General features: G+C 28.5%; 2 protein-coding genes and 2 long non-coding RNA genes across 4 annotated transcripts; 3 read left to right on the top strand and 1 right to left on the bottom strand.

Annotated features, from left to right (window-relative positions):
• Positions 1–16,259: 16,259 nt before the first annotated feature.
• Positions 16,260–16,815, top strand: LOC135954907 (uncharacterized). Its single transcript, XR_010576274.1, has 3 exons — positions 16,260–16,349; positions 16,432–16,565; positions 16,633–16,815. It is a non-coding gene; the product is annotated as an uncharacterized LOC135954907 (long non-coding RNA).
• A 9,770-nt stretch (positions 16,816–26,585) lies between these two features.
• LOC135954549 (uncharacterized) lies at positions 26,586–109,424 on the top strand. The gene is made up of 3 exons (XR_010576264.1): positions 26,586–26,937; positions 42,042–42,317; positions 107,272–109,424. It is a non-coding gene; the product is annotated as an uncharacterized LOC135954549 (long non-coding RNA).
• Positions 78,432–79,396, bottom strand: LOC135954785 (brachyurin-like). Its single transcript, XM_065505019.1, has one exon. It carries the CDS (start codon positions 79,384–79,386, stop codon positions 78,553–78,555), a length of 834 nt encoding a protein of 277 aa, XP_065361091.1. The 5' UTR covers positions 79,387–79,396; the 3' UTR covers positions 78,432–78,552.
• A 207-nt stretch (positions 109,425–109,631) lies between the features above and the next one.
• FMRFaR (FMRFamide Receptor) lies at positions 109,632–112,829 on the top strand. The gene has a single exon (XM_065504013.1). The coding sequence runs from the start codon at positions 109,686–109,688 to the stop codon at positions 111,351–111,353; it is 1,668 nt and encodes a 555-aa protein (XP_065360085.1). The 5' UTR covers positions 109,632–109,685; the 3' UTR covers positions 111,354–112,829.
• Positions 112,830–144,179: the final 31,350 nt, after the last annotated feature.

Below are 144,179 nucleotides of genomic sequence, written 5' to 3'. Positions count from 1 at the left end.
ATAACAACCATAAAACTCTTATAAATATAGTTATTCACAGCTTCTTCATAAAGAAAATACATTACCTATACAAAAAACATCGAACATGGTCCAGGAATGCCGGACATCCTTAAATGAGATGGCGAGACAGGGATAATGAGGGCAATTGTATTGCTGATTACTTGGCGGGAAGAGGAGCTTTGATGTCGGACGACGAAATAGACTTCCTCTGCGGAATCCCGCTGTCTACTTGCAAGGGAATGATACATGATGCATATTACGAACTTGCCCAAGCAAGGTGGGGAAATGAATCCACATGTGCCACCACGAGGATGAAATGGCCTGCGTTGGACTGTAAACGCACGTCGAACCTACTTTGATTGCAACGAATACGACTGAGCAACATGGTGGCAGTGATCACCGAGCATTGTACCTTCGGTACCCATGCTGCAAGACTTGGGTTATCTTACCACGACTACTGTAGAAGTTGACATAATGAGGAAGAGAAAGAGACCATCCTACACTTCTTCTATAACTGTCCGGCACTGGGTGATCTACGTGCCAGGAATTTAGGTGAACGATGCTTTAGCACCCTTTCCGGGTTATCCGTGAAGAATTTAAGGTGTATAGACGCCTTAATTAGGGAAAGCGGATGATTTATAAGACCAGACATGCAAATTATGCCTTTTATGGACCCAGCAGCCATCCCATGATGGTCTGCGTTATTTCGAATTCTTTGAATGCTTGACCCATCTCCTCCTTCTTTTCTCATTTCATATACATTCTGCTCTTGAAATTTCACTATAACTTTTCTATATATTTCCCTTTTCCTAACTTCTATTTCCCTTTTCCTTCTTTCTGTTAAAATTTTTCTCCTTCAGGTATCACAAAGGGAACGTTCATTGGACCCAAGTGAGCTGTACGAGACGAAGGTTTTGGACGGCTGCCTGTATACCACACCATATACCAAAAAAAAGTGTATTTTTTATTTTGTCGTTCCGTTTGTAACACATCGAATTATTTTTCGTAAGCCCACAAAAGTATGTGTATATTAGGCCCTTAATAAACGAAAGTTGGATTTTTGCCAGTCTCAACCCCAAGTTTGGTGAACATTGGTAAAAAAAATCATCTTGAAACAATTTTAGGTAAATCGGTTGAGGTTAAGACGTGCCGCAAGCCCTTTGAAGTTTTGACATGCATTTACAAGGGGGGGAAAAATGCAATTTTGGTCAAAAAATTTTAAAGTTATATAAATACTGTGAAAGTTATACTAAAATTGGAAAAAGTTAAACCTTAAATCGTGAAGGTCAAATTTGTTATATATTTTTGGGCCGATTTTAATGCAAGTTGCGAAAAATATACCTTAAGGTCTTGGATTTATAATAAAAGTGCAAAAATGGAAATTAACCCTTAAGATTACTTGGGGTCAAAATGACCCTCAATTTGACTGTGTGTTTCGTGATTTTAAAAATTGAGGGTCATTTGGACCCAAGGTGCTGCTAAGGGTTAATTTCCATTTTTGTGCTGTTATTTTAATTTTATTCCCTATTATGATCTCAATAAATCCCACTGTGATGATCAAAAAATTCTGAAAAATGTTTAACAAAATTTTTAAAATTTTTAAAATGGAGATTCGAAACAGCCGTTAAAAAAATATTTTTTTTGACCATACCTGCGAATAGGTTAACGGTATCCTACGAAGACAAAACTCATACACAAATAAATGACCCAAAAGAGATACAGGGTTAATTTCCAAAAATAATTTTTAATATAATATTCATTAATATAAATAAATAAATCTACATATTTCTAGAAAACAATGCAGAGAGTTTATGAGTTTCACCTATTTATTCAATATAAATAGTAAAATTTGAGCGTCCAGAAATCTTTGTCCGATTTGGCTCAAATTTTCAGCACTTAACTTTTAAACCTAGTGTCATATTCCAAAATTTTTTTTCCATATTGTCACTCTAATATATATATAATTGGGCACAGACGAATATAACACTCTATAACACACGTTCTGTTTATAGGGATTGCTGAAGGGTATTGAACTAAAAGATCGTCTTTAAAAAGTGGAATTTTTGTTATGCCAAATATTTGCCCTTCAGATATTACATTTCTACTTAATATATTTTTAGAGCCTGTTAATGACAAAACATTATTTACAAACTTAACAGTGGTCCTTACAAATAATGCCCACTTGTGATTCATTAATTAATTTACTAATCTTTACTGCATTTATCCACTGTGCACTGACTGTTAATTAATGTGTGCAACAAGAAGTTGCAAGTGTAAATTTTGCAGAACCACAAGCAGTAAAGGAGGTTGGTCCATTGTTAATGGGCTTTCGCACCTTATAATTGGATGTAATTGACTGCATTGCAGCAACTGTGTGCAAGGAAATGAATAAAGTTTCCAACGCATAAAATAACCACAAAATATAATCTCACCAGTAGTGACTTCAATTGTTTGAATCCGTTGAAACTATTTGTCTATGCAAATCTTACTTACTGCATCTTTGAAAAGTATTTTATGGAAAACTTTGTTGTAGCCACCAAGAAGAGGTTTGCGAAAAGAAAAACTCACGAAATGGTTGCCATAAATCAAACGGTATCAGACTAAAGAACATTATTACTTGTATAATAAAATACAGTACATTTAAGAAAAATTTAAATTAAAAAAGTTGGTGGAATGCAACAAATGGTTGTGTTATGTTTGCATTTTGTTTTGAGAGTAGTAAAAGTTGAATAATCCTTTTATGGTTAAAATTATAATTTATTTATGTATTTATAAGTATATAAGTAAGTACATAAAATAAAAGTAGTAAACTATTAAAATAATAAAAGTTTAGCCTTTTTAAGGCATTGAAAGCTTTTCAAATTTTGATTAAAAATTTAATGAAATTTAGTTAAATAAAATTTCATTCAGAAAGCGCATACAATATCATTAATGATAAGGCTTTTTTAAACCCTGCAACTTCACAAGAGGTGAATACATTCCATTGATAATACTAATTCGCAAGGTTTTTGTTCATGATGTGAAAAATATGTATATAGGTTAATTTTTTACGCCGCCTATCTTCGAGGAAAAATCCGGAACGTCAAACTTTTGAGATATTTATTAAGAAAGAAAATAATAATTAATTAATAAAATTAACATTAAAATTGGGACATAAAATTAACAAGTAAGAGTTTTATATTCGGTGGAACTCACCATCAATATTATACGGGCAACGATTTTCGAGCATTTTGTATTTAAAAATATGTCTGGTTCACCCGATTAAGTGAATCTTATATGGGATCTATGGGCAATCATGGACTGATCGTGACAAAATCCAGTAGTATGAATTAAATACATACTGTGTACAATTTTGTACGATATCGATATTTATGTTGATAAATGTGGTCCTTATATGGTGGATATGACCAATTATAGGATATTTATAAAACTAGTTACGGAGACTATTGTATACAAGAGTATTATTTACATCGAATTTAGAACTGAATACGACATCTTCTATCTTCTATATAAATAAAAATCAAATGTCGTTCGTTGGTAATTGCATCAGTTGAGAACGGCAGGACCGATGTAGACAATTTTTTTTTTTTTAAATGTTGGTCATAGTCAAACTTAGGTTCTTACGGATTTATCCAAAATCGGTAAACGGCTGCACCGATTTGGCCAATTTTTTTGTTTAAATGTTCATAGTAATCCAATTTAAGTTTTTACTGAAAGAAAAATTGACCACCTCAATTTTTTTCGTTATATCCAAAATCACAGGACGCCTGGACCGATTTGGCTAATTTTTTTTTAAAGTTCGCAATAGTCCTCTAATGTTTTTACAGAAATAAAAATTGTCCACGTCCACTTATTAAATACATTTGCAAAATACATCGATCTGTGATCACTCATACTTCAGACCAAAATTCGATTACTATGTATATAAAAACTCACAATATTTTAAATCATTAATAATTGGCCAATAAGCATTTAATCAAGAAGTTGCATTGATTCTGTTGTCAAGAAAAAGAGCTCGATCTGTGATCACTCATATATGAACAAATTATATATAAACTCTATTCTATTACTTATATATAAACTCAAAATATGTACATTGATTCTGTTGTTGCAAGACTTAGGTTTTTGTATATTTTGTTGTTATTGTTTGCTTCTATGTATATTTTATTGTATGACCATACGATTCATTGTACATTAGAGTGCTCCAAAAAAATAAAATTGCGAATTTTGACCGTCCCCCCCTCTAGAATTGTTCTATGTATTGTAGAAACACATTGTGTAAAATATTAGGATGATAGGATAACGTTAACTGGTGGCGCAACGACGCTGAAGTTTTGAGGTGCATTTACAAGGGGAAAATACGCAATTTTTTCAGTTTTTGTAAAAATTTTGCCATTAAATAATGACTTTTACAATTTAATTTAAAAGAATCGAAATGTGTACGTAATTGTCGTTATAATAAGATATAAAAGACAAAAATTGGTGAACAGATTTTAATGTTATTAAAAAATCGCCAGGCCATTAACGTGTCTCAGGCCACTAGAACAAGAAATTTATGAACAAAATTAACATATTTTGAGAAATATTAAAATAAAAGCTTATTTTTACTTAAAATATATCCATATTTACTTGTATATGAGTTTTTGTCCTCGTAGGATACCGTTAACCTATTCGCAGGTATGACCAAAAAAATAAAATTTTTTTAACGGCAGTTTCAAAACTCCAATTTCAAATTTTTAAAAATTTTGTTAAACAAATTTCAGAATTTTTTGATCATCACATGGGGATTTATTAACAACATAATAGGGAATAAAAATGTGAAAAAAGTATGTCAATACCTCCTATAGTTTTTCCGTACCTGCGATATAAATTTTGCGATTTTCGAGAAAAACTAATTTTTTGGCCAAATTTTGGGTAATGACCAGAATTTCCTTACTGTAATGATTTTTAAGTAAAAGCTATTCAGAATAATATAGTCCAGGTAATTTTAAATATAGTCTGAAAGTTTTACTAAAATCGGAAAACTTTAACCCTTAAATCGTGAAGGTCAAAGGTCAATTTTTTCAATATTTGGAATTTCTCGTGGAAAGATAGCGAAATATTATATATTTTTGGGCCGATTTTGATGAAACTTACGAAAAATATAAAATGAAGTCTAGTATTCACAATAACAGTACAAAAATTCGTCCATACAATCTTGGAGCACTCTATTGTACATACATATTTTAAAATCAAATGTAAATCAAACATAACCAAACCTATATGAATAAAAATTATCATTCAACAATACGTTTTTTTTTTTCTTTTTAACTATTTTAACCTATTTCAAACCGCTTCTCACAAATCGAACACAAGCATTTTTTTAATTTGGACAGGACAACGTCTGTCGGGTCAGCTAGTTTTAAATATAGTATGTAATCTGAAAGTTTAATTAAAAGCGGACAACTTTAACCCTTAAATCGTGAAGGTCAAAAGTAAAAATTATGGGGAATTTCATGTCAATTGAAAAAATTTTTGAAATCGATGTCTTCCGATCGGGATAAAATTTGGACTGAAATTCAGACACAATTTTCCAAGAAGATCGATCAAGAACTCTCTGAGTTAAAGGGGATCAAAATTTGACATATTGGCCAAACAGGTGTTTTTTCTCATCCATATAACTTATTACCAGGGCAACCAAAAGTATGCAATATCATATTTTTTGCTGTGCGTCGTATAAACATATGAGTTAGTTATCTATCCGTTTCAGACCATTTTAAGAATTTTGCCATCGATTTGTTAGTGCATATTTTTGCATATTTTGCTCTTTACAGCATATTTTATCATATTTTGCTTTTTATAGCATATTTAGCTCATAACTGCATATTTTTGTTGCATATTTTCTTTTTTTTAATTATTTTGTTTTCTTAATATAATTTTATTGTTTGCATTGTAATTTTTCATTTCAATATTTTACTATTTTTCAGGGTCCAATGATAATTGGCCTAAGTTACTTAAAGAAAATATTAGAATACCCATAATCGCCTTATCTACATTGAATTTTCGTGTATTTAAAGGAGCTTAATTTCCGTATATTTGAATTAAATTAAAAAAATACAAACACAAATATCAACATTTAACAAATTATAAAAAATACTTAAAAAATTTACCCAGTAAGCACCAAAATCCCAAAAATTCAAGCACTTGAACATTTTGTTATAATTTGACTTGAATGCAAATGTAATTATGTTTTAAACTTGAAAAATATTTGAAAAATTAAATATTTTTCAAACAAAAAACATATGGCTTAAATTTATGTTTCCTTTTTACTGGATAATGATATTGAGATAAAGTGGAATACAACTGTAATTCCACTATAATTAAAGGCTTGAATTACAATTGCATTCAACTTGAGTTCCAGTAAAAATGCTTATTGGGTAAATAAAATTTCAAAATTTTATGTATTATGGACAATTTCTTAACAAAATTTTGGATACATTTTCAAAATACAAAAAAAACTTAAGTTTGCTTTAGACAGTTATGGTTGGGCATTAACAGTTTACCATTAATATAAAATTATTAAACAAATGTTCAGAATATTAAGATCCATTGAAAACCTCGCATTCATTGTTCGTTGATAGATTTACACAAATTCTAACAAAGATATTAGAAAGATAGCGGAAACAAAGCTAAGCGTTTTGCTTGTCTACTGATACAGCCAGAGTCTCTGGCAGGAATCGAACTCGCAACTCTCAGATTGATAGTCCAGCACACTATCTTCTAGTATATAGGGTCACCCATTTTGAGTCCCAATGATAATCGCCGCAGTCTTAAATAAATCAACAATTGTAAGGCTTTTTGATAATTCTATTTAAATTTTTGAAGCCGAATTTATTTAGACGTTAACCTAAATACATGATGAATGCTCCAAAATCCATTTAAATTTTTTCACCAAAAAATTAAACACCCTCTTCAACGAGTTTTTTTTTTAATATAATTCAAATGATAAAAAATTGGTTTTTAAATCTACATATAGAATAGAAACATTTAGAAAAATTTATGCAGAACATCCTTTCCCTACTGATCCTATACATATTGGGGCATATGAATTCAGAAAGTCAAATATTATCATAATAATTACTAAAAAAATTTGAAGTATTAGACAGATTAAAATTGAATTGATCAATTGATTAAGATTGTCTAAGAAACTCTACGGAAATTTAAAACAAAGAATTTGAAAATTTGAAAACTTAAGTAAATACATAGTAATTTATTGCAATAATAAAATGAATTCAATCAGACTATTTTCATGTATAATTACCAAATTTAATTTATGAGCTCAATATTTTTTTTTACTTTCTACTTATTTGTTTAATAAAACTTTGAAATTCAACAAAAACCAACTATTTTTAAGTGCATATTTTTTATATTTTAAGAGCATATTTTTCGTTTTTAAGTGCATATTTTATGCGCATAAAACACTTTTTTTAGAGCATATTTTTGGTTGCCCTGCTTATTACCTATTGTTCTTAGCAAAATGTGTCCCAAATTTATATTGCTATTTCTTCAATCTTCAAAACGGGCCCTTTTTCTCAATACGAAGCTTAGGCCCTTTCCTTCAAGAGCGTTTTGGTCGCTTAGTGGGATGAGAGTTGGATATATATAAAAAAAAAGTATTTTGTAACTCAAGACATTAAATTTTTTACTTTATTTTTCAAAATCAAAAACATTGTTGACTTTTTTTTCCAAAATGGGCTCTGTTTTAATTTTGTTTGCTCAAAAGATAGCTTAGGTCTTTTAGTTTAAGAGCCTCTTTATCGCGGAGTGGAATGCGAGTGGGATATCTATCAAAATAAATGTTTTGTAACACAAGATATAAAATTTTTGACTTTTTTTGACAAAATCAAAACTTTTTTTGCAAAATGGACCCTTTCTTATTTTTTTCTCAAAAGAAAGCTTAGGTCTATTCCATGAAGAGCTTTTTGTTGGATTAGTGGGGCGAGAATGGGATATATATCAAAATACGTGTTTTGTAACTCAAGATATAAATTTTTTGATTTTTGACTTTTTTTTTACAAAATGGACACTTTTTAAATTTTTTTTTTCTCAAAAGAAAGCTTATGTCGTTTCCATTAAAAGCTTTTTGTGGGATACGACGGGGATATATATCAAAATAAAAGTTTTGTAATTCAAGATGTACATTTTTTGAATTAAAACATTTATTTTTACAAAACAAAACTCTTATGTGTGGTTTTTCTATAGCGAACGAGTACTTTGAGTAGAAATTTAACATGTGTTTTGTTATTGTAACAAAAACAAAATACATGTAAAACGTCCACTCAAAGTACTCGTTCGCTATAGAAAAACAGTACATTAAAGTAATAGACCTATGCTTTGAGCCAATAAAAATTTAAAAATAGGGGCCATTTTGAGAAAAAGTGAAAAAAGTTTTAGATTTTGCAAAAAAAATCAAAAATTCGCGTCCCACCAAAAAGCTTTTACAGGAATAGACTTTAGCTTTCTTTTGAGCAAAAAATAAAAAAGGGTCCATTTTGCGTAAATGGTTTTGATTTTGCCAAAAAATAAATATAAACAAGTAAGAAAGTATGGTCGGTCAAGCCCGACCATATAATACCCTGCACCAAGTAAATGAGTAAAAATATTTTTCTTTTAAAATATCAATAATTTATATTCGTGAGTGATTTTCGGAAGTGGGCCTTATATGGGAGCTATAACCAATTATGGACCGATCACCATAAAATTAGGTCGTCTGATTTATGTCTATATGAAAGTTATTTATGTTGAATTTTGTGTATATACCAAAATTTTTAAGTGATTTAAGCACGTTGAAGTGATTTTCGGAAGCGGGTCTATATGGGAGCTATGACTAATTATGGACCGATCGTAACAAAATTTGGTGACATGAATTTTGTATATATTTACTAAATTTTATCGAAATATCTTCAAAATTGCGACCTGTACTCTGCGCACAGAGTTTACATGGACAGCCAGCCAACCAGCCAGCCAGACGGACCCAGAAAGTGATTCTAAGTCGATCGGTATACTTTAAGGTGGGTGTTAGACCAATATTTTTGGGCCTTATACACATCTGCACAAACGCATAATACTCTCCCCACTATGGTGGTGTAGGGTATAAAAACTGTCCATTTTGAAATAAAAGTTAAAATTGATTTTGATTTTGCAAAACAATAGTCAAAAATTTTATGTCTTGAATATCTAGAAATGGGTAGGATTAGAACAGTGGCGTGGTATCTTCAATACCAAGTAACTATATACTAGTTATTTTCTAATCAAGCGACTGTAATTGTAAGAGTCTTTAAACACTGTGTAAATTACGTTGACGCCAGTGTAATTTTATGCTAAAATCAGATCAAATAAAGGGGCGTGCCCTCCCATACAAAGTAAATATTTATTATCGAATATCTGGAGAACTATAATAGTTGCGTGAGTTACTTTATCATTCTACATAGTTGAGGCCAACTGAACCCAAACGCAAGTAGGGTTGTTATAGCTAGAGTCTTTTTTAAGACGTAACTCCCTTAGTTGAACTTCCAAAATTGGATGATTTTACATTACAGTCCGACAAAAGTAAGTAGACTTATTTACTTATTATTATATGTATACTACATTATTGTACTATATCATATATTTATTTATATATTTATGAACAAATGTACATTCTGTTTACTTACTTACTTACTTACATATGTATTCTTAAATTTTTATACTTATATACATATGTCGGTATATATTGCACAATGGCGCCACATGCTGTCATTGGGGGGATTTATAATAAACTTGTGTCAATGATGAAGTATAAAAATCCATGAAGAGCCATCATGTGTTGAAATAACAATTGTCACATTGAAACAATGACACACATGCAATGGAATCCATACTCGTACAGGAAAATGAAAATGGAAAAACGTGAAAACCAAAATTATACGAGTAGCAACAAACATAAGATATTGTCAGTCTGTTTGCCTGTTGGCTGGTTGGTGGGTTAGATAGATGAATTTTGCGGTTCAATGATTGTAGCTGATGACACTTCACTCTTAATGGGCTGTAGTAAAGTTTTTCTCTTTTTTTTTTCTTTTTGGCAACAAAGCAAATAAATAAGTAAACATCTTGACACAAACTGGCAAACAGAATAGAGTGTGTTTTAGAGAACAAGTAACAAAAAAAACTATAAATCGGTATAAGTTACACCCTTAACGTGTTACGTCGAAAAATGCTTATTTTCAAGACTTTTTCCTGCAAAAGTGAGTATTTTTCATCCCACCCAACATACAAAGTTAGTCCTTTGTTAAGTTTACTTCTATAAATATTTATAATCCAACTAGCTGATCCCGGTGAGCTTCGCTACCCCAATCGTAGTAAAATAAGAAACTTTTAAAGGATTTTATAAAAAATTAAATGAATTTGGTGTTTTTTCTGGGTATACTGTAATTGCTTTTACCATCGATAGTGAAAAATATTATCATGCAATTTTCAAAAATTTTGATATTATAAATATTACTTATTACTGATAGTGGTCTAGGTAATAATTTTGCTAGTTTCATTTTAATTTAAAAGTCATAATAAAGAAAAATTGATTCGATATTAAAGTTCGTGATATGAGCGGTGTTATTTCAGATATCCTGTATTATGTTGTTTTTATTCCCTACAACACTATAGTGGGGAGGTTATATTGGTTTAGTGCTGATATTAGTAACGTGCAAAAATATTGTTCTAGTACCCACCATAAAGTTTACCAATCTGCTAAGGATCTCTTTCTGAGTCGATTAAACGATGTCCGTCCATATTCATTATCGAATATTTTGGAAACTATTTTAGTCAGAGTTTTCAAAGTTCGTCTAATTTTAAAACTTCGACAAATATATTGTACCAAGGACTAAGCCTATTGAATTTGGTTATAATCTGTCCATTATTTCTCCTAGCCCAATACAACTGCCCTATCTGAAAATAGTTAAGCTCTCATATTCATCTTAATTATATATCCAAAACAAATTCAGAACATATAAGTTTTATCATAGATGGGGGTACTGCACTAATTTTGCAGTTTGCACTGAGTGCAATCATTTTGTTCATATTTAGTGCTGAGTTGAAAATTAGCAGCCTCACTAAACATTAGTGATAGTGAGTTAAACAAATTTGCACTCAAAATTAAATTAGTTCATTTAAAAAAAATGCAATCATCAGTTTATTGCAACGTTTTTGTATGCACTAATTTGAGTGCAACTTCAAATTGTGCACTAAATTTTTAAGTTCAAAATGGTTTAAGTTTATTCCTGTACACTAATTTAAAATTTAAGACTAATATTTCATTAAAAATAACAAAAAATATTTAAAATTTTTATTTTTCGAATTTGGACTACTCATTTTTGAAAATTTAGTGATAGTTAAAAAATTATCACTACTTTTTTTTTAGTGCTAGTTAAGAAATAAGCATTATCACTAAAGCTGATAAAAAATAGTGCAAACTAAATTTTTTGCAATTTTTGTGAGTGATAGTGCAATGCTGATTTCAATCAACATTTAGTGCACTACCCCCAACTATGAGTTTTATATAAGCCGAACTCGTGCTACCAAATTTAGTACCGATCGATTCACAATGTTCCATAGCACCCATATAAGCACCATTCTCGAAAATTTCAATAATGTGCATAAATCTCTGAAATATGTTAGTATCCAAATAAAATTCAATATAAATATGTTTCATATATAAGCAAATCATCCCACCAAATTTTGTGACAATCGGTCCAAACCGAAAATCTTTTTATCGAGCATAAATATCTTAAAAATGTTGAATGTTGGTATTCGAATTATATTCAATACAAATAAGTTTCATATCAAAAGAAAACTGTTTATAATCATATACTCGGTGTAGGGTATCATATGGTCAGGCTTGCCCGACTATACATTTTTACTTGTTTCATTCTAAATTAAGTTTGAAGAACCTTGCAATAGTAGTTCTTAGATTATACATATTATATTAATATGATGGATATGGGCAACAATTTAAACGAACTTTGAAAACTCTGACTAAAATAGTTTCCAAAATATTCGATAATAAATATTACTTATATTAGAGTGGGAGGGGCAATCTCCCCCATTCCGTACAATGAAAATCTAAAATAACTATTTACTTTGTACATAAGTATTGAGTTACAGACCACGTATTTGGATATACATATATCCCATTCGCATCCCACTATACGACCAAAAAGCTCTTAAAGGAACAGACATAAGCTTCCTTTTGAGCAAAACAAAAATTAAAAAGACGTCAAAGTCAAAAAAGGTTTTTGATTTTGAAAAAAAAAACAAAACTTGTATGTCTTGAGTTACAAAACATTTATTTTGATATATATCCCACTCGCATCCGACTCAGCGACAAAAAAAATCTTAAAGGAAAAGACCTAAGATTTGTTTTGAGAAAAAGAAGGGCCTATTTTGAAAAAAGTTAACAAAGATATTGATTTTGCAAAAAAAAGACAAACCTTTTTTTAATTTTTTTTTAATTTTATGTTTATACCTTTCACCAAAAATTTGGGGATATATTGAGTTTGTCATTCCCTTTGTAACATATCGAAATATAAAATTCTAAACGATCTAGATATGTCCGTCCATCTTTCTGTTGTTGGCACTATAAGGCCTTGGGGAAAGGCCATACAGGGATGAAATTTAATCCAAACATTGTTTGTATACCATCAAAGACCCACCGTCATGTTTTACGGTAGAACTAAATTTTTGTGGAAGCAGCTCACTATTTCTTTTTATACAGATATTACCTCTCGATTTTGACCCAAAAATCTCAAATATACGGTCATCACTAAATATTACAATACTTTATTCCAGAAATACTGTGGAGAATATAAAGAGGTTTATGAAAAGTCTTTACATTTACAATATTTTAATACTATCGTAAAATATGGCAGTGGGTCTTTGATGGTGTGGGTGTGGTGTGTGAGCTGCAGGACCTGTATGTGAGCTGTAGGACATGGCAATCTTGTTTTCATTGCAATTACAATAAACAGCCGAGACTACTTTCAAATTTTAAAGGACAATCTGAAAGTAAGTGCTGAAAAATTAGGTCCTGTAACACCATGTGTCGTTCAGAAAGACGATGACCCAAAGCACACAGCAATAATTGTTAAGGAGTTACTATTCTATAACAGTTATATTCACCTCCGCAATCTCCAGGCCTTAACCCAATAGAACTCCTGTCGGAAATTTTAGAACGGAATATTAGAAAACTTAGCATTTCATCTAAGGACGAACTCCGAATCCTCTTTAACGGAAGAGAGAGGGGGGAATTACTGAAGATATAACTGAATATCTTGGAAACTCTATGATAAGGCTAAATGGGGACCAACAAAATATAAACTATTTATTTTCGGCATTTGGTGATATAAAATAGAGTGCTACCCATCAAATGTACTAAATTTTGACTGTACTTTTCTCTTTTTCTCATATATTTTCCTAGAAATCGATTTTAATTTTCAAAGTTTTTTAAAATAATAAAAGATTAAACTCTAAATTTAATTTTAAGTTCAATTAAACTTATATATTTCATTCTATAATTTAAATATTTAGCTTCATAGATGAAAATGCATGCTGTATACTAAATTTTGACTCTGGCTGTATATATAAAAATCTTACTCCTGGATTTTGTGGCGATCAGACCATATCCAAAAAATTTATCGGACCAAAAACATTTTAAAACAAAATGTCCATATGGCTAATAGCTAACTTATGTATCCTAAAATAGTTTGAATTAATATATGGGCTAATCCTGCGTGACGAACGTTTCATTCGTTCACGTTTTCATATTTAAATATGAAATTTTTTTGGTTTTTCAAATAAGATACCTCCAACGTATATTATACGCTATAGTGAGATTTAAGTGCAATTTCAAATGGCATAAGACATTTCCTTTTAATTGCCATTTCTTGCGAAATAATTGATAGCAAAATTTTGTGACGCACGTTACAAAAAGTGGAAGTAACTTTAAAAGTTGAAGTGTTTATACGTAATTTTAGCGAATTTGGCATAATAAAGCACACAAAATCTTATTACTAAAAGAAAGATGAATGAAAGAGAATTCTAATATAACTTATTTGCATGAACAATCATTTGCCGTTTTCATAAAAAGCCGAGAACATTTTGTTACGCACTTTACGTGACGCTCGTTACAAATTATCCAGATGCTAGAAAATTATCTCCTTTTCCGTGAGAAGTTGCGAAAAATTTCATTCAAAGTGAAATTACTCAAAATTCATTTGTATCTTAATTGAATGGTCAAAAATATAGATGTCAATCGAACCATCTTGCTAACATTTCAGTAATTATAAAATCACATTAAAAAATTAATTTTTTTTGTATAAAATTAAGATATCTGACCTAGTGTTGGATTTGATAATCATTTTTGTATGAATGACCATCAAAATACATTTTGTTTATATATAAAATATAATATACATATCAAGTCTAATATTACAATTGAGAATTTTTTTGTTGGTAGACTGTTTCTGGGACTTGCCCATATGTATATTAGAGTGACAATCAGTTGTATGGAAAAAAAATGTTTAATAAAATTTTGAAGAGTGCCGGGTGGAATATTGTGACACTAGGCCTAAAAGTTATGTGCTGAAAATTTTAGCCAAATCGGACAACGATTTCTGGACGCGCATCGGGGTCAAAGTTCAGATATATGCTAAATTTTACTATTTATATGGAATAAATAGGTGAAACTCGTTAACTTTCTGCATTGTTTTCTAGAAATATGTAGATTTATTTATATCAGAGACTGAAAATAACGGGTTCACTTTCATTTCAATAGTAAATTCTCATTCCCAGCCATTTAAAAATAATTTTTTCTGATATATCACTGAGAGAGTGATTTATTAGAGAACATTTTATCTTAGAGAACAACTAATCTAGATGAGTGATTTATAATTTATTTTTTTCGTAAATCGCAAAAAATCATTTGATGCAAATCAACGCTTAAATATATAAAATTTAACAAAAGATTTATAACAAATTAAAAAATATAAACTTATTTCTGTTACTCAGACTTCATTACTTCATACTTATCATATTATTTCCATAATTTGTTAAAAATTACTAATAATATGTTATTGTATGTAAATAAAAGAGAAAGTAACAGTTATTAAGAACAAGAACAAATGAATTGTTTATCTCACACCAAACCATTAAAAACCAATAAAAACGAATAAAGGTCATACCAAACCATTTAAATAAAAATCATTTTATAACTGTTATTTTCAGTGATTTATTTTTATCACAAAAATATGAATCACAATTTGGGTTTTTTGGTATATGGACGAGTTATTTTCGATCTCTGATTTATATTAATGAATATTAAATTAAAAAAAGAATTTTTGGAAATTAACCCTGTATCTCCTTTGGATCAAAATGACCCAAAAACTGTATTATCGCCAAAATTCGTGAAAAATGCAAATTTTTCAGTTTTTGTAAAAATGTTGCTAATAAATAAATACTTTTGCAATTGAATTCAAAAGAATCGAAATGTGTACGTAATTATCGTTGTAATGAGATATAATTGACAAAATTTGGTTAAAAAATGGTAAAGTTATTACAAATTCGCCAGACCATTAACGTGTCTCAGGCCACTTGAACAAGAAATTTAGGAAAAAAATTAACATATTTTTAGAAAAATTAAAATAAAAGCTAATTTTTATTTAAAATATATCCGCATTTACTTGTGTATGAGTTTTTGTCTTCGTAGGATACCGTTAACCTATTCGCAGGTATAACTAACAAAAATATTTTTTTTAACGGCTGTATCGAATCTCCATTTTCAAATTTTTAAAAATTTTGTTGAACAAATTTCAGGATTTTTCGATCATCACATTGGGATTTATTGAGATCATAATAGGGAATAAAAATATGAAAATATTATGTCAAAACCTGTTACAGTTTTTCTGTATCTGCGATTTAAATTTTGCGATTTTCAAGAAAAACTATTTTTTTGTCCATATTTTTTTACTTTACATTAGAGTCTTTGTTCATACACAGAAAAAAAAGACAAAAGTTCTTAAGTGATTAAAAAAAATTTTTAATTTTAAGTTCAACTATGTAACAATTTTTTTAATTAATTTATTTTTAAATTGTTATACTAACAATTTCTTATACTAGTTTTATATCAACAATTTAATTGTTGAAATTTATTTGAATATTGAATAGAAAAAAGGAAAAATTTGTGTCAAATATAAAAAATATCAATTTTTCAATTTAAATAAACATCAATGAATAAAATGGAAACTAATAGAAATTTGGCGAATTGTTAAGAGCCAATGAACAAGGTATGTATATTAATTATGTTGTTGTACGTATCAGGAAAAAAATTGGACAAAGAATCTTTAAAAGAAATATTCTTTTTTACAGAGTTTGAAAGATCGATATAACCTTCCTTTACAAACAATCTTCCACATAATTTTATGACAGAGATTTAGATTCCTTGTATACCATCCATAGCGTGATGTTGCAGCTTCTGTCCTTGCAAGATTATAATCACTATAGTAAGTATTAAGAACTCTGTAGAAATCATGTATCAATATAAGATGAATAAACTTTTCATTCATGTAGGAATATATTCAGGTACTCACACCGAAGTCCACCTCTGAACCCGTTTTATGTCATTCAATCTCAAGAAATCCGGCCAACAAATGTACAAAAACTCCAGTAATAGATATCGGACGGACTAGTGTATGTGGAATCAGTGAAGTATGTTTATGTAAGGAGACACATCCTTTTCTCAATCGTATTTGTTATAGATTAAACCTTAATAAAATAAACTAGTTAAAACAAACCTTATATTGCATTTTTCTTAGTATATAAAGGTCAATCGTACATTGTAGAAAATGTAAATAACTACTAACAATATAATTTTTTAATATGACGAACATATTGTTAAAGGTGTAATAGTTGATAGTTAACCTATTGTTTGTTCAATAAAACAAATAACGAGCTAAAAATATTTGTTATGTTTTAACAATTTTTATCAACAAAAATATTTTTTATATTTACAATATCGGTTGTATTGACGAATTTGGTAATTAATATGACAATTGATTTGTCGTATTTCTGTGTATAAATATGTATGTATTTTGATCCCGATAACATTTAAATGTATGAATCTAGTAAGGTGATATCGGGTGAACCAGAAAAATCTTTAACAAAATGCACAACAATCAGTGTCCGCATTATATTGGTGTAGAGTAAATAAGATTCGGCTCAGCCTAATATAACCTTCTTGCTTTTATTATTTTATAACTATTTTCTCAGCATGTAAATTTTCTTTGTTATTTTCTTATTGGTAACAAAATCTGCTAAAATAATATTTATTATTTTGACGTTTAATCTGTCAACACCTATTGGGTGAACTGCAGGATACACAGGTACAAATTACAAGGAGTTTAATTAAAAAAAAAATACTTTTTTTTATAACCAACAAGAAATAATAGTTACAAATTGTTTTCAATAGGCTGCATACATTTCTCATACAACGTTTTTATTCAGAATTTAGCAAAGTTTCGTTCAACAATGTGAGCGTGCATTAAGTTGCACTAAGGAATAAATACAAAAGCAACATTTTAAAAACTTGTCATTAGGCCCCCATAAAATTACATAATCTATGGTTGTATATTTAAAGTGTTTGCTGGGTTATGTTGCCAGTAAAGTATATTTATAACCCAGAAGACAATATAGTGACAATAAATAACAATCATTTTTTGTAAGCGAGTAATTGAGTTAGAGTCATCATCCACAACAATTGTAATACAAAATTATTTAATTTACTGGTCTCCTTACAGTTTCACGATTTAAAAAACTAAATAGCGCCACTATGAATGACTTTAATTTCATTTTTATGTTTTCGTGTTGTAAAGATTCATTTGAAGAGAAAGGGCATTAAACAAGAAAAACTAAATTGAATGAAATCATAGTTTATGATTCTAAAAGAATCATAATAGTTTAAAAAAAAACACAATTGCTTTAAAAAGCACGCAGACTATAAAAATAAGAATAGAATAGAAAAATGTTGCCAAATGCAATTAAATTCTACAACGACATGTCTCACAAACAACATGTTTTTATGTTTGACAATGAAAACACACTAAAATTCTGTATGAAATTGTACAACAAATGGCTACTGACTAATAGATCATGCGCATAAAATTCAATTTGTGAATGAAATTGTATTGAAAAAAAAAAAAATAAAATTAAAAAGAGAAAAACAACTAATAAACCGACAATTTTGTATGTCTGCTACTTATAGGCATATTGGCGCCAATGTTGCTGCTATATTGCCACATCGAAGAACTTGTTTAACCATTATAAAGCTATTAACGAATTTTAAGATTTAAACATTCTCTATTATTTATTTTGGAATCAGCATTCAGCAGCTGTCTTTTAGCATATTATTCGGTGGGGCCGATCGCATATCAAATAGCAATAAATATGTAACCTCTTAATACTTGTTAGTTTTCTTTAAAACTTAGAACGCCAATGGAGGAGGAGTAGGACTTTTTGAGTATTGTCAGTGGGCCAAAGTTGGTGTTTACGTTAAAAATTTCAGTATAATGACGGTTTTTTAGTTCCTGAGTGCATTATTGAAAATTTTAGAACTTGAGGATTAACATTTTCATGAAAATATAATTTTGATAAATTTTCTAAATTATATTTACGTACTTACTGGTGTGTATGACTTAAAAATACGAGATTTTTAAAATGTTTTAGCTTTTATTTTGAAACATTTTTTTTACAAAACAAACACAACTGTGAAGAGTTTTGCTTGTCTGGAGAGTCTCTTGCAGGAATCGAACCCGCAACCCTCAGATAGATAGTTCAGATTAGGGTATTCAATCGGTTAACCGATTAATTCCGGTCGGTTAACTGATTAATTTGTGTCGATTAACCGAAATTTGTTTTTTTTTTACTTTATATAGAAATATAGTTTTAAACACACACAATTTATTGCTCAACTCGTAAAGATTCCCTTCTAGCAATCATTTTTTGAAGCATAGTACGAAAACTGAAACTTTTTTCTAGAATGTTCTATGATGAACTTTGTTCTAATGAGGCGGTGAACGATATGGCGAAACTGAAGACATTACTGAAACGAATATTTTATCACAGCTTAATGAAACTATTAAAGTATTCAAAATCTAAGAAAAATGCTTAAAGGACTCACATGGTATGATGGAGGATTTTATATGCTTACAAAAAACTAAAAAAATTAACTGAGAAATTGGATATTCTTTATCATGCCTTAGTTTGCTTTTACACAGGGCAAGTTTTCTTGCGCAAGTTTAGAGTTTATAGGAGAGAGAGGCAAGAAGAAAGAAGAGGGGTACACACTTGCTTGTACTGGCAATTCTCTTCAATTCTCTTTTGTTTTCTCATTTTCACTATGGCGTCTATTAGGCTTTGACATACAAAATTGAACACAGACTTGCTGTGTGTAAACAGTCGAGCAAGTTTAAAAGGGAATCGAAGAGACTTCTTCAAGTAAACTTGCTGTGTGTAAAAGCAGACTTACTCAAGATCTATTAAAACTAAAAAAATCGTTTGAAAAGAAATCAATTAAATTATATTCTTTTTTTAAAAGATTATTTCAGAAGATCTCCCTAAAATCCTAAAAACACTCACATGTTTATTTATTGTTTTGTTGAAATGTTATGTTTTTGTTCTTTTTATTAACAAAATGCTTATTAAGTACACACAATTCTTGTTTTTCTTTTCAATTTAAAATTAAAATGGAAATTATTCGGTTAATCGAATAATTTAAAATTAACCGATTAAATCTAAACCTCGATTAATTATTTGCTCAATTAACCAATTAAACCAGAAACCCGATTAATTGAATACCCTAATATTTAGCGAAATACCCTAATTCAGATTTAAATTTTGAAATTTTCGAGAAAAACCAATTAATTGGCAATTTTTAGGCCAATGAGCTCTATTTCCTTACTCTTATGAATTTTAAGTAAAACCTATTGAGAATATTATAGTCCAGATAATTCTAAATATACTCTGAAACTTTTACTAAAATCGGAAAACGTTAACCTTTAAATCGTGAAGGTCAAAGGTCAAATTTTTCAATATTTGGAATTTCTCTTGGAAAGATTTCGAAATGTTCGATATGTTGTATATTTTTGGGCCGATTTTGATGAAATTTAACAAAAATATAACACAAAGCCTAGTATTTACAAAAACAGCAGAAAAATTAAAATTAACCGTATATAGCACTTGGTGTTAAAATTACCCCAAACTTTTAAAATCATAATTTTTTTTATGAGATATTTTCATAATTTTTTCACATTTTTATTCCCTATTATATTCTTAATAAATCCCAATGTGATCATCAAAAAATTCTGAAATTTGTTTAACAAAATTTTTAAAAATTTGAAAATGGAGTTTTGAAACTGCCGTTAAAAAAATTTTATTTTTTTATTCATACCTAAGAATAGGTTAACGGTATCCTATGATGACAAAAACTCATATATAAGTAAATATGGACATATTTTAAGTAAAAATTAGCTTTTATTTTAATATTTCTCAAAATATGTTAATTTTGTTCCTACATTTCTTGTTCTAGTGGCCTGAGACACGTTAATTGCCTGGCGAATTTTTAATAACTTTAACATTTTTTGACCAATTTCTGTTTTTTATGTCTCATTAGAACAACAATTACGTACACATTTCGATTCTTTTAAATTAAATTACAAAAGTAATTTTTTAATGGCAAATTTTTTACAAAAACTGAAAAAATGCATTTTCCCCTTGTAAATGCATCTCAAAACTTCAGAGGGCTTGCGGCACGTCTTAACCCCAACCGATTTACCTAAAATTTTTTCAGGATGATGTTTTTACTAATGTTCACCAAACTGGAGGGTGAGAATGGCCAAAATCCAACTTTCGTTTATTAAGGGCCACCCTAATGTGTATATCGCACTAGTTCCTCTAAAGAGCGTCAACTCAAGATTTTAAATTGTTCAGTAGAAGCAAAAAACTATTTTTTTTTCAATACATTACAATGAAACAACAGTACGGATACAATAAATTTTTTGGCGAAAGAGTAGAGAAAATGATAGCAGATTTTTACAGTGGGTAGGTGATATGAGATATATATTTTTCGTTCCGAGCAACATACATGAAATTTCACCTTAAAAATATACTTTTTTTCAAAATGATACAGCTCACTAACGGTTGTTGGAAAAAATTAAATATTTTGCGAATTCTCATAAAAAATTTCAAAGTTTATTTTTAGTGGGCCACTGAAAAATGTTTGGGGTTTTCCCGAATAATTTTATTTTCTGGGAAACGGGATTTTTTTTCATTTCCATTTATTTGTTGTATCTTAATTACTTAATGAACTAACAATAAGTTGTTCAAATCTTATATCTAATAACTAGTATTTAATTAGTCCAGCCAGTGCCGGACGAAAAATTGTTTATTCATGGTTGTTTTGATTAAATTGGCATTCTTCATTCTAGTCTTTGGATTAGGTCTGCTGTGCCCCACCTTCATAATCGAGTGTGGCCACGGTTATGTAATATGTTGTGAGGGTTTTGGTGGATTTCAAGTTTTTTTTTAATATTTTTCTAGATTTTTCGTGATCTCAGTTTTTACTAGGGGCACGTTTAGATCTTTGTGTATATTTTTGATATACCAGGGGCAACTATGATCATTCTTAAAAACTTGTTTTGGCGTCTATGGATCTTTTCTACATTTGACGCTGAGGCTGTGCTCCATAGCTGCATCTCATAACACCAAATCAATTTTATGATCACAATCTTAACTAAGCATAGAGTTTTTGCCAATAAGCCAATTAATTTGAATTGATTTCATTTGAGTCAACTTTGCATCTATATGAATTTTCCATGTAAAGCTAGGTATTCTATTCAAAATTTCGTGAGAAAAGCTGTCAAACTACATATAAAATAAAAAAAAAATTATCAAAACGGGGTCCCTTCGACTCTACTTGATTGTTCGCACGTAGTGAACTACCACGTAAACCAACATATAAAATATTTGGCATGAAATATGTACTTTAATTTCCCTTGATTTAACCATTTTTCTAATTCAACTATGTGATTTTGTAAGTAACGAGACGCTTCTTGAGGGTTAAAAAAGGGTTCCAGGATTCTTCGTTGGGGGACTCCAGCTTCAATGTGTTTTAGAGTACTTAAAAAGTCTCCTTCTTTAACCTTAAATGTTGGACCAGTTAAATAGCGTTCCAATAGCTTATTTGTGTTTGCGGGTAAATTTTGAATCAATTTGTATATTAAACCGGGGTTTAATATTCAGCACCAAAATAAATAATTAATAATTAAACCATCATGCCACACTTTATCAAACGCTTGAGAAATATCGATGAAGAGTGCGGAACAATATTTCTTTTCTTCAAACGCTTTTCTCACAATATTTACAAGTCTATGGGTTTGTTCGATAGTACTGTATTATCTTCTAAATCCAAATTGATGATTCGGAATACAATTGTTTTCAGTTAACATTGGGTACAACTTGTTGATAAGTATCTTCTCAAATAGCTTTGATATATTAGACAATAGGCTGATGGGTCTGTATAATTCTACTTTTGTGTAATTTTTTCCCGTCTTATCATGCTAACCAGTGAAACCTTTCATTCTGTGGGATAATATTCAAGGCGTAATATAGCATTCAAAATAAAAAGAATTATATTTATTGCTATCAGGGGTAGCTCCATAAGCATCTTGTTACTGATTTTGTCAATACCAGGCGCTTTCTTGGAGTTTAAATCAACAATAGCCCTTTCGATATCTCGAAATGTAGGGATACGGCTGCTCCAAAATGGGATACAACTAGGGCTGCCAGATTCAGATTTGCAAAAAGCTGGACATTGGGGTCTAAAAAGCTGGACAAATCAAAAAAAAAAAACTGGACATTACAAAAATTACTGAGAAAATGTTAATTTTGGTTTTGTGTAATCAAATGTATTACACGGTGCTACAGTGAGAAAAAAACTTGGAAAACGACAATGCGTGAACACTCTCAATTTCAGAAGTTATTCTAAAAAACCGTTTTAAGTGATATTCGTCAACATATCGACCAGTCAGTTTTTGTCTGATTTTAATTTTTTAACGGGTTTAGAAAGAAAATTGATTACGCTTTAAAATGTCGCGCATTTTTTGATATAGTTGTAAGTTAAGAATATCTAAACAAAACAAAATTCATCAACTTTTTTATTTTAAGTGGTTTTTCATTGCTTATTTTGCTATGAAACCGATTTTAACAAGTAATGTCTCGTTTTTTTCTATATACAATTTTGTTTAAAACATTGTACAAAAAAAATAGGTTTTCATAGAAAATACATTTTTTGTATACATTTTATGAAAGCTTAATTCATTGCCTTTCCCTAACTGTTTACAATTTTTCGGTCTAAAAATGTGTGAGTTAGAGGTACTAAGGTACTACGACCTATCGTAAAATTGTTTTTTCAAATTAACTAAAAATGTTGAAGGTGTTTCAAAATCTTTGTGTCTACAACCTCCACTTGGTCACTTTTCAAGTTCTTACAAAAAGTGTTTTTTTTTAGCAGTGTGTTAATATTTAAAAATTTCTTTAAATAACAAATGTATTCAATAAGTCATCTGACATCCGATTTCTTATGTTAGTGGCAAAGTTTCCAGCCACCGATAAAACTATTTCGCTTTAAACAGATGTTGGATTCATCGTCAGTAGGGTTTGGGGTCCGGGAATTCCCGGGAAATTTAAATTGTATTCCCGGGAAAAACGGGAAATTTAAAACTAGTTAAAAATACTTTAATATATTTAAATATGACATCTCTGTTTGATGAATGGCTTGTTCCAAATATTAGTGGAGGTTTTAAACACCATTAAGGATACATTAGAAGCATTTAGACGAAATGAAACCATTTTTCTGATAGGTGATGTTCATTCAATTAAATTAAACCTAATTTAATTGAATGAATTTTAAAAACCAATTAGAATATTCCATCAATATTGAAAAGGAAAGCTCTAAGCATTTAAAATCAAATGCTGAAAGTTTTAAGCGGGAATTAGATTTATTTGAAGCAAGTAGCAATCGGAGAATACATTTTGATTGTATTTATAATGCTTTAATAACGATAAAGCCAACATATGTTTAAAGCGAAAGAGTTTCTCGTCGAATGACTTATTGAATGCATTAGTAATTTTGACAAATCAATTTTTTAAAAAGATAGTTCTATGACGGACATACATATACAATTATTTTTATGATATAATAGAGGTATTCACAATGTAGAGTACTTTCTGTAGCAAAATAGCAGTTTAGCAGAAAACAAAATACATTAGAACTACTTTTTTACTGCTTTACTCTTTTTAAACTATATGAGGTAATTTTGAATTTCATATTTTTGCTTTGAAATGAATTTAATTTTATTTTAAAATATGTATATTTTATATAAAAAAAAATATAACAGAAAAATCAAAAGAAAGAATCTAAAAAGTGCATTAAAAATCCCATTAACATATTAATCGACATCGAATTATAAAGATACATTCACAATTTATAAAATTTTGTGACACTTAATTGCTCTTTTACTCTACTATATCATGAATACCGCTAATATTTAATTTTATAGTAACAAGTGATCTCCAAATATGTTAACAAACTTTTGTTTGGTTTTATGTGGGTACAATTGAATTGTAATGTATTGATTTTCTTTTTTTTTAAATAAAATGTCACAATTTTATAAAATAATTTTCTTTTTTTACTTATTTTTCTAGTTGAGAAAACATTCCCGGGATTCCCGGGAAATGAAATTTTTCATTCCCGTTTCCCGGGAAATGAAATTATCCGGGAAACCCCAAACCCTAATAGCCAGTAAAGCATTAAAAAGACAATCTAATTTTTTTGTCCGATTGCTACATGCTTAAAAAGACTTGCTACTTACTCATTAGCGCATTTGATTTTAAACGTTTAGAGTTTTCTTTTGCAATATTGATTGCATTTTCCAATTTGTTTTTAAAATTTTGCTCCATTTGTATGTTTCGGAAACATCATCATCATCGCTTTGAACATATGAGGTAACAATGTGGTCAAATAGGCGTTAATACATTTGCTGTCCATACATTTTTAACATTGTCTTTGTTATATTATAATTTAGCTGATTGTGTTGTGAAGATTTTAGGTAATTTATCAATGACATGAGTCTGCTGTTATATAGTTTTATGAGAAAGCGTAGAATTTAAAGATAACATCTGTTCATAAAGAGTGTTAATTATATAATATCCTATCAGCAAATTGGTTTCTTTTCGCCTTAATGCTTCTACTGCATTATTACTGGATTTTAAAATATCCACTAATATTATTAAATTTGGAACAAGTCCTTCATCAAACAAAAATTTTAAATTTAAATCTATTAAAGTGTTTTTAATTAATTTAAAATTTCCAATATTTCCCGGGAAAAAATTAAAATTTCCCGGGAATTCCCGTACTCCAAACTCTAGTTTCGACCGACTTTAATGTCCACTCATATTAGAAATTCATAAATAAAACAATTAAACATTTTTTTATTTTTACATATATTTTTAAAATTTCACATGTGTCTCACAAATTTAAAATTGTTGTTGTTAAACATTGTTTACGTTGTAAACTTTACAACATTGAGCAAATTGACAAAACATTACGGATTATCTCTATCAACATGTTGACAGTGATTTAAAAGAAATCGACATTAAACATTTTGCTTAACAATGTTGCACAACATTTAACAATTGTGGGGTAGCTTTTGTTGCTAGTAATGTTTTACCATGTGTAATGTTGAATAAACATTGCGCTCAATAATTTCAATATTGTGGTCAGTGTTACCACATGTCAAGTTTTACATTTGTTTGCAAGTTTTTTGAGATGCAAAAAGTTTTATTTTTAAAAAAAGTTTTTTGGAAAATTGTAAATTTATGATATCAATATGTTGAACCGTTTATTTCAAAATGACAGTCACCAAATTCATTTACTAAATGGAGATATTGATTTGAATATATTTAAAATAATGAGTAAGAACCCAAAGACATTTATTTAGGAGCTGAAGTGTCTCCAGCACTATATTAACATAAATTATCTCAGTCTGATTATATGTATGTACGAATTGGGTTTTTAATTTTAGTCCAAGAAAATGTTTTTTTTGTTGAAAAAAAGTTTTCTTCAAATAATAAATGGCAACACTGGTTGTGGTGGCAACATCACGCCTTTAGCTTTTGTTTTTATTTTGTATATTTTCTCATTACAAAAGCGTTGAATATTGTTGCGGTGCTGCATTTAACAATTTGTCTACAATGTTGGTGGTGGTTATGGCATCATGCCTTTTGACTTTTGTTGCCAATCATTCATATACCATCACTAACCATCATCAACATTGACGCTGGTTTATAGCGGTGATGCTTTTGTTGTTGTGTTTTTAATTTCCCTGGTATTTGTTGTTGTTGTTGTTGTTTTTCATTAACACTCTGTACAATCTGCGAAACAATATTTGTATTCAGTTGATTGCCAACATTCTTCTTGTGTGCTCGTTTCTCTTAGAATAAGAACGCCGCACGGAAAAACGGTCTAAACGAAAGCTTCGTGGCACTATAAATTTATGAGAATTATAAATAAAAATAATTTTAACAACAACAACCGAAAGCTACCAAGCACTTGAACGGTGTCGAGTCATTTAAGTGACGCGCGTTTTTTTTGGTTTTTGACATTACACATTAAAGTGTATAAAATATGACAGACACAGCGGTGTAGGAAAAAAAGTGTGTTCAACCTGAAACAGAAATAATTTCGAATGTGATGAGGCTAGTAGTGTGGTGATATATTTATTTATTTACCTGTAATATTTATATTGACATCTGCTCTTAACGGTAAAATGAATAAACGAATGTCTGCTTTTACAATTCTGAAGCGCTTGCAAGACGCTTCGGCAAATAATTTGTTATTTGTTTATTTAATTCATTATTTTTATTATTATTGAAAATTACCGCGTGTTTGTGTTTAGTGTAATTTCGAAATCGACTAGTGCTTGTATTTAACAAATCAATAAACGATTTGGAAATAAATTTACAAAAAAAAAAAGAAAATTAACAAAATTTAAAATGAAAATAATTGATGGCACAACAACAATCAATAATACCGAGTTAATGGAAAAAATAAATATAAAAATTTGTTTATTTAAACAAAGTAAATTTAAAGAGATTTTTCAATCTTAAACAAGTAATCATTTCAATTGAAAAATGTTTATAATTTAAATAGATAGTACAATTAAACTATATGTGTTTGTGCGGGTGCTTGTTTGTTTGTTTTTAAAACTAACAAAAAACACAAAAAATAATTACGCTCTTACTGTGATTTCCGTTTCCGTTAAAATTGCAAACACCAAAAATACCAATAAATCAATTAATTATCGCGATGAAAAGAAAAATATTTTTAAATAATTTAAAAATTTACAATAAAAAAGTTCATATTTTATATATTTTTGTGATCGAATTAAAAGATATATTTACATATATTTATTTGAAGTATATGAAATACATACATATTTCTTATTAAAAGAGTTTAATGTTTAAATGTGTATAAAAAATATTTAAAACAAAAAATAATGAAAAGAAAATTATTATACCTATACATATTCGTGTATTTATATAAGTTCATTAGTGTAGATTTATGAAAAGGCGAAAGCAAAAAAAAATAAAAAATAAATATTAAATAAAAACAAGATAAAGCTATAAAAATAAAAAAAAATTTAAAAAATATATTTAAAATATTAAAAAAATAAACCAGAATACTGAAAATCATCAGCAACAACAAAACTGAAATGCTCGTGCTATTTTTAAATAAATAAATAACAATTTTCGTTTTTAATTTTTTTATTTCATTTTATATACAAATATATATGTATTTATATACTAAATATAGTATAGTATACATATATATGTATTTGAGTATATTTTATAATTTATGAATGTGAATTTCGTTTGGCATTTTTTCGTTTCTTTTGTTTTTGTCATCTGTTTTAATTATAACAAGATTTTTTTCTTCTTTTTCAAAAACAAAAACCAAAAAAATTTAAAAAATATATGAAATTATTTGTAACACTTAAAAGAACTATTGATAATTATCTCTATGACGTTATATGAAATGAGAATCAGATTGCTAATACAATTCAATATTGTGTAATTATTTAAATATTTTAAATTTTTAAAAAAAGTGCAAGTAATAACACACACACACACAGAAAAAATATAGACCCACGTGCAAAAAAAATTATCTAATGTTAATACCTACAATGATTTAAATATTAGTCTTTATAGCCTTGTTGGTAACAAACAAATATAAAACTTAACCAAATGATTTTGCGAAACTAAACAAATCAGCGATCGCAAAATAATGACTATTTTTCATTAGTGATCCTTGCAGCACGGACTAACGTTAGCCGCATTAATTTATATTTGAGTTTTACTTTTTTGCTTAGTAAATTAAAAGTTATTTTTAATTTAAGGTACGGACTTGACCGCATAGGTTCAGTCGGTCAGCAGTCGGATTTACCATCTCCGATTTTAATGAAATTTACCAAATACTTAATAAATCCAATATGTTTCTCATATCAGTGACTTTTTCAATGGAAACTCATTCCGATGTAAAAATATCGCGATTTGAAAATTGAAAAATTTGTTAAAATTTTCTAAAATGATATACATACATATAATTGCCCATAACTTTGAAACTACTCAAAGACGAGCATAATTTTTGATTCCATTTTAAAGCCAAAGATATTGTCCTTTAAATGGTGTGAATAAAATTGTTTACTTCCAAAAGGTTAAAGGCCAATTTTCGGAGAATATATTTCAATGAAAAAAATATCAAAGTCATGGTGTTAAAAATTCAAAAAGAACATGGTATGAGGCCACCAAATCTCTCTACTAATCGATGGAGTATCGATTAGTTCAGGAGTTATAAAGAAAAACGTTGTTTAAAGTACGTTTTTTCATATATGTAAATTCATATAAAAATGTCATAACAAAATATGCATGTCTTTGTTCATGGTGTCTGAAAATCATTAAAAAATTTAATTTGTTCTAAGAAAATTTCTATTGTTTTTCAACAAAACAAAAAAATAAATGAAAATAATTTTCTTCAAGCCTCCTATTTCAATTTGTTTATTATGAATTCAAATCAATGAAAGCCAATCAATTACACTAGTTTACAAATCAAACATTTTTGTTTGCTCATGGAATGAAACTTATATTTTTGAGAAGAGCTAGGGACGCTAGTTAATTGACCATTTTTTGTTTCCCACCTGTACGTCAAAATTTTGAGATATATGGGTTTTTATTTTTCACCTGCCCTGAGTACTACTAATGCATACTGTAGTGTATCGAATTGTAGTAATTAAGTATTTACATTGTTTTTGGGTACTCAACACTCTGGCGAAGCTACTAGATACTTTCAGAGTTGTATTCTTTTGACAAATTCCGAAAAAAATTTACGGGAATAAAATAAATACTGTTTAAAAGTACATCTTTTCTGTAGATAAAAGTTAATAAATCGCTATTAAATACAAAACTCTAAAGTAAAAACTATTTTAAAATGTCTTCTAGAAAGTGTAAAATAAACCCAGACCATTTTTGTTTTATTTGCTGAATAATTATTCAGTCAAATCGAGGTTTTCCTATAACACAAACACTGCAAAATGCTTATTTACATTAAAAAATTATGTAAAAGCTTTAGATAAGACAAAACCAGCATTTCAATATTTATGCAGCGTGTTCCCGAGTCTTTCTGAGGCCAAAATAAAAGAAGGGATATTTGTGGGTCCTCAAATAAGAAAAATTTTGGTTGATACCAAATTTGAGTGTCTATTAACCGATGTTGAAAATGCAGCATGGAATTCTTTTAAACTTGTTCAAGAATTTTTGGGGAATAAGAAAATATTGTTGCGAATTTATTACTTAATTTTGAACTGATGGGTGTAAACATATCCCTCAAAATTCACTTTTTACATTCTCATGTGGATTTTTTCCCGGAAAACCTCGGACACATGAGTGACGAACTAGAGAGCGTTTCCATGAAGATTTGAAGTTTTTCGAGAGGAATTATCAAAGTTTTTGGGATCAGAATAAGCTAGGAGACTACTGTTGGAGTATCGTGAGGGAGACAAATGAAAATAATTATAAAAAGAGGACTAAAACACTTTACTTTTAATTTTTGTGTCCTAATTTAATGTACATTTTTATATTTTTCGTTTTTAATAAATATCTCAAAAGTTTGACGTCCAGGATTTTTTTAAATATTTTTTCCGAAGTTAGAAGACCTAAATACACAAATCCCCATATGTTTCAATTCATGAGCAAAAACCTTGTAAACTAGTGTTATTTTAATTTATGTACAAAATTGTACAGTGGTGCTATACCAAAAATTGTAGGCGAGAAGGGTGCATCAAACACACCATAAATGCTTAGAAGTATAAGTATAAATAAAAGAAAGGTTTAAACTTCATTAAAGAAGAAAAATATAAAAAAATCGTTATGCGCTCTCAAGTAGAAATGAAAGTAACGCTCAGGTCCGTTTTGACAATTCTAGTCAAAAATCATTAAAATCAACTCCAATATTCCTTCGCGAACCCAGTTCGGATGATCTAGTGGACTAATGGGAACCATGTCCCATAAGAAGAAGTGTGCAATAAATTTAAATTACGTTATTTACACTGAGAATGGTTACAGAAAAGTCTCTCAATATCTAAATAATAACAAAAGAAATTTGTACTCCTATCTTCTGAAAAGAAGTAAAGGCTAGATTGTGGTTATTAAGGGTATAGAGTCCAATGCCTTGATTTCGTTAGTCTCGCTATAGTATACGAATTGTGGTCAATATCTTCAATAGAGATACAAATTCCCCAACCATTGTTTAGAGTTGAGTTGGAGCCTGATGATAGAAAATTAAAAGGTAATGAAATTCATTCAATATTAGGGTAATCGATTCTTCGAAATTTTTTAGAAACTGGTTTTCGGTTTTTTCGAAAAATTGCAATTTAATATAAACCGATTTCGGTTTTTTAATAATAACCGGTTAACCGGTTTTTTGTGAGTAATTGATATTTTTGATTTTTTATGAATTTTATTTAATTTCAAATATCAACAACTACGTTTTAGAAACACAAATATCATTGGGTCAAATTTGACCTGGAGCTAAAATCTTAAATTTTTGTTACGCACAATTAAGTTAAATGTTTTCAGAGCTAACATATCGAGCCCTTAGCGCCAAATTATCGTAAGCGACATTTTCAAATTTTTTTATATTTTTTTTATTGCAAATGTTTTAGCTGACATTTGCGTTGTCAGAATATCAAAATTGTTAATAACTTCAAAATTATAGGGGGTAAGATTTTATCGTAAGTCAATGTTTACATTTTACAGTAAACGAATTTTATCGTAAGCGATACATACTGGTATAGAAAAAAAAGAGGGAAATAAATCTGTAACTTCTAAATGTTAAATTGGTTTGAATGAAATTTCACATGACCAAAGAAGAAGTGTTGTCGAGTTTAAGTTCTGAAGGTGGACCTCATGGGCCCACCAGAGGCGCGACCAAGGTTCTTCAAAGTAGGACACCTCGGTTATTTTATATTTTTAAAACGATACTATTTCTTCGTTAGTGTTCCGATTTCAAAAAAATTACACTTATAAAATCTTTTCATCGAGCGCTACAAAAGACCTAGTCATAGCTGTAATTTATCTCTTATAGCTTAGGAGATATTCGCATTTCCAAATATTTTCCGATTTTCTCCAGTTTTCCTTCATTAGAAAAACAACATATGTATGTGTCAAATAGAAAAAGAACTATTTAAAAATAATGACTAAGTCTAAAGTTATATGCATTTTAATTTAAAAAATTTTAAAAATCCAATTTTTCGCTAATTTTTTGGGAAAAAATAACTTTTTTTCTTTTTAAGATATCGCAAAAAAATTTCTAAAAAGATGTATAAGGAATTTATACTTTCTGAAAGCTAAGTTTTCATAAAATATTTAAAATGAAAAAAAATTAAAAATTTGAGCTACCGAGCGGACCAGGTCCATTCAAAAAACACCTATTTTTTATGTAAAATTAAACTTTATGGCAAAAATTCTCAAATCACATATTCGATATCAGAATATAGTAACCGATTTTAGATGGCCCAATATGCTTTTAATTATTTTGTAAAGCGTTCCGATAACTCCGACCCTGGTATGGATATTATAGCCAAAAAACTAAAAATTTCCATTTTTGTGATTTTTCAACACATTTTTGAGAATTGCGGGATTGCTGATAACAAAATTCAAAATATCTATTGAAAAATTCAATAAAAAACATTTTTTGTCATATTTTTCTATAAAGTATTCCATGAATTTTTAATTCTCAAAAGTTATAAATATTTTTGAAAAACAAACAAATAGTTTGAACGAAATTATATTATATCGCATCATAACATTTTTAATTCTATGTATAAATTTCTAAATAATCGAAAAAACCTTCTCCTGTAAAATTTGTGTTTTGTCGCTTACGATAATTTGGCGCTAAGGGCTCGATAAATACGTCTCTTTTCATCATACTTGCTGAACATTATATTTGTATGAAAACTGGGATTTCCCTTGTAAATACCAAAACTATTGTTTTCTTTAGATATTCATGTCAAATTTGACACATTTTGAAATTAAAATTGAGTTTTTTCTAAAATGAGTGGTTGATATTTTAAGACTTTTATTTAAATTCAAAAGTCAACAACTACGTTAGGTTTAAAAAAATGGAAAAATATATAAAATATAATATAGATCGCTTGTGACATTTTTTCTAAATATAAAAAGTCGTCTAAAATAATTGGAGTATAAGGTCTCATTAGAAAATGCGTAAACAGAGGAGGCGAACATTCTGCTAACTATCGAGGGGTGCCCAGTTTACCAAGCATTGTTGAAGAGATAGAATAAAGGGTTAAGAGGCGAAATAGTTGAACCAGTAAATCTGAACAGTAGTTCCTATCCGCCAATTTCTGGAGTTCTCACTCTAAATAAAAATAATAATGAGGTTCCAGTTTAGTGTGGAACCGTCTCCTATGCTACTATTTTGAAGTCTGATAAGAAACAACCTACTGTCCCTAACCAAAACATGTCTAACTACATGACATGCAAAATACCATACAAGAGCTTTTTCATTTTCATTTATTTATTGTATCATTACTTAATGAACTAACAATAAGAGGTTCAAATCTTATATCTAATAACTAGTATTTAATTAGTGCCGGACGAAAAATTGTTTATTCATTGTTGCTTTGATTAAATTGACATTCTTCCTTCTAGTCTTTGGATTATGTCCCACCTTCTTAATCGAATGTGGCCACGGTTATCTAATGTGTTGCGGGACAGTGGGTTTTTACAAGGGCAAGTTTAGATCTTTCTGTATATTCGCGTTTTTGATATACCAGGGATCATTCTTAAAAACTTGTTTTGGCGTCTTTGGATCTTTTCTACATTTGACGCTGAGGCCGTGTCTCACAGCTGTATGCCATAACACCATATTGGTTTTATGATCATGTTATAAAGTAGAAGTTTAAAATCTAAACTAAGCGTAGAGTTTCTGCCAATAAGCCAATTAATTTGAATTGATTTCAATTTCATTTGAGTCAACTTTGCATCTATATGAATTTTCCATGTAAGGCGACGATCGAGATGTATTCGGAGGATGCGGAGTTGGAGATTTAACTCTAAACTCAATATATTGTCCCCCACGTTTATCTGGGACTACGGAACCTTTTGAAGAATTTTTTAAATCACTAGGAGATCGTTTCTCGGCTTGTGACGACTACAACGCTAAGCATATATATTGGGGTTCTAGATTAATGAATCCCAAAGGCAGACAGCTGCACAGGAATATGGTTGATTGGACAAATTTTATATCACCTGGTCAGCCTACTTATTGGCCTTCTAATCCAAGAAAAATTCCTGATACAATAGATTTTGCCATATCAGGGAATTTTAATAGAAACTCTATCACTGCAGAAATATCTTCTGATCATTTTCCCGTTATACTAAACTATTACGGCCAGTATACTACACAATTATAATAAAATTTTTTATTAATAACAATTTTCAAATTAGTAAGTGTGTGATTTATAAACACAAACAGACAAATTATTTTAAAGTTAGTTTTTTTTTAAATTATTTCCATAGACTGCTCTTTTATACTGTAAATAATTAACAAAAAATTGTTATCCCCTGTCTATACCTGATATATTTTTATCATGATAAACGTCAAAATTGATGTCAAGATAAAAAATTATCAGGTATATCCTCCATTTATTAGTTAAGTAAAGACTCATGCTGTAAACTAAATAATTTTTAAATATCGCAAAATAAATTTTGGGCACATTTTTATACTCATGTTAACAATGTCAGCGAATGAGTAATATTGATCAATCAAAACAAGTATACTCAAAAATAATATTTAAGTATATCGCTCATTTACATCAAGATAAAAAAAATGAAGAAAATCGATTTAATTTTTAAATAAAAGGGAAATAGTACGAAGTTACAGAATTTTTGGAATAATTTTCTTAATTATTCAAATATATAACCGTATACCAAAATTCACAAGTCGAGAAGAACTCTTTCTATTCATTTGGCATACATACTGAATAACAAAATAATCGTTAGTTTCAAAATATTTCATGCGTAAGACTTATTAATTTTGCAAAAATAGAAATTACATACACTTTCACTTTCAAGAACTACAATGATATGTACAAATTTGAATATTACTCAGTTTATTTATCTACAAGAGCGAATTAGTTATAAAAGCATAAATATTGACATTCAATTTAATAATTGTCAGTTGCGACATTGTGTTGACCGACCGTGTGTTTCTTTATTAGTATCTATATCAGTGAATTTCGTTGTTTTTCAAAAAAAAAAAAAATAAATGTTGATAACTATCTATGTTGATGCTATCAACAGTTATCGCAATTAAAATATGTTTATCATTAAATTGAATTGATGTGTTTGTCTTAATTTCAGTATTATTTGATATTTAAATGATTTACGATATAATTTATGTGACTAGACAATATTTACATCGCCTAATGGCAGATATGGATTTATTCGACAATTTATTATATGTAACAGTCAAATACATACACTCCCAGATAAATTCAATATGTTCATTAGGGTGGGTGGATTTTTATAGACAAACATTTGTCAATATTATGCCATCGATTTTTCTATAGCTTTTGGCATGAAGAAAAAAATGTTCACTACGACATATCAAAAAAATTATTTTCGTGGTGCCCGAATTTCAGAAAAAGTCAATTTTACTTCCCATAAACTAGATTTTTCCACAAATTTCAACTTTGATAACCCATTTTATAGGTTGATAAATTATCTATCTATTGCTATGAATGTTATTGCCCTAATATATTTTTGAAGCCATTTTTTTGATTATTCGACTTTTTTGCACTTCTCACAAGTAGTACATAAATAAAAAAACACCTTAAAATGTTGTCAAGTTTGATTTTAATGAAATTTGGTTAAAACTAAAGGTTTTGTTTTAAAAATATTCCTACGTATTTAGAGTTTTTGTTAAACTGTTATTTGACAAATCACTTGCCAATTTAAGTGGAAACATTTCCTGTTTTTAATTGTTCAATAAGAGAGCTGATGTCGCAGCAACGTGTTAATGTTTGCTGTTGCATGATTTCACAACCAACAAACAATTTGTAGTGTTTATTCGACCATACAAAGTGTCTAGCCAAATACAGTGAACGTAAGCAAAAATATTCAGCTCTATTCAAGAAAATGTGTATCGTGATTCCATTGCGATTAAATATTTCATTAAATAAGTTTTCAAAACGATAAGTAAAAGCCAGGTTACTTTTATACCATTCACCTTCGTGAGAAGGGTATATATAAGTTTGTCATTCCGTTTGTAATTTCCACAATATAGGCCCTAATTTTGTAAATCACGTCACCAAAGTGATATTTATATGGAAAGCAAAAACAAAATTTTAAAAATTTGTTTCTGTTTTATACACAAATTCTTAACAGAACAAACGCACCAAAATTCAAGCGTTATTTGCCTTTCATAATTTGAAAATATTGTATACAAAACAAATTTTTGAAATTTTGTTTTTGCTTTCCATATAAATATCACTTTGGTGACGTGATTTACAAAATTAGGGCCACAATTTTCCGACCCTACAAAGTATATATTCTGGATCCTTATGGCTCCCTGTCTGTTGAAATCAACTTTCTGAATCCCCCAAATAACTTACATATACGATTCATACATCAATATCTCCGGAATTCTTCGGCTTGGTTGCTATTTAAAATCGATTAAATCGGTCCACAAATTCTCAGCCATATAAGGATCTGGATTACTAAGTCATTAATATAGACAATATGGATATCTAATGATAGATATTTCAAAGACCTAGTTGGACCTACAATGGGTAAAAACCGGAAAAATATTTTTTAACCCGATTTTTTTGTTCACCAAAAGTATTTTTAAATTTAAAAAAAATTTAAAAAACAATAAAAAAAATTTTAAAAATTTAAAAAAAGACAATTCGAAATTTTTTTTTCCAAAAAATAAAAAAAAACTTTGGAAAAAAATGTTGTTTACCTAAAAATTTAAAAATTTTTTTTTTAAGTATAATTTGGTGAAGTGTATATAAGATTCGGCACAGCTGAATATAGCTCTCTTAGTTGTTCAATTTAATTTAATTATATAAATTATATTTTAAACCGATTTACAGAGACACTTGTATTTTAAAGAAAAACTAGTTGGGATAACTTATGCCAAAATATGTGAATATGATAAAAGTAATACGATGAATAGCCCTGATTGATTTGAAACACTCTTATCAGTTTTCTCTGTGTAGGTCCATATTAAATTTACTTTGTTTCCCTTATGAATCAAGCTGTTTTTTATGGAGGAAGCTATTTGAATTATTAAGGGTCCTCATGTAAACGCTTAAATGCCTCGCATACTGTGCAATCTTTGTATTTTTACACTCTCGCAATATTTGTATGTACATTCTTCTGCAGAACTATGTTACGTTTGCGCGGCAAACTTGAATTGATTCTGCATTTGATGAATCAGCTGCTTTTGTTTACATTTATTTATAAGAAATAAAAATCATAATAAAAATCATTCCATCAAAGCAAAATCTTCCAAACTATGTTTGGCATTGTTTGTTCCAAAGATGTAACTTTCATTATAAATTTTTAAAAATTAAATTTAAAGCTTTTGTTGAATTTGGCATTTTTATCAAACAGAAATTTGCTGTATAAAATTGCACAAAATTTTAAAGTTGGGTTGATGAAACACGTCGCGCGTTTAAATGAGTACCCTTATTAATTCATTAAATAATAATGAATCTTTGATACGACATACTTAAAGTCTTGATATATAAATGAAAATATATGATGGTAAGATTGAGGTTTTTATGATTTTATTATTTGTTCTTACACTATATCATATTACATCTTCGGATTTCGATCCATCAGTAAATACAAATTTATGTTGTTCTTGAATGCCCTTAAATAATGTTCTAACTTGTGAGGGATTTTTTGTTAAAATTGTGGATGGAAGTATTTATATGTTTAGGGGCATAATTTCTGGTATTAACTCTAAAAAGTTTTAAGTTAATATTGATAGCATTTCAATTTAATTATCCTGATAGTGGGCTAGATTTTTTGAATTTTCTTTGTCTTATTGTTTTTATTGATTATGTCATTTAGTAGAATATTGCGATTTGCGCGGAAAGAAATGCCAGTTTAGCTATACTAATATTCAGTTGTGTTTCCAAAGATGAACTGTTCGATTCGTAAAACATGTTTTTACATGTAGTTGTGCGAAAAGCTGCCAGAGAATTTCGGACAATAAAATAAAACAAACTTGCTAACAGTTATCTCGTTCCTTATAAATTGGGAACATGTAAAAAGGGCCGTATTTTTAAGTTTTTTTCACAAAAAAAAACCCGTAATATTTTCTTTTGTAGAAAAAAATAAATTTCGGGACTATATAAAATTTTTATATGATCCGGAAAGAGAACTTAATGCAAAAACGTTTAAAGTAAAATTTGTCTCACTTATACCCGTAATTTCAACAAATAGGTATCCTTCAGTGCTTAGTTACTTATAGAGTAAATATATTTTGAAATTTTTCCCCGTAGATATTGATTTGAAATTAATGTCAAGTTACCTTTTAGGTAAATTTATCTGCTGGGTCTTTTACACCGTAGATATTAGGGTATTCAATTATTCGATTTTTCTCTTGTTCGAATAAAACGAATAATTCGAATAAGAGATTTAAACTTGTTCGAATAAATCGATCACACGTTTAAAATTAATCGAATTATTCGAATAATTTATTTTTTTTTTTAAAAAAGTAAAGAATGACGTTTTGATGTCGGTTTTTTAATATTTTGTTGTTAAAGAAAAACAAAAAATAACGTTAAAGTTAACAATTCAAGTATTGATAATGTTAAAAAATATTCGAAGACAAAGTCCATTATTAAATTTTCAACAGGAATATTCTGATCAGATTAACTCCCGAACAATCTACAAAACAATTGACTAGCAAACCCTTTAGTTTCCATTTTGGAGCTATGCTTTAACAAATTTGAGCTAGTTGGACATGATCCTGAATTCAAATACAATTAAACGTATTAAGAACTTTTTTATGTCGTTCATTAATTCGGGTTTAAAATTGAATAACTAATTCTTTAGTAAATTAATTATTCACTATTTCTAAATTATTTATAACAAATTGTATTATACATCAAGCTCTATCAACGTTGCCGAATCTTTGCTTAAAAAAGTGGTCTTGGGGAATTACACAATAAAGGGAATCTGTCCAAAGTTTGATATCATTGTCAGTGAACGTGGCTAATTTGAAGTCAGTCGAAGATGTTCAAAATCATGTATATGACGAACTCTTGCAACAAAACGTTAGTTTGCAATATTTGTGTTTATCATTCGATTTATTAAATATTTTGCAACACTTATGTACGCGGTTAATAACATCACTTATATATATTTTAATATCATGGCCTTCATCTATTTCAATGTAATCATTATAAATGTCATCCTCAATATCACTTTCGACGATCGTTTCAAAATCACATTCTCCATCACATTCAACTCCACTTGTGATTCTCCTAATATTTCGCCAGCTAAATAACAAATATTTTATTCCGTAACTTTTATTTTGATTGGTTCAAGTCCTAAGTTAAAAATTTTGAAAGATTTGTTTTTAGAATTGTAACTTCTTGCAGTAATATTTATATGTTTATAGAAGGAGCTATCGGAACACTCATCTACAGTGATCGAAAGTCCCTTTGTCTTTAGTTATTTGTCGAATTTCAGAAACAATACAATTTTTGTGAGTCATTATTACTTATTTAAATTTGAAATTATGAAAAATTTTAAGCAATTTAATAAATTTAAATATACATATATGAACATTTATTCGTTTTATGCGATTATTCTACATAAAATTTTTCGAACTATTCGTTATTCGAAAATGGCCGTTTTAAAATTGTTCGAATAATTATTCGATTAATCGAACGATCATTAGTCTAATGAATACCCTAGTAGATATATATTTGTTGAAATTACTGGCATTAAGCGAGCATAACACCCCCGCCTATCCAAACTTGGCCAATTAATAAAAAAATTCTTTTTGATTAAAAATTTTAAAAAAGCGATGTCTCTTGAATACGTACAAAGTTTTTTTTTACTATCATGCCAATACACAGTAGGCACATTTCTAGAAACAACTCAGTTTTTGGAACACATTTTCCCCATTTTAGGAATTTCGGCATTTGAGAATAAGAAAGGACGTTTGGATCTGCATTAGTTCCAAATTTTGTTATGATATCTTCAAGCGTTAATATTTTACATTAATTAATATTTTATATTTTTGTTCATGGAAATTCACCATATTATAGTTTTTTGAGTTTTTTTATGGTAAATTACGTCCGATAATTTATAAAACTATAAGGTTTTCACCAATATCAAATACTTATATAAAAAGCATATATGCATACATGGTTGTGGTAACCATAAACTAAGAGCAACATATTATGATCAGATTTAAGATTGTAGTCCAAAACATATTATGATCATTATTAGTATCATTAAATATCATAATATGTTCTGAAATAATCATATTATGATATAAATCAATCATAATATGGCCAAACGTAATCATATTTATGAGCCAATTAAATCATATTATGATCTAATGAAATGATTTTATTATTAAAATTTATTTTTATAAATACAACATTTTATTTTAATAGGTTTTAGTTTTAAGGTACTAAATTCCCAATTAAAATATTATTGATAAATTCACCAAAATTTATTGTTATTCGCTCTAGGAAAGTTAAAGATAATATACAATTAAAACTATAGAGCGAATAGGAATTACAGACACTCAAAATTTACTTGTAAAAATAACAAACACCAGCACTTAGACAAACACCAGCACTCACAAATGGTGGGAAAAATGAATATTAAAAGTAAACATATTTTGTTTGCATCTTAAACATATTATGACTACATAATATAATATGTTTACCTATTTATCATTATTTAGTTGTTGTAAACATATTATGTTTACATCTTAAACATAGTATGACTACGCGTATAGAAACATAACATTTAATGGTTGTACATATCATAATATGTTTACCTATTCATCATTATTTAATTGTACGAACCATTCGGCGAACCATATTCATAGTTATAACATTTAATGGTTACAGTAACTAAAATATTGTTTAAATTAAATTAATACAACAATTATATGTTTACGACAACAATATATTGTTATAACGAACATAGTATAGTTGTCGTAACCATGTCGAACCATGTTTTTCTCTGCGTGTATACAGTGCACTGGCGATAATATGAACACCCCAAAATATGAACACTTTTTACTAAGTTTACATGAACTTATTGTGAGCAAAATCTTTAAAATATGAACAGCTTAGTTTTGTTTTTTAACATATTTTATTTATCTACACAGAAGTGAAATCTAAATGAACAGGGTAGGGGCTAAACTCTAATTCAACTAAATAATAATTTGGCGATTTCCCTAGCTGTAGATGGGAATTAGATGCCATTCGTAAATATTAACAATCTTGCAAAAGTTAACTTTCCCTGTTTTTAATTAGTTCATATTATTGCGAGTATTTACTCTTCTGAAGCTCCACAAACCATGTGTCCTTTGAAAAATTTGAACGTTTTTTCATATACTTCTTAATACTGAACACACCTAATAAACTATTGTATCAGTATTAGTTGTATTTGATCAGCAGTGTGCTTTTCCGCTCACTTTTTTTTCACAGCGCCAACTGAATTAGAAATTCCAATTAAAATGTGTGAATAATACATCCGACCAATAATACGCACATGTACTTATTTAAATAATTGTTAATTATTATTTCCTAATAAACTTTAAGATCTCCTCATTGTTTAAATTAATTCCTGTCCAATAAATTTATAGTAATTCTAAAAATTATTTAAAAAATCTTTTTTTTTTCTAAACTCCAAAAATGCTGAAGAAATGTTTAAATATTTAAGTACCTACAATTAAATACTGTTTGCAAAATTAAACTTTTTTTTTTTTATTTTAGTACTTCCGTAGCAAGTTGTTAATTGTTTCACTGGGTTTTGTGTTGCAGTGCCCTTTTCCGGTTTTATTCTCTGGTTTTGTGGCACACTTACTTGCACTCACAGATTAAATAATTATACAAACAAATACATGTAATTTATTATTTTGTGTATTATAGTAGTTTTTCGTAATTTTTTGGTTTTTGTTTTGTATTTACAAAAAAAAAAAATGCAATTAAATGTCAACAGAGAATTGCAAGACATTTGTATACAAATTAACATTTGTGGCAAGAAAATTAAATAAATATTTTTTAATTTAAAAGTTAATGACGACTACAACTATCCACAACAATTAAAACAATAACAAAAACAAGTGTAATTAAAAACAAAACAATTATAGAAGTAACAAAACGAATACGAATGAGTAAATTGATAAATAAATAAAATGAGGAACACACTCATTTAACAACGAATATTTAAGTAAATTATAAAAGCAAAAAAACAACAAAAATTAAAGAATTTAAATGAAAATCACAACATCCACAGCAACAGCATCTATAACCTGCATAAAAAATTACCTGTATCAACAAATGTTTAAGGTTTGTACAGCAAATTTAATAAATTATTTATATTTTTGAGAAGAAATTTAAATGTTTAACATCAACACATGTACTCAAAACATACATATGTATTTATGTACATATGTATGTACGTGTATGTATTCTGACGACAAGTTTACTCATGCATGACTTGGTATCTGTGAGTTTCCGTTCTATTTTTAATTTATTAACAAGACGTTCATGTGAACTTTTAAGGATTCCTTTTGCATGTTTGTGTGTCTTGTACATAAGTTCATTTAATCAGTGATTTGTGACCGTTCTAATAAAACTGTCCAACAGAATTTTTTGGAACAGAATAAAGACCCTATAATTCTAAAAGGTCATGTTGAGTAGATCATTTTTGTAGAATTGATTGAAGGTAGTATTATACTAACTGAAAAAAAAGTTGTTAGTTAATATTTAAGAGAATTCTTATTGTCAGAGTTATATTGTGGAATTTTATGGGGATCATTTCTGTGGAAGATCTTAACCCTCTAGCTCCTCTCTTTAGAGGTCAATTTGACCCTTTTTTCGAGAAAATGTTCTTCTGGACTATGTAAAATTTGTATAAAATCCCAAAAGAGAACCTAATGCAAAAGCGTGTAAAGTAAAACTTGGCTTACTTGAGAGGACCTTAGACCTATCCAAACTTTGCCAATTTAAAAAAAAAATTGTGTAAACAATTCTAAAAAGGTAAAACTCCCATCCTCGATAAACTCCATATTTCTATAACTCTATATCTTATTTAAATACATACAAAGTTATTTCACTATCACATGGTAAATAACGTCACAGTAGGCATTTTTCTAAAAAAACTCAGTTTTTGAAAATATTTTCCCCGTTTTACAAATTTTGGTATTTGAAAATAAAACATTTCAAAAATTATAATTCCTTTGATTTAAGGACATTTCGATCTACATTATTTTTAACTTTTGTTATAATATCTTTAACAGTTAAAATTGTGCAACAACTAAAATTTTATATTTTTGTTCATCCCTTCATCAGGAGCTGCACAAACCTTGAACCCTTTTGAAAAAATGTAACGCTTTTTTATATATTCCATACAAAATGTGTTTTGGAAAAAACGTAAAAAATATGGCCATTTTTACATGTTTTATTTTGGATGCGTTTAACTTTTTATAGGAACAGGATAACTGAGAGCAAGTTGTTTTTATTGTAATCGAAATGTTATAGCAAATATAGATGATATTTAAAAAAATTCGAACCTCCGTAGGCCCGACATATCTAAAAAACTAAAAAATTATCGAGCAGAATTAAAAAAAATAAATAAACAAACCAAAATAACTCTTGGCGATTTCTTAAAAAAATTTAAGACCCAAGGTGACGTGTAATTTTTCTAATTAACCTAAAGATCTTTACTTACAACTTTGGCGTTTTTGGTGACCATCACAGACATTTTTCGGAAACAATTTTCGTAGAATATTTTAATCCTCAAATGTCCTTTTTGTAAAGATTTTTTTGACTTTCTCGAAAAAATGGTTAAATTGAAACGAGACGAGCTTTCACAAAAATGATCGCCATAAAATTCCGCAATATAACTCCGACAATAATAATTCTCTCAGACATTAAGTTACAATATTTTTTTCATTTCTCATTCCTTTCGTTCAAAAAATCAAAACTTTATAAGATTATTTTACTGCTATTCTGTTCCAATCAAAAAGTCTCAATTTGTTCGACAGTGTAATCAGTGTGTTTCTATTAGTGTTGTCATTAACAAAAGAAATTGTTCATATTTTTATGTGAGTTTAATATACATATTTGATTTATGTTTATGCTACATATTTTCGAACATAATAATGAGGACCATCAGACCGTTGTACTTATAATAATGTTTGATATTCTTCAATTTCTAAGTAAATACTAATGCTGGTTATTACTTTATGCTCTCTGTTGCATTTAAAATAAGTAAATTAGGGCGGCCGCAAAAATGGTGTGCATGTTCCCAACTAAAATAAAAATTTAATTCATTCAATATACAGTTTCTCAAAATGTTTGTTGTGGGTGTAGCAAATCAATTACTGAAACCAGTACAAACATTTTGAGAAATAGTTTTCTTAAACTAACTAAACTTTCATTTTCGTGGGGCCACACTTACATACACAAATAAATAAATTTAAAGCTAATTTTTTTTTTATATAGAAAAGATTTCATTTGACAGAATGTTTGAAATAAGATTTCTATTATTAGGAATATGTTATGTTGTGGTTGTATAGCATTGGTTAAATTCATATCTATAATTATAGCAAACACAAACTATTTATACTGAAAACGAACCACTAATTGAGTTTTTGTTTACCTTTCAATCATCTACTTGGAAACATGTCAAACAAAAATTTATATATAAATATAAACTTTTGTTCATATTTATGTATGTAACCAGGGACTAGAAATAAATAATAAACATTTCCTATTTCATTGTTTAATTTTCACATTAAAGTGTAGTAGTAAAACATGCTGGAATTTATTTAATAATGCCATTTAAAATACTTAAAACAATATATATCGGTTAATTTTTAAATGCATTTTGCATCCCAGAAAAACGTTACTTTCAAAATAAGCTGAAAAATAATGAGAACTTGAGGAATTCTACTAGAAAAATTACTTATTTTAGTTCGAGATGTCGTAAAGGTAAGCGATTTCAACTTGTTCTGCAATAAAGTTTTTGTAAGCGATTTATGTACGTCAAACAAAACTATTTTTGGCTGCGACACGCGACTCGAACCCAGGAACATCAATCATTGTTGCTTGTTAATCTAGCGCCCTACTACACCACGACCTAATTATTTAGTTAAACGTAAGCAACTGGTTTTTACATACAAATAATAATCAACATAATTTACATTTATTTAAATTATATTGTTACACAATGAAAAATAATTAATTAAATATAATTTTTATTACAAAAAATCCTGCACCAGTCGTGAGTTGAACTCGGACCTCATATTTAGATTTCTATTTGACTTTATGAATTTCTTAATGCATTATTTTGTAGTTACATTTTAAATTGTAGGTGAAATTTTTACACTGTCCAACAAATTGAGACTTTTAGATTGGAACAGAATAGTGACCCTATAACTCTGAAAGGGCATGTTGAGTATATCATTTTTGTAGAATAAACTTATAGTCCAGCTGGTCTGAATTATTTTTTACAGTGGGTCAAAGTTTTAATTTTTTTATCGAAGGGAGTATTTTACTAACTGAAAAAATGTTGTAAGTTAATATCTGAGAGAATTCTTATGGTCAGAGTTATATTATGGAATTTTATGGGTATCATTTTGTGGAAGATCTTAACCCTCTAGCTCCTCTCTTTAGGTTTCTGATGTTTTTAGAAAATGTGAGACGCTAATTTAGCGTAAAGATCTTTATTTACAACTTTGGTATCTTTGGTGACCACCACTGAAATTTTCCGGCAAAAATTTTCGTAGAATATTTGAATCCTTAAATGTCCTTTTTGAAAGGACATTAAACATTTGCAGTTTGCACTAATACTTAGTAATAGTGCAAAATTAGTGCAAATATTTTGTTCATATTTAGTGCTGAGTTGAAAATTAGCAGCCTCACTAAACATTAGTGATAGTGATTAAAAAATTTTGCACTCAAAATTAAATTAGTTGATTTAAAAAAATGCAATCATCAGTTTATTGCAACTATTTTGTATGCACTAATTTGAGTGCAACTTCAAACTGTGCACTAAATTTTTAAGTTCAAAATGGTTTAAGTTTATTCCTGTACACCAATTTAAAACTTAAGACTAATATTTCATTAAAAATAACAAAAAATATTTAAAATTTTTATTTTTCGAATTTGGATTCAACAATTTCATGACTACTCATTTTTGAAAATTTAGTGATAGTATGTTTAATGCAGACTTTTTTTAAAATTAAAATTTTGCACTAATTAATTGTAGTGCAGATTTTTGAACTAAATCTTCATTTAGTGATAGTTAAAAAATTATCACTATCACTATTTTTTTAGTGCTAGTTAAGAAATAAGCATTATCACTAAAGCTGATAAAAAATAGAGCAAACTAAATTTTTTGCAATTTTAGTGAGTGATAGTGCAATGCTGATTTCAATCAACATTTAGTGCACTACCCCCAACTATGCTATAAGTTTATTCTACAAAAATTATCTACTCAACATGCCCTTTCAGAATTATTCTGTTCCAAAAATGCTGTTGGACAGTGTTATTAGCATTGCAAAAAAATTATCTTTTATCTAGATTTTTAGCTTAATATTTCTGTTTTTAGTTACACTTTTAGTCAATATTTTATGATTTCAACCTCAAAAAGCCTATATGAAATCCTTATATGGGCAATTCCACGAGAATGACAACCACGACTGAAAAAACAAAAACCCTTGAAACTTTTTTTCAAGATGATTTGAATAGGAGAAAACACTAAAATGTTAATATGTGAAAGTATTTAGTGCTTAAGGGCAAAAATAATAGTTTAAACTGACTATATTTAATTGATATGTTTTACGGCGAAAACTAAGCTCCATATTAGCATATAGTATGAAATGAATTTGACTCTGATAGTTGCTTGAAACCGAATGTATACACAGAAAAAACTATTTCTTAAACCGTTTCAATTCAAATATTTGTCACATATTGAACTGGTTTCAATTATTTCATAATTGAATCAAGTATTCATGTGCTCAAAAGCTAAATTTTCTGATATTTTCTATTGAATTTTGAGTTTTGAATTTGATAATTTTGACAATTGAATATACAAATTTTCGTTATTGGTTGAAATTTAAATACAAAAGTTCAATAGAAAATATCAGAAAATTTAGCTTTTGAGCACATGAATACTTGATTCAATTATGAGATAATTGAAACCAGTTCAATATGTGATAAATGTTTGAATTGAAATATAGATTTTTTCTGTGTATTTTCTATTTATTTTTTTAGTTTTTGTATACATATGTACATGTATTTACAGAATATATATTGTTTTACTATAAGAGAAATATCTGTCACGTACGATATTAAATTTTATTTATTAAAAAGTTATTCAAAGATTGTTATTTAAATATGATGGATTGTAAAGAAAAATATTTGGTTTAGTGTATGAAATTAAATGAAAACAACGCCTCTCATGATTCGCATATTTCTACATGTACCTCAAAATTACTTGCGTTTTATGTCACGTACGCTATACCCTTATTTCGTTCGATATTTTTGACAACAATGTTTCGAATGAACTTATTAATTTTTTTAAAATATAGTACCCTCTGAATGGAACATAAAGACCAAATTGCTTTTCAGATACTCTTATTTTTGCAAAATCTATTCCTATACGATGACATGGAATTGCCCATATGTGTTCTGTATCTATTACACATAAATTTATGAACAAAAGTCTTTTGTTTTAAAATGTCTGACAGTCTCACATGTTTCCACTAGTTATGAGAACAATAAATATGCTTGAGAGTGTGAGTTTATAAATACATACATACATACATACATGCAATAATAAAGGTAAGGTTGTTTCACTTTATGGGACACTCATAAATTTGTAAGTATTCTTGTCAACGTTTACTGCACACAATAATAAGATGTTTCAAGACGACGACCTTCAAATAAGTTTCCTTTTAATGTGTGTTCAAACAAACACATAAACATTAGGGTGATTTCAAAAAAAAAAGTTGTTGACAGTAAGAAAGAAGAAACATTTCCATTATTTATTTATGAGAGACTGTCTTTAATGGTTTCAGCCTAATGTTAAATTCTTTAAGACCCTGTTAATTGTTCTTTTTCGCCTAAAGATTCTGGACCATTACTGGAATATGAATATTAAATAAATCTCATGAGAAATGTTTCATAATTGACTCATATGAAATAACTAAAATGTTTGTACTCGCTAATAAAAAAAGTCCTTTAATTGCATATAAAATATGATAAAAATCGGAAAAAAACTAACAATCGATTTTTTAGTAAATTTAGTTTTAAGTAAGTAAGTTAATTAGTAATTTAATGTTGTTGTTCGACAACTTTGCTGGCTTCATACAATATTGTAATGTTCAACATACTTGTCTCTTTTTGTGTCGATTTTAACTGTAGGCGTATAATAAATTTTTATTACTTATACGCTGTGATGTTCGTAAGTAAAAAACATGTATTTATGTAGTTATAAATAAGCACAACCGGAATGATCCGAATGCAATAGGCCAACGGCTGTGTCAACTCACCAACCACTGCTGCTATAACAAAAACAAACAAACATACATATTTGGATGCAATTAAAACGATATTGAAATATATACTGTAAATATGAAGGACCTTTTTGTTTTTTTGTGTATTGGAAGTAAAGATGCTAATCGGGACTGATTTTTGAAAATCCTGGGGATCGGGATTTGGTAAAGGGAAATCTAAAATCCCGAAAATTATAAGAAAGAAAAGTACATAATTATGGTTTTTTACATTTATTAAAAATATCTTTTAGCCTTTGAGCAATCGAAATATTTTCATTTTGTTCGAGCTCCTCATCTGAGATAAAATCAATTTCGTTTGAAGAGGATTTAAATTGAGTTTTGTTATGGCGTTTTCTTTTCTGACACAAAATGTTGCCAACATATTTTGTACAATTTATTAAAAGTTATTTATGCCCTCATAATGTTTTACATTTTTAACGATGACAATAGAACAAAAACCATTACCATTTATGCAATTTTCTTGTATGTACCTTCTAAATGTTGTAAAACTATACATTTTGCTGTTTAAAAAGTGCTGCCTTTGATAAAATTAACCCTTTGATAAAATTGAGGGTGAAACGTGTAGCATATCTTCGGGTTTTTGGGGCAACATTATTTGAAAAGAGCACGTTATACTCTTATCAAACTACATTTGTTTTAGAAAAGAACACAGAAATGGGTAAAAGGCCGAATAAAGGTATCATTTATGCCAGAAAAGAAAACGCCATTAGATAACTTACAAAAAAAGGTGAAGAATTGATTTTCCAGAGCCCCACTCTAGGAAAACCAAAAATAACTCTTTCCTTTATTAACTATGTTGTAGCAGGACTTGAGCTTAACAACTATTCTGAACATCACTTGTGCGGGCATGTATAATGTCAAAATGCATGAAAAAGGCACACAAAAATGACAATTTCCCCTATTTATTTATGAAAAACGGGATTTTGAAAATCCCGAAAGTCCCGGGCTTCGGGATTTCTTAAATCCCGGGTTTTTCGGGAACGGGATTCCCAGTTTGGCATCTCTAATTGGAAGTAAAAGTACCCTATATTTAGTTTTTGGAATTTATAAAAAATCATGCTTTTGAAAAAAATCACTTTTATATACAGCGTGAGTTGAAAATGTCTGCTTTTCTTGTAATGGAATATTTTTTAATATAAATACATGTAAATTTCGATTTGAAAAATGTAATATTGATGGAGAGGATAAGTGACCATTTGGGGAACTAGGAAACTGGTTCATATATATGAATTCAGATCATAGTTAGTCAAGCATACATAAAGCATAGTACTAAGAACTTTAAGGATTGATTGAAAATGGACTGTAGCTATATAAAATTGCTAAAAGTCTAAGATCTTTATTAACAGTAATATTTTAATATGTTTCTAATATACCATGTATATGGGCAAATGAATGCATGACAACCGCGGAAAAATTCAATTTTAAATGAAAACTGTTTAGTTATATACTCGGTGTAGGGTATTTTATGTTTACTAGTTTGTTATTACTAATAGTTTTTTTTAACATGAGCAAAAACTGGTTAAGTCATGAAAGGATATTTAAATAACATTTTATGGAAATATTTTCTTAAGTTTATTTTGTCACTTATTGTAAATATAATGAAGCTTTTCTATGACTTAAATCGATTTATCGGTCTGACCATGTGTTGGTTAAAATCCCCGGAATATATATCCAGTAGAATATATTAAAAAAATATAAGCTTTTCCAAATAAAATCGTTAAAAATATTAGTACAAATATTTAACTCATACTCTACAGAATAATGTATAAATTTTTAACTTTTCTTTTTTATAAAATTGCGTTTACATTTTTTTATAGATTGGAAATCTGTTTAAGAAAAAGTATGATAAATATTATTTAGTTGGTTATTTCTGAAATTGCACTATAAGTATAAATATAATGCAATTAAATTAATATCTGATAAAATGATAATTGAACTATTCCATTTGATAAATCAATTTAATTGTGGTATAACGTAAACGTAACTTAAGCAGATATCGGACTTTATTTATCTATATAACACAATTTATTGAAATAAGTAATTTATCTTTAGATTCCATAATTTAGTAAAACATTTTGTTACTTTCAATAACTTTACAAGTAATATAGTTTAAAGGGGTTATTTTGTAAAATATTTCACCACATTTTAAAAATATTTCAAAACTAATTTTTAAAAAAACAAAACAATTTATATGAACAAATTCTGAAAGTGAGGTAAAGTTATTTTATAAAATGACTCCCTTAAACTATATTACTTGTATTCATTTTTAAAATAAAATAACAAAAATATACGTAAAAAATTGTATTTTTGAAATTCCACAAAACTCAATTTAAATCCCTATATCCTCAAAGCCAAATTTTCATCCCCAATTTGGGAAAAAATTCCCTTATCTGACAACAATCAGTAAACTTGTGTCAAAGTCGGGTAAGCCTTAACACGCTGTTAGACTTAAAAAAATCTGTCACGTACGGTATGTCACGTACGATATTAAACTTTATTTATTATAAAATCATCCACTGATTTTTTTTATTTAAATATGACGGATTATATAGGAAAACATAATGCCTCTCACGATTCGTAAATTTTTGCATATTTCTACATGTACCTCAAAATTATTTCCATTTAATGTCACGTATGCTATATCTTTATTTTGCTCGTTATTTTGGACAACAGTGTTTCGAAAGAACTTATTAAATTTTTAAAATATAGTACCTTCTGAATGAAACATAAAGACCAAATTTTATTTTTCCAAAATCTACAAATGTCACGTACGTTGACATGGAATTGCCCATATATTAACCGAAATCCGAAGTGCCTAGTTTTCTCATCAAATTGGGACTTAAATATAAACATAAATAGAGCTGATTCACCAAACGATCTCCATTATTTAGTAATTTCAATAGCAAACAGTTATCTTAAAATATGCCATAACAAGTGTATTATGTGTTTACCACTTAAAAACATTTCAAATGGGTTGGTAGTTTCTTGCAGCAAACATATATGCCAACTTGAAGCATTTCGAAGGGCAGCAGGGATACTCCAATATACATTTAAATACGTGCGCATCCATCTATAAATAAATATGAATGTCCCAGCAAAAACTCTACTTAAAAAATAAAAAATACTACTTATTTTTATTCTAGAAAATGTACTTATTTTTGTTCGCGAATCCATTATAATTTGTCCTGGAATAAAATATTTTGTAAGCGATTTATTTACGTTGAAGATTTTTTTTTGATTCGAACCCACACCAGATTCAACAATTTTTGCAAATGATGCCTCGGCCGTAAGTTGAACTCGCGATCTCATATTTTGATTTATGTATACATATTTGATTTGATGATGATGACTTACTAAATAATGCATTAAGAAAGTAGTTACATTTAAACATGGTAGTGAAGTTTTTGCTGGGGTAGTTAGTTGCAAGTAGCAGATTATTTTGTGGATTTTTGAAATGTGCTTGTATTCGTAAAAGTAGTATGTATGTAGTTAAATTTGTATTTTTTTGTTGATTTTTATTCATAATTAGATTAAAAATGTTTACAAGGTCAATAGTTAGTCAAGCATTTCTTGTTTAGATGACTAAAAAAAATTCGTTTCTTATTAGATCGTAAAGATGCAAAAGCAATTTATTTATTATATTTAAATATTAAATATGTATGAAGTATTCTGTTGGTAAGAAATATGTAAGTCTACAATTTCTCATTAATTTATCATACGAGTATTTATTTTTACAAAATCTTCTTTAGATGAATATTAATTAGTAAAATTTTTTATAAATATTTAAGATAAAATTCTATGTTGTAAATCATGCTTGTACCATTTGGTATTTTAATTTAAAGGCATTTTTATTATCGTACAGATAGATAAAGCACTAAAAGTTTATGGCATTTTATGAACTCAATCTTGGATAAAATGATAGTAATTATGTTTCTTTATTGTTTTTATATATTAAATATTTCAAATTTCAATATTTGCTAAAATTTATCAAAGCAAATTATCATTTAAAATTAATGCAAAAAAACAAATAACTATCGGAAACAAGATTCCCCTAAAGAAAACACCTTGAATTTATGCCATTAGATTAATGAACAATAGAATACTGTTCAAAAATTCAAATGCTATAAAACTTGCACCAAGTAATAAATCTAACACCAAACATGATTAAATGACAAGTGTGTTTGTAGAACAGGCCATCAAATAAACATGTACCCATATCTCTCTTTTCTTTAGCAAATGTTTAAACAAATACCTACGAATATGAATTGTAGAAAACAATAAATAAAAAAACATGTTTGCCCTTAAGAAATCACACAATACTCTACTTAGATTAACTTTAGATGAAAATTTTAAAATAAATACATACTAGGGTGGCCCTTATTTAACACCTTTTGGATTTTCGATGCTTCCAAGGTCTTAAATTGTAGGACGGAGTTTTAAACTGACATATTTTTGAATCTAATTGAAAACTTGATTTTTTTTTGTAAGACCAAAATTTAACATATCTAAACAAAAACAAGTAAGAAAGTATGGTCGGTCAAGCCCGACCATATAATACCCTACACTTAGTAAAAGAGCAAAAACATTTTTCTTTTAAAATTTCAATAATTTATATTTTTGAGTGATTTTTGGAAGTGGGACTTATATGGGAGCCATGACCAATTATGGACCGATCACCTTGAAATTAGGTCGTGCTATTTATGTCTATATGAAAGTTAACTATGTTGAATTTTGTGTGTATACCAACATTTTTAAGCGATTTATGCACGTTAAAGTGATTTTCGGAAGCAGGTCTATATGGGACCTATGACTAAATATGGACCGATCGTGACAAATTTTGGTGACATGAATTTTGTATATATAGAACTTATTTGGAGCGGAATTTGTGGTGATACATATATAAATTAAACATTTATGACCGATAAAGTCCAAATTCGGAAGGACATTTGTATGGGGGCTAGGTGAAATAGCTGACCGATTTCAGCCAGTTTCAATAGGCTTGGTCCTTGGTGCGAAAAAATAATATGTACCAAATTTTATTGAAATATCTTCAAAATTGCGACCTGTACTCTGTGCACAAGGTTTACATGGACAGCCAGCCAGCCAGTCGACCAGACGGACGGACGGATGAACATCGTTTAATCGACTCAGAAAGTGATTCAAAGTCGATCGTTATACTTTAAGGTGTTACAAACATCTGCGCAAACGCATTTTACCCTCCCCACTATGGTGGTGTAGGGTATAAAAATTAGTTCGGAATAAATGTGGATCAAATTGTTCCTCATATATTTACAAAGTAAAAAAACTTAAAAATCAAGGTCTCCAAAGCTGCTTTTTGTTTTCAGATCCAAGCATTGGGATTTTAGAACATGAAATTTTGATAGGTGAAATTCCGAAGGGCGTAGGGGCGAAATATTCGAAAAATAGGACATGTTTTTTATACAAAAATGTTCTCCATCAAGATAATACCTTACCGAAAAACATAAAATTTTTATATGTTATTAAATAATTTTTTTTTTTATAAAACAAGAGTTTCCTCGTGAAAACAGCAAAAATCTACTATTTTTTGAATTTTTAAATTGAAAATCGTTTTTTTTTTGGATCCATATTTGATATTGCCTTGAAATATTTTGTATATTATGGGTAATTTAGTCGTCTAACTTGTCCATTCAGTCCAAAAGTACAACCTATATTTTTAAAAAAGCAGACCAGGGTATGGAAAAATTTTTAAATTAAAATTATTAAATGCCTATAACTCGGAAATTTTAGCACGCAAGCATGTTCTAAAAATATAAAAATCTTATGTCGAAGATGGCGAAGGTACCCTACTTTGAGCCCTCATAGCGCCGCCCCAGGAGAATTTGTGGGATCCATTTTAATAACTTAAAATTAAAATTTTATCCCGATCGGACCGTTTAGAAATGCCCGATTTATTTTCAAAAAATTTTGATTCTGGTCCACTGTGGGAGGGTACAATGCGATTGTGTTGATATGAAGTATCCGGTACCGTGAAATAGCTCCCAAATGAAATAACTCCCAATGAAATAACTCCCTATGAAATAATTCCCATCAAAAATTAAATAACTACCAAAGGGTAAAATCAAATTACTCCCAATAATCGGCGGTTTCATAATTTTAAAAATATTACTCCCAAAAAAGCGAAATAACTCCAAATATAATAAATCCCAATAGAAATGAAATAATTCCCAATCCGAAGAAATTTATTTATGTAATCTAGAAAAAGGAACTTCAAAAGTGAAATTATTCTTCGCTTACCAAACATTTTTTGCATTACTCCTCTGGGATGTGTCAAAAACTGGCTTCACTCAGAAAATTTGTTTTGCATTGCCGGACTTCGGCCGGGCGCTAAGGTTTTCTCCTCTGGGGTGTATCAAAAATTGGCTTCGCTCAGAAAAGTTGTTTGCATTGCAGGCCTTTGGCTGGGCGCTAAAGTTTTCTACTCTGGGGTGTACCAAAAACTGGCTTCGCTCTGAAAAGTTTTTTGCATTGCCGGCATTTCGTTCTCCTCCAGGATGTATCAAAATCTGGCTTCGCTCAGAAAAGATTTCTATCATTGCAGAAAGATTTTATAATATTTCAGAAAGCAGATTTTCATTTCGCAACAGATTAAGAAATCGTTGCAACCTGACAAAGGCCGACGATGTAAAAAGAATCTTTTCTGAGCGAAGTCGGTTTTTGATACACCCCAGAGGAGAAAACCTTAGCGCCGACTAAAGGCCGCCAATGCAAATAACTTTTCTGAGTGAAAACAGTTTATTGGTTCTGCTTTTGCAAAGTAGAACCTAACAAAAATGAAATAACTCCCAATACAGTGAAATAACTCCTAATTCCCAAAATAAAATGAAATAAAACCCAACAAAAATTTCATTGGGAGTTGTTTCATTGGGAGTTATTGCATTATGAAATAACTTCCAACAAAAAATAATGAAATAACTCCCTATGCGTTAGGAGTTGTTTCATAATGAAATAAGTCCTAAGTTGTATGAAAAATTTGTTGGGTGTTATTTCATCTTTTCGTGGGGAGTTATTTCACGGTACCGAAGTATCCCGTACGTCACAAAGGTTTCATTTATATGTATCCCCACAAAGAAATCTCCCTACTAAGAAATCACATTTAAACGTGTATAAGGTAATTTCCGAAAATTACTTTAGCGAGCATAAATCACTAAATCTGTTTCACGATGTCGAAAGAAAAATGATTCGAACAAATTTGTATGAATACCATTCGAAAGAATTTAAAAAACTGAATGATTTTCATAAAAATTTTTTCGACTCATTTTTCTTTCGACATCGTGGAACAGGCAGTTACAAATTTTTCAATAGTATACAAAAAAATCAACACAAATAAGTTTCATATAGAAAGCAATATACATATATAAAAAATACGTTTAGTTTTTAGATGACGGAGAAGCTTGAAAGCATCGAAAATCGGAAATGTGCAAGATAAGGGCCACCCTAATGAACCATTTTATCGCACCAACATGACTTGCATATTTTTCTGAAAAATTCTGAAAGAAGCTAATCTAAGGATTAAATTAAAAATCAGGTTGAATATTCAATGTGTTAAGCTTATTTAAATAATAAACCAAACAATTGTGAATTGAACAATCATTGTTATTATTTCTAAATAACAATGACTGTTCAATTGACAACCTATTTTACGAATTGTATACACAAATACATATAAATATATTAATAGTATCAACTTTTCCATCCCTGTTTCATCCAAACGATATTTAATAAACATAAGTGAAAGTGTTGTATGTGTCATACCAAATTGTTTATGTAGAAAATACCAAAAACATTTGTACAACAGTTGTAAAATTACACGACATACAACTCATACAATTTGTAGTGAATTGAATTTATATATGTTTAAGAACTAAAATAATTTTCATTCCCCCAACAAACAATAAACAGACACAGTACATAAACAGCAGCAGTTGTATAAACAAGGCATCTTTCAAACTAAATTTCTCTCACTGTGCTTGAACTAGAACACCAAATAGTTAAGAAAATTCTAAAAGCTAAAATAAAAGAAACATTTGAAAGGTACGAATACAATATTCACAAAAAGGGAAATCTATGCTCACTTCATATTCACTCATTATATTTTTTATGTTCTGTCGTGTTGAATACGTCTGCTATGGCGATGATGATTTGAAAATATAAAACCCAAGACAGCATCAACAACATTAACAACCCAAAAGAAAACAAAAACAGTAGTCAGAAAATCACTCATTATTCGTCAGCAAAATGTTTATAGGCATAAATACTCATACTTAATACACACGAACATATTGTGCTATACCCAGCTGTTCTAGGAGACTGTCCCCAACAAGTAATTTTACCTATCATTTAGGGTGACAACTAGTTACATAACTAGTTACCTGCATGTCGTTTTTGATTACAATGAAACTGTACAGTCCAATAACGCATTGATTGTAAAGAAACCTTCCCCCGACAAATCTCCAATTGATTGCTTCTGGTGGCTATATTAACTACTTTATAAAATGCGACTTTATAAAGTGACTACACTATAGGCTACTTAGAGACACTAAAGTGTCAATTAAATTCACACTAGATTACCTGGGATGTATAACTAATTGACTCCTTTCTGTACTAAAAAGAGCACATATGTTTCAAAATATCAAAAATATATCAATTGGAGTTAACCAAGTGATTACACACACAGGGCAACAAAATAGAAAAAATTTTGGAGGCTTTTTAAACCACTACACAATTTTGTGTATTGTGGTTCCAGTAGTACAAAAATGGTAAAATTTTTAAATTTTATGAAAAGATTTTTTTTAAAAAAAGTTTTTTTCTAAAATTGTGATTTTTTTGTACTTAGGTAACCATGATGCATCAAATCTATAAAGTGGTTAGTGAAGCCTTTTTTTGGTGTTGACCTGTGTTATACATTAGTGACAAATACTGTCTATAAGAGATACATTGACTACTTTCTTAACTGCTGGGTAGATACATTCATACATTCTTATATAGGAGAATGAACCATAACGATGGCAAACTCAAGTAAAAAAACAACACTTTTTATTTCGATTTTTTTGTAGTTGTTTCTATTTTCTTTCTTTTTACATTTTTATTTCAGATGACAGTTTCAAGGTTTTTGGTGAATATTTTTATTTGTGTGTTTATAAGTCCGCTTATTAATGTTACACGACAAGAAGAGAAAACAACAATAATAATAAGAAAATAAAATGAAATAGATCATAAATATTAAGAAAATAAAACAAAATTCTAAAGAAATTCATGATACACAAATAAAATAACAAATGGCGGACACAATACAAACATTTTGCTTAAAGTTTTCATTATTTTCCCAAATATACGCAATTAAACGCACTTTATGGTGCTTGCTTCAAATACTTGAATAATATTATTGAACCAATATTTTATGGGACTTTTATAGGATTTGCTATAACATGAAAATATTTTAGGGCATATGTACTTACTTATATGACTAAGGGTTCAGATATTTAGTAGTGTTGATATTAAACACTTGTATAAATGAAAAATGTAGTAAACTTTTTAATAACTATAGTAGAATACATTGTTTCCTAATGGTCTTGTGTTGTGGTGAAATTTCTGTGTATTTGCCAAACATAATAGCCCAATTCCCAATCTTGTGCATCATTTTATATGCATTGCATTTTTACTTCACACTGACAAATTATACAGAAATACACCATTGCATAAATTTTAAATACAAATAGAAAAACTTAGATTTATATAGCCTTTAATCCGTTTATAAATTGCGTTTTAATCGGCTCAGTAGTTTCGGAGTTATAATAACAAATTGAAGAAAAAAATATACATTTTGTGTTTTAAAAAACTCATGAAAGATCGAAAACTGCAGAAATTGTTCAGGTTTATTACTTTATCGCAAACCCACATATGTATAATAGCAACAATATGCGATATCAATCATATCGATTGATTCTTTTCAAATTTATTCCCAATTAAGTGAATTCGCCCATTTGCACAAAATTTTACTTTTTTATTTGATACAATTATTGTAGAAGGTAGAATCACTAGGGAGAATTTTCAATATTTACCCCTATAAAATCAAACTTTGATTTTGTTTTTTTTTTTAATTTTTTCATATTTTCTTTTGTTTGACGTTACAAGAATTGTATAATTGAGAATCTATTTTCTACTGTTGTGTCATGGTTTTATATACATAAAATTGAGTAGTTGATGTTCTTCTATCGATTGATTGAATTTTGAAAACATTTTCCCCATGCTATGTACAAATTTTCATAAATATATTGCGTTTCAATCGGCTCAAATTGGAGCAAAAAAATATGTTTTTTAGCTGAAAATATCAAATTTTTTTTGTTTTAAAAAAATCATGAAAAATCGAAAACGGCAGAAATTGTTTTGATCTATTGCTTTATCGCAAAGCCACATGTAATAGGAACAAAATGAGATAAAAATTAAAATCGATGGATTATTTTCGAATTTAAACACAATTAAGTGAATTCGCTCATTTTCAGAAAATGTAAATGTCACATATGTTTTGTTATTGTTACAAACATTTTATAAGCACATAAAATTTTCTGAAAATGAGCGAATTCACTTAATTGTGTATAAATTTGAAAATAATCCTTCGATTTTTATGATCGATATCTCATTTCCTATTACATGTGACTTTGCGATAAAGTAACAAATCTAAACAATTTTTGTCGTTTTCTAATTTTCGAATTTTCATATTTTTTTTTTTTAAATAGCTATTCTCACGCAAATAATATATTTTTTTCTTCAATTTGATATTATAACTCCGAAACTACAGAGCCGATTAAAAAGCAATATATGTATATGTGAAATTTTTTACATAGCATGGGGAAAATCAAAATTGAATCATGCGAAAGATGAACATTAACTACTCAATTTTATGTATATCAAACAAAAAAGTAAAATTTTGTGAAAATGAGCGAATTCACTTAATTGTGAATAAATTCGAAAATTATCAATCGATTTTTATCTTCTATATCTCATTTTGTTCCTATTAGATGTGGCTTTGCGATAAAGTAACAAATCTAAACAATTTCTGCCGTTTTTCTGCATTTTTCAGTTTTTTAAAACACAAAAATTTGATATTTTCATGTAAAAAATATATTTTTTGCTTCAATTTGTTATTATAACTCCGAAACTAGTGAAGTGATTCAAACGCAATATATAAAGAAATTGGAGGTTATGTAAATTTGATTATTGAAGTTACTTCAGTGTTTACTTCAATAATATCGGACTAACACTTTTTGAGTTATCATAAATTTTGTGGAGAAACATCTAAAAAAATTCTCAATTTTAGAAAAAAAATGTTTAAAAAAATCTATCCATAGAAATCAAAAATTTTGCCATTTTTGTACTTAGGTAACCACACGCAGAGAAAAAATATAATTGGCATGGTTACTGTAACCATTTAAATAGTGTTACAAGATTTTTAACTATATTATAGTCACAGTAACCATTTATATGATTGTGGTAACCATAATATGGTTAATTTATAATTCACATGATAGTATCAACCATATATATGGTTACAGTGAACAAATATATGTTTGTGGCAACCATATTTATGATGAATAATTTTATCATAATATGTTGTTCTCAGATTATGATAAGCCTTAAGCCGAGAGTAACATAATATGATAAGTCCTTCATCATATGAATGGTTGTCACAAACATATATTTATTTACTGTAACCATATATATGGTTGATACAATCAACCATATATAATAACCACTATAATATAGTTAAAAAACTTGTAACAATATTGAAATGGTTACAGTAACCATGTCCAACTACATTTTTTCTCTGCGTGCATGATGCATCAAATCTATATAGCGGTTAGCCAGCCCCGATATTAATAAATATATGAATATCCTTCCGAATATTTTTCAAATTTTTACCGTATTTGCGCGTAATCCTCTATATTAATTCTAAAATACTGAGTTACAAAAGAAAACTTTATTACAGAAACTTAAAAAGTGAAAATTGCAGCCTCAGTTGTGTAATTGTTGGACATTAAGCGATTCTATTCTTGTATGTTTATTCATAAAAATATATGTAAATGCATATTTTTAAAATATTTAATCAATACATAAAAATCTATTTCTAAACTTGACTTACTGTCTAAGTCAAAGTCAATATAATATATTCATTCGAGAACTCATATTCTGTTTGATATACATAAATAGTTTTAGTTTTACTTTTATTCTCGAACAAATTCAGATAGTAACATTCCTGATTTGTATCATGATTCGTGTGCTCAAGTAAGAATGTGAAGTGAAGGATATTTTTAGTAGCCATCTAAAAGCTCTATTGGATATTTTACTTTTATTCAAATTGAAATAAAATTTTCCTTCTACACCTACACGTGCTCAGCCACACCTAACGCTTCAACATATTTGTTCATTTTTTATTAATTTTTTTCTTGTCCATGTTCTGGTTTTGTTTGAAATTTATCGTTGTTGTCGTGGTTGAGTTTTAACATTTAAATCTACAAATTAAGGAAAAGTTCTACAGTTTTTTCTCACTATCCCTGCTACTGTTCTAGTAGTTGGGTATTTTGTTTTAAAGTTAATTTGAATTCCAAAGATGTTAAAAGGAACAAGCTACAAAATATCTAAATGTTAATCATACGCCTCAGTGGTTAGTATTTTTATTTTATGCAGCAATACATACACACCCGTTGAAATATTCGTAAAATCAGTACAATTGGAGGCAGGTATATTTAATTGAATCGTACAGTTTGTGAAGTTGTGATTTTACTTGAATTTATTTATGCAACATTTCTTGTTGTTTGCTAGTATTTGTTAGTATTTTATTAGTATTTGTTAGTATTTTAGACTTTTTACAGCATTGGCATAAATTTTGTTCAGATGTACTGTATCTATTATTTTTCCTGAGGAATTGTAAAAAATCGCGTTCGATTTAAAGATTTCTTCGAATATTTCTTAAAAAGCCTCAACCATTTGTGCTATTCTACTTTTTATTTCATTTGTTTCGAAAATAAATATCGTATGATAATTCTTATATTTTATTTTAAAGAAAAAAACTCATTATCTGATTTTTATTATACCCTTCACCTTCTTGAGAAGGGTGTATATAAGTTTGTTATTCCGTTTGTAATTTCCACAATATAATTTTCCGACCCTACAAAGTATATATATTCTGGATCCTTATAGACAGCGAAATCAATTAAGCCATGTCCGTCTGTCTGGCTGTCTGTTGAAATCAATTTTCTGAAGACTCCATATGTCTTCGGGATCCAAATCTTCAATAATTCTGTCAGACATGCTTTCGAGAAGTTTCCTATTTAAAATCAGCAAAATCCATCCATATATAACGGAGATATGAGCAAAAAACCGGGACAACCTCGATTTTTGATTTATATCTGGATTACTAAGTCATTAACAGGGAAACCAAAATATGCAAATGCATGTTTTTTCTGGTGAGTCTAATGAACACATGGATAAGATATTTACGCGTTTCAGAACTATTTAAGAATTTTGGCATCGATTTGTTAGTGCATATTTTTGCATATTTTACCCTTAAATTCATATTTTTGCATATATTTGTTTTAAGAGCATATTTATGTCATATTTTTGCGATTTTAGAGCATATTTTACTGTTTAATAGCATATTTTGACTTTATCTAAAACAAATTTTGTCTTACTTATTTTTAGCTGTTGTGTTAAAGTTTTTTATTTCTTTTATTTAAAATTCAAAAATAGATGGCTTTTCACGAAAAAAAAAATTTAAAAAACAATAAAATTTTTTTAAAATAAAAAAAAAAGAATTTAAAAAAACAATTCGAAAATTTTTTTTTTCAAAAAATTAAAAAAAAAAATTTTTTTGAAGTATAATTTGGTGAAGCGTATATAAGATTCGGCACAGCCGAATATAACTCTCTTACTTGTTTTAATATAAAATAAGCACTATTTTAATAATAGCGCCATCTAAATATCAAATTTTAGTTCTAATTCAAACTTAACCGTTCTAAGTGTTAAAGAAATATTGCCTTTTAAATTTGCTCCTGTAACATCAATTGATGTCGAAAGAGCATTTTGTATGCATAAAAATGTTTTCAGATCCAATAGACAACGATTTTTATTTGAAAATTTAAGTCAATTTTTTTTGGTTAAAAATTATGTAAAAGTTGGTTTTTTAAGAGCATATTTTTAAATTTTAAGAGCATATTTTAAAGGTTTTACTGCATATTTAAAGCGCTTAAAACACTTTTTTTAGAGCATATTTCCGGTTTCCCTGGTCATTAATATAGACAATATTGATATATAATGATCCTACAATGGGTCAAAATCGGGAAAAATATTTTTTAACCCGAATTTTTTTTCCATCAAAATTTTTTTTCCAAAAAAAAAAAATTTTAAAAACTAAAAAAAAAAATTTTAAAAAAATTTGGAAAAAACTTTTTAAAAAAAAATAAAAATTAAATTTTGTTTATCTAAAAATATTTAAAAATTAAGATTCGGCACAGCCGAATATAGCTCTCATACTTGTTTTAAAATAATTTTTCGATTTTTGTTTGAAAAAAATCCGTAATAATTTTTGTGAATGAAATAATAAACACACATGGTAAATATTAACTCAAAAAAGCGTAGCCATTATTTTTAGCACTAATTTGTTTGACGTTGTTTATTTTTACACGTGTTCTGTAATATCAAACATCAATAAATATAATAAAACGTAATATTGCTTTGGAATCATCCTAAATGAAGTAAAATAAGTTTTTGAAATAAATTTTGTGGTTAAGTCTCTTTCATTAATTACACAGGTCAACAGCAAAAAAAGGCACTATATAGATTTGATGCATCATGGTTACCTAAGTACAAAAATGGTAAAATTTTTTAATTCTATGGATAGATTTGTTTTTTAAATTTTTTTTTCTAAAATTGTTTTTTTAGATGTTTCTCCACATAATTTATGATAACTCAAAAAGGGTTAGTCCGATATTATTGAAGTAAACTTAGAAAAGTTCAAATGGGCGGCCGAATTCACTTAATTGTGAATAAATTCGAAAACAATCAATCGATTTTTATCTTCGGTATCTCATTTGGTTGCTATGAACAAATTCTGACGTTTTCGATTTTTCATGAGTTTTTTAAAACACAAAAATTAGCTATTTTCAAGTAAAAAAATATATTTTTTGCTTCAATTTGTTATTATAACTCCGAAACTACTGAGCCGATTAAAACGCAATTTATAAACGGATTAAAGGCTATGTAAATCTTTTATAAGTTTATTTTAATAATATCGGACAAACCTTTTTTTAGTTATCATAAATAATGTGGAGATATATCTAAAAAATTGACAATTTAAAAAAAAAACTTATCGATAGAATCTAATATTTAGGTCATATTTGTACTACAACTTACTTAGGATTTTCAGTGCGCAAATCGAATAAGAAAACTTAACATACCCCCCATTCCAGTGTAGAGAGTGTTAAATTGAAATCTATACCCAAATTAATTGAAATTACTATTCTCAAGTTAAAATGAATAAATTGTTCAAGTGGAAGACATTTCTTTAATCTTTCTTGTTTAATTAACTTGTGAAAAAGGAAATATAAATAAAATTAATTTTGTATATAAAATTACAAAAATATTTTAGTTTAGTATTACTTAATACAAGGTTTAATAACATGTTTAGACATGAAATCATTGGTGTTTATATTAACAGTTCAAGCTAGAGATTAAATAGCAAGACTTTTTCTGCAATGATTAAGAAAAATCACTGAAATTTGTAAACAAATGATATATAAAGCTCCCATATGAAAAATGTCGGATTAGCTTCAAAAATTCTTAACAAATATGTGTAATCCTAACATAAAACATATTTCTAAAACTGAAAATCACTCTTCTTTTAATGAAACCTGAAATATCAAAAAATCAATATAAATTTTACAAAAGTTTATTACAATGCAGCGATAAATGGAAAACAACCCTAATGTGGGTAATAGAATTTTTAATAATATTGCGTGATGCTTGGGTACCTTAAAGGCTTTTCATGTATTCCAGCTATAATTTTATTGAAATACATTTTATTTACATAAAAATTGTTCTTAAATACTTTAATACTATTTTAATGATTAAATCTCAAATGTATAATAATTTACAATTGTAGTTTTTATATTAAAAAACAAAGTTTTTTTTCATTGCATTAATTATATGTAATCTCAAATGTATGTACCTGTCACATTCTTATTATTTTATAATTCATTTTATAGAATTAAAATATTTTAGAGTGTGTGAGAGACAGACGCCTAAGTTTGCATTAGGAAGGGAACATTTAAATTTTATTCTGGATATTCATAAATAATAACGTTAAGTTGAATTTTACATTTGATTTTTAAACTTTTCTCAAAAAGCTTGTTATTCTGTTCGATATCATGGGAATGTGAGAATCCATATCTGTGGAGTTTGGACAAAACATCTTAAGTGGAGATAAGAAAATATCTTAGTTTTTTTATAATAAAACTAACTTTTCAAAACGCTCCGTTTACACTAATCTGCTTCTTCTTACGAATATTAGTTTCTGAGATATCATAAAAAAACAAATCTACTTATTTGGAGTTGTTGATGATTTGTTTTTGACAAAACAACTTAATTCGCAAAAACTGTTGAATTTATCGATAATTATTTTATTATTTATCCTTTGTATAATTCTTTGAGACAAATAATAAAGATCTTCAAGGACAAATAATAAAATATTGATCCACAGTTTTTTCGCTTTCCTGAAAAATTTGAAAATTCGACATAAGTTGTTTTGTCAAAAGTTCACAGATATAAAAAACTACACAGGTCAACAGCAAAAAAAGGCTTCACTAACCACTATATAGATTTAATGCATCATGGTTACCTAAATACAAAAATGGTAAAAATTTTTAATTCTATGGAAAGATTTTTTATTTTTTTTTAATTGTGACTTTTAGATGTTTCTCCACATAATTTATGATAACTGAAAAGGGTTAGTCCGATATTATTAGTTTCGAAGTTATAATAACAAATTTAAGCATAAAATATATTTTTTACCTGAAAATAGCAAATGTTCGCTTTTTGAAAAACTCATGAAAAATCTAAAACGGCAGAAATTGTTCAGGTTTATTACTTAGTCGCATATAATAGCAACAAAATGATATTTTGCCACATGTCATGGGAATAAAAAGAGATATAGATCATAATTATCGATGGACTATTTTCGAATTTATTCACAATTAAGTGAATTCGCTCATTTTCACAAAATTGTATGTGCTTTGAGTGTAAATTTTATATGTGTTTTGTTTTTGTTTTTACACTCAAAGTACACTTTTTGAGTTATCAAACGTCTAAAAAATATTTATACTACTGGAACCACAATACATTAAAAAGCCTCTAAAATTTTTTCGATTTTGTTGCCCTGTGCTATCAATGAAATTGCTGTGAAATCGTACATAATCAAAATTTCCATCTCTGTTCAGCAGTATCCTTTAATAGTTCGTATGTTTTTAAAATCTCGCACTCCTTTTGTTCTAATTTGGTTTAACTACATACATGCGTCTCTATGTGACAATATTTTACAATAACTGTCTATGTGTTCTAAGAGTTTAAATGTCAAAAAAGGAGGAAACGAAAGTAAACAATACATAGTTACATACATACGTGTTACGTAAGTATTTATTTGTATTTAGTTGCGTTCTTTGTAAAAATAATAATCTTTAGGAATCTCTTGTGGAATTATTGGCTTAATTCAGCTTACGACTGAAGGAGAACAATAAATTAGAATGACAATAAAAGCTGCTTCAGTTAAAGATACAACAACAAGTACACACCGACATTTAAGATAAAAGAGAAAGATTGTCAGTCACTTAATTGCCGGGGTGGATGTTGGCTTAGTTGGTGGATTCTTTTAAATAGAACAAGGTTTATCTGAAATCATCACGACAATAATTAACGCGAATAACAGTTAAGACAAAAGTTCAAATTTTATTGGAATAATAATTGTAAAAAACAATGTAAGAGTTACAAGGAGAATGCAGATTATGTACCTATGCATATTAGGGTTGCCTTTATATTGAATTTTGTCCTCCACAAAATTATACTCCGTCATCTAAAAACCAATATTTTATGATTTGGACAATGTCCTGAAAATTTAAAAAATTCCAAATACGTAAATCAGCAACACAAAAAACCTATCTGAAATTAAATAAATTATTTTAACAAATTTATAAACAAAAACTACTTATATCTCCTTGAAATACGTTAATTTCAAACAGAATAACTAAAACCTTATTAATTTGCTGTTTAATTTCGGTTAAAAACTAATTCATGCTATGATGTGAGAACATTTTTATATATGGGGGATTTCATGTCAAGTGAACCAACTTTTAAAATCGATATCTTCCGATGAAATTTCAGTCAAGAACTCTATGAGTTAGAGGGGGTCAAATTTGACATTTTGGCCAAACATGTGTTTTTTTCATCCATGTAACTACTCATTACCTATTGTTCTTAACAAAATGTGTCCCAAATAGTTTAGAATGGTATTTCTTCAATCTTTCGAAAAAATTATTTTTTTTTTAAATTTTTTTTTGCGAAATCGAAAACCTTTTTGACTTTTTTTCATTTTTTTCTCAAAAGAAAGCTTAGATATTTTCCTTGGAGACCTACTTGGTCACTTAGTGGGATGCGAGTTCGATATCTATCAAAATAAATGTTTTGTAATAGATTTTGCAAAAATAAAAGTGTCTGAAAAATAATTTGATCTGAAAAATAATTTGGTCTTTATGTTCCAATCACAGGGTAATATATTTAAAAAAAATAATAAGTTCTTTCGAAACATTACTGTTTAAAATATTGATCGAAATAAGGATATATCGTACGTGACATAAAACGGAAGTAATTTTGAGGTACATGTAGAGAAAAACTAAAAAAATTAATACAAAATATATATTCGGTTTAAATAAACAAGTTGATAATAGCAAAAAAACAATCAGAGTCAAATTCATTTCATACGACATTGTGGGCTTAGTTTTCGCCGCCATTTTAGCCTAAAACATACCAATTAAATTAAAAAATTAAATACAGTCAATTTAAACTATTATATTTGTACTTAAAATGTTGTAATAAGCTTTAAATACTTTCACATAGTAACATTTTAGTGTTTTCTCTTATTCAAATCATCTTAAAAAAAATTTCAAGGGTTTTTACTAAATTTTGTTGTGATCAGTCCATAATTTGCTCATTTACTTGGTGTAAGGTATGATATGACTATACTTTCTTGTTTTAATTGGATTTTTTTCAAAATAAATATTTGTTAAAATGTTGCTACTTTGAAACAAAACTCGAAATTTCGAATAAAATTTGGAACCTCTAAGATTTATCCAATTTTTATAAAATTTTATGCATTTGACTTTCAGACGACGCACAGTGGGGTCAAATGCCCCTTTTTACGGATTTATTAATATCTCAACAAAAATAATAGCGACGCTCGCAAAATTTTACGTGGGTAGCCCTTAGGAGGGGGAAGTCAATTACCCACCATATAAAATAATTATTAACTGTGCTATATCTATAGAACTACAATAGTTATGCACACTAAATTTGCTGCGGGTAACTAAACTGAAATAAAGAAAAGTTATTGGTAAAAGTTTATTATTGTTTATCTCATTATAATACAAGAATATAGCCACGTCCAGGCCTGACTCACACGTGACTCTCGTATTATTAATCGCAACACTTGCACATCTCTTATAAAACAAAAAAAATCAGTGACAACAACAACAACGACAGCAATAAAACGTTTATCAGAATCGCAAAGTGCTTTTTGATGGTAGACTAGCTGAAGCTTTTACTAATTTACATATAACTTATAAGGCGCAGCGATGCGCAACCTAATTTTTTCTGAAACAAAACTAACTGTCCAGGCTTTTAAATTATATTAAATTATCTGCCCAGCTGAGTCCAGCTAATAACTTTATGTCCATTTGAACTGAAAAAATCCATTTTTTTTTTGCACTTCCAATATAAAAACTAATATCAAAGCCACTTCCACAAATAATTCAAATTTAAATTTAACCAAAACATATCAATAAATACCTGAAGTTGATGGTTGCATAATTAGATTTGTTAATTTTTTTAAATTTCCTATCACAAATAGTATTTATTTGCGCAATTTTTAATTTTTTTTTTATAAATTTTTTAGGTTTTTTTCTCACAATATGTAATTTCAACACGTGACTATAAGAATACCTTTTAATATTTCACATTCATTTTTTGCCTGCTAATGTAGAATTTTGTGCTCTTTATGCTGGCACTTTCAGTTTTCTCGATACTTGAAATTAGTTTTTTCAATTAATCCGCAAAATTAGTATGTTTGGCCCCTCTGTGCGACGGAGCACAATATTAGACCGTAACACCACTGAAAATTTAATAATTCCTATATAAGAGCCACCCTAATTTACAAAGTTGTAATGCCACAACTGAAAATCTACATTGGTTTTATTTTGAAATCCTTTAAGATGTGAGATTCTTACAATTTTGCTTCAACACATCAAATAACACTTTTATTAGGTTATCTGCCAATAGTAACATAAACATAAATTAAAACGCTTTTCGAAAAAATAAAAAAATATATATTCCCTCTGTCTGCCATTGCACAGTGGTTTAGAAACTTTTTTTTTGGAAATAATTCGGTATCTCGGGAACTGTTGGAGATATTATTACAAAATTTGACATGGTTAGAGCTCAGGTGTTTTTGAGTTGAATTACATTTGTTCAGCTTCCTACGGGTAATACGGGCCAGTTTGTGCCCCCTCAAAGTTGGTCACCTCGGGTCTCAAAATTTTTAAAAAAATCCCCAAAAATTCATTTATGATCCGAATGAGCTGAAATTTAAAATATAAATAGTCCTTGAGAAGATCTACAAAAAATACGCTTACATGTGTAGGTTATCTCCTTCAGTTGAAGAGATATTTAGGTTTATTTATTTTTTTTTTTTAATTTTGCTCGATTTTTTTTTGTTTTTTAGATATGGCGGCCCCACGGAGGGTCGAATTTTTTTTTCAAAATATCAGCTACATTGGCAATAAAATTCTAAATAAAAAAAATAATTAAAAGTTACACGCATCCAAAGTTGGAACATGTAAAATGGGTCTAATTTTTTACGATTTTTCCTAAAAAAGTCCCTATATTTTTTCTTTTGTAGAAACAAATTTTCTTTGGGACTATATACAATTTTTATATGTTCCGGAAAGAAAACTTAATGCAAAAGCACGTAAAGTAAAATTGGGCTCACTTAAGCGGACACAGTATCCCCCAGACCTATCCAAACTTGGACAATTTTAAAAAAAATATTTAGGTTTCAGTAAAAAATTCTAAAAAGGCAAAGCACCGATCCTCGAAAAGGTTCCGTATTTGTATAACCCTATATGTTGCTTAAATACTTAGAAAGTTGTTTTACTATCACACGGTAAATAGCGTCACAGTAGGCACTTTTCTAAAAAAACTCAGTTTTTGGAACACATTTTCCCCGTTTTAGGAATTTCGGTATTTGAAAATAAAAAATGTCAAAAATTATAATGTCATTAATTTAAGGACATTTGGATCTAAATTAGTTCCCAATTTTGTTATGACATCTTTAACCGTTAAAATTTTACATTAAATCAAATTTTATATTTTTATTCGTGGAAAATCACCATATGAAAGTTTTTTTAGTTTTTAAGGTAAATAAAGTCCCAAAATTTTATAAAATTATTTAACTTTACTAAAATATCAATCCTCAGGTCATAATGTTTTCAACAGTATCAAATACTTATATAAAAAGCCTTTATTTACTCCTTAGAAGTTCCACAAACCTTGCCCGCTTTGACAAATTTGTATGATTTTTCATATAATGCGTGCAAAAATCTGTTACACTAAAATTTCTGTTAAGTCAGTATGTGTTTGAATTCAAAATTTACATTTGATATGTTAACAACATTTTGTACGCATTATATGAAAAAATGTACAAATTTGTCAAAGCGGGCAAGGTTTGTGGAACTTCTAAGGAGTAAATAAAGGCTTTTTATATAAGTATTTGATACTGTTGAAAACATTATGACTTGAAGATTGATATTTTAGTAAAGTTAAATAAATTTAAACATTTTTGGGACTTCATTTACCTTAAAAACTAAAACAATATAATATGGTGATTTTCCACGAATAAAAATATAAAATTTGACTTAATGTAAAATTTTAATAGTTAAAGATATCATAACAAAATTTTTAACCAATATAGACTCAAATGTCCTTAAATCAATGGCATTAGATTTTTGGACATTTTTTATTCTCAAATACCAAAATTCTTAAAACGGGGAAAATATGTTCCAAAGTTTTTTCAGAAAAGTGCCTACTGTGACGTTATTTAACGAGTGATAGTAGAAACACTTAGTAAGTATTTAAGAAACATATGGGGTTATATAAATATGAGGATGTTTCATAGATCCGAGCATTGCCTTTTTAGAATTTTTTACTCAAACCGAAATTTTTTTTTAAAAATTGGCCAAGTTTGGATAGCTCCTCTTAAGTGAGCCAAATTTTTCTTTACACGTTTTTGAATTAAGTTATCTATTCTATATAGCCCCGAAGAAAATTTATTTTCTACAAAAGAAAAAATATATGGGCTTTTTTGGGAAAAAACGAAAAAATACGACCCTTTTACAAGTTCCAACTTTGGATGCGTATAACTTTTTATAGGGAACAGATAATTGTTACCAAGTTTTTTTTTATTTTATTTAGAATTTTATCGCAAATATAACTGATATTTTAAAAATTAAAATTTAAATAAATTTTCAGTTTGTTGTTGATTTTGAATCCATAAATTTAACTTGTGGAAAAAATAAGATATACATATTAGGGCGGCCCTTAATAAACGAAAGTTGGATTTTGGCCATTCTCACCCCCCAGTTTGGTGAACATTAGTAAAAAAATCATCCTGAAAAAAATTTAGGTAAATCGGTTGGGGTTAAGACGTGCCGCAAGCCCTCTGAAGTTTTGAGATGCATTTACAAGGGGAAAAAATGCATTTTTTTCAGTTTTTGTAAAAATTTTGCCATTAAAAAATTACTTTTGTAATTTAATTTAAAAGAATCGAAATCTGCGTAATTGTCGTTCTAAAGAGATATAAAAAACAGAAATCGGTCAAAAAATGTTAAAGTTATTAAAAATTCGCCAGGCCATTAACGTGTCTCAGGCCACTAGAACATGAAATGTAGGAGCAAAATTAATATATTTGGATAAATATTAAAATAAAAGCTCATTTTTACTTAAAATATGTCCATATTTACTTGTATATGAGTTTTTGTCTTCGTAGGATACCATTAACCTATTCTTAGGTATGAACAAATAAATAAAAAAATTTTAACGGCAGTTTCAAAACTCCATTTTCAAATTTTTAAAAATTTTGTTAAACAAATTTCAGAATTTTTTGATCATCTCATTGGGATTTATTAAGAGTATAATAGGGAATAAAAATGTGAAAAAATTATGAAAATATCTCTTATAGTTTTTCCGTACCTGCGATTTAAATTTTGAAATTTTCGAGAAAAACCAATTATTTGGCAATTTTTAGGCGAATGAGCTCTATTTCGTTACTCTTATGAATTTTAAGCAAAACTTATTCAGAATATTATAGTCCAGATAATTCTAAATATACTCTGAAACTTTTACTAAAATCGGAAAATGCTAACCCTTAAATCGTGAAGGTCAAAGGTCAAATTTTTCAATATTTGGAAATTTTTTTCATATAATGCGTACAAAATGTTATTAACATATCAAATGTAAATTTTGAATTCAAATACATACTGACTTAACAGAAATTTTAGTGTAACAGATTTTTGCACGCATTATATGAAAAAACGTACAAATTTGTCAAAGCGGGCAAGGTTTGTGGAACTTCTGAGGAGTAAATAAAGGCTTTTTATATAAGTATTTGATACTGTTGAAAACATTATGACCTGAGGATTGATATTTTAGTAAAATTAAATAATTTTATAAAATTTTGGGACTTCATTTACCTTAAAAACTAAAAAAACTTTCATATGGTGATTTTCCACGAATAAAAATATAAAATTTGATTTAATGTAAAATTTTAACGGTTAAAGATGTCATAACAAAATTGGGAACTAATTTAGATCCAAATGTCCTTAAATTAATGACATTATAATTTTTGACATTTTTTATTTTCAAATACCGAAATTCCTAAAACGGGGAAAATGTGTTCCAAAAACTGAGTTTTTTTTAGAAAAGTGCCTAATGTGACGCTATTTACCGTGTGATAGTAAAACAACTTTCTAAGTATTCAAACAACATATAGGGTTATACAAATACGGAACTTTTTCGAGGATCGGTGCTTTGCCTTTTTAGAATTTTTTACTGAAACCTAAATATTTTTTTTAAAATTGTCCAAGTTTGGATAGGTCCGCTTAAGTGTCCGCTTAAGTGAGCCCAATTTTACTTTACGTGCTTTTGCATTAAGTTTTCTTTCCGGAACATATAAAAATTGTATATAGTCCCAAAGAAAATTTGTTTCTACAAAAGAAAAAATATAGGGACTTTTTTAGGAAAAATCCTAAAAAATTAGGCCCATTTTACATGTTCCAACTTTGGATGCGTGTAACTTTTTACACGGACGAGATAACTGTTACCAAGTTTCTTTTATTTTATTTAGAATTTTATTGCCAATATAGCTGATATTTTGAAAAAAAAATTCGACCGTCCGTAGGGCCGCCATATCTAAAAACAAAAAAAAATCGAGCAAAATTAAAAAAAAAAATAAATAAACCTAAATATCTCTTCAACTGAAGGAGATGACCTACACATGTAAGCGTATTTTTTGTAGATCTTCTCAAGGACTATTTATATTTTAAATTTCAGCTCATTCGGATCATAAATGAATTTTTGGTTATTTTTTTAAAAATTTTGAGACACGAGGTGACCAACTTTGAGGGGACACAAACTGGCCCGTATTACCCCTAGGAAGCTGAACAAATGCAATTCAACTCAAAAACACCTCAGCTCTAACCATGTGAAATTTTGTAATAATATCTCCAACAGTTCCCGAGATACCGAATTATTTCCAAAAAAAAAAGTTTCTAAACCACTGTGCATTGTTTCACAATTTCAACAAGGTTTGCTTTTGTTGTCTTTTTGATTTCTATTCTTAGAATACAAAATAATTTTGAATTATATTTCTCAAAACTGGTTAAATATATGATATTTACAACAGATCTTATACATAAATATTGCAGCGCAGAAAATATATTCCAGTCAGCAAAGTATCTAAATTACAAAAAACGAACTTGAGCGAGAGAAATAGATTTACTTCATATTAAAATTAAGAGTTCGAATAACTCTACAAATTTTCACAATTTTATTATTTTTTAATACAATAAATTTGTACTTTTTGTAATCACAATATTCTATATTTGTAATATTTATAGGATATTGATTCTTCAATATATGTAAATTAGTATTAGACTATTATTTATGTAAAGTCAATGAAAATTGTAACACTGAGAAACTATTAGGTTTAAATTGGTTTTTATCACAGCATCTTTCTTCGGCTAAATATTAAAAACACACAAAATATACTATTTATAATAAATATGTATGAGTAATCTGCATGACATGACATGTGGTACAACACTACGGGTAATATTAATAATAGCAATATTAGTTTTGTGTCGTCATTTTTATTATTTTTAAATTATTACTATATGGGAGGAGCCCACAGTGGGGCAGAATCGAAATTTTTTGGAAATAAATCTGGCATTTCTAAACGGCTGGTCCGATCGGGATAAAATTTGAGTTGGGTGTAGCCAAGGAGTATTCAAGTTTAAGTTAATTAAATGGGCCCTACAAAATGGTTTTATATCAAACATTCTTAACATTTAATGTGGTGACTTATGGAAGTTAGTTGTATCTATTGATAAGTAAGAAACTTGTTACCATTTTCATGCAGTTTTTTAAGGGCGCGACATAAATAAAACTCAATTACCCAAAAATTTTAAATGGGCAAAAATTTAACTTTTGTTCTGCGGCTCCTCATGTTTATGTACATATATTTATTTAGAGTAAATTAGAAAACATATTTGAATACTTATGATATTCCAATGAAAGTTCAATCACTAAAGCTACTTAATATGTATAAAATACAATATTATTGGACTTTTTTTTATTCACCCACTAACTATTTAGTTGCCATGTGTAAATTAGTAGTTTAGATTTTATTAGTTTATTGTAATCGAATTGAAAATATAATTGTCAATAATTGAATTTATATTTACAGTGGCATCATTAAACATTAAATAAATATGTGCTTTAGTCAATGGCCATTAAAATCGTATTGCAAGTGTAAAATTTAAATTAAATTTGTTTCATATCAATAACAGCTTAAATCGATAATCAAGATTTAAAGATAAATCAATTTTAATATCATGATACCATAGGAAATTGTTGATCCACTAATTCAGAAATAGAGCCATTAGGATTTTTCCATTTTAATTTCGAAAAAATTCGCGATTTTATTTGAAGGAAAAGTTTAAACAAGATAACACTGTGCAAATTGAAAAAACTGCCAAGCGGGGCACCCGGCGGGTTGAACTAATTCGGGTACTGAATTCAATGGTGCTAACCGTTTTTTTAGGTTAGCTCGTATTTTCGAGTTATACCGTTATTTCAAAAATGGAGGAGGTTGGACAACATATATTCGCTTAATTCAAAAACGGTTTAGTTTATTGAATAAAATGAAAAAAACCGAAATTCCGCATTAAAAACCTTTAAAATAGAATGTTTTTAATCTTCGCAGGCGTTTTAGAAATATAAATTACCTTTAAGTGAGGACTAACAGGTTTTTAATCTTCCCAATCGTTTTAGAAATATAATTTTTTTTTTTGTAAAACAAAAAATTATTTTTTAGCAAAATTTCGAAATTTTTGTTTTTTAAAACGGCATGAAAAATTGGAAAATGAAGCATATTGAAATTAAGTTAAAAACAAAACCAGCTCTAAATGATTAAAATCTGTCCACAAATTTTGATTTTATAAACAAAAGATAAAGCAAATATCCCCTAATAACATTTTTACATTTTTTCCCATATTTTTATAAAAAGTCTTCTATAAATTTTTTAATTCTTACAAACTGTATAAATTTTTGAAAAGAATACATAATTTCTTATGCGCTGATATATAATATGTATATCTTATCTTTTCCACTAGTCAAATTTATGGATTCAACATCAACAACAAACAGAAAATTTACAGAATCTTTCCGTTTTGTAAAAACGGCACTGCATTGCCGACTATTGCAATACTAAACATAGAAGAACACTGTAGGATGTAGCTAATTACTACAAGTTATTTATTTAAACTTTTGTGAATAAAATAAAAAGTTGTGGACAGATTTTAATAATTTTTATTGGAACTTCGTTTTCTATACGTGTAAAAAAATTAAGAACGTATATGCATTTTCCAATTTTTAATGCAGTTTTAAAAACCAAAAATTTGGAAATTTTACCAATAAATTATTTTTTTTGCCAAAAACATTAAAAACTTGTTAATCCTCACTTAAAGGTAATTTTATTGCGGAATTTCGGATTTTTCAGTTTTTTCCAGAAACTAAACCGTTTTTGAGTTACGTGGATATATGTTGTGCATCCTCCTCCATTTTCGAAATAACGGTATATTTCGAAAATACGAGCTAACATTAAAAAACGGTTAGCACCACTGAATTCAGCGTACCCGAGTTAGTTTAACACACTGGGTGCCCTTCTTGACAGAAAAAAATGTAAATTTCGTGCACAGGGTAATTAGAGAAGGATTCTCTTCATAAAATAAATAGAATATAGTTCTTGTTTACAGGATACGTCACGTTTATCAAAATACCATTTTTTGTTGTTCACATACTTAGCACTCACCAATATCTCATGGAAGATTGTGTGATCGCATTATTTTTTGCTACTATTTTTGAGTTATTGAATTTTTAATTTGTGATATTTTCATAATGCCCCATATTCTGTCATTATGGACATATCTCATTTGTACGGAAAGTAAAATTTTGTACATTTACAAGTGAATAAATACTAGGGTATTCAATCGATTAACCGATTAATTTTGGAAGGTTAACCGTTCCAATAATTTAAAATTGCCGATTTTCAAATAACAAATAAACCGATTAATTTGTGTCGATTAACCGATTAACCGAAATTCCTTTTTTTTGCACTATAACATATTTTGTTTTGTATTTATTTTTCCGTTTCAATTCAAATAGTTACAAATTTCAAATTAAAATTACATATTTTTTCGAACATCCAAGAACCATGTTTAGTGAGTATAACAACTGATATATTTAATTTACATGTATTTGAAACATTGTTTGTATTTACATGTATAGACGTAACTTTTTTTGAAACGAGTCTGTGATCAGAACTTAACGAAACTATTGAAAGTATTCAAAATCTAAAACAGTCCAAAAAGTACTCCAATGGTATACAAAGAATTTTATATGCTTAGAAAAAACTAAAAAAAGAACTGAGATATTGGATATTCTTTATCGTGCGATTCGATTTCTTCAGCATCTTCAATCAGCGAGAGAGTTGTTTCCAAGTCAAGTTTTATTAAATCTAAAGAAATAATCATTTAAAAGGAAAACATTTAAATTATATTCTTTTTTAAAAGACTATATTAGATTTCACTAAAATCCTAAAAAACCTCACATGCGTATACAAAAAGGATCTCAGATAACATATTTGCTATTATTTTTTGGTTGAATTGTAATGTTTTGTTTGTTTTTTATGTTTTTGTACACAAAATTCGTGGTTGTATTTTCAATTTAAAATTAAAATTGAAATTATTCAGTTAACCGAATAAATTTAAATTAACCGATTATTAACCGAATAAATCTACACCCCGATTAATTATTTGCTCGATTAACCGATTAAACCAGAAACCCGACTAATTGAATTCTAATAAATACGATATTTTTTTGGAATTTATATTTATGAAGAGTAGCTTAATTGTTATATGCATGAATGTTTCATTATTGCGTTTTAGTTTTGTTGTTGTGACCCTAATGTCCTATATATATAGGACGACTTAAAAAAACACTTTTTTCAATAAATTTTTAAAAACTCTAATTACACTGTTTTTTATTTCTCATTTGCTTGCAAAATAATACAAAAGTTCTTTTAAAATGATCAAGCTCAAGCAATCGGCATATTTGGGTTAAGATTGTTTAAAGAAATTTAAAATTTAAGGTAGAGAACATTTCCAAAAGTGAAAACAAATAATTACTCCTTCATATAAAGGAAGGATTAGGATTAGTAGTAACAGCAAATGCGTGTTAAATTAATAACAAAAAAATAAAATTAATAAAATACAAATATTTAATTACAGCCCATGAATATTTTTTTCAATTAAAATTAAATCGTGAATAAAATCGTGAGTTTCACAAAATATTAAACAATAATAAAAGGTTAAAATCTGTGTTTTTCCTGAGTTCTTTGAGTGGAATTCATGCTATCATTTACAACATAAGGACGAAAATTATTAACTCAACGCATAACTTTAGTAGATTTTAAAGTCATAAACAAATATCAAAAATAACAACAGAATAAACATATCGAAAGTATTTAGAAATGAAGTAAAATTACAATTAGAAAAAGTATAGATACAATAATTTGTAATTGCAGGTCTTAACGTATTAGTTCACATTTGGGGTCTAAGTTTTTTTAATAAATTCCAAATTTGTATTTAATTTCGCCTGGCTTTAATGTTAAGTAATTTTGAAATGCTTTATTGTTGTTTTTAATATTTTATTTGGAAAATTCATAGATACATTTTGAGTTACAAAGTGTTTTTTTTATTTTGTGAAAATTTCATTTATTAGTAATAATAAATATTATATGAACTCCACTATGGGCTTATAATCCCTGTTTTTGAATATATCCATGGCATGTATGAAGTTACACGGGTAAATCCTGATGACCATCCTCTATCACAACCAAGTACGAATCCGAATGATACAATCCCAATTAGAACATAATCATCGCCAACCTTAAAGGCTAAAGGACCACCAGAATCCCCATTACATGTTGCTTTCAAAAGTAAACCATAAGCACATATATTTGTTGATTTAATAGATCCGAAATATTGTATGTAACAGATGAAATTTGGTTGAATGCAAACATCAGCGTAACGAAGAATATTCGTTATATTTGTGGCAGCACTACTTTCTTTGCCCCATCCAGATATTCTAGCCATTTCACCTGCATACGATGGGTAGGGTCCAACATTTTTGGGTAACTTTATATTGCTAATATATTCGTTGTAGACGACTGCTTCCGTTAATCGAATAAGGGCAATATCATTATCTAGAGTAGCCTCATCATAATCTTCATGTACAATGAAGCTAGCTTCATTGACTGTAATTCGTATTTGGCCCACTTCATTCGGATCATCGATATTGGTGGCTCCCAGTAATACAATAGCTTTAAAAGCGCCTTTTGCACAGTGACCAGCAGTTGCTACGTAAATGTTGGAAATTAAAGAGCCACCACACCAGTATTTTGAATTACCAATGTATATAATTAAGCCAACTTGGTAGGGGATTTGTTTTGGTACAGCCGCATTGCCATTAACAATGCGTCCATTGGATTCGCCATTGCAAACAAGAGGTTCGACCAGATCCTGCGATGCAACTGCTGCGACTGCAAACAAAACGAGAGCAATTAAATGCCTGTAATACATTGTTAACTAAAAAAATGATTTTGATTTATATTTTGTTGTTTGCCTTAATTATTTCCCTTTTATATAAATTTTAACATTAATTTTCTATTGAAATTGTCTGCCTATCTTATCCATTTAATTTTGATAACATGACCATTCGAATGGCTGATTAAAAATATAAAGACTTTAAAACTACACATGCGAAATATTATCAAAATCGCTGTAAAGGAGCATTGAACGAACACAAAGAGTTTAAATATTCGTCGAAAATACAATAAAACACGCTTCATAGAATCAGTGAACTCAATTTAATTGCAATTTAATGCAAAATAATAAACAAAAATTAGTCGATGTAATAGGATGGCTTGTAAAAATTGTGACAATCAACTTAAGCGGTTAAATTAAGAATAAGTAAAAACTAGGTAATCAAAATCATAATTTTTAAGTTTAATTTATTTATTGAATCTGCTTTTATTAACAGGCCTTACAACTAGTATTAAAACTGATTTAGAACTGATTTCTCACTATGATATAAATACTGGTACTTACTATTTGGCGTTTCCCATAATTGGATTCCATATGAGAAAATTCATTTTCAAACAGTCTTATACAGGATGACCTCGCAGTCAAAACTTAGTTTCGATTGGTCGTTAAGTAGCCAGTGCATATAAGAAGCATTTCGTGCTATATGAAACATCGTGACATCCATGTGGCGACGCCAAGTAAGACATTTATCCAACTGAATGCCAGAGTATATACAAACCATTCGTATAGGAGGATATAAGCTCTTATACTTTTAGAATACAAAATGAGATACATGGAGTCAAAGTTGACCACCCTTCGTTTATAATGCTTTGTAGAGTTTGTAACTTGTAAAAACGCGATCATATATTAAAATAAATATCTTTAGTGATAATTGTTAAAAATGGTTTTTGAAAACATTATTTTTTAGGTAATAAATTTCAAAATAATAAATGAAAACTGTTTATTCGAAATCCCAATCCGCCTAGTCGTGAAAAAAATTACAAATTTTAACATGGGAATTAAAAATGCATACATTTTGACAATAATAAAGCTTATTTTTTTAAAATTTTCTCAACGATTTATTGATAAAACTAGATGTAAAAATTACTAATGATACATTTTTAAATCGATATAAAAGTGCTGCCTATTTCAGGCAATGCACGGTGGTAAATTCCGGCCAAAAATGTTTTTTTTTTGTTTTTTTAATTTTTATAAAATTTTGATGGTAAATTTTTCTTAACACTATAAAGTAACTATATGGTTCTTTATAGTGCTGTAAAGTCAAAGGTTTTTTCTTGTCATTTTAATATTAGAAAAATATGATTTTTTTTACTTTTGAATCGAATTAGCCTGTGCTTTTTTCTTTAAAGTTTTTTTTTTTTGCAAATTAGCACATGTTTTTATAAAACAGTTAGAGTTAACCATTCTACGTAGTTATTCAGGAGTTTTTGTGTGTTCTTTTTATATAAAAGTGAAGTGATTAGGAACTAGTTTTAAATCTATAGAAACTAAATTAAAAAAACGTTTGAAAGGCCAGAACAAATTAAAAGGGGCTGCAAGAGGTTAAGTGTAAATTACATCTAATACTATAAAGTATCAAGAGTAAGTACTATATATTTCAGCTGCAATTATCTGCCATTACAATAACTAAAAGGATTTCAGTGCCTTCATATTTTACAAATTTTTTTGTATTTTTTTTTTGGCAATTTCAAAAATTATCAGCCTAACTACGAAAGCCTTAAAATCAATTTTACGTCCATAAAGTTTACTATTATTTTAAATTTCGTACCATAAAACAAATTTCAAATATAATTTAAAATGTTGTTTTATTATTTCAAAAAAAAGCTTTTTGTTTTGAACTTTTATGTACAATTTGTTTTTATAATTTTTTGAAATTTCTTCTTTTTATTTACAGTCATTGAAAAATATTTTCAATTATTTGAATGTATATGTTGGAAAAAGTTTTGAAGCTTTTTTCAAATAAAAACAAAAGTTCTATTTTAAAATAAAGTCGAATTTAACAAAAATTAACTTTAAAATTTCTTTCATAGTTAGGGTCTTGTTTGACAGTTATTTACGTCTATGGTGATTTAGCCAAACCAAGTAATTTGTTCAATGGATTATTTATGTTATTTTTAATTATAAACCTAATTGAAGCTATTTACAAAAATTACATACTTTTTTCGATACTTTTATAAGGTCAATGTTTATTTGGACAACTCCTGTGTGTTTTTCTTAAATGTACACCAAATTTCAGGTATTTACATGAATAACCTAACTTTTCCCGATAATTTCAAACGTCCATGATTGTTTGGCCAAACCTTGTATGTGTATTCCGAAATTTGTACGACCATTTTCTTCAATTACTTATGCTATTCTTAATTTTTGGACTAAATTTCAGGCATTTACATGAATAACCTAATTTGTTCGATGCTTTTAAAACGTCCATGATTGTTTTGCCAAACCCTGTATATTAGAGTGTCCCAAAATTTTTTTTTTTGAATTTCGGAACGCATACCCTCTAATTTTTTTTTATATATAAAACTATAGTTAAATATGAAATTTTGTCTTTCTATCATGATTGTAACCCGTGCCGACTTGCGATTTAGTTTTGTGGTGCATTTACAAGGGGAAAAAATGCAATTTTTTCAGTTTTTGTAAATATTTTCCCATTAAATAATTACTTTTGCAATTTAATTTCAAATAATCGATATGTGTACGTAATTGTCGTTCTAATAAGACACAAAACACAAAAGTTGGTTAAAAAATTTTAAAGTTATTAAAAAATCGCCAGGCCATTAACGTGTCTCAGGCCACTAAAACAAGAAACGTAGGAACAAAATAAACATATTTTGAGAAATATTACAATAAGAGCTAATTTTTACTTAAAATATATACATATTTACTTGTATATGAGTTTTTGTCTTCGTAGGATACCGTTAACCTATTCGCAGATATGACCAAAAAAATATTTTTTTTAACGGCAGTTTCAAAACTCCAATTTCAAATTTTTAAAAATTTTGTTAAACAAATTTCAGAATTTTTTGATTATCACTAGGGGATTCATTGCCAACATAATGGGGAATACAAATGTGAAAAAATTATGTCAATACCTGCTATAGTTTTTCCGTACCTGCGATTTAAATTTTGCGATTTTCGAGAAAAACTAATTTTTTGGCCATATTTTGGCGAATGAGCCGAATTTCCTTACTGTTATGATTTTTAAGTAAAAGCTATTCAGACTATTATAGTCCATGTAATTTTAAATATAGTCCGAAAGTTTTACTAAAATCGGAAAACGCCAACCCTTAAATCGAGAAGGTCAAATGTCAAATTTTTCAATATTTGGAATTTCCCAAGGAAAAATAGGGAAATGTTATATATGTTTGGTCCAATTTTGATCAAACTCAAGAAAAGTATAACATGATGTCTAGTATTTATAATAACAGCACAAAAATTAAAATTAACCCTTAATAGCACTTGGGGTTAAAAAGACACTCAACTTTTAAAATCACGAAAAACACATTCGATATGAATAGTGCTAACTTTAATGTTTTTCAGAGTTAAGTAAACTCAATCATTCAAATTATTTTTTAAATTTAATAAATCAAAAGCACACTAAAGGGATAAAATCAATTTTATTATTCAAAAATCATCAATAAAATATTAATTACGTTATTAAAGCAAAAATCAGGTATAAATACAGTATTTTGCCGTTTGAAAAATGTGTTGTCAAAATTTTAACAAAATTGTGAACATTTTTCAAAGTGGCTTCGTAATACTATTTTCTAATACACAACACAATATTTTGAAGTTTGTTTCCTATAAAAATCAAATTTTCATCAGCACTATTGAAATTGACTATTTATTAATGGTTTTAGAAGTTTGGCGTAATATTAACCCCAAGTGCTATTAAGGGTTAATTTTAATTTTTGTGCTGTTATTATAAATACTAGACTTCATGTTATACTTTTCTTGAGTTTCATCAAAATTGGACCAAAAAATATAACATTTCGCTATTTTTCCATGAGAAATTCCAAATATTGAAAAATTTGACCTTTGACATTCTCGATTTAAGGGTTGACATTTTCCGATTTTAGTAAAACTTTCAGACTATATTTAAAATTACATGGCCTATAATATTCTGAATAGCTTTTACTTAAAAATCATAACAGTAAGGAAATTCGGCTCATTCGCCAAAATATGGCCAAAAAATTTGTTTTTCTCGAAAATCTCAAAATTTAATTCGCAGGTACGGACAAACTATAGTAGGTATTGACATAATTTTTTCACATTTGTATTCCCCATTATGTTGACAATAAATCCCCAAGTGATGATCAAAAAATTCTGAAATTTGTTTAACAAAATTTTTAAAAATTTGAAATTGGAGTTTTGAAACTGCCGTTAAAAATAATATTTTTTTTGGTCATACCTGCGAATAGGTTAACGGTATCCTAGGAAGACAAAAACTCATATACAAGTAAATATGTACATATTTTAAGTAAAAATTAGCTCTTATTGTAATATTTCTCAAAATATGTTTATTTTGTTCCTACGTTTCTTGTTCTAGTGGCCTGATATACGTTAATGGCCTGGCGATTTTTTAATAACTTTAACATTTTTTAACCAATTTTTGTGTTTTATATCTTATTAGAACGACAATTACGTACACATATCGATTCTTTTAAATTAAATTGCAAAAGTAATTATTTAATGGCAAAATTTTTACAAAAACTGAAAAAATTGCATTTTTTCTCCTTGTAAATGCACCACAAAACTAAATCGCAAGTCGGCACGGGTTGCAATCATGATAGAAAGACAAAATTTCATATTTAACTATAGTTTTATATATATAAAAAAAATTAGAGGGACACTCTAATATACATACATCGATATAAAAGTGAAAGAAGAAAAGCTAAAAAGTTGTATTCCAGAAAAAAAAATTTCAAAACAAATTTTTGTCAAGAATTCATAGGGCTTTGCGCTCCTGATGAATTTTGAGTCCGAAAACCTGAAAACTTTGAACAAGTATGGACAGACAATTTATGTTAAGATGACACTTCACTCCTTCTGCACAGAAAAGTTGATTTAAGTACATTAATATTCTTACAAAGTAAATAGAATAGCAGCAGCAATGCTTTTCAGTTTTCCAATTTGTTTAATGCAGAATTTTGTTTGGTTTCTACAAAGGCTTTCCTTATGGTTGTAGAAACTTTATATTATTTTTGTAGCTCTTTTCTCCTTTTAAACACTTAAAGTACAAACAAAAAATATAAAATAAATTTATAAAAAACTTGTGCGCTCATCCCAAGGCACTCCAATTTTGTTTGCTAATAAAGTGGATTTTATTCTGTTTAACTTAAGAAAATAGAATGAAAATAAAATTTAAAATGCTGAAATTACAACATATATTTCTCCTTATGGAAAAATTTATAATATGCTTAATATGTACACTAGTGCTATTATGTTTATATTTTTTTAAACAAACTTCTGCTATTACTACAAGATTAAGGTCAAACCTCCACTATTTCCTTATCAATAAAATATCACAAATTCTTCTATATTTTCGTGACTTAAATATCTAGAAGAATAAAATTTAAATTTCACCGCTCTTTAATTCTTTTTTAAGAAGGCAAATATTTTTTATTGAACAATTTTTCCTCTTTGTATTCTTATTTTTATTATTACAAATTTATGGTATTCAATCACAAAATTTATAAAGTCAAACATATTTCTTATTGAAATAGCACCAATTCCAAAAATGTTCAAATCAAACAAAAATCTTATTTTCTTCATTAAAATATTTGTAATATTGAAAATTTATTTAAAATTCAAATAATTTGTTTTATAAAAACAATAAAACAAATTTTGGTTATTATTTTATTTTTTAAATCATATTTTTATTTAAAAAAAAAATATATCATCTGCAGCTCCCCAATCTTCTTTATGTATATCTACTAGGGTATTAATTCGACTAATGATCGTTCGATTAATCGAATAATTTCTTACGAATAATTATTCGAATAATTTAAAAATGGCCACTTCCGAACATCGAATAATTCGAACAATTTTATGTAGAATAATCGAAGAAATGTTCATATATATTTAAATTTATTAAATTGCTTAAAATTTTTCATAATTTCAAATTTAAATAAGTAGTAATGACTCACAAAAATTGTATTGTTTCTGAAATTCGACAAATAACTAAAGACAAAGGGACTTTCGATCACTGTAGATGAGTGTTCCGATAGCTCCTTCTATAAACAAATAAATATTACTGCAAGAAGTTACAATTCTAAAAACAAATCTTTAAAAATTTTTAACTTGAACCAATGAAAATAAAAGGTACGGATTAAAATATTTGTTATTTAGCTGGCTAAATATTAGAAGAATCGCAATTAATAATCAAAATAATAACATAAATTAAAGTGGAGTTGAATGTGATGGAGAATGTGATTTTGAAACGGTCGTCGAAAGTGATATTGAGAATGACATTTATAATGATTACATTGAAATAGATAAAGGCCATGGCCTTCATACATAATTGATGTTATTAACCGCGTACGTAAGTGTTGCAAAATATTTAATAAATCGAATGATAAACACATATATTGCAAACTAACATTTTGTTGCAAGAAAAGCATTCGTCTTATACATGTTTTGAACATCGTTCAACATCTTTGTCTAACATGGTAATAAACGTTTTGCGTATTTGTAAATGCGTCAATCATGCACTGCCTGGCTTCAAATTAGCCACATTCACTGACTATGATATCAAACTTTGGACAGATTCCCTTTATTGCGTAATTAACCAAGACCACTTTATTAAGTAAAGATTCGGCAACGTTGATAGAACTTGATGTATAATACAATTTGTTATAAATAATTTAGAAATAGTGAACAATTAATTTACTAAAGAATCAATTTAAAACCCGAATTAATGAACGACATAAAAAAGTTCTTAATACGTTATATTGTATTTGAAATCAGAATCATGGCCAACTAGCTCAAATTTTTTAAAGCATAGCTCCAAAGCGGAAACTAAAGGGTTTTTTAGTTTGTTTTGTAGATTGTCAGAATATTTCTGTTGAAAATTTAATGATGGACTTTGCTTTCGAATGTTTTTTAATATTTTCAATACATACTTGAATTGTTAACTTTAACGTTATTTTTTATTTTTTTTAACAATAAAATATTAAAAAACCGACATCAAAACTTCATTCTTTAAACGTGTGATCGAATTATTCGAACAAGTTAAAATCTCTTATTCGATTTATTCGTTTATTCGTACAAGAAAAAGTCGAATAATTCGAATAATATCTACATTAGTCGAGCTAGAAAAAATTACAAAAGTTTTCTAAAAATTGGAGAAAATTCAATTAACTGATACAAAATACTCTTATATTCACGCAGTCTCCCAGTTGGTAGGACTTTTTCCTATTAGTAGTTGGTGGTTTAATTTTCTGCCAAGACCTCTGGTTTGTTTAGCTGTAACAGTTTGTCACTTTGTTCTTTAAATAAATGTTGTAAAAATAGTCATAGCGACATTTTTATTGTTCGTTTATTATACCCTACACCACCATAGTGGGGAGGGTATTATGCGTTTCTGCAGATGTTTTAAATGCCCAAAAATATTAGTCTAACACCCACCTTAAAGTATACCGATCGAATCACCTTAGAATCACTTTCTGAGTCGATTAAGCGATGTCCGTCCGTCCGTCTGGTCGGCTGGCTGTCCATGTAAACCTTGTGCGCAGAGTACAGGTCGCAATTTTGAAGATGTTTCGATGAAATTTGATACATATTATTTTTTCGGCTCAAGGACCAAGCCTATTGAAACTGTCTGAAATCGGTCCATTATTTCACTTAGCCCCCATACAAATGTCCTCCAGAAATTGGACTTTATCGGTCATAAATGTTTAATTTATATAAGTATCTCCACAAAATCCCGCTCCAAATAAATTTTGTATACACAAAATTCATGTCACCAAATTTTGTTACGATCCATAATTAGTCATAGCTCCCATATAGACCCGCTTCTGAAAATAACTTTAACGTGCATAAATCGCTTAAAAATGTTGGTAAACACACAAAATTCAACATAGTTAACTTTAATATAGACATAAATCACACGACATAATTTCATGGTGATCGGTCCATAATTGGTCATAGCCCCCATATAAGGCCCACTTCCGAAAATCACTCAAAAATATAAATTATTGAAATTTTAAAAGAAAATTTTTTTTTGCACTTTTACTTAGTGTAGGGTATTATATGGTCGGGCTTGACCGACCATAATTTGTAACTTGTTTTTTTTACTGTAAAAATTTAAAATTATTATGAAAATCAATTCAATACACATATTTTTAAAATCAAATTAAATTGTTTATGAAATCTGAATTTAAAATTAAATAAATCTTTGTTTGAAGAAAAAAAATTTTAAATTTTTTCTGAGCATGTTTCGTTCATTTTGAAATGTCAAAAAACGCACATAAGTATTTAGTAGTATTTGCATTAGATTAAAAGTTTTTTGTCAACAATTCCCAAAACAATAGGGATGTTATTTAAAGCATAACGACCACTGATGAGCTCCTAAACGCATAAAATTGCATGCTTGGTAGACACACTTAACAGTCAATCTGAATAAATAATTTGAATAAAATTTTAAAATTAAAATTATCTTTTAGATTTTATCTTTGGCCACTAAACGCAGTGAATGAGGCTATTAGTTTGTCATCCCATGTGTAACATTGAGAAATAAGACCTAACAAAGTATCTTGATCACTCTCACGTCCAAAATACTCAACCAGATTTACACATTTACGGAGTTCACTATTAAGTGCGAATGGTCTTGCATCATTGCAAATGCAAAATTGTATAGGTTTTTGTGTGTATTATGTTATTGGATTACTGTAAAATTTTACGAATGAAATGTTCGTCACGCAGATTGTGTTCATATTTATGGGAACATTTAATTTCCTTGATTTACTAAAAATGCGGGATTATTTCAAATGTTTAGCTTTTATTTTGAAACATTTGTACAATATAAATTTATTCAAAGTATTGGCCATTGTTAGCTATGTCCTTTTCCCATCTTTCAGGCAACATATGGATTCCGAGCCAAAAATACTGCTTATATTTTGAGGCCAAGAACGAATCAAGCCAATTTCGGATACTCTGTATTAGGACGGGGCAAGGTCTAGACTATAAAGAGGGTGAGGCAAAACTTCCAAACCACTTCATTCTAAATAGTTCTTAACAGGTATTGTATAATGTGGGCTATCGTTGTCATCATGTAATATTACGGTTTTATGTCTATCTGCATATTCTGGGCGGTTTTCGGCAAAAGCTTGCTTCAAACGAATCAGTTGCTTTCGGTATAGGTTCCATGTGATGGTCTGGCCAAATTTCAGCAGCTCATAATAGATAATACCATTTTTCTTCAACCAAATACTGGATACAATAAGAGAGAGAGTCCAAAAATTGTGTACGATTATTCTACCATCAATATTAATATTTTGGACAAGAATAGTATAATTGTAACATGTAAAGCCTTAAAAATTTGTGTGAATTACTTACTTATATAGGTAAAAAATGGGCAAACCACCTGGCAAATTGTATATAGGTAGTGTTTATAAACCGGTTAACCGGTTAACCGAAAAACCGGTTTTTCTTCGAAATCTCGGTTTTTTGGGAACCGGTTAATTTAAAATGTTGATTTTCGGTTAACCGGTTTATCCGGTTTTTATCACTCGATTAACCGGTTTTTAAAATTTAGGTCTTAAATTAGGAAATCTCATGGTTTTATGCATTTTTTATATTCATTGTACACTCATTATTGGTCTGATTTGAAACCTAAACTGCTGATTTACAATACAAACCTATTTAGAAAGATATTTTTATGAATTACAATGATTCTAAATAGTAGAGGATGGTGAATTTATTAAAAACTTTTTCAGAATAAATTGCACATAATGAAACTATTAAAAATTAAATTCCGCATAATTCTAGAAGTTAAGCTAAATCTTAATAATGATTCATTATAAACTTAGTGATGATTTTACCAAACGTTAAGTTGAATTTGATGTGCATGCTTTCTTTCAATCAATTCGTTAGCTTAGTGTACGAAGTCCTTTTCAGAAATATTACAGGAGAGACAAAAAACGTTCTAAAATCTATGACTTGAAATATTTATGAAATCTGATAATGGAGTTTTATTACTTACATATTTGAGAAATAAGCACAGCTAAGAAGAAGTGCGTCTGCGTCTTATAGGTCCTTTTTTGGGATTTGTAACGTATAATATTTAATTAAAAAATTAATTTACATTTTTTGGTTGAAATTGAATGAATAAACCAATAATTAAAACAAGTATTATATAGTTAGTAACATATTTATACTCAATTCCATTTGACTGAGATAATAATTTTGAAATTTTTACAAAATAAAATGGACTTAGCACTTTTGTATATTTATAGTAATTTAATATTAACCATTCCTGACTACTAAAAATTAAAAATTTTAAAGCTGTATATAGTTTATTGGACATTTTATGTTTTCTACACATATATGACGGTTAACCGGTTTAATCGGTTTTTTCGATGTCGGTTAACCGAAAAACCGGTTTTTTAAAAAAGGCCAATTTTCGGTTAACCGACAAACCGGTTTTTTGAAAAGTCGGTTTTTTATAAACACTATATATAGGAGAAGTTATAGCAGCTATAAAAATTAATATTTAGGATAAAAATGGGCAGACTACCAACAATATTAAGTAAATGTTAACATTTGTAAACATTTGAAAACCTTCTATCTGTATATATAAAAAGTGAATGTGTGTTTCTATGACAGTTTGCGTATTTGTAATTTAAAGCAGGCTAAACTAAGAATTATTTTAATACCTCACGACTTACAATAAGGAAATTAATGAACAGTTTAATCGGGGCGAAATTTATAACTGGGAAGTATAAAGGGACAGATGTATTGCTGCACGTATTCCGATTATAGATTCGGAAATGCCATTTGATTTTAATCGATTGCAGTTTCATATGTGTTTAGCATTTGTAATGACAATTGATAAAGGTCAGTCTTTGCGAGTTTGCGGACTAAATCTAGGAAATCCATGTTTAATATTCACAGTTCCAATTTTTAATGTCATTCTAAAAAAATCTTTTCCAAAAAAAATGTATATTTCTAAAACGACTGCGAAGATTAATAACGTGTTAAGTCTTACTTAGAGGTAATTTAATTGCGGAATTTCGTTTTTTTTCAGTTTATTCAAGAAACTAAACCGTTTTTGAGTTACTCGAATATATGTTGTGCAACCTCCTCCATTTTCGTAGCGGTATACCTCGAAAATACGAGCTAACCTAAAAAACGGTTAGCACCACTGCTAAACGAATTACCCGAATTAGTTTAACCCATTGGGTGCCCTTCTTGACAGAAAAAATGTTTCAATTTCGTGCACAGTGTAATTAATACAAAATTTTGTATACTAGACTAAATATTTTTTGTTAGAAAATATGAAATAAAAAACGTACTTTTTATAACATTAGAAACTAATTTTCTATATTCTAGATATATTAGGGGTAGCAAAGCACCACAAAAACTAATTTCAATTGTATTTTTTTTTAACATTAAGTTGTCATCTATGCTCTAAACGTTATCCGCTCTAAACGTTATCCTATTTTGTTCAAATGTTCAGCACTTGCTTTTTAGATGACGTAGATTAATATCATACCTAGTGAGAATCGAAAATAGGAAGACTCCAATATAAGGGCCACCCTATTTTCCACTGTATCGTCCATCGTTTAATTATTGCCAAGTTTTGCGTTTAAATAATTTAATATATTCTTAGACCAGGAAAGCAAAAAAAGAAACATGACTTTAAATTCTATAAAACTCTACGTGCTCAATGCTTATTTTTCTTGTTTACTTTTATTAAAAGGGGTTTATCAATATCTGAAGTAAGTACTCCTACATCTTTTTGTAACAAAATACAAACTAAATATTCATTATTTTTATTATTTTAAAATCGGGGTCATGCATAAATTGTTTAAACAGTAAAACATCAATAAGTAGTTATTGTTTGATTTAAATTGAATAAACCATCAGTTATTTACAATTTGTTTAATTGTTATCGATAAGATAAGAGTATTTATTTATTTATTTTTAGTACTTTCAAAATAACAATATAATCTACAAGATTATTTATTGATACTTTTAATTTGTACACATCGAATTGATTTAATTAAGTACATACTTTACGTGATAATAACTCTGTACTCAATTAAAATTAAATACAATTAGTAACAGGGGCAGTTGTTGGTGTTTTTTATAAATTGGATCATTTTTAATATTAGCTTAGTGTACTGACACAACAAATCATTTTATTTTGAATGAAATCCTTCTACGCTTGTAATTTACAATATTTAAGAAATTTACATGGTTGAAAATCATTAAGGCTTTTGCAGTAAAGACAATGATATGTATTTAATTTAATTCATAATTTCAAAGGTTTTTTTTCAAAATGTTGCAGACATTTTAAGGCAGAACTGCAGCTGTTGAATAACAACATCTGTAGGCAGATGTAGGCAGAGAATGGAGAAAAATACAAAATTTACATAAAAAATAAAAATAATCTTTAATTTTCTCTCTCTGGAAAACTTTACCGGAGGGATTTACGTTTCTTTAAATATAAATTTAATGAACTAAAATCGTTTGGACAGTTAATTTCATCGAAGTTTTCTCTTTGAATAATAAAATCAGCAAAAAAATGTGAATACAAAAATTAAAAAGCATTCAATGAAAATACTTATGTTTATTAAACTGAATCAAAAGTGTTAACAATAAAAATCAGTTGAAAGTAAATTAAATTTAATCTATAATACAAAATTCACACATGTTTTATTTGATAACATTTATGCAGCCAATAAAAATATAAAATTTGACTTAATGTAAAATTTTAATAGTTAAAGATATCATAACAAAATGTTTAACCAATATAGACTCAAATGTCCTTAAATCAATGGCATTCGATTTTTTGACATTTTTTATTCTCAAATACCAAAATTCTTAAAACGGGGAAAATATGATCCAAAGTTTTTTCAGAAAAGTGCCTACTGTGACGTTATTTAACGAGCAATAGTAAAAACACTTAGTAATTATTTAAGAAACATATGGGGTTATATAAATATGAGAATTTTTCGTAGATCCGTGCATTGCCTTTTTAGAATTTTTTACTCAAACCGAAATTTTTTTTTAAAAATTGGCCAAGTTTGGATATGTCCTCTTAAGTGAGCCAAATTTTTCTTTACACTCTTTTGAATTAAGTTATCTATTCTATATAGCCCCGAAGAAAATTTATTTTCTACAAAAGAAAAAATGTATGGGCTTTTTTGGGAAAAAACGAAAAAATACGGCCCTTTTACAAGTTCCAACTTTGGATGCGTATAACTTTTTATAGGGAACAGATAATTGTTCCCAAGTTTTTTTTATTTTATTTAGAATTTTATCGCCAATATGACTGATATTTAAAAATTAAAATTTAAATAAATTTTCAGTTTGTTGTTGATTTGGAATCCATAAATTTAACTAGTAGAAAAAATAAGATATACATATACATATTATAAATCAACGTACAGCAAATGTTTCTTCTTTTCAAAAATTTTGAGAATTAAAAAATTTATAGAATACTTTTTGCAAAAATATGCGAAAAAATGTTAAAATTTTATTATTTGATTTAAAGCTGTGGTCAGATTTTAATCGTTTAGAGCTTGTTTTGTTGGAACTTTGTTTTTTAATATGCGTAGACAAAATTGATAGCGTAGCATCATTTTCAAATTTTGCCGTTTTAAAATACAAAAATTTCGATTTTTTTTGCTAAGAAAATTTTTTGGTTTGCCAAAAAAAAATTATATTTCTAAAACGACTGCGAAGATTAAAAATATGTTAAGTCTTTCGGAAAGGTAATTTTATTGCGGAATTTCGTTTTTTTCAGTTTAGTCAATAAACTAAACCGTTTTTGAGTTACGCGAATATATGTTGAGCAACCTCCTCCATTTTCGAAATAACGGTATACCTCGAAAATAGGAGCTAACCTAAAAAAACGGTTAGTACCACTGAATTCAGCATACCCGAATTAGTTTAATCCACTGGGTGCGGCGCTTGACAGTTTTTTCAACTAGCACAGTGAAATTATTTCAATAATCGAATAAAAAAATATTCGATCAATAATTGGTCGAATAAATTCTTCGACATTTTTTAGAAACCGGTTTTCGGTTTCGTCGAAAAATTGTAATTTAATATAAACCGATTTCGGTTTTTTAATAATAACCGGTTAACCGGTTTTTTGGCAAAATATTAAAACGCCTAGAAATAAGAAGAAAATAAGTTTTATTTTATATTAACCCTTTCACGACCATAAAACAAATTTTTGAACAATACTTGAACACAATAAAAAATAAATGCTGTAACAGAACTTGTTTTAATCTAAACACATTAATAAAAGACACGTTTAGGAACTAATTAAAATTAAAATGGAACCCATACTTTTTCTCGTTATTTAGTTCTTCAATATTTTTGTGTTAGGACACCGGTGTCCCCGTGGTCGTCAAAGGGTTAAAGATCACATACTTATGATAAAGAATATACATGTATTCTAATTACAAAAAATAAGCCTTTTCCTCGGGTCAAATTCGACCCATTTTGATATTGAAATTTAATTTTTTCTAAAAGTGAGTGGTTTTTTGATATTTTATGAATTTTATTTAATTTCAAATATCAACAACTACGTTTTAGAAACACAAATCTGCCATATCTATAAAAAATCATTGGGTCAGATTTGACCTGGAGCTAAAATCTTAAATTTTTGTTACGCACAATTAAGTTAAATGTTTTCAGAGTTTTGGTAGCACTAACATATATCCGTCTATTTTCATCATACTTGCTGAACATTATATTTGTATGAAAACTGGGATTCCCCTTGCAAATACCAAAGCTATTGTTTTCTTAAAATATTCTGGTCAAATTTGACACATTTTGAAATTAAAATTGAGTTTTTTCGAAAATGAGTTTACGACTTTTATTTAATTTCAAAAGTCAACAACTACGTTAGGTTTACAAAAATGGAAAAAAAAAATATTTTCTATTCGGGTTAAATTTGACCGAAGATCGTTAACGTCAAATATCTGAAGACCTTATGAAGGTTAATACAATCTCATAGGAATAAAACACAGTTTAAATGCTTTGGAGTATATCGAATTGTTTCCTTTGTTTTTATATAGCTAAAAATTGAAAATGATATTTCACTCAGTGTACTTGTAGGACGTATATGTAGTTAACAAAGCATTGAGTAAGTTTTCAAATTTTCCAGATCGCTTGTGACATTTTTATAAACATAAAAAAACTTCTAAAATAGTTGGAGTATTTTTTTTAAGTTTTTTGGATTTAGAATATTTTTTAAAGATTTTAATAAAAAAAAAACGGTTATTCGAGGAGAATAACCCGGTTTCTTCGATATTCGAAATGTGAGCTTTTCAAAAAAACCGAAACCGACTTAACCAAAAAAACCGGTTATAACTGGTTATTAAAAACCGGGCCGATCACCCTAATATATACTCGGATAATTTTTAAATTTTTAAAAAAAATTTATATAAATATAAATGTTGATGAAATAATCTCATATAAACAAAACCAATAATTTATATATAATGTTAAACAGAGGTTCATCGTCGGAAATTTTATTAAAAGTTAAGTTCTATATTTATTAAGATCTCAAAATCACGAAATTATTAAACTTAACTAAAACACAAAAACTTTGAAATTTCAGTTTTGGCAAAAGGACAAGCAAAGCAAATTAGTGTTAATATTTATTCGATTAAAAATAAACTCGAATAATTGATAGCTCTAGTTTATTTACAGCCTACGTATCTAAGACCTGGCCATTGAGCACCCAATACAATTACCAGATTTCGTAGGACTTCGAGGCTACACTGTGTTAGCGTCTTCTAGTTGGTCAGTCTCTGTATTCGAGACCTAGCTGACTGAACAGCTACAAGCAAATGCCAAAAATTAGAAAACGTTGGTACATATTTTTTTTTATTAAAATTAAAAAAAAAATCATAATCGTAAAAACCTAAATATAATAAAACTTTTTTCATCACATTTCATTTGATAATAAGGATCTAAGGGTACGGATGACTGCTAACAATTTTCCATATTATATTCCTGCAACAAATCTTTGATATAAAGTTCTTGGCTGATTTAAATTTTTCCAGTTTTAAATTTTTCGCGATTATCCAAAATGTTCCATTAAACCTTTGTCTGTCACTTCAAATACATTGCTTATTTCGGATTTAAGATTTCATTCTTATCTTTACATCCAACAATTATATCGCCCACGTAAACTGCAATAATAATTAAATTATTATTTTGTAACTTTTCAAAGGAACATGGTTCACTTTCGCAACTTTTAGGATTTTTATTTAAACATTAAGTTAGAATTTTGTTTTAATTTTATTCTAAATTGAAATGTTTACAAACATTTAGTTTGTTTGCGTGTCAAGAATTAGTTTAACACGAATTCCAATCTATTCAACACTTTTTTAACAGCAATACTCGAACAATTTTTATGCAAATATAATTACAAATGTACAAAACGTGTATGCAAAAAACAAACAAACAAAAAAATAAATAAATAAATTCCTATTTATTTGTTTTGAAATCACGTAGAAAAGTGTGTGTGGGATGCTACAATCGGCCTAAATGCATCCTTTGAAAATCTAACAAGGTAGAAATTATTAAAAATTAATTATTAAAATTAAAAATCAGTAAAAATTCATTGCTTAATTTGATTTCATAAATTAGCCAGAATATACTTTTAATTTTTATGAAATCTTTATGAAAATTATGATAGTTTTGTCGTGTGACAAACGGAATAACAAAATTTATATTCCATTACTTTGGTAGTGAGAATAAACACCGATATAACTTATGAAACAAAACTCCCTAGCAACCGTATACAAATGTACTGTACGTTAGTAAGTGATGATGATGCAAATGCTTCTGATAGATACTGTTAAACGGATGCTACAATTAGTATGTATCTTCTTTCCTTCAACCTCCTTTTATTATGCAAATGTGTCTGGTGAACGAACATACAAACACGTTAGAGAAGATAGTTTTTTTTTTGTTTTGTTTTGTTTTTTTTTTAGTTGCAAATGGAACAATTTAAATGCAAAATGTTTGTAAGACAAGATACAAATTACTTTATACTCTTGCTATCTGAGCAGCTTACACACGTTTAATTTTTTTTTTCATTCTCTGGGTGAAATTTCCCCATGTATGTTAAAACTAACTTTGCTTATAAAGAACACAACAGTATTTCCTTTTAAAACGTGGTGAACAGATTCAGATATAATACTAGTTTTAAAATTTCCACTCAAATCAATAAATTTCATGTTTTTATGGATTTTTTTTATTATGTTTATTCATTGGGCCTGACTTAAAATCTAAACTGGTGATTTAAAAAGCTATTTTTGCAAATGTTCAAGAAACATTTCCAGAATCAATTACACATAATGAAACTATCGAATATTAATCGGACTCTAATGTATTGAAATTTGAGAAGTTTAATGATTTATTGAAATATATCTGATGGTTTGAAATACGCCTTAAAGTTTTGGTTTAAAATGTATTTTGCTACAGACAGAAATGCATAATTCTGGCATGGTGAAATTGACCTCTGAAATTTTCTAGTAATGACTGAAGAGGACTGCTTGTGCAGTTCTTTAGTAGGTTTTCTGACAATCTCTAGTTAATAAATTGTATTGTTATAGGGCTGACTGTTTATATATGAATATAATAGTATAAAAAATGATTTCATTAATAACAAAACAAAAAAGACTTGAATTTATGATAACTGAGACACAATATATAGAAATAATATACCGGATTCCATGATAATCTGTTATAATATCGCAATTGAAAGTGTTGGAAACTTTACATTAGAGTTTACTTTAATTCAGATACATTCCAGCTTAACACACTGCGCTTCGGTATCCCAATCATAGTAAAATAAAACAAAGAATTTTTTAAAACTAATATTTTTGTGCACTATTTATCATAACAAATATTTGAATGTACAGCTGCAATTTTATGTAATTAATTAATACCGTTTTTTTAGAAAATAACTACACTGAGGGAAAAACGGCGTTGCAAAATCGACAACGGTTGGTGTCATTTTGACACCATACGGTGTCACTTTTTTTCGACATCGTACGTTTACAATTTGTAAACAAACGGGTACGAATCGACAACGCAATGTTGTTAAATTATTCGCGACGCATTTCAACGTGAGTTGCTTTTTATAAGTGTGTTTTAATTTTATTTACAATAAAAAATTTGAAATATTTTAATAAATAATAAAGGGTAATAGTGATGCAAATAAATGGTTTAAGAACCAAAATATAAAAGAAAGTGTAATCCGGTGTAAAGATCCAGGCAGTGAAGTCAGTGGAGATCCAGGCAGAGAAGACCACCAAATCCAGTGACGACATACAACTCCAAATGGAAATTTATAGTTTTTATATTTATGTTTTATATGTATTGTATTAAAAAAAATGTAAAAAATAAAGAAATTATTATTTATATTAATTACCAAAAAAATAGAAAGGAAAAATTGTCAGGTGTCAAATCGTACACGAACGGTATCAAGTCGATAATTTTTGGTGTCAAATTGACAACGGTCTGGTGTCAAATCGTACACGAACGTTGTATAATCGACAACGGATGGTGTCAATTGGGCTACGGAATGGTGTAATTTTTTCGTTGTCAAATTGACACCGTTCGTTTACAATTTGTACGCATACGGGGTTGATACACTATTGACACAGAATGGTGTCAAATTGTACATGGATGTGTTCATTTTTTCGATGGGTGTATTTATTTTGAATGAGAGGTTCCACGGCCACATTTCCGATCCAACTCTTTTGCATCCTAACTTCGAGCAATGGTAACAAAGTAACTCATACAAAGTACATATTGAGAATCCAACTGTTATGTTGCTTCAGCTATTCAATAATAACTATTTATATGGAAGGGGTCGCAATTTAAACTAAGTTTGAAATACACAGATGACGGAAATTCTGAAAACAAAAAGAATATCATTTCCTGATTCCTTTTCTAAAAAAGGCTTTATAGAAAAGCTGAAGATTTTATACAAATAAAACTATAGAGCCCAGCAACGCAAAAATATAAATGAAAATTCTAATAGTTTTCTGCGAGCCTTCTATATTTTCAGAGTTTTCAAACTATATCTGTGAACTTTTGACAAAACAACTTAAGTCGAATTTTAAAATTTTTCAGGAGATCGCAAAAACTCTTGAATTTATCGATCAATATTTTATTATTTGTCCTTGAAGAACTTTATTATTTGTCTCATAGAATTATACAAAGGATAAATAATAAAATAATTATCGATAAATTCAACAGTTTTTGCGAATTAAGTTGTTTTGTCAAAAACAAATCAACAACAACTCCAAATAAGTTGATTTGTTTTTTTTATGATATCTCAGAAACTAATATTAGAAGCAGATTAGTGTAAACGGAGCGTTTTGAAAAGTTAGTTTTATGATAAAAAAACTAAGATATTTTCTTATCTGGACTTAAGATGTTTTGTCCAAACTTCATAGATATTTCAATACACATAAAGCAGATTACAAAAAAAAAATAATCTAAAAAAATCACACATACTCGTATGCATAGAGAAAATAAACATAGAGCTGAAACTAGAAAAAACTCAAACAAAAAAATTACTCAAAAAAGTTACACATACGAGTGTTGTTTTTGTTTTCACATTGTTTTTTTTAGTAATACATTCTCACCACTTAGGTTTTTGAAAACTGAGTTAGGTCTATGATAAGAGAGTTTCCGCTCTATTTGTATTTCTGTATGCTCGTATGTACATTAGGGATATAACTAATTTTGGCGAAATTTTTGGCATGAAAATCTATTTTTTAGGTCATTTGGAATCAAAAACATCACGTACCAACACCAATTTCTAAAATAAACCAATTTTTTCCAAGTTTTTATTTTTTTTAAAATAATGTTGCTACATTATTTAATTCCGAATCCACATACAATTTTTGTAAAGTGAAACAAACAGTGATTTACAAATTCGATCTCATTGAAAATTTCCTAAAGTCAAAACAGGTGTTCGTGTTGCTGTTAGAAATCCTTCCCACACCTATCTTATATAATTACAGAGGTCAACAGCAAAAAAAGGCTTCACTAACCACTATATAGATTTGATGCATCATGGTTACCTAATTACAAAAATGGTAACATTTTTTAATTCTATGGATAGATTTTTTAATTTTTTTTTTTTTAATTTTGTTTATTATAGATATTTCTCGACACAAAAATTAGCTATTTTCACATAAAAAAATATATTTATGACTTAAATTTATTATTATAACTCCGAAACTACTGAGCCAATTATTTAAATTTTAACTTTTCTAAGTTTACCTCAATCATATCGAACTAACCCTTTTTGAGTTATCATAAATTATGTGGAGAAACGTATAAAAAAATTCAGAATTTTACAAAAAAAAAATTAAAAAAAAAACTTCTCCATAGAATTTAAAATTTGGACCATATTTGTACTACTGGAACCACAATACTGTTACGTTTTAACCTTTTCAAAACGCTGGTTTATTTCCTTTAAATAAACCGGATACTTTTGATTGCAAATAAAAGCCGTTTAGTAGTTTGAAAATTGTAACAACTCTTTATTTATTTGAAAATGTACAACAGAATTAAATAGTCACTAGTGTATTCAATCGATTAACCGTTAATCGGTTAACCGATTAATTTTGGACGGTTAACTGTGAAATTGTCGATTTTCAAATAACAAATAAACCGATTAATTTGTGTCGATTAACCGAAATTCCTTTTTTTTTTGCACTTTAAAAATTTTTTTTTATTTATTTTTCCGTTTCAATTCAAATACAAATTTCAAATTAAAATTAGATATTATTTTCTTTTTATAAAAGATTATTTCAGAAGATCTCACTATAACCCTAAAAAACTCACACATTGCTCATTTTCTGCAACAACGTCATAATTCAAAAAAAGTCGTTTCGAGAAAAACGTCTTTAAATATTTTATGAAATTTTACTATTTCTTAAATAAATTTTCAACAAATCATGCGATTTCAGAAATATAAATAGTAGATGTTAATATCTTTCTAATCTGTATTTAACCCAAATTTGTACTTATCAAATATGCGAGAAAACATGAATTTGAATTTTGATGTTTCCAACAAAAAAAAACACTCTCACACAAAAAATAATTGACTTTTTGAAAACTGATGGAACTATATGAATGCGCATATTTTGTATTACTCAGTTCATAAAACACGGATTTTGAGTTATGACGTTATTGCAGCAAATATGCGATATGTTTACAAAAATGATCTCAAATACATTATTTGCTGTTTTTTTATGTTTTTGTACACAAAATTCGTTGTTGTATTTTCAATTTAAAATGAAAATAGAAATTATTCAGTTAATCAAATAGCGTCTCAGATAAACTGACTAACGACTGGAACCTCTGCCACTATTTATAACACTGCCATCTGCACTCTAGATTGCTCTTTAACTGTCAAAGTTCGAATATTCTAGATCTTACTAATACATACGCCATCTGTGGTGTACTTTCTACAATGTTCTTTAACTGAATATTCGAATTCGAATATACGGTCGCAGCAAACAGCGTTCAATGTTAATAATGCCCACAGATATGTTACAGTTTGCTATTACAGCACTGTTATTTGAAAGTATTATGCTACTTTTAAATCAGCCCTTAAAATCGTTATATTTGAATTCAAGTACAATTTCGTAACAATACATTAAAATTGTGTAGTGGTTTAAAATGCCTCTAAAATTTTTTTCATTTTCGTTGCCCTGTGTAATTTGCCTATTCAAATCAGCTTTAAAACCAAAGTTAATTATTAACTTTAGGGCCTGATTCAGAAACACAACCTTCCGGTTGTATGAAAAACACTGAAAATTTATTTGAAAACTGAGTGATTTTCATACCAAAATTTTATTTTTTCTTCATCGAAAATATATTAGAGTTTTTGTACATTAAAAGCTTATACTTGCTTCCAAATATAAACAATTTTTTAAATTCTTTAAAAGAAATATTTGGGGAATTCAAACGGTCTGCTATTATGTCGTATTGTCATAATGTCGTAAAATATTTTTTTAGTTTAAACAAATTTTTGTTGGGTTTCAAACAAAAAAGTTATAAACTAATAAGACTTCTTGAACTATGTTTATTGTTTTGTCATAAAATAACACTTTTTTTGTTTGCAGCTCAACAAGAATTTGTTTAAACTAAAAAAATATTTTACGACATTATGACAATACGACAACGGTCTGCTATTACCGTTTGAATCCCTCAATTATTTTTTTTAGAATTTATAGCGCACAGCTCTTTACTAAACAGCTACTTTAAATAACACATACGTTTAGAATCGGTCACTAACTTGCAAATAATAGCTGTAATTTGTATTTTGTGTGTTTTCAGTTTACTTAGCAAGAAATCCACAAAATGTTTGTGTTATTAATTGCTCATGTCAAATGCAATTTTTTATTTCCCATATTTTCTCCAGTCATGCCGCCATTTTCCTGAATAAATTAGTTTATAAAACTTGTTTCCTTTTTGTGGGCTTTAACATGTAAGGAAATATTTGGATTTGAAATACATGATTCTACATTTATATAGACTTAAGCTCTTTATAACAAACAGACTTTAATAAATTCAAAGACGTATTTAATACAAATGTGGTGGCAAATATGAATACGATGGAGACGATGAACATGAATTAATTCAATTCAATTCGTTTCAATTCAATTATATTAATTTACATACATAAATTACAACGTTTGTAAATTTGTCTTTATTCCATCGCTTTTCTGCGTTTAATCAACTGTAACTGTAGCGAATTGATTAAAGATGGCGATGAGAATGAGAACGATGACTGACTGCGATGATGATGACGACGATAATTATGATTACATTGTTGGCGTATAGGTTTTTGTTAATAACACAGTGATACAAAATTGAACGAAAAATATATGCAGGGGTTCTCATGTAGATATTCTGTTTGGTTGGAGTCTATAGAGTACGGAAATACTTTTAGTTTTTATACCATTCAACATGAGTGCCAATGGTAATCATTCCGTTTGTAATTTCTGCATTTTTTATTTGCGACCCCAAAAAGTATGTAGTATATTCTGGATCGTTATAGCTAACGGAGTCGATATAGCCGAGTCAGTCTGTCCGTCTGTATGTTGAAATCCACTTTCCGTAGCCCCCAAAAAATTACATACATGATTCATACATCAATATATCCGCTATAGAACCGGTTCGGATTATATTTAAAATCGAAAAAAATCGGTCAACAAATGGTTGAGATATAAGGAAAAAACCAGGACCACCTCGATTTTTGATCTATATATAGATTACTAAGTCATTAATATAGACAATATTGACATGTAATGATATATATTTCAAAGTCCTTTGCAACGACGTATATAAGGCCAACCTAATCGGTCAAAATCGGAAAAAAAATGTTTTATATATTTCACTAATAAATTAAAAAAAAATACAAATTTCAATTTTGTTTAGGTACCTAAAACTATTCGGCATAGCCGTATATAGCTCTTATAATTGTTTCTCGATCACTTCGTTTTAGTGATATAACTGTATGCTTAAAGTTACAACCTCAGAACATCACAAATAATTTCTTTGGAATTTGAAACAGAAAAAGATATCTAAAAATCGGCTGGAAAATGAATTACAAAAGTTTAAAGTATAGTTTAAAGTCATTTGGCCCCTTTTTCGAGAAAATCGAAAAGTCCTTGGAGAAAATCTATAAATATTTACTATTTTAAGATCTCATATAGCAATACAACTGAATTGCTATATGAGAACCCCTGCATATTTTTGATGTAATTAATAAGGATTGTTTCAATAATGATGGTGGTGTCTTTGCTGTGGTGTTAATAATTGAGATTATAAAGTTAGGGATGATAATTAGAATTAGTTTATAAAATATAATTATTCTGGCATAAAGACCTCCAAAAAAGGAAAACTTACTCTAATTAATTAAACGTTTTAATTCAATTAGTGTTTGATGTTTATTCATATTGGTTAATTTGTGGTTTTTTAAGTTTTCATATTCATATTGTATGAATTTTTTTTTTTAGCGAACAAAATTCATATTTTTACATCTTGTGGGCTTTAATGAAATTAATTATATATGGTAACTGTTGTATGAATGAAAAAAAAAACGCTGACTCCTTTCTAATCACAATTTCCTAATGAAAGAAATTACTGGCCTAATAACAATTTACGTAAATGAAAACGAAAATGGGGACAATTTTCTATTGTTTCTTTGAAAGTTTATTTCAATTCCTGCTGTGTAATTACAAGCCTAAAGTTTATTTTTTTAGTTTTTCCCTTGTTTTCGTTTTATGGATTTTTTACGCTTTCAGTGAATGTATAAAATGTGCCAATAGGACAAACGGCTTTAATATTTCATACACATTATGAGTCTGTCTAAGGCTTTAATTCTACTGAGTTGGTGCCAAAGTTTTGTAGTTAAACAAACAAAGAAATCAACAAAAAATATAGTTTCCAGTATGGCTGGCATCGACTAAATACAAAGTATAAAAAATAACAAAAACCCTCTACAAACATTGCACACACCCATTTAATCACTTGCACATTTTCCCAGATACGCCGTATTAAATAGTCCATCCAAACATAAAAAAGGACCAGTCAGTCAGTCCATTTATGTACATACTACATACAATAAATGTTTAAGCATGAACTGATTTGTTACTTTTATTTCAGTTTTTACTACATACTGTCTTGTCAAACTGCCTGTGGCTGTCAGTCTGTTTGTCTTTCCTTTTGTTAGTCAACCAGTCAGTTAGTTAGTCCTCTTTAGTTTTTGAAATACTGTATGTTGTCCATTGTGTCCAATTTGTCTGGTTGTGAAATTCTTTCCCATAGTTTCAGTCTATATGGAGAGAAATGTACTAGTACGTAGAAATGTGTTTTTTATTCTCTTGTTGGTAAAGGTGTTATGAATGTGGATGTGTGAACGTGCCTAAGGCCAAATTTTAAATGAAAAAAATGTTAAATTCTGAAAATTTAAAATTTTAAATAAATAAAAGGAATTTTATATAGTACAAATTTGTATTCTAAAGTAAGTTTGAAAACAAACGTACACGTTCTAGATCAATTCGTATTTTAGCGAATAATTTAAGTTATATTTAGGAAAATGTTACTTATTCATCTTCCAATTTCTTTAAATTTGTTAGAGCGATTTTTGTTTACCTTCAATTTATTTGTATTGAATTCTACCACGAAGCCAACATTTATAAGATGTTTAAAGAGTAATCCTTATATGGGATTAGGATCAATTGTATACCGATTTTCACCAAATTTTGTAACATAATTTAAAACTAACATATTTATGCAATTCTGGAAGGACATTTGTAAGGATTCTGGGTGAAAAACGTTTTGGTGTTTTTTTGCTCTGATGATGAAGCATTATTTAAATTAAAGCTTTTAGACGATCACTTTTGTGAGAGTGACCAAAATTAAATCATTCTCCTTATATAATACTTTTACTGACTCAAAAGTATGTCGTAAAATACCAATTGTTTGTGGAAAGTTTTAGCCTATAGAACTAGTTATTATACCCTACAACACCATAGTGGGAAGGGTATATTGGATTTGTGCAGATGTTTGTAACGTGCAAAAATATTTTCCCAACAACCACCTTAAAGTATACCCATCGACTCAGAATCACTTTCTAAATTTTACTTGTGTTTTGTTATTCCTAAAATTTTGGTTACAATAACAAAACACATGTAAAATTTACACTCAAAATACTCGCTTGAACGCACATACAATTTTCTGAAAATAAGCGAATTCACTTAATTGTTAATAAATTCGAAAATAATCTATCGATTTTTATGATCGATATCTCATTTTGTTCCTTCGCGATAAAAAAAAACAAACAATTTCTGCTGTTTTCGATTTTTCAATATATTTTAAAAACAAAAAAAATTTGATATTTTCACATAAAAAATATATTTTTTACTTCAATTTGTTATTATAACTCCGAAACTACTGAGCCGATTAAAACGCAATACATATGTGAAAATTTGTACAAAGCACAGGGAAAATGCTTTCAAAATTCAATTAATCGAAAGAAGAACATTTAGTACTCAATTTTATGTACATATATCAAGCAAAGAAGTTAAATTTTGTGAAAATGAGCGAATTCACTTAATTGTAAATGAATTCGAAAATAATCAATCGATTTTTATCTTCGATATATCATTTTGTTCCTATTACATGTGGCTTTGCGATAAAGCAATAACCCTGAACAAGTTCGGCTGTTTTCGATTTTTCATGAGTTTTTTAAAACACAAAAATTGCTATTTCCACGTAAAAAATATATATTTTGCTTAAATTTTTCCGAAACTACTGAGACGATTAAAACGTAATATATTAACAGATTAAGTAAGGGTTATGTAAATTTAAACTTTTCTAAGTTTACTTCAATAATATCGGACTAATCGTTTTTCAGTTATCATAAATTATGTGGAGAAACATTTAAAAAAATTCACAATTTTAGAAAAAACTTCTCCATAGTATTTAAAATTTGGACCATATTTGTACTAATGGAATCACAATACATCAAAATTGCCTGTAAAGTTTTTTTTCGATTTAGTTGCCCTGTGTAAGTAATCACATTTGAATTTTTGTGTACGTAGTTACGTCTGTTTGCATTTAAGGTAACGATTTGTAAAAAATTTTGGCTTTCTAGGTCTCCTCGTATTTTAATTGTTTTTAAACCTGGTACGGACATTTGGTTCTGTTTTGGTTAGACCGATTTTACCCATTTTCAACACCAAACAAATAATTATCACAGAAAACTCTAAATTAGTTTTAATTTAAAAACATTTAAAAATATTGGGATATTTTTCACTTTAGAAAAGCCTGGGATTTGAATTGTGTTGGAAAACGCCATAATCATCTGGGCGTGACAATTAAGAAGAACTTTCTTTTTTAAAAATAATCTCTGATGTTTCTTTTTATGAAATGATTTATTTTGTGTACACATTTCATAATATATTAATTAGAATTTACATCTGATTGATTAAGATCCATATATATATTTTTTCAGAAAAAAGTTTATGTTCTACTTTGCACATGTTATCATTAATTAGTTTATTCCACTGTCACTTGATATAGATAAAATATGAAAAAACTTGCAAAGATTTTTACAATGTAGTTCTTATTTTGTTAACATTTTTATTCGAAATAAGTCCTAGAACACTAATTTTTTTCCACATACGAAATATCAACTATTTTTTGGATATTGTTTCACATTTCGGTCCATAACTCTGGTTTTACTTGAGCCATTTTGGACACGGACGGACTTAACTAGATCATCTTAGAATTTTATGAGGACCCAGAATATTTATACTTATTGCGATATGTTAGAAACGGAATGGCAAAATCAATTTACCCCCACCCCACTCTTTGTGGTGGTGGGTATAAAAAAATATAAACTAAAATAACTTTAATCAAAAGCCTTCGTTTAATCATGCATACAAATGTTGACTTTGCATTAGTCAATTGCCCATTACATATTCATTTCCTTAACCAAAAAGCAAATAAATCTTTTTCTCTCTCGCTAAAATAAAAATAAACAAATAAATAAATAAGAAAAAAACTTTAAAAATAATTGAAATTTTTTTTTTTTCTCTCTTCCACATATTATTGCAGATAATTGAGCACCGTGTGCAAAAAAGCGAATAAAAAAAGAATAACACAACGAAGAAGAAATATAAACAGCTTAACGACTTTTTATGGAGGAATATAAAACAAGAAAAGATATAAAACCAAATAGGAGAAATCAACAAAGTCTTAATAACAATATTACTTCCTACCAAAAATAAATCCACTTACATCACTGCTCACACACACACACACAACAACCAACCCACCCACCACATCCTTTATTAGAAGAGCAAATACACAGTAGAACGAACTGATTGCGCTTGAATGAGTGGGTTTTAGAATAAAAATATGTGTAACGATGGCAAATGTGAAGCATAAACCAACAACTAACTAAACCAGCACCAGTGGGAAAAAGGAATAACAACAACAACCTACAACTATTAAACAAGGATAACGGCAGCCATTGAAATAAACAAACAATCGAATACAAACAATACGAATACACAACCACATACAATACAACAATACACACGAATACAAACTAACGAGGAGTCCCATTGTTTTGCTTTGCTTAGTTCGGCTGTGGGGTCGAGCAGAGATCGTGTGTGAAGAGGTGAACGAACATTAGCAACACTACCAAAGAGAAGAGAAAAAGAGGTGAAAAGGCAGCTTTTAACAAAAGTTCAATGCAGTTTTATGAAGAACAGGTTTATATGTATGAATGCACGTTTATGCTCAAGTAAAGCTTCCCTATTATTTAAAGACAACAACTACACTCTCTGCCTCTCTCACACACAGCTATGGTAATAACGGCTCGTTAATTTTCCCGTTAGAATGCGTGTCAATGTATGTATGTGTGTAAATACATGTAAGAGACAAGTACATATGTGTGTGTGGCTGGAATTTAAATGAATTGCATGTGTCTAAGTGAGAAATGGTGTTCAATGCGGCTTAAATCAAACATGCAAACAGCATACGACAACAATTCACATGTGCAACTATAAAATATTGCAACTGGGTTTTGCAACTAACAGTTTTTAGTATTTTAAACTCAATTGTCCTGTAACAAATAAAATATTCTACAACAATTTCTGCAGTTACATAAACACGTAAACATTTAAATGCTCACACTCTCGGCACTATTGTGTGTATCTACAATAATAATAATAATTAATAAGTGTTTAAATGAAAATTTGGTAAAAATTAAAAATCCACTGCAAATTAAAACTACACCACTGAGAATTTTAATTAAATTCTACTTAAATACAAAACAGCGACAACGAGCCACAGAAAAAATATTACAATAGTTGACAATAAATGTCTAGAGGCCACAAAATAAATGTTAAACTATTTAGTTTCGCCAACAATACTACTCGACTGCAATACAAAAACAAAATAGAAAACTGAAGGACAACAACAGCAACAGCCACAGTGCTGAAGTGAAAGATAGATACAAAACGAGAACAGTTACAACAAAATATAATAATAGAATTTAACTAGAAATGCCAGGAAAAACATAAACACACGCACATACAGAGATTGTCAATGGAATGCATAAATTGCAAGTCAACATCATCAGTTCACTTGACAGCAAAAATAATAACAATAACAACATCATCATCATCATCAAGAGAACAGAACAATACAATAATATTCAAAATCTACAATACTTAGTGACAGCAAACAATATTGCATTGCAACTAAAAACGAAAGAAAAAAGAAACTAGCAACATTTTATTCTTAAATATCAAATAACAAGTTTTTATCCTAAATTGGTTCGCTTAAAGAAATTACTTTCAAAGAAATTCGCATTTTCCCGCAAAACTCAAGAAAACTGAATTAAATAGAGAGAGAGAATGAATGAAAAAAAACATTCGCATAAAATATTAAACGAAAAGTTCTTAAGTTTCCAGGTTGTATTTCTTTAAAGAAATCTCGCACAATTTCTCAAAAAGTAAAAAAACAAAATAGAATAACACATTGAATATTTAACAAAAAAGAATTCAAAATAACTAAAAGTTGGAAAGTGCTAAGAGATTGTTGTGATATATAGAGTTTTAAGAATAACTGTTAGCTGAAATTAAACAAAGTTTATTTTTTGTAACTAAAACAAGTGAAAAGCTTTAAGCTTATTGGCTTAGTAACTTTTATAACAAGGAAGCTTAAAGTTTGTTTTTTGTAAAAAGTTAAAAATTAAATTTCCACGAATTTGAATATTGTTTTTAATAAATTACACTAATTGTAAGTAAATTTGTTTCCACTTTCAAGCTAAAATAAAGACCCAAAGTTATATTAGTTAAATACCTCCTAAATAATATTAATTAAACTCAAGAAATTGTTAAGAGTTAAGAAATAAACTAAGAGTTAAAGTTATTTATAAATAACCAAAAATCTAATCAAAATGTTACAAACACCTAGTTTATTTATATAGAAAAAGTCATTAAATATATTCAAAACAAATGATTGAACTAAGTACTACGGATAACGTTTATCCGTTTCTAATGCGTAAATTGCAAATGCTTCAAACATCCACAATATCACAACCGTTACTGCAACAACAGCAACAAGTGTTACCACCGGCTGGTCTCGACAACGATAACATTGGTGAATTCGATTCGGCACCCATCTCCATACAAGACTTTATCGATAGTGTGCAGGTCAATGCGAATTCCGCTTACACCACAAATGACACATTCTCAGCGGGACTCGGCGGCAACAGTAGCAGCCAAACGTATAGTGCGAATTTTGGTAATCAGACGTTGAATGGCACGTACCCCGACATTTATGACCAACTGGCCACATATATACCCTGCGAACAAGTCTACAATCCAGACGATCACAATACGATAGTCGAGTTTTGGGTATGTGGCATCTGTCTGAATATAGTGGGTGTCCTTGGCATCATAGGTAATGTTATATCTATGATTATACTGTCCCGTCCTCAAATGCGTTCTAGCATCAATTATTTGCTCATTGGTTTAGCATGCTGTGATACTGTTTTAATTATAACGTCTGTGCTGTTATTTGGCATACCGTCCATTTATCCCTACACCGGACATTTGTTCCTCTACTACAATTACATTTATCCATTTATATCGCCGGTAGTCTTTCCTGTGGCCATGATATCGCAGACGGCCAGCATATACATGACGTTTACCGTAACGCTAGAACGTTACGTGGCCGTTTGTCATCCGCTAAAAGCCAGAGCCCTGTGTACATATGGACGTGCCAAAATCTATGTGATAGTCTCCATCCTATTTGCCCTACTCTATAACATGTCCCGATTTTGGGAGGTGGTAACCATCGACACTAGTATTCCCAATAGTACGGTGGTGTTGCACTGTGTGCGGCCGTCGGAGCTGAGGCAAAATCAAACCTATATTACTGTGTATATATTGTGGTGTTATTTCATAATTAACTATGTCATACCGTTTCTGACGCTGGCCATACTCAACTGCCAGATTTATCGGCAGGTGAAGAGGGCGAATCGAGAACGCCAACGATTGTCGCGTTCTGAAAAACTGGAAATCGGTTTGGCGACCATGTTGTTGTGTGTAGTGGTAGTTTTTTTCGTTTTCAACTTTCTGGCCCTGGTGCTAAACGTGTCCGAGGCATTCTACAATTTCATTGATCATTCGCTGGCGAAAATCTCCAATCTATTGGTGACCATCAACAGTAGTTGTAACTTTCTGATATACGTGATATTCGGCGAGAAGTTTAAGCGAATATTCCTGTTGATTTTTTTCAAACGCCGCCTGAGCCGCGACCAGCCCGATCTTATACACTACGAAAGCTCAATATCCAACAATGGTGATGGCACTTTGAATCATCGGTCTTCGGGACGTTTCTCGCGACACGGCACGCAACGTAGTACTACCACCACCTATTTGGTAACGGCATCGGGCAATAGTACATTGAACAATGGTCGCCTAATGAAAAGTGCCAGTTCGCCCGGTGTCCTCAAGATCAAACGTGGTCGGGCACCATCGCCCGGCCCAGTCGTCTACTATCCGGCGCGGGAAGTTCAACGCACCTCCTCGCCCATAATGATGATGTCGAATAACAATACTCCCTTAGGTTGTGATTGGATTGATACCAAAAATGGTCAAATGACCTCAGGCTTCTGAGATACGGACGCGCTTTTCCAGCTCAGCACTGAGCATTTCAAATATCATGTAAATTTCAACATAAACTCTAAACATTTAATTAATTAATCAGCTGAAAAACTAAAATTTTGTTTAATTATGTTAAACTTGTAGATTTTAGAGTTGTATTTAATATTTACCTACCATCTACTTGAATTGTTTAAACTGTTAATTATTTAAGAAACAACTGAATAGCTTTAATAAATATCATAGATATAGATTGATACATTACAGAACCACCCAAAGATAAAAATAAATAAATGTAAAATATTACTTGATGATGAAAGAATAAAAATTACAAATTATGTAAATAGTAAAATGTTAAATAAATTTCTGATTAATTTTGTGCCCTTTAGAAAGTAACAAAATATTTTTATTTGTTTAATGCACTTTGGTCCAGGCAATTGTTAATTAATTGATTTCTTTTCACACAATACTGTTCATTTATGGCATTCATCCAGCTCATAAAGGAAAAATAATTAATAAATTTATTTATTTATTTATATTTTCTGTTGGTTTAATTTATTTTCGTGGGTGTTGTTTTATTTGGTTTTTAATATGATTAAATTTTAACGGAATCCATTAAAAATAATTAAACATTTTATTAATGACTGTCTGTCTGTAACGATGGCAAAATTGTTTTCAATTTTTCGAAATATTGTAATAAAATTTAATGCATTAACATTATTTAACTAGTTAGTATCAATAAAAGACAATGTATATACTAAATTAACTGGATATTTTTTTATCAACTAAAATACTCTCGCATCCGCCTTCGGTTAAACAGATTCAATTCTGAGAAAGACTAAGAGACAGACACAAATTTGTTATATTTAAGTTTAAAGTTCAAATATAATTTATCAGGATCAATAAATTAGTGCAAACAATTTTCATTGCAATATTTAAATCCTACTCTGGAAATAGCCTTTACAATTACAATTCAAATTAAATAAACAAAAACTAAAGAAAATAATTTAATAATTACTTGTTCCGAATTATTTGTGCAACTTAATCCACAATTCGTATTTGGTAGCATTTTAAAATGTATCAGAAATTTTTGGCTGCAAGCCTTACGATTCAGTTGCAATTAAATCCTTAAGAAAACACACATTTAAATTTTATTGATTGAAAATCGTATAATATAGTTTAATTTAATATAATCTAAATGTACACAACTACTTTATTTTAATAAGTTTATGTATTTATTTATTTCTAAACATTATGTACATAGTATTCATACTTACATGGATCATACCAGTCAGAGAAATATTGAGAATAACGAAATTTATATATGATATATGATTATTATTATTATACAAATATTAAATATTATGCAATGCTGTATGTATTTTCTATTTAAATTTAAATAATTTATGATTATAAAATAATTAATAAATGAGAAAAAAATGCAAATTAATACCTAATATATACATACAATTTCAAATGAAATTTATAAAACGTGTTTGAATTTTTCTTTCATATAAAATGTTCAGTTCAGTTCATATAAAATGTTCAGTTCGGTAAGTAGGTATCAACATTAAACAATCATAAGGAGTTGTGTCAATTACATTGCTGCCAGTGTCCTGTTATGCCAACAATTAGGCACGTCCCTTCAATATCCTTAATTGTTGGCATAACAGGACACTGGCAGCAACGTAATTTACACAACGATTAACGACTCTCACAATTAAAGTTCACTTGATACTTCAAAATAACTACATACTTGATATGAGAGATACCATTCCACTGTTCTGATCCTACCCATTTCTATATATTTTATGTACACTGGTAACAAAATAACTCATTTACAGCTTCTCTTAACTATTATAATTCTCCAGATATACGTAAAAATAATGTTTCAGACAAAGTTTGAAGAATCTCGAAATTTTAGTTAGCCAAATATGCAAAATTCACTATGTACTTTGTATGGACGGTGCCAACCACATTGTTTCGATCCAGACCATTTTTAGCTAAACTCCGTACTGTGATAAAAATTGATTCAAACAAAGTTTAAAGTCTTTACAATTATAGTTCTCAATATATTTAAAAAATAACTATTTACTTTCTATCGGAGGTGACTCACTCCCTGTTCCGATTCTTATAATTTTTTGTTAAACTTCAGTGATATGAAATTGATTCATATAAAGTTTGTAGGAATTCGCAATCATACTACTCCTGATATTCGAAAATAACTATCTACTACGCCCACTAATCCAATCAAACCCATTTACAGCAATGCTCCGAACAGTGCACTATAGCCGAAAAACCCCAAGTAGCGGCAAAAACTATTTCCCGACAAGCTAGACTCACCAAATATGGTATGCATGGTTCTACTGTCAAAATATTCCATTTGAGTAAAAATGGGCGATACACGCCCCCTTTTTTTGTATTGAGCCGCCCATAAGGGGGATTTTCGAAAAAAATAATGCTTACTCTCTAATACTCCCTCTTTATAATTTGATAGATACATTTCTATAAACTTTAGACAAAAGTTTATGAATTTACCTTTTGCAAAAGTAGCATTAAGTCGTGAGTTTGCAATTATTTGCAAACAAATTTTACATGGCATTAAACCTTAGTCTCCCACGAACAACTACATGTAGGAAACTCCATTAAAGGTTGTTATCCACGGGAGTTCTACTCCACAAAATACATTAACACTATTCACAATTTCAAAAAAAAGATCACCCAGTAAAAACATCAAAATAAGTTCTAAATACCAACATTTACGAAATATCTTTACAACAGTTACAAATACACACCTCGTGTAATAGAATCCATATTCAAAGATTTATTTTATTGAAAGTATATTTTGGAAAACGACGATTTATTTAATAAAAAATTATACTGCTTCACAATTAATAAAATGAATTAGAATAAATGTATATATTATCAGAATTTTATGTCTAATTATCGGTTGTCAACTGTCATTATTTGTATTTATTTTTTCTTTCCAATATGTTGGCAATAGAACGTGATAAAAAAATTTAAAAAATATGATGTTGGAAAATCAACTTTTTGCCGCAAAATTTGGAAATTCTGCCATAGTCCAGTGATAAGAAATTAATTCATACAGAGTTTAAATACTTTTACGATTATAGTTCTTTAGATATTCGTGCAAAATTTGCAGAGTTCCACAATTATAGTTCTAAAGATATTCGAAAATAACCAATTACTTTGTATTGGAGGTGCCACACACCCTGTTCCGGTCTGTCCCATTTCTGGTTTGTCTTCATGCACTCATAAAACACTGTTTCGTATAAAGTTTGAAGACGGTCACAATTATACATAGTTCTACAGATATTCAAAAATAAATATTTACTTTGTATGATAGGCAGGGTTGCCAGATACCAAAAGTCTAATAACTGGACGATAGAAAAATTTACCTGGATTCTGAGAAAATAACTGGACAATTTAAAAATTCACTTATAGCTTAAAAAAGTTAAATTTTATTTTAAGAAACATAACAATTAAAATTCAGTCGTACGTCATAAAGAAGTGGCCACTTAAAATCCGTACGCACTGTAGTAATTAAAATGGAAAAAGATTTACGTAAGTTTTTAACAACAAATCTACCTACAATGAATTGCAAGTCATTATGTTTAGTTTTAAAAAGTGTACGCACAATGGAAAAAGAAGCTAGAGAAAAGATTGTACACAAATATCTAGAAAATCCGACTTTGTCGGGTTATAAGATAGCCAAAATCTGATTTTCGACAGATATCAGATCAAAAATTTTACATCTCGGCAGCTCGAGGTTATGTGGCCTTTAAATATGAATACGTAAAATTGAACAAAAATATTAATTTAGCAGGCAATCCGCAGCTGCGGTTTGAAGAGTCAAGCTTTTCAGACATGTTTTTAAAGAATTTTCAGAATTATATATAAAAAAAGAGTTTGGAAAAGCAATTGCTGTCATTTATAAGACATCACACATCTGATACAAAGTTTTAGCCAAGTTGTCATTACTCAAATACAACTATGAAGTGGTATAATGAGAATAATATTGATGTTATACCAAAACACATCAATTAAACAAATTGCCCAAATCTTCGTCCAATTGGGATATATTGGGCAATTGTAAACGTAAATTGAAAAAGAGTGTAGGTACAGTAAATAACCAGATTTTGATGAGAAAAAAGTGGAATAAATATGCTGGGATAGCGGTAGAAGTGGGGAGAAAAGTTGTGCAACTATTAATGGAGGCATAAAAAGAAAAGCCAGAACATTTATTCGCAATAAAGACACATAAACCTACAGTTATATTTTTTAAAGCTTAATAAATTACCTTTAATTTAATGTATGAAATGTTAACATATGTTGTTTAATCCGTACGGATTTGAAGTGGCCACTTCTTTATTACATACAGGTGCATGTAAAAAAGTAGAACTATTAGTTTGTATTTTGATTTACAGAATACAGTAACACCTTAGTTGTAAGCAACAAATTTTGGAAAATGTTGCAACTTTCATCAAAATTTAGCCTTATTAGACCGAAACTTTTCTTGTGAGTATAGATTATATAAAAGTCCTTTCACAAAATGCATTGCTAATTGTTGTGGGGGAAACAAACGAGATCAATTTATATAGATTTTGTACGTTATTTTTATCGCATTTCTTATCAATTGGAATATCTTTCGTCAAATTACATCGCAGGCTACAAAAGTTAGTGTACAACATGTTGTCAATTGAGATTGATATTTGAAATTTGAAATTATATCGTTGCTCTAAGTATGTAATATCATTTATTAAAAACTGATTTGCTTCTACTTTGAAAGTTTCTGTTTCGTGAGAGGAAATCTTTTTATAGTTACAACTTTGCTTCCATAAATCTGAAATTCATGCATAAAATACAAATATGCCTCAGACAAACCTTTTTCTTTATATTCTTCAAGATCATTGATCTTATCAATCTCTGCTATACCACGATAAACAAATTTCCAGATAACTTTTCGACAAACTATTTTGGCTTTTTGTAAAAACTACCTCTTTACTGATGGCTAAGAATATATTAATCTGTCGATTACTGGCAGAGCAATATTCAATACTAGCAAACATGAAACAATATTTTAATTTTTCATTTATAAAAGCCGAAGAACTAAATTCATTTAGGGCCATTATTTCATCCTGTCGTTATAGTTAAAGTTACCTTTTTCTATTGCTTAAAGTTACCTTGTCGTTATAGTTAAAGTTACCTTTTTCTATTGCTTAAAGTTACCTTTAAATATAACGGAAAGTTGTAATAATGGCCCTTAATGTTTTCATCACGATATTTTCCAGAAGAACTGTCAAATCATTTAAAACATTTTTAACACATATTATTAATGTGACAAGTATAATTTTCCTTTATAATTTTCTTGTTTTCATTTTTAAGTTTTTGAAACACCGTAGTTAACAGCTGCGTTATATATGGGCTAAGTCTGCGTGACGAACGTTTCATTAGTACACGTTTTCATATTTAAATATGAACATTTTTTGGTTTTTCAAATAAGATACCTCCAACGTATACTATACGCTATAGTGAGATTTAAGTGCAATTCCAAATGGCATAAGACATTTCCTTTTAATTGACATTTCTTGCGAAATAATTGATCGCAAAATTTTGTGACGCACGTTACTTTAAAAGTTGAAGTGTTTATTCGTAATTTTATCGAATTTGGCATAATAAAGCACACAAAATCTTATTCCTAAAAGAAAGATGAATGAAAGAGAATTCTAATATAACTTATTTGCATGAACAATCATTTGCCGTTTTTATAAAAAGCCGAGAACATTTTGTTACGCACGTTACATGACGCTCGTTACAAATTATCCAGATGCTAGAAAATTACCTCCTTTTCCGTGAGAAGTTGCGAAAAATTCCATTCAAAGTGAAATTACTCAATTGTATCTAAATTGAATGGTCAAAAATATAGCTGTCAATCGAACCATCTTGTTAACATTTCAGTAATTATAAAAACACATTAATAAATTCAATTTGTTTGTATAAAATTAAGATATCTGACCTAGTGTTGGATTTGGTAATCATTTTTGTATGAATGACCATCAAAATACATTTATATATAAAATATAATATACATATCAAGTCTAATATTACAATTAAGAATTCCAAGTTTGATTCATTTAAACATTTTTTTGTTGGTAGACTGTTTCTGGGACTTGCCCATATGCTGTAATTTGTTCAAGTTTCAGATTATTATACCCTCCACCACCACAAGTGGTAAATTAGGGTAAACATAAGTTTGTCATTCCGTGTGTAACATTGACAAATATTCATCTGAGACCAAACAAGGTATATATATTATTGATCCTTGTGAAATTCTAAATCGATTGAGCTATGTCCGTCTGTCCTTCTGTCCGTCCGTCTGTCTGTCTGTGTAAAACACTCTCACATCCAAAATACTTAAGTGAAATATATACCAAAATATTTATGATTTGTCCAAGCAGTTTTGTATTTAATATCAGTAAAATCAAATCGATAGAACCAGGGTTATGGATCCAAATGTAAGACAACCTCCAAAAATTTTGATAATTTTCACAAGTTTTTTATGACTTAAGCGAAATGCTGTCAAACTACATATAAAAATATTTGGAATGAAATATATGAAAAATAATTTCGCAAAAGCGAAAGAAAACATGTGAAATACATCTGCCAGCCTTACTTTTTCCACACGAAATAACATAAGCAGCACTTCTTTTGAACGAATTTAAAACCAACAGATTTTCACAAATATGAACAGAGTACTAGGCTTTTGGGTAAATATGTTGCTGATAATACGATGAAATTTTTCACTCACTATTTATAGGATAAAAGGTCAAACGGTTTAGTTTATTGAATAAACCGAAAAAACCGAAATTCCGCAATAAAATTACCATTTTAACAAAAACCGTTTACTCCATAAAAATCCCTTTTGTAAATTAAAAGTTATAAGCAATTGAATTTTCTAAATTTATTATAAAATCCTACTTTTTAGTCAAATAATAAAAAGGCGCATATTGAGTCACCCTGTTTATACGGAAAATGTTTACATAGAGACATAAACATTTTCAGGAACATAAGGTTCATAGGTGTTAACTTTAATATAAGTATTTAAAATTAAATATTGGCGGCAAAAAAAGGGCAACACTGTGCGCCGTAGTTTTTTTAATAATATAAAAACAAAAAAAAAATGAAAAATGTTTGACATTTTATTGCAAATTAAAAAAAAGTAAAAAAGTTTTTGATTTTGCAAAAAAAAAATCAAATATTTTTTTATTTTAAATTTTTTTTTGAATGATTGAAGAAAAATAGCTATCTAAACTATTTGTGACAAATTCTGCTATATATAAAATTTAATAACTTTGAATAAACTCGTTTGCTATTAATAAACTTAAATTAAAAAAAAAAGATTCGATGTAATATTTATTACTTTTACGTCTAAATTCCTTATTTTTTGTCAGAATTTCATCGCAGATACCTCTTTTAAAAAGTTTTGAAATTATCTATTTTTCTGTTTCACCAATTGTTACAAAAAATGGCTGCAAGGTGGTGGTAATGACATTTTTCTTATAAATTTAAGAAAAAATTTAGACCCACTCTTGGATGAAAAAAAATCAGAAATAAAAACGTCGTAAAACAAGCATTATACAAGCAATAAAAAGTTCTTTTTCGCCAAAAGTCGATTATGAGATATTGCTAACTATAATTTAGGCGTTAGTGATTAGTGAACATGGAACCTCACATACAAAATAAATAAATATTATCATATATCTTTAAGCTTTGTATGAAGATGTTTTTTTCATCTGAAATAGAATATTTTTAAAGAAACTGCTTCTTAAATATCTGTTATTTTCTTAGATATTTTATAATAAAATATAATATATATAAGTTTCGCTTTCGGTATTCGAAGAAATTTTGACCGGTCGGACTATAAATTGTAATTTCAACAATAAAATCAAATTTGTGAAATGTCACTTACGATAATTTATCGCTAAGGGCTCTGTATGTTCCCTTACTTGTTTTCCGTTTCGTTTTAATTTGTACACAAATGTTTTACTTTCATGTTGTTTTCTTTAAATGGAATTTTTGATAAACCTGTCCACAATTTGTTGTTGTAATGACCCTTTAAATGAAAAATTAAATTCATTTATTTTTGTAAAACGATTTTTTGACATTTTCCTTTACAGATCCTTTACACCTTTGAATAAATTCTTTGAAACAAAAAATGAACGTATCAAATTCAAAATGACTCTAGAAAATGTTGTTTTTATACATAATTCTTTAAAATAACAATTTTTCACCATTGTCCTGTAACCTTTAAGTAGAATTGGAATGTTTGGCTAAAGGATATAAAGTTCTTGCTAAATCGAAAAAAGTGAAAGGAAAAGAAAAACTACAAAAAAATAGAAAAAAATAAAATCTATCCCATAAATAAACATATTTTTTTAGAAAAGGGATAAATAAAAGTTTCATTATTTGCGTTTTTTATTTATTTTCTAAAAGAACAAATATCCCTTGGCAACAACGATGAAGGAAATCGGTATGATTATTTCATGGAAAACATTGATTAAACTTCAAGTGTTTTAATTTTTAAAGAAACCTTTTCCTTATGTAACGAAATAAAAAAACTTTAGCATTTTTCATTTGGTTTTTTTTATTTTTAAATAATAAAGTTTTGACGTCACTTGTTTGTACGTATTTATGTGTAGATATACTCACGTTTTGGTTTTATTTATTAAGTAGTATTTAACAAATGTTCCATTATTTTAAGAACTTTTAAGGATTTTGTGAAATTTAAAAAAAAAACAGTTTAAGACTATTAAGTGTTCATAATATTAATAATAATAACTTTTTTAGGGTCAATTTGAAATTGATTTTACAAATATGTTTAAAACCAATTGAGCACAGCATTCACCATCCAACTGTGAATCAAAGCATTTTACTTTAAATAAACTAGTGTTCAGCCATTGTATTATAGTAAAAAAAGTTCTTCCCTTAGGACACTTTACTGGAATTTCACTAATTCATTTTCATTTTAGTAGTTGAACAAATTACTCATTCCACATGTAGTAAGTATGCCATATTAACTTACTATAAATAAACTTGAAAAAAATGTGCTACGTGTGGTATGAGTAATGGTTTTATTTAATTCTTATTTGTTGGTGTGTATACGATCTGAGGTACAAAATGGTTTGGGAATTTTTTTTAATTTTATTAAAAAAAAGAAGATTAACATTTATGCAAAATAAAATTATATGTATAACAAAAAAACCAATTAGAACCTTAAATCAATACTTGATATATTTAATAAATATTTTTAAAAGTATCTCATTTAATTTATAAAAATTAATAAGTTCGCATAAACTTATTAACATTCAAAGTTACTTGTGGATGTCAATAAGTTAATAACTCATAACGGTTGTGAGAAATATTGTGGTAAATGGTGTGAAAGGTTAAAATTCTATGACAATCGTTTGTGTGTTTATGATATGTCTGTTAGTTAACTTTTAACAATAAAACCCTTATCAAATTTTACAGCCCTTTTATTTGTCACTAAATAAAATGTGACATTTGTGGTTAAAACTTAAAATGGTTGGTGGTTTTCCAACATACATACATATCGCTCAGTTGCGACAAGAGTATTGTAACTAAACATTTGGAGTATTTGAACTGAGTACAACAAAACATTTCCTTATCTTTCGAACAGTTTTATGGTTTTCGGAGATTTATTTATTATTATCGGTATTTTATTGGCCACATTTTTGGTTTAAAGCGAGAAATACATGACACCAGCAGGCTGGCACAATCAAGATCTATGCATATAACAAATACAATGTTCGAATGCATTCTTAAAACAATTAAAAAAGTATATAATACCCTACTCTAAGTAAAAAAAAACAAAAAAAATATTTTTCTTTTAAAATTTCAATAATTTATTTTCGTGAATAATATTCGCAAGAGGATCTTATATGGGAGCTATGAACAATTATGGACCGATTGCCATGAAATTAGATCATGTGATTTATGTCCATATGGGCAATTTCATATCATCGTACGTGATATTTGTACGCCTATGGAGTGGAATAGATTTTGCAAAAATAAGAGTATCTGAAAAATAATTCGGTCTTTATGTTCCATTCAGAAGGCACTATATTTTAAAATAATAAAAAGTTCTTTCGAAAAATTATTGTCAAAAATATCGAGCGAAATAAGGTACATCGTACGTGACATAAAACGGAAGTCATTTTGAGGTACATGTAGAAATATGCGAACATTTCGAATCGTGAGAGGCGTTATGTTTTCTTTTAATTTCTTACACTAAACGAAAGAGGAAAATATTCCTTTATAATCCGTTATATTTAAATAAAAACAATCTTTGGATGATTTTATAATAAATAAAATTTAATATCGTACATGACATGCCGTACGTGACAGATTTTTATCTTATAATAAAACAATATATATTCTGTAAATATATGTAGTATACAAAAAACTAAAAAATAATAGAAAATATACATTCGGTTTCAATAAATAATTTTATAATAGCAAATAAACAATCAGATTCAAATATTTTAGTGTTTTCTCCTATTCCAATCATCTTGAAAAAAAATTTCAAGGGTTTTTGGGTTTTCAGTCGTGGTAGTCATTCTCGTGGAATTGCTATTTCTGTTGAATTTTATGTGTTTAAAAACAATTTTAAGAGATTTGTATGGGGGCTAGGTGAAATAATGGAGCGATTGCAGTCAGTTTCAAAAGGCTTGGTTCTTGGGCCAAAGAAATAATATGTACCAAATTATATGTCTTCAAAATTGTGACCTGTACTTTGCGGACAAGGTTTACATGGACAGCCAGCCAGCTAGACAGATGGCCGGAATCGTTCCTTGTGCCAAAATATGCATAAGCTAAATTTTCTGGAAATATGTATCTTCAAAATGTCGACCGAATAATGTTTCGAACGCATAATGTTTCTTTTGTGCTCAGTAGGTTTTGATATGAATTTGTATAAACTACACCACCATAGCACAGGGGGCAGATTCGAAATTTTTTGGAAATAAATCTGGCATTTCTAAACTGCTGGTCCGAGCGGGATAAAATTTGAATTGGTCGTACCAAAATGTTCTCCGTAAAGAAACTTTATAGAAAAACATAAAATTGATATACGTTCTTAAAGAAAGTTGTTTTTTAATAAAAAAAAAGAGTTAAGTCACCTTTTTGTCCAAAAAACAGCAAAAATATACTATTTTTATCCCGCTCGGACCAGCCGTTTAGAAATGCCAGATTTATTTCCAAAAAATTTCGATTCTGCCCCACTGTGCATAGTGTGGAGGGTATAATGCATTTGAACATATGTTTGTAATGCCAAAAATATTAGTATAACACTTTAAAGTATACCGATCTGTATTTTGTGTTTTGTTTTTGTCATATAAAAAGCATCACCACATTTCAACGTATTTTTTATCTGTAGTTGAACATTGAGACACATTTATTTCCCGTGTCAACACCTCTTTTAATTTTATTGAAAAATTGAATGAACTACTTCATATTATAGGTGTGTTCGCGTACTTTCCAGTAAAAAATATCAAGTAACTTTATTTTAGAGAGTAAAAATAAATAACTCTCAATCTGAAAAATAACAACAAAAAGTACGTCAACAACAATTTTTAAAAAGAAGTTGTATTTTATTATAAATCAATTTAGAACGTCTGTTTTGTGTTATTTTATTTCTTTTCTTTGCAAAACTTGTAAATTATATTAATTTCAACATTTTAGTTTTGTTTACATTTAAAATCACATGTTTTAAACATATTTTTTATGTTGATGTTCTACATCTAAAAGTTTTTAGAAGTAAACGTACGGAATCCCGTAACTTCCAGTGATAATTTGTATAAATTATTACAAATAATCAAGTACACAAACACAACAAATATGTATCAGATATTTTGATAAAAAAATTGTATATGGACAATTCCATTATGTCGCACGGGATCATCGTACACATTTAAAGTGAAAAAAAGTCAAAATAAATCGAATTTTTAGTTTTACAAAAGGCTTATTTTATAGCTCTCAATTAGCCCTATAATTTGTGCTAATTTTGATTTTGGGCAAGTTTTCATTTTCAAGATAATTGCAAAAAACCGAGGAATTCGCACGGGACAAATACAGAAGTCAATTTCACGGCCAACCATTCGAACGCCAATTTCAGCGAAACCAGAGGCAATATTTAAATGTAACTAATTTTTGAATGTTGTTCATTGATGTCACTTAAAAATTGTTTTGATTTTACGCAAAAATTAGTTATACTTTTTTTTTTAAATTAATTTTAATAACAGTCGCACGGGACATGTCGCACGTAGTATCTTAGCAAAAACACTAACAATTTTGTCATAACGGAGCAATAACAATAAAAAATTATAATTTTTTATCCTGACAACCATTTTGACGCTTATCATGCAAAAAATTTATCAAGTATAGACATAAGGTAAAGTATTGTACATTAGAGTGACAATCAGTTGTATGGAAAAAAATTTTTGTTAAAATTTTGAAGAGTGCCGGGTGGAATATTGTGACACTAGGCCTAAATGTTAAGTGCTGAAAATTTGAGCCAAATCGGGCAACGATTTCTGGACGCGCATCGAGGTCAAAGTTCAGATATATGCAACATTTTACTGTTAATATGGAATAAATAAGTGAAACTCGTTAACTTTCTGCATTGTTTTCTAGAAATATGTAGATTTATTTATATTAATGAATATTACATTAAAAAAAAATTTTTTGAAATTAACCCTGTATCTCCTTTGGTTCAAAATGACCCAAAAACTGTATTATCGCCAAAATTAGAGAACAATGCAAATTTTTCAGTTTTTGAAAAAATTTTGCTACTAAATAAATACTTTTGCAATTGAATGCAAAAGAATCGAAATATGTACGTAATTATCGTTGTAATGAGATATAAATGACAAAATTTTATTAAAAATTTTAAAGTTATTACAAATTCGCCAGACCATTAACGTGTTTCAGGCCACTTGAACAAAAAATTTAGGAAAAAAATTAAGATATTTCGAGAAAAATTAAAATAAAAGCTCATTTTTACTTAAAATATGTCCATATTTACTTGTATATGAGTTTTTGTCTTCGTAGGATACTGTTAACCTATTCGCAGGTATGGCCAAAAAAAATATTTTTTTTTAACGGCTGTTTCAAAACTCCATTTTCAAATTTTTAAAAATGTTGTTAAACAAATTTCAGATTTTTTCGATCATCACATTGGGGTTTATTGAGATCAAAATAGGGAATAAAAATATGAAAAAATTATGTCAATACCTCTTACAGTTTTTCCGTACCTGCGATTTAAATTTAGCGATTTTCAAGAAAAACTAATTATTTGTCCATATTTAGTCGAATGAGCCCAATTTCCTTACTGTTATAAATTTTAAGTAAAACTTATTCATAGTATTATAATCCTGGTAATTTTAAATATGGTCTGAAAGTTTTACTAAAATCGGAAAACGTTAACCTTTAAATCGTGAAGGTCAAAGGTCATATTTTTCAATATTTGGAATTTCTAATGAAAATATAGCGAAATGTTATATATTTTTGGGCCGATTTTAATGCAACTTAAGGAAAATATAACAAATTACCCTCAACTTTTAAAATTACGAAAAACACAACCATTTTGACCCCAAGTCCTCTTAAAGGTTAAAATCAATTTTTTCACTGTTGTTGTAAATGCTAGACCCCAATATATATTTTCCTCAAGTTTCAAGAAAATCGGCACAAAAATATATAACATTTCGCTATCTTTTCATTAGAAATTCCAAATATTGAAAAATTTGACCTTTGACCTTCACGATTCAAAGGTTATCGTTTTCCGATTTTAGTAAAACTTTCAGAACATATTTAGAATTACAAGGACTATAATACTATGAATAGGTTTTACTTAAAATTTGTAACAGTAAGGATATTGGACTCATTCGCCTAAATATGGACAAAAAATTAGTTTTTCTTGAAAAATGCAAAATTTAAATCGCAGGTACGGAAAAACTGTAAGAGGTATTGACATAATTTTTTCATATTTTTATTCCCTATTTTGATCTCAATAAACCCCAATGTGATGATCGAAAAAATCTGAAATTTGTTTAACAAAATTTTTAAAAATTTGAAATTGGAGTTTTGAAACAGCCGTTAAAAAAAATATTTTTTTTGGCCATACCTGCGAATAGGTTATCGGTATCCTACGAAGACAAAAACTCATATACAAGTAAATATGGACATATTTTAAGTAAAAATGAGCTTTTATTTTAATTTTTCTCGAAATATCTTAATTTTTTTCCTAAATTTTATGTTCAAGTGGCCTGAAACACGTTAATGGTCTGGCGAATTTGTAATAACTTTAAAATTTTTTAATCAAATTTTGTCATTTATATCTCATTACAATGATAATTACGTACATATTTCGATTCTTTTGCATTCAATTGCAAAAGTATTTATTTAGTAGCAAAATTTTTTCAAAAACTGAAAAATTTGCATTTTTCTCTAATTTTGGCGATAATACAGTTTTTGGGTCATTTTGAACCAAAGGAGATACAGGGTTAATTTCCAAAATTTTTTTTTTTAATGTAATATTCATTAATATAAATAAATCTACATATTTCTAGAAAATAATGCAGAAAGTTAACGAGTTTCACCTATTTATTCCATATTAACAGTAAAATGTTGCATATATCTGAACTTTGACCTCGATGCGCGTCCAGAAATCGTTGCCCGATTTGGCTCAAATTTTCAGCACTTTACATTTAGGCCTAGTGTCACAAAATTCCACCCGGCACTCTTTGAAATCTAAAAAAAAAAAATCGGCTGTCACTCTATTGTACATATATCAGTAAATACAATAAAAAAAAATAAATTTAAATGATAGTTTTTTTAGTTTTCCATTTATGACCAATGATGTTGACAATTTTAGTTTTTAAGATTCCTATCTTACGGGCTATTTATGGTCAATCATTTGTTACCAAATGTATAAATAAAAATCAAAGTATTTTAATTTTTTATTATTATCTTCCCAACGTTTCGTTTGTTTGTTTCAAACTTTTTCAGGGGTTTTTTTTAGTAGTTTCAGGAACATCAAACGGATTTTTTTCAGAATACGTAGTTCTATCTGTTTTTCCTTCTTGCCCATTACAACAAAGTTGGCCAACTGGACTATACCTGGAATACTGTTCACTTCTCTCTTTTTGTCTGAATTATATAACAAAGAATGCTTTTCAATCTGATCAGACGGCATAAGATATAATTTTACCATATTTATGTATAGTTGAGCATATTTACATGATTTATTTCATTTATGTAAGAAAAAAAATTTACGGGACCACGGGACCAACTTTATATGAGTACCAAAATCATAAATGTTCTTATTTTTTTAGTAAAGTTTCTTTTATTTTAATTATATAAAAATTATCTGTTTAGACTCAATATTTGACAGTCTTTCTGCATATACTTTCGACGCACTGATACCAAATGTTGTTTTTCAATGTCTCACGGGACATCGAAATATGTAATAATGCAAAGCAAAAACTTACAGTTATTTGCAATAGCATAATTTCTTATGCATTGTTTTTGGACTCAAAAGTCAATGCATAACGTCTCTCTTTAAGAACTTGTATCAAAACAAAAGTTGCCCTTGTTCGACTTTGCATTCGGATATCTCGAAATGGGTTATGAATAAATGGAAAATTTCTTTACATTACTTAAATTTGATTGTTTCCCTATGAAAATATGATAAAACGAAGTGTTTTCAACCACTTTTAATTTTCTGGTCTCAGTGGACCTTTCGGTGTAAATGCCCATATATGTACATAAAAATACTAACACAAATTTAATGTATAAAGGCATTATCTACCCAGGTAGATACCATGTGTTCACAAGCAATACTGTATTCATGAAAACCACTTCTGAAAATCACTGTAACGAGCATAAATCTCTTTAGAATATAGGTATTTATTTAAAATTCAATAGAAATATCCATTAAACCGACCTTTATTGTTCGTTATTTTTTCCACCAATTTTTATTAGAAAATGTAGATTTAAAACACTGTGAAAAAATTGTGACAACTTACTAAAGTGTAAAAATTTCAAAATTAATTAAATATGTGTAAAACGTAAGTGTAAAACGAGATATGTACTTTTATCCTAACACATTTTGCTGAGGCACATTAGTGAATGTTTTCTATAGCAAATGCAGTACACTGCATGTCACAGCTATAAACGCAAATTAAATTGAATAAAATAAAATAAATTTCCATTAAAATACAATAAGTTGTATGTAGATCAAAAATACTTTAAACTGAAACAAAAATACTTTTAACCAAAATATTAGATCTATTCATCAAGGTTCTACTTGAATTAAGTAACATTGTTTAGTTACAATTTTATATTTATTTATTTTATTTTGTAAAGCAAATATGATTCCTTATTATTTTATTTTAAACATTTTTTTATCCAAATCAATGTATTTTTATAATCAATTTTCAAATATTGCTTGATCAAAACAAAATTAACTAATTAACAAAGTATAATAAATAATAATCAACAAAGTATAAAAAATAATAATCAACGACCATCACTACAATTGCAAAAGCTAATGTTTGAGTGTTGAAGTAATTTTTGAATTACTTTGAGCTTTTATCTTTTCAGTCTTTTGGACTTCTTAAATGTTTAATATTTTGCCAATTTCCATACTTTAATGCCAAAATCAATATTTATATTAGTAAATTTGTTTCATAAAATACCTTGGCCAAAATTTTGAACACAAATTTGAACTTGTTCAATTACAGCTCTTTGAATGGTCTTCTCATCACTAATGGGCCTAAAAGTTGGTCTTTTTTTTATTAATAACTAATTGTGTGTCGTTTGCGAATAATACTATTGTTTTTCGATAGCCTTTGGCATGAGGAAAAAAAGTTCCACTACGACACACAGTTGCAAAATGTATAAGCAGTGGTCGTAGAGCATTGAAATTTGGCACCGATAATTATATGGACTAAATTAAGAAAAACAGGAAATTTTTATCAAAATCGACCACGCACCAACGCCCACTGTCCATACTATTCAAATCGATTATTTCGCATAAAATTTTTCCTATCCAAGCAAAAGGTTTGAAATTTGGTAAATACATTTTCTGAAAAAAAGAACGCACGCAAAATTTTATTAAAATCAGCCACGGTATGCGGGGGATACCGCTCATGTAGTTCAAATCGATTTTTTTGCATAAAATTGTTCATATCCAAGCAAAACTCTTGAAATTTGGTACATATATTTTCTAAAACAAAAGAAGAACGCATAAATAAAATCGGCTATGTCGTTCATTATTCGACAAATAATTTTTAGTTTTCATAAACATAGTTTTTAGATCAGAGTAAAAAAATATATATATATAAAAGACAACTAATTTTTTACAGCTAGATTTGAATTTGGAACCACAGTGCTATGGCTTAAAATAATTTGTGTGAAACCCTACTATGAATGCTATTACTCTATCACTTATATGTTATTTTACTTCAGTATAAAATATTTTTAATGAGATTTTTAGTTATTTTATGATTCAATCTGCTAAAAGTATTTTTGCGGAATTAGTCAGGAAATCAGACAGAATTTAAATTCGTACATATAACAGGCACGTTAACAAATATATTTATGTTATTGCCTTTATGTTAGTTTGAACACAAATAAAACTTCCTGTTCTCAAAATATTTAATTTATGTTGACCACAAAACCAAATAATTACAAATCATGACAACAGAAATAACTAATAATTATTAGTTATCAGGGCTGCGATTTCCATGCACTAAAACAAAAGGAAATATGCACATAAAACAAGCTCTATAAATCGAAAAATATTCTCAGAAATAGGCATTAAAAACATAGATAAATGCACTATGAAATTAAAAATATTCACAAACATGCTACTCGTATAGAGTGGAATAGATTTTGCAAAAATAAGAATATCAGAAACATAATTTGGTCTTTATGTTACTCTATTTTAAAATAATAATAAGTTCAATCGAAACATTGTTATCCAAAATATCGAGCGAAATAACCCCCTGTCTATATCTGAATTTTTAGCATGATAAATGTCAAAATGGTTGCCAAGATAAAAAATGATCAGGTTAGTCCCCATTTATTTGTATTATTACTTCGTTATGACAAAATTGTTAGTGCTTTTACACAGACAACTTTGTCTTGACAACAAACATCATTAATTGTTATGATAAATATTTGTCAAGTATAGACACGGGGTAAGAATATATCGTACGTGACATTTTGAGGTACATGTAAAAATATGCTAAAATTTGGGAATCGTTCTTTTAATTTCTAATACTAAACCAAATATTTTTGCTCTGCAATCAGTCATATTTAAAAGAAGCCAATCTTTGGATGATTTTATAATAAATAATATTTAATATCTTACGTGACATACTGTACGCGACAGATTTTTCTCTTATAGTAAAACAATATATATTCTGTATACATATGTATTCAAAAACTAAAAAATAAATAAAAAAAATATAAATTCGATTTTAACTAACAAGGGGATAATAACAAAAAACAATCAGAGCCAAATTCATTTCATACTACATGCTAATAATTTTCGCCGCCAATTTAGCCAAAACATACTAATTAAATTAAAAAATTAAATATAGTCAGTTTGAAAGCAAAAATAATAGTTTATATTTTTGCTTTTAAAATGTTGCAATGTGCTCTAAATACCTTGGCATATTAAAATAAACTGTATATTAAAATAAACTGTAACATATCTGTGGGCATAAAAGCTTTGAGTTAATCATTGATCGTAAGTATGGCTGAATGTTTGCTAGCTTTGAGAACATTGTAGAAAAATCACTAGAGATGGCAGTGTTATAAATAGTGGCAGAGGTTGTAGTCGTTAGTGAGTTTTATCAGAGACGCTTTTCGAATAAAACATCAACAGAGTGCCTTAAAGGGTGCTGTATTTCTGTTACCAGTGTTTAAAAAGCTACGATAACTAACAAATTTTTAACTGTTGCTACAACTACTGCTTCAAAAAAGTGTATGTAGCGGTAGCAGTAGCAGTAGCATTTGTCTTTTTTCGTTTTCTTGTTTTTTTAAAACTACTACTCTTAACAGAGCAGTAGTAATAAAACATGAATTGTAAATGGAGTAGTAGCATAAAAATACAAATCATTGCTACTGCTCTATATCGAGTTTTAATTTTTAAGGTAGCAGTAAAGTAGCAGTTGATGCAGCAGTTAAGGAAGCAATAAAAGTAGTCAAAAAAGAAAATCTTCAGTCATAACACCAAAATTGACAGAATTAAACACTGTGTGTTGTTTTTGTTTTGAGAGAGTTTGAAAGAATTATTCGATTTTATTCGTCTCAGATGTTCGTGTTGCTAACAGAAAGATCGTGTTTTCTGTGTGTATAACAAAAAAGCCGAACTTTTGTTTACAACACGACCAACTTACACAAATATACATTCACAACAACAACACATAATATACTTTTTTGGCTGAAGATTTTTATTTTTGACTTATTTTATTGCTACCTCAACTGCTACTTAGCTGCTACTTCAACTGCTACTTAACTGCTACTTCTTCTACTACCTCAACTGCTACTTCTATTACTACTAAATTTTAAAAGTAGCAGAATTAATAAAAAACTAATGACTGCTACATCAAAACTTTTTCTTTTTTAAGGTAGCAATAGAAAATAAATTACTCTGCTACTTTTAAATTTTTCTTTTATTAGTACTACTACAACTACTGCTACCAAAATGTGAAGGTAGCAGTAGTAGTAGTAATTATTGACTCCGAGTTTTTATTAATTTTTTAACTAGACTACTTGTGTTTTTTCGTTGCTACTGCTACTTGGAGTCTAGTTTTTTAAACACTGTATGTTACTACGTTTATACGCACGGCTTATTCGCAAATAAAAATATTGCAATTATAAAAAAATTCCGCATAAACAGTGAATTAATTTTTTATTTGCGAATAGCTAACTCACGAAAACAATTCCTGATTAACGACACTATTTGCAAATAAGATTTTAAGCATTGCCATATGTTTTAACGCTTTTAGTTTATTAAGACGTTTTTTTAAATATTTCATTGCGTTTTTGAATTACTTGGATAGCAAGACGGACAAGAATTTTTGATTCTATAATTTTTACATTTCAAAAAAAATAAAAAATGTATCATATTTTATTCAATAAAAGAGCTACCAAATAATTAAATTTTACCATCCGGCATCTCATAAAAACAAGAATTTTCCGTAACCAATGTGACATATAAACAGTGAGTTAGTTAATTGCAAATAATTTTTATTTGCGAATAGGCTACGTATAAACGTAGTATGTATTTCTGCGAATTTATAAACGTGTATAAAAGAAAACATTGAGTGACTATTTAATTCTGTTTTTGTTGTACATTTTTCATTTTTGCAATCAAAAGTCTCCGGTTTATTTAACCCTTTGACGGACACTGACGTCTATAGACGTCATAACAAGGGTTTCTGGGGGGACATGACGTGTATACACGTCATAAATTGTTTCCTTCATAAAATCATTATAAAGAAGCTAATGCCCTTAAAAATTGGTTAAAATCAATAATATATCTGTTTTCTTTATAACGATATGTATATAAACATTGTTGCGGACAAAATACGGATACAAAGCTTACGAATATTGCAACATGCCAAATTTTTAATTTGGGACTTCCCCTGGTAACATGACGTGTATAGACGTCGTACTTGTATTAGAACTTAATCAGTCGTGTAAAGTGTGTGTTTCTGAATAGACACATTAAAAAAGAAAGATAAGTGTATTTATAAATTTTTAAGGGTGCTGTTTTCTTTAAATTTAAAGGTGATTATTTTTATTACAAGTGAAAATTATTCATGTGTTATGCAATATCACATATAAACTTATATATTATTCAATATTTTAAGCTTTTACTATGTCATACGAAAAACAAAGAGCAGCGTTAGAAAAATTGTTTGGTGAAGTAGACTCAAATGAAAGTTTCTCTGAAATAGATTCAGACACATCATCAGAGCCATTTCAAGATGATGGGGAGTTTGCTGATGATCCAAGTTACAATCCCGATAAAAGTTCCAGCACGTTGTCTTCCACCATAAACGAGGGTGAACATTTGGAATCGGCTAGAAAAAAGACTGATAGTGCTAAACAGGTGACTCTAAATACAACTGAAGAGAATGCAGAAGACAACGAAGATACTTGGACTTCAGATACTGAAAGTATTCCAGATTTCTTATTCAATACTAGTCAATGTGGAATAAAGATTCCTCTACCACCAAATCCATCACGTAAAATGTTTAGTAAAGATCCATTGTATCACCATCCAATTTTGCCTTCTCTTATGTCTGGAAGAAGATTTGAACAACTTTTGCGTTGTTTGAACTACGAAAAATATACATGTAAAACTGATAAGCTATCAAAAGTGTCAGAGTTGGTTAATCTTTTAGTAAGCAATTTCTCAAAATCGTATTATCCAGAGGAAGCACTATCCTTAGATGAATCATTATTACTCTTCAAAGGCCGTATTTTTTGTCGCCAATATATGAAATATGGCATAAAATTTTACGAATTGTGTACACCTGATGGATATACTTTAAATTTTGAAATATATAAAGGGAAGCAATATCAAGAATTAGGTTCAACTAAGAAAACACATTCCATAGTATTGCGATTAATGGCTCCTTACTTAAACAAAGGTCACCACTTATACATGGACAACTTTTATAACAGCGTAGATTTAAGCAAAGATTTGCTTAAACATAAGACTCACTCTACAGGAACATTGAGATCAAATAGAAAAGGAAATCCTTCAAAAATCCTCCAAAATTTAAAAAAAAATTCGACGTGTATACTAGAGTGACAATCAGTTGTATGGAAAAAAATGTTTGTTAAAATTTTGAAGAGTGCCGGGTGGAATATTGTGACACTAGGCCTAAATGTTAAGTGCTGAAAATTTGAGCCAAATCGGGCAACGATTTCTGGACGCGCATCGAGGTCAAAGTTCAGATATATGCAAAATTTTACTGTTAATATGGAATAAATAGGTGAAACTCGTTAACTTTCTGCATTGTTTTCTAGAAATGTGTAGATTTATTTATACTAATGAATATTACATAAAAAAAAAATTTTTGGAAATTAACCCTGTATCGCCTTTGGTTCAAAATGACCCAAAAACTGTATTATCGCCAAAATTAGAGAAAAGTGCAAATTTTTCAGTTTTTGAAAAAATGTTGCTACTAAATAAATACTTTTGCAATTGAATGCAAAAGAATCGAAATATGTACGTAATTATCGTTGTAATGAGATATAAATGACAACATTTGATTAAAAAATGTTAAAGTTATTACAAATTCGCCAGACCATTAACGTGTTTCAGGCCACTTGAACATAAAATTTAGGAAAAAAATTAAGATATTTCGAGAAAAATTAAAATAAAAGCTCATTTTTACTTAAAATATGTCCATATTTACTTGTATATGAGTTTTTGTCTTCGTAGGATACCGATAACCTATTCGCAGGTATGGCCAAAAAAAATATTTTTTTTAACGGCTGTTTCAAAACTCCAATTTCAAATTTTTAAAAATTTTGTTAAACAAATTTCAGATTTTTTCGATCATCACATTGGGGTTTATTGAGATCAAAATAGGGAATAAAAATGTGAAAAAATTATGTCAATACCTCTTACAGTTTTTCCGTACCTGCGATTAAAATTTTGCGTTTTTCAAGAAAAACTAATTTTTTGTCCATATTTGGGCGAATGAGTCCAATTTCCTTAGTGTTATAAATTTAAGGTAAAACATATTCATAATATTATAGTCCTTGTAATTTTAAATATGTTCTGAAAGTTTTACTAAAATCGGAAAACAACCTTTGAATCGTGAAGGTCAAAGGTCAAATTTTTCAATATTTGGAATTTCTAATGAAAAGATATCGAAATGACTTGGGGTCAAAATGGTTCTGTTTTTCGTGATTTTAAAAGTTGAGGGTAATTTGGACCCCAAGTGCAGCTAAGGGTTAATTTCCATTTTTGTGCTGTTATTTTAAATTCTGGACTTTATGTTATATTATCCTTAAGTTACATTAAAATCGGCCCAAAAATATATAACATTTCGCTATCTTTTCATTAGAAATTCCAAATATTGAAAAATTTGACCTTTGACCTTCACGATTTAAAGGTTATCGTTTTCCGATTTTAGTAAAACTTTCAGAACATATTTAGAATTACAAGGACTATAATATTATGAATAGGTTTTACTTAAAATTTATAACAGCATGGAAATTGGACTCATTCGCCTAAATATGGACAAAAAATTAGTTTTTCTTGAAAAACGCAAAATTTAAATCGCAGGTACGGAAAAACTGTAAGAGGTATTAACATAATTTTTTCATATTTGTATTCCCTATTTTGATCTCAATAAACCCCAATGTGATGATCCGAAAATTCTGAAATTTGTTTAACAAAATTTTTAAAAATTTGAAAATGGAGTTTTGAAACAGCCGTTAAAAACAATTATTTTTTTGGGCCATACCTGCGAATTGGTTAACGGTATCCTACGAAGACAAAAACTCATATGCAAGTAATTATGGACATATTTTAAGTAAAAATGAGCTTTTATTTAAATTTTTCTCGAAATATCTTAATTTTTTTCCTAAATTTTTTGTTCAAGTGGCCTGAAACACGTTAATGGTCTGGCGAATTTGTAATAACTTTAAAATTTTTTAATCAAATTTTGTCATTTATATCTCATTACAACGATAATTACGTACATATTTCGATTCTTTTGCATTCAATTGCAAAAGTATTTATTTAGTAGCAAAATTTTTTCAAAAACTGAAAAATTTGCATTTTTCTCTAATTTTGGCGATAATACAGTTTTTGGGTCATTTTGAACCAAAGGAGATACAGGGTTAATTTCCAAATTTTTTTTTTAATGTAATATTCATTAATATAAATAAATCTACATATTTCTAGAAAACAATGCAGAAAGTTAACGAGTTTCACCTATTTATTCCATATTAACAGTAAAATGTTGCGTATATCTGAACTTTGACCTCGATGCGCGTCCAGAAATCGTTGCCCGATTTGGCTCAAATTTTCAGCACTTAACATTTAGGCCTAGTGTCACAATATTCCACCCGGCACTCTTAGAAATCTAAAAAAAAAAAAATCGGCTGTCACTCTAGAGTATACACGTCATGTGCTTTATTATAAAGCTTGAAATGGTCTACATGTACCATGACGTGTATATACGTCATGACGTCTATAAACGTCATGACGTTTTGTATCAAATAAAATATATAAGGAGACTCATGACGTCAAATATTAAAACCAATTTTTATGTTTTAGATAGATTATATTTTCAATTTCCAGCAGTTTGGTGTTGTCGGAATTTTCGTATCTTGCCAAATAACGAAGATACAGCAAGTGTCCCACGAGAAGAACTCCTAAAATTTTGGTGTCCGTCAAAGGGTTAAAGGAAATAAACCAACGTTTTGAAAAGGTTAAAACGTAACAATATTGTAACATAATTTAAAATTCTAAGACACAATAAGGGTTCTCATTTAAACGCTTAAATCCCTCGTAAACTGTGCAATCTGAGCATTTTTACACTTTCGCAAATTAACTGTCAAAAAATTTATGGAAATTCGTTAGCACAACTCCGATAAGTTTGCGCGACAATTTAGACTCTCAAACTTGAATTTATTGTGCATTTGATGAATCAGCTGCTTTTGTTTACTTTTATTTATAAGAAATAAAAATCAAATAAAATTTTAATATTTTGTGCATTTGAAAATTGTTTAACTTTGGAACAGATCTTTTATCATTTTGCATAGTTTCACGGATAATTTTCGGGATTGGAATAGTGGGCGTGGCACACCCAATACAAAGTAAATATTTAATTTCGAATATCTGGAGAACTATAATTGTAAAAGTGTTTAAACTTTTTACGAATTAATTTCTTATTATTTACAGAATAAATATTGATTTCGAATATCTGGGGAACCAAAATGGAAGGGGTCGGAAAAGGAGGTGAGTCACCTGCCATACAAAGTAATAATTGCAAGGTTCTTTATACTTTGTCTGCATAGCTCTCTTACCATTTTACATAGATTGGCTGAAAATGGTCGGGATTGCATTAGCGGTCGTGGGAGAAAGTAAATAATTAATTTTGAATATATGGAGAACTATAATTCTAAAAGTATTTAAACTCTGTATCAATCAATTTATTACCATTCTAAGGAGGTTACCTAAAAACGAATTTATCCTGATTACTGTTCGAAGTTTAGCTAAGCTGATCGGCTTAGTAGGAATGACCACTCCCTTATAAAGGAAAGTTAAAGTAAAGATTGATATTTACATAAAAGGTTTAAAAATGGGTGGGTTCAGAGAAGTGGAGTGGTATTTCCCATACCAAATTAGTTAGTTATTTTCGAATATCAAGTGAACTGTAATTGAGGGATTCTCAATATTTTGTATGTGTAGTTAGGTTTTATCAGAAATCCATTCATATTTTTTTAATTTTACAAGGGTAGGGGTAGCGAATATGTATACCATCGTTTGTTCCAAAGATTTAACTGTCGTTCAACAACTTTATAATTAAAATTTATACAATTAAAAAAATTGTTAAAGCTTTTGTTGAATTTATTTTTATTTGACATTTTTATCAAATATAAATTTTCTGTATAAACTTGCACAAAATTGAATAGGTGGGTTCATGAAACACGTCGCGCAAACTTGCACATTTGCACAAATGGGAAACTTAAGCTTTTAAATGATTACCCTTAATAAGTTTTTATTAAATTAAAAAATTGTAAAATGTGTAAAAATGTGCAAGCAAATTTTGAAATATGCAACAATAAATCGCAATAAATGCAATTTTATTGCAAATCATCTGAAACCTCCTACCTACAATTTGAACCTAAAATTTGATTAAAATATTTTTAGTCATTTTAGAGATTTTCAGATCATTAAATTCTGTTAAATCAAAATGGAGTAAGTAGCTCACGCCATCATCAGAGTTTTTGTTATTATTCAAACCAACTACATTTGGTACAAAAGCACACAAATTTATGGAAATTGTCGAAATCGAACTTTTTTAATATGCTAATACAAAGCTCATCACAGTTGTTGTTATTGAACTAATAGTAATATATAAATATACAAGACGGGGCCTTCGCCCGGTAGCTATTTACTAATGTTAGTTCTTCAACCTTCTCCAAATGATGCATCTTATTAAGAAAAGTGAGAAGTGAAAAGAAGGCAATAATTAAAAATTAGTGGATCCTTTTCAGATAATTATTTAACAAAAAAATATAAAATTGTTTAAATTCTGCTGACTACAAAAATGCATTTGCATGGAAATCGCAGTCCAGTCCTGTCAATGATTGACTTGTAACTCTATTTTAACAAACATTTTTAAATATTTGAATACACCAATTTTGAAAGCGTGTCAGTCTGTCAACAATGTTGTCACTTTATCTAAATTCTAAAAATATTTCGTTGCAAAATCCGTATTAATCATCAATTTACTTACTTAACTATTTTAAAATATATTCATTGGTTACAATGTTATTAAAGAGATAAATGGCTGCTATGCAATATGTATATTTCAATGCCTCCTGTGCAATGTGTTTTCTAAACGAAATTCTTTATTGAGCAATAACAATTTAATTTAAATACTTCTTGATCATTATTTCTCTCATCGTATCTTCGTCTTTATAATTTTGTTTCATTTTCATAATAAAAATATTTGTTTGGCAACAAATACAACAACTTGGCCAACAACACCACACCACGACTAGTCGTGGTCGTCCAATTTTCTAAATGATGAAAAAAGTACGCGAAAGATAAAAGTAGATAGACGTAATAGAAATAGACAACTAGTAAATAAATTGATTTGTCCGTGTGAACATTGACTGTGAACAAGAACTGTCTGACCTGTGAACAAACATTCAATTATTTTTTCATTCTGTTAGTTCGTTCTACTTGGGTGTATGGGAGAGTGTTTGCGTTGGTTGTCTTAATGAATTATTTGACTTTGAAATATTTATTAAGGACATTCAACACTCTGCACAGTGAGACATTTGCAAAATCTATAAAATAAAATACTGATATTTTGGAATGCAAACAGCAGTGTTGTCAAAATTTTATTAGGAAAAAGTTTGGGAAAAATGCTGAAAAGTGCTAATAAAATAAAATTTAAAAATTGAAATTGGTTTTTTAAACTAATATTCAAAAGTTGATTCTTAAAACAACTAAAACCCCAGAAAAAATATATTAGTTGCAGAGCTAATTCAAAAGCGTGTTCCTTTAACCAGTACTTGTTCTAGTTTGGCGTTCAATTTGATTTTGATGAACTCAGAACTAACAAACAGAATAAACACACCTTCTTAGTAATACCTCGAGAACTAGGTCTTTCACCAAAGATTCGATTTGAAATTATCATGCTTGGAACTAGTTCTAAGAAGCAGTTGGGAAATTTTTACTGTTTGTTCGGTACAATTATATAAATAACTAGGGGGCGGATTTATATGCAAATGCATGTTTTTTCTCGAACGTCCAAATACAATGTAGACTAATTATCTAATCGAATCGCACATTTTGCTGCAAAATAGCATCGATTTGTTAGTGCATATTTTTTCATATTTTATTGATAATGCATATTTTGTTATATTTTACTTCAAAATGCATGGATATTATGCCAATCTATATATATAAAAGAGTAACGTTACTGACTGACTGACTGACTGACTGACTGACTGACTGATTCATCATCGCACAGCCCAAACGGCTGAAGCTAGAATCACGAAATTTTAACTGTGGGTTCCTCCCTCCCCAAAACGATCCGATAAGAAGGGATTTTTGGAAATTCGAACGTTTAGGGGGTAAAAAAGGGTAAAAACGGGTAAATTCGGTAACCTTATATCTTCAAAACTAATAAAGATACAAAAAAACTTAAAATAGTATGTTACTCCATTTAAAAAATAAGCTGACAGGTGTTTCGTACTTTTTGGAAATTCGAAACTTTTAGGGGAGAAAACGGGTAAAAACTGTATTTTGGTACTTTTTTTGCACCCTATGTATCTTTTAAACCAATAAACATAGAAACAAATTTTAAATCGTATTCTTTAATTAACAAAAAATAAAAAATATAAGTTTGGTACTTTTTGGAAATTCGAACCTTTAAGGGATAAAAATTGTGTTAATTTTTGGTACTTTTTCATAAAATATGTTTTTCTATAATTTGACATAGACATACGAATATTTTATTATGAAATTTATTTTATTACATAAATAAATTTTATTTGAATGAAATTGTACCACCTCAATGGGGATAAAAAAGGTACCAAAAAGGGGATAAAATCGGGAAAATACATTATATTTGAAATTAAGCCAATTTTGATAATTTTTTTAACGTTGGTTCCTGGATTCATACAAAAATTAACTAACAGGGTGTTATTTGGAACTCGAGTACCAAGGTTTATATTGGTCCAAATCCGGGTAAACAGTTTGGTACTTTTTTTTAAAACATATTTATTCTTGGGCACATTAACACAGATTTTAATATTTTGATACATGCCTATAGCATAAACAATTTTGGCAAAATGGAATATTTTTAAATTTCAAACTTGAGGAGTGTTCAAGTAAGAAAAGGGAAATTGGTACTTTTCTCCTAATGGTACTTTTTTAACATTTTAAATTATTTCAGTTATCGACATTAAAGTTAGCTGATATGTATTTGAGTGAAGTTAGTGTTAGGAATAGGGGATAATATTTAGGTACCAAAATGTGTGAACTGTACTGTAGGTACTTTTTTGTTCTTCTAATGGTACTTTTTTGAAATTTCTATAATAATGGACTTAGAAACATGAAATTAAACATATATGGTCCTAAGTGAGTGAGAATTCTAGGGGGTGACTTTTTGGTACTTTTTCTTTATTGGAATGGTACTTTTTGTAATTTCTTCACCAATGAACCTAGAAACATGAAATAAAGCTTATATATAAACCGAGTGAGTGGGAAACCACAAGTGTGGGTTTTTTGGTACTTTTTCTATATTCTAATGGTACTTTTTTGAATTTTCTATAACTATGGACTTAGAAACATGAAATTAAGCATATATGGTCATAAGTGAGTGAGAATTCTAGGGGGAGACTTTTTGGTACTTTTTCTTTATTCTAATGGTACTTTTTGAATTTTCTATAACTATGGACTTAGAAACATGAAATTAAGCATATATGGTCCTAAGTAAGTGATAATTCTAGGGGGAGACTTTTTGGTACTTTTTCTTTATTCGATTGGTACTTTTTGTAATTTCTTCACCAATGAACCTAGAAACATGAAATAAAGCTTATATGGAACCGAGTGAGTGGGAAACCACAAGTGTGGGTTTTTTGGTACTTTTTCTATATTCTAATGGTACTTTTTTGAATTTTCTTTAACAATGGACTTAGAGACATGAAATTAAGCATATATGGTCCTAAGTGAGTGAGAATTCTAGGGGGAGACTTTTTGGTACTTTTTCTTTATTCGAATGGTACTTTTTGTAATTTCTTCAGCAATGAACCTAAAAACATGAAATTAAGACCGGAGTGAGTGGGAATCTACAAGTGACTGCTTTTTGGTACTTTTTCTATATTCTAATGGTACTTTTTGAATTTTCTGTAATAATGGACATAGAAATATGAAGTTAAGCATATATGGTCCTAAGTGAGTGAGAATTCTATGGGGAGACTTTTTGGTACTTTTTGTTTATTCTAATAGTACTTTTTTGAATTTTCTATAACAATGAACTTAGAAACATGAAATTAAGCATATATGGTCCTAAGTAAGTGAGAATTCTATGGGGAGACTTTGTGGTACTTTTTCTTTATTCGATTGGTACTTTTTGTAATTTCTTCACCAATGAACCTAGAAACATGAAATAATGCTTATATGGAACCGAGTGAGTGGGAAACTACAAGTGGGTGCTTTTTGGTACTTTTTCTATATTCTATTGGTACTTTTTGAATTTTCTATAATATAATGGACCTAGAAATATGAAATTAAGCGTATATGGTCCTAAGTGATTGAAAATTCAAGCGGATACTTCATGGTACTTTTTGTTTATTCTAATGATACTTTTTTTAATTTTCTATAGCAATGGACTTAAAAACATGAAATTAAGCATATATGGTCCTAAGTGAGTGAGAATTCTAAGGGGTGACTTTTTGGTACTTTTTCTTTATTCGAATGGTACTTTTTTTAATTTCTTCACCAATGAACGTAGAATCATGAAATAAAGCTTATATGAACCCGAGTGACTGGAAAACCACAAGTGTATACTTTTTAGTACTTTTTCTATATTATAATGGTACTTTTTTGAATTTTCTATAACAATGGACTTAAAAACACGAAATTAAACATATATGGTCCTAAGTGAGTGAGAAGTCTAGGGGGAGACTTTTTGGTAGTTATTCTTTATTCAAATGGTACTTTTTGTAATTTCTTCACCAATGAACCTATAAAAATTAAATAAAGGTTATACGGACCCGAGTGGGTGGTCAACTACAAGTGGGTGCTTTTTGGTACTTCTTCTATATTCTAATGGTACTTTTTGAATTTTCTGTAATATAATGGACCTAGAAATATGAAATTAAGCGTATATGGTCCTAAGTGATTGAAAATTCAAGCGGATACCTCATGGTACCTTTTGTTTATTCTAATGGTACTTTTTTTTAATTTTCTATAGCAATGGACTTAAAAACATGAAATTAAGCATACATGGTCCTAAGTGAGTTAGAATTCTAGGGGAGACTTTTTGGTACTTTTTCTTTATTCGAATGGTACTTTTTGTAATTTCTTCACCAATGAACCTAAAGCCATGAAATTAAGCTTATATGGACCCGAGTGAGTAGGAAACCACAAGTGGGGGATTTTTGGTACTTTTTATATATTCTAATGGTACTTTTTTGAATTTCCTATAATAATGGACCTAGAGTTTCCAAAAAATCGAAGAATTTCAAAACCGCGGTTTCGGTTTTAAAAAATTAAAAACCGATCGGTTTCGGTTTTGTGATAATTTATTAAATCTTAAGTATTATAGAAACAAAATTAGTTGATAATATATGAAATGATATACAAATCTAAATTTCAAACTTGACGGGTTATGGTTTAGTGAATGCGAATTTAAAAGTGATAATCAATGGTACTATTTCCTTATTGCAATGGTACTTTTTGAATATTTTATAATAATAAACCTAAAAATTTAAAATTAGGAACACATTTTGCATTTTCTATAATAATGGACCCAGAAATATGAAATTAGACATTTACAATTAGATTCACAAAGTGGGACTTGATAGTACTATTTCTTTCTTCTAATTGGGGTGGCGAAGCGCACCGGGTCAGCTAGTTTTTAATAAAAATATAGTTTTTTGTCGTTAATGGGCAATACATTGTTTCGACAAAAAAATTACAGTAAATGTTATCGACTAACTTCTTTCGACATCGAAAAACTGGCATTAAGTTCTTCATTTCTCTATCAATAAATGAAAATTATCATTTTGTTTTTTTAAGTATCAAAAATTCATTAAATATATCGAAAAACATTCATATTTGTTTTCATTGTAAATTCGATTTATAAGAAATTTCGTTATCGAAAGATTTTGTAATTTCACATACACAGTTACCGCTCCTGACAGTCATTTCCAAGCAGTTCTACGAGACTGTCGTAAACTAGTGATTTTGGATAAGTTAGAGACAAATGCACTACACAATTAACGTTTAAAGTCCCTACACTATAGATAACATAGAGACACTTAAGTGACAATTGTCATTATGCTAGATTAAAGTAACCAATTGACTTCTCTCTGCATTACAAATAGCACGTCAAATGACCCAAAATGTATAAATTGGAGTCAGCCAAGTGATCAGATATTATTAACAATTTCCGTATATAAGAAATACATTTACTAATTGCTTAATTGCTGGATGCTACTTTACAGCACGATCAAAATATTGATGATTTTAAAAGGAAAGTCACAATATAGAAGCTCTAAAGATTATTTATTTATTTATTTCAAGTCTAGAGAACAATATATTCCTTACAGACTAATACAAAATATTTAATTTTATTTTATTTATCTTATATACAAAAAAAAATATAAGTATACATTTATAGAGAAAAATTAAAATATTAATTCAAATATTGTAACAAAAAAATTTTAAAATTTGTTTTTGATACATTAAAATCCAAGGTATAATATATAAGATATATACCAAGATATTACAATTAATATATCCATCGTTTTTTCAGAAGAAAAATTATTTTAAAAATAGTTTTAGAACTTTAATTGTTTAATTCCTGGTATAATTTAAAGAGTTCTAACTGCTGGCAACAGTGTTGTATATTTTTTGGACATTTCGAAATCCATTTTACGTTTCCGCACAAAAATATAAGTGCATATTTTTTAAATTTTCCAATAATAAATTCATGAGAATGCGACGTAATAAACGCTTGATAATCGATTTTTGTATTCATTCAGTGTCCGCTAAATCAGAATGAATTGGGTTTGAAAAGTTTGTGAAAGATGATCCTCCGATCTCAATATGTTATCATATTCGCTGTGCATTCGTCCAACACTATTATTTAATTTTTATACCCAACAGCAACAAAAAAAAAAATCGGAGGTATATTGATTTTGTCATTCTATTTTTAAAATATCAACGTCCTCATAAGATTCCGTCTGTCCGTCCGTCCGTTTATCTGTCTATTGAAAACG

The sequence above is a fragment of the Calliphora vicina genome, chromosome 3, assembly GCF_958450345.1.
Source record: "Calliphora vicina chromosome 3, idCalVici1.1, whole genome shotgun sequence".
NCBI lineage: Eukaryota > Metazoa > Arthropoda > Insecta > Diptera > Calliphoridae > Calliphora > Calliphora vicina.
This window is presented reverse-complemented; position numbering and strand designations above follow the sequence as displayed.

What these genes read in the sequence shown, in the direction of transcription:
- LOC135954785 (XM_065505019.1), bottom strand. Translation starts at nt 79,386, where the DNA reads ATGTATTACAGGCATTTAATTGCTCTCGTTTTGTTTGCAGTCGCAGCA.
- FMRFaR (XM_065504013.1), top strand. Translation starts at nt 109,686, where the DNA reads ATGATTGAACTAAGTACTACGGATAACGTTTATCCGTTTCTAATGCGT.